The following is a 105,513-nucleotide window of genomic DNA, read 5'->3' as shown; positions in this document are numbered from 1 at the left end:
TTCTATATCAAGACTAATAGAACGTTTTCTTTTGCCTATGTTAAGCATGAGCAGAATAAAAAAGCACACAGACAAACAGTAGTGGTTTTAAAATTTTAATGTGCTTAAAAATCACTGGGACAAATTTCTGGATCCCACTCCTAATGGTTCTGATTTAGTTGATCTGAAATGGTGCCAGGTAATTTGCATTTCAAACAAGCCTCAAAATAATGTAAATACTGTTAGTCTGTGGTGTATAGACCAGGAGTCCCCAATCCTTGGACCATGGACTAGTAGTGGTCTGTGGCCTATGAGGAACCCAGCCACACACCAGGAGGTGAGTGGCAGGCAAGCAAGCATTACCTCCTGAACTTTGCCTCCTGTCAGACCAGCGCATTAGATTATCATAGGAGCCCGAATCCTATTGTGAACTGTGCCTGCGAGGGATCTGGGTTGTGTGGTCCTTTTGAGAATCCTAATGCCTGATGATCTGAGGTGGAACAGTTTCATCCCGAAACCATCCCCCCAACCCCCCCGGTCTGTTCATGGAAAATTTGTCTTCCATAAAAGCAGTCCCTGGTGCCAGAAAAGGTTGGGGACCGCTGGTCTACACTGAGTAGCGCCATACCACAGCAGAATGCAGAAGAAGATTGATGACTCGTCCTAGATGCATCACATGTATAGAATGACTTAACACAAATTCAGCAAAATGGGATCTCAGGAGATAAAAAGAATGATATGAGAGGGAGATTATGTTTCTAAGAAAACACTGACTTAATTGTCCCAGTCTTATCAATGCAACATATCCTTTCTTGTTACCACTTTACAATCTTTTGCATGAATTTCTTTTAGAAGGAAGTGTTAAATCTTTGAGTATAATATAAAATAACTGGTTTTAATTGCCAGATTTTCTCAGAGCAAACCAGGCAATAGCACGCCTACATTATCCTTAATTTACAGTGACAACTGATTTTGATTTTCACATTAAACGAAAATCTATTTAAATTCTTGGAATTCTGAGTAGAGAAAAATTTACATATTTAGCTTTATTAGAGTAATTAACCATAATAGAACTGTTCAAATTGCCAGGGAAACCCAGTTTACTATTTTGTCCCCACCAACTCCCTGGAAGGATTAATTAGTTCATGTAACTGAGAAAGTCCAATGTAGAATTGGCTTCAGGGATTCAAATGAGAGAATCAGAACTCTCCTCTAAATTGGCCTCATTTTCTCCATGAACCTCACCATAATTAGGGAAGAGAGTTGGGGAAGGGGGTGAGAAAGGGGGATGATGAGGAGGGGAAGGGAAGAAGGAGAGCATGGATTAAACTCCCAGAAAAGTACTCTGGTCCAACTTGTGTGTCACATTTCCTATCTTGGAACTTCCTCACTTGATATCTACTCCCTGACCATTTTGTCATCTGTTAACCCCTTTTTCCTTTATTGACCACTTCCACCCAACCTCCTTCTCATTCAGGGTTATAATTGTTTAAGACAAGCCTATTGCTTTGTGGTTATAGGCTGCTCAGATCAGGTAGCTATTTAACCTGTTTGAGAGTTGTCTAGAATGGATGGAGCCAGCACTTGATTGCTTGGTTAAGAAACAAAAATATTAAGGCCTAGGGAGATTGCTTCCAACACTCCCTTGGGCCACTGGCCATACTTGTCTGTTCTGTGTACTAGCAACTCTTACAAGAGGAAAAAAACAATTACAACTCCTTTATTACTCTTGAGTTGCTAAGAGCAGATCTGTTTGAAAGAGAGTGTGCTGTTGACACTTTTCCCTAAGCATTTAAAAAAATAGTATTAGAAAATGCTGATGAATTTTGTCTTTTAAACAGCTCATAAAATTTAGGAATAAAATTAATTTTTAATATATTAAAGTATATAATGTATATAAGCAACAGGTGACTCATAAATGTGATTCTTCCAGTAAAATTGTGTTTTATACAGATGTATAGGAATTTGGTGTTGAGATCTACTTCAGTACTTCAATTTTCAAATTTAAAAAAATGGCCAAGAGAGGTTAAGTGTCTTGCCCTGGTTATATAGCTTATGACAACAAAACAAAACCAAACAAACAAACCCTGCACCCTTGGGGGGGCCTGGGGAAAGCAGAATAACAGCAGAGGACTTTGTCAGGAATTAGGTGGGAAGAAAGAAGACAGTAACAAGGCAATCTTACAAATTTAATCTCAATTTCACTTCACATTTATGCTTTAGCTAAGATAAGCTGAAATTTTTCAAATAAACTGAAAAAGGCAGGTGTATGTAGTGCAAGATACACCAGAGGAAGGCAAGTTTACATAATAATTTCTTATCCTAATATAACGAAATTGAGGTTTCAGATTGACTGGGTCTATTTTCCCACTTGGAAAGATCCTTACCCAAAAGCAAGTTTATAAATTGCAGTTCTTCAGACCACTTATCCTGTTCACTGATTACTTGATGAGAATTGAAAACACACAGAGATTACCAGCTATGTGTCCCAGGCAACGTGGTTACCTCACGTGTAAGGTAACTTTAAAAACAGCACACCGGTCCGGGCTCAGTGGCTGATGTCTGTAATCCCAGCACTTTGGGAGCCTGAGGCGAGTGGATCACCTGAGGTCAGGAGTTTGAGACCAGCCTGGCCAACATGGTGAAACCCCGTCTCTACTAAAAATACAAAAATTAGCCAGGCGTGGGGGCGCACGCCTTGTAGTCCCAGCTACTTGGGAGGCTGAGGCAGGAGAATTGCTTGAACCGGGAGGCAGAGGTTGCAGTGAGCTAAGATCGTACCACTGTACTCCAGCCTAAGCGACAGAGCAAAACTCCATCTCAAAAAAAAAACAGCACACCTGCGTCTCAGCTGCAGTTGGGATCACGTGTTCTCTCAACATTCTTGCCGTTTTAATTTGGTGAAATGCTGTGTTCAACTAGATCTCAACTTTGCTGAAGCACTGGCCTGCCTGGGACCATGGCCTAATGTGGCCTATTGCAAAACACAATTTTGTTGATGTCTCATTTTAAAATTCATCCCCAAAACATTTTATTTCAAATTGTTCATTGCTGGGATTAATATAAAAATTTTGTTTTATTATTCTTAACTCCCTAAATCTTTAAGCAAAATGAATGCTCGGGAAATGCGTTTCTCCTGAGGCTGCGTGTAACCCCTGCATGTTATTCCCCATGGGTTTGGAGGAATGTGTGGGGGAATGTGTGTATGTGTGGACAGCATCTTAAGAAATAAGGTGATCATTATAGAGTCATCTTCAAATTTGTATAAGTTTTCCAGATAATCTGCAGTACAGCCTTATGCTTAAGGATTATTGCAGTAACAGAAGAAGATGTGTTTCAGGAACTTTGTATCCAGAAGATGCATGTGGGAAGATTATATGGAAAATGAAGATAATGAGTTTTAAAATAATACACAAAGTTACAATACCAGAAAAAGCAATTAAATACTGTAGAAAGTGATGACAAACATGCTGAGAACAGTCTTGAGGAAGGCTAAAGTGGTGGTTCCATAAATGTTGACTGAATGAATGAATGAATATGGTTAAGGCAGTGGTTCTCAACTGGGGTTTTACTCTCCAGGCTCACGCAGAGTGGCTTCTTTGGGTCCTGTAATGGATCCTGTTCTTAACCACCACCTCTAGCTGGGAGCTGGGGTGGAAGAGTCTTATCCTAATCAGGCCCCAGACGGGAGAGGGCAGTGCTTGTTTCCTAGCCACTCTGAAAGGCTGAAAGCTGTTAAGGAGACTTAGTGTCATTTCAAGCAGTCTCCCTTGCCTCTGTGAGTAGTTTTTCCATATTTATGCTTAAAACAAACAGGAAGCTTTTCATTCCAATAATGAAATAAAAGACTAAATTCAAGGTAACAAACATTTTAGTGGGAAAGATTGTCAAGTATAACAAACCAACAAAGGGAAATAGCTCTTATTAGGTCTTTTCTTCTTTTGATTAGAGGAAAAAAGCCAAAGAACTACTTTTGAGGCTTGAAGTGGCTAGAGGACTACCCCAGAAGACACAAAGAAAGACGGTTCACAGTGTTTCTAGGGCACTTCCTGTTTTCTTTGAACTTGTGTGGGAATGTGAAGCTGTGGTGAGAAGCAGCTTTGAAATGTGACCAAAAAAAAAATAAAAAAGAAAAGACTGGTTTTAGTATGGTTTATTTTCTTTCAAAGCATTTGTACTAATGAGTTGGATGGTAAGAGGTGATTAACATTCCAGACCAGTAGATTTCAGAAATGTCTTCCAACAATGAAAATAACTTGTGTTAATCCTCCGGGCTTTCACCTTTACTTAGGCTGACTGAGGGGTGGGAAATAGCTTTGGAATCTGTACTGAGGACCAAGCAAATTTACAGTTCGAAAGTCAATCCTATTTAATTTTCCAACTTCTCCAGAATACTGTTTCCATTTAGCTTCTTGAGAGCATTTATGGAGGGATTACTATGTGCTAGGTACCGTAGGGGGTAACCATTGTGAAGATGTGTGGCACAATTCCTGTATTCAAGGTGCATATGGTATAGCAGAGGAGAGAATCACAAAAATGTTATGGCAAAACGACAAGAAGCCTCATGAGGCCTATAGGAGCAGGAGGGGCATTGGTTCTAGATGCTTGAGTATATAATTTTCCATAAATGGGGACAGTGCACAGGAGGAGCAGCACTTCAGGGATGAGAAAGCAGAAGCACAGGGTTTCTGTGATAATTCCTATAGGGAAGGGGGCTGGACCGTAGTGTATATTGGTGGGGGTGGAGGGAGATATGCAGGGAAACTGGCTGTGGGCATTGACAGCTGAGGTGAGGAATTGGACTGCACTGTATGGATAATAAGCAAGGAGAGTTTCTGAGCTGATGATACTGATGAATAAGATCAGATCTGACTTTTAGGGGTGAATCTGTCTGCACTGAGGCTATGGTGGGCAGAGAGCAGGATGAAGAGGTAGAGGTTCCAACAAAAGCATGCTGGGCACTTTCAGCATCACACTCCAGACATCTTCAACCTTGGATTAATAATTTATAAGTAATATATTCAATTTAAAAATTAATGTTCACTTTTGTGGTTACATTCCCCTTGTATCCTCTGAGTTTTCTTTTACCCTTCTTAAATCTAGTTTCATCTTTACAATTTAGCTTTTAAACTTTGGGTATCATTTAAATTTTTTTCTTGTCTGTTTTCTGCTCATTGGCTAAGGAGCCTTTTTCCTGTCCTGAGAATATGAGATTCATTACAATTAAAGAGCCTAGTGGTTTAATGTGATTATTCCTTCTTGTTTTTCTGAGAAGTCATCCTTGTCTTTTGTGGACCAGTCAATCCTGCCTTTGATCTCTAGGGAAAATACACTGTGAGTATTTATTTCAGGAAAGACACTGATCCTAGATATTCACTTAGGGGACGAATTTTCCTTATTCCAAGGAAAATTGTATGATAGAATTTTTTTTTTTTTTTTTTTTTTTTTTGAGACGGAGTTTCACTCTTGTTGCCCAGGCTGGAGTACAATGGTGTAATCTCGGCTCACTGCAACCTCCGGCTCCGAGGTTCAAGCGATTCTCCTGCCTCAGCCTCCCAAGCAGTTGGGATTGCAGGCATGCGCCACCATGCCTGGCTAATTGTTTGCATTTTTAGTAGAGATAGAGTTTCTCCATGTTGGTCAGGCTGGTCTCGAACTCCCAACCTCAGGTGATCCACCTGCCTTGGCCTCCCAAAGTGCTGGGATTACAAGCGTGAGCCACCGTACCCAGCCTGTATGATAGAAATTAAACTGATTACCCTTGTGAACTGAATGAGAACCTCCATATTCTCATTCAATACAAGCATAAGTAGGACCTAGATATCTTATCTTGCTGAAATCTAGCAAGGCATATGGGCTACCTGGTATACAGTATATAGGATGCTCCCTCCCACCCCAGGCAAGATGGCGTGATGCACTTACTTGCCCTTCTCTGGGAAGATAATGAGCAGTGATGGCAGATTTCTCAAGGGTCCCTTATGATAGAGTTGCAATTCCCCATTCTTTTTCCCTTCTCAGAAATTTCTGAAACTCATTTAGTTAAAAGATTAAAAAAACACATTGCAAAGGGACTTGAAGTAATTGGGACCCGACTCACTTTCCTGATATAAATAACTAGAAGTAGACAAAATATGTGAAATAACTACACTCAGAAATTGGACAACAGACAGTGCAGGGCGTTGATCCCCAAGAGAAAGATAAATACCAAGGAACTACAACAAAATGTTTCAAGTTTTCTCCTTGGAGGCTGTATTAGTTAGGTAGGGCTGTCATAACAAAATACCACCAATTGGGTGGGCTAAACAACAGAAATTTGTTTTCTCACAGTTCTGACAGCCAGAAGTCCAAGATCAAGGTGTTGTCAGGGTTGGTTTCTTTCTTTTTAATTTTTTAATTTAAAAAAATTTTTGTGACAGAGTCTTGCTCTATCACTCAGGCTGGAGTGCAGTGGTGTGATCATAGCTCACTGTAGCCTTGATCTTCCAGGCTCAAGTGATCCTCCTGCCTCAGCCGCCCAAGTAGGTGGGACTGCAGGTTTGTGCCACCACCCGGCTAATTTTTTTTATTTTTAATAGAGGTGAGGTCTTGCTATGTTGCCTAGGCTGGTCTTGAGCTCCTAAGATCAAGCATTCCTCCTGCCTTGGCCTTCCAAAGTGCTGGGATTATAGGTGTGAGCCACTATATCTGGCCAGGGTTGGTTTCTAGTATGGCCTTTCTAATTTTTGTAGAGATAGGATCTTGCTATGTTGCCCAGGCTAGCCTCAAACTCCTGGCCTCAGGTGATCTGCTTTGGCTTCCTGAAGTGCTGGGATTACAGGTGTGAGTGACCGAGCCTGGCCAAGGGGCTCTTTTTAGACTAAGGTACAGATTGGGGGATCCCAAGCACAAAACAGTCATCTCACTGAGTTGAAGAAGCAGATTGGAGTTCAAGAAGGTGGTTTGGAATTGGCATGGCAGACAACTGTAGAGAAGAGAGCTATGCAGAGAAAGAGCTCCAGAAGTCTGCACAGGAGTTTCTTTTGAGTATTGCTGAAATCTCATGAGCTAGGCACACTTTGCCCTATGCATCTCTTCCATCTGGCTGTTCCTGAGTTGTATACTTTATAATAAACCAGAACATTTTAAGTCAAGTGTATCCCTGAGTTTGTTAGCCATTCTAGCAAATTATTGAACTTGAGGGTTGTGGGAACCTCTGATTTATGTCTGATTGGTCAAAAGTATGGGTGGTCCAGGACCTGCAACTGAAGTGGGAACAGACTTGTGGAACCGAACACTTAACTTGTGGGAGTTGACACTAACTTCAGGTAGATAGTGTTATCAGTAGACATGAATGGAATGTCAGGACACTCAGCTGGTTAGTGTGGGAACCCTTCCTCCCTCAACACACACATTTGATATCAGAAGTATAGCGTGAGTAGGGAAACAATTTTAAAATTTTTTAAAAGTATTTTTTACTGTTTTATTTTTATTTTTTAATTAGAAGTAGAGATGAGATCTTGCTGTGTTGCTCAGACTTGTCTCCAGCTCCAGAGTTCAAACAAACCTCTTGCCTTAGCCTGCCAAACTGCTGGGATTACGGGTGTGAGCCATGTCCAGCCAAGAAAGTTTTCTTTTATGGTTTTAAAACTTTTTCACTTTGAAAGCCTCATAGTGATCCAGAAGTAACCCAACAGCCTCACAGAACAAAGTCTTAGATCCATTGACAAAAATAACAGAATTCAACACTCCTCAATATAGAATTTGCAATGTTAATCCAGTAAAAATTACTAAATATAAACGCAGGAAATATGAACCTTAGACAGAAGAAAAATCAGTAAATAGAAACCAACCCAGAGGCCAGATGGTGACTCATGCCTGTAATCCCAGCACTTTTGGAGGCCAAGGTAGGCGGATCACTTGAGCCCAGGTGTTCGAGACCAGCCTGGGCAACATGGCGAAACCCTGCCTCTAAATAAATTTTTTTAAATTAAACTTAATTTAATTATAAAAGAAACCAACCAGAAATGACAAAGATGATGGAATTAGCAGAAAAGGATTTTAAAATAATTTATGTATATGTGGTCAGATATTTAAAGAAAAACATGAATAGAACAAGAGAAATAAAAGATATGAAAACAGAACTAAGTGAAATTTCGAGCATTTAAAATCCAATATTTTATGTGAATAATTTACTGAGACTTAACAGAAAATTAGATACTGATAAAGAAAAAGATTCATGAACCTGAAGAGAACAAAAGAAACTATGCAAATGGAAGAAAGAGTATAAAGACTGAAGAATCAACAGAGTATCAGTGACCTGTAGACAACATTATGAGCTATAACTTACAGGTAATTAGAATCTTAGAGGAGGCAGGGATCAGGAAAAAATATTTGAAAAAAAACAATGAAAAATATTCTGAAATTTTAAAAAATAGAGACAGATTCTCACTATGTTGCCTAGGCTGTTCTTAAACTCCTCGGCTCCAGTGATCCTCTTGCTTTAGCCTCCTGAAGTGTTGGGATTAGAGGTGCAAGCCACTCACTATGCCTGATGATTTAAAAGAAATTTTTTTTGTTTGAGACGGAGTCTCACTCTGTCACCCAGACTGGAGTGCAGTGGCGCAATCTCGGCTCACTGCAACCTCCGCCTCCCAGATTCAAGTGATTCTCCTGCCTCAGCCTCCTGAGTAGCTGGGACTACAGGCGCCTGCCACCACACCCGGCTAAATTTTTGTATTTTTAGTACAGAAGGGGTTTCACTGTGTTAGTCAGGATTGTCTGCATCTCCTGACCTCGTGATCTGCCCACCTCTGCCTACCAGAGGGCTGGGATTATAGGTGTAAGCCACCGTGGCTGGCCAAAATTATTTCCTTGAGACCTAATTCACAAGGCTCACATGCTAATTCACTCATTTAAAGTACACAATTTGATGTTTTTAAGTACATTCACAGGTTTGTACAACCATCACTACGACCTAATTTTAGAACATTTTTGTCCTGCCTAAAACAAGCCTCTCCAATTACCACAGTCAATTTTAGAATATGTTTATTAACTCAAAAATGAAAGCCTGTGCCCTTTGGATATCATTTCCCTATCTTGGCATCCGTGTAGCCTTAAGAAACCTCTAGTCTATGTTCTGTATCTACACATTTGTCTATTCTTAACAATTGATATAAATTAAATCATATAATATGTAGTATTTTGTGGCTGGCTTCTTCCACTTAGTGTGGTATTTTCAAGGCTCATAAATGCTGTTTCATTTATTAACATTTCATTTTTTAAATTGCGAAATAATGTTTCCATGTATGAGTATATCACATTTTATTTCATCAATTGGTGGGCATTTGGGTTGTTTATTTTTATTTTTATTTAATTAATTTTTAGAGACAGGGTCTTCCTATGTTGCCCAGGTTGGTCTCAAACTCCTGGGCTCAAGCAATCCTCCCACCTTAGCCTCCCAATGTGCTGTAATTATAGGCATGAGACACTGTGACCACTCAGATTGTTTCTTTTGGGCTGCAAGAATAGTGCTCCCATCAGGCGCAGTGGCTCACATCTATAATCCCAACACTTTGGGAGGCCAAGGTGGGCAGATCACTTGAGCCCAGGAGTTTGAGACCAGCCTGGGCAACATGGTGAAACTCCATCGAAAAATATAAAAAATTAGCTAGGCATGGTGGCACACACCTGTAGTCACAGCTACTCGGAGTTGGGATGGGGGCTGAGGCAGGAGGATCACTTGAGCCCAGAAGGCTTGAGGCTGCAGTGACCCCTGATTGTGCCACTGCACTCCAGCCTGGGTGACGGAGTGAGATCCTGTCTCAAATAAATAAATAAATAAATAAATAAATAAATAAATAATAAAACAAAGTGCTCCCAAGAACCACAGAATGTACATTCTTATATGCACAAAGAACATACACAAAGATTAACCACATGCTCAGTCACAAAGCAAATCACAATAAATTCAAAAAAGTCAAAATCATCCCAAGCATCTTCTTGTACCACAGTGGAATAAAAATAGAAATCAATACCAAGAGGAACTCTCAAAACCACACAAATACATGGAAACTAAACAATTTGCTCCTGAAAGTCTTTTGGGTAAACAACAAAATTAAGACAGAAATCAAAAAATTATTTGAAACAAATGAAAATAGAGACACAAGGTACCAAAACTTCTGGAGTGCAGCCAAAGCAGTGTTAAGAGGAAAGTTTATAGCACTAAATGCCTACATCAAGACAATAGAAAGATTAAAATTAAAAGCCTAATTTCACACCAAACGGAACTAAAAAACCAAGAACAAACTAAACCCAAAGCTAGCAGAAGAAAAGTAATAACTAAAATCAGAGCAGAACAAAATGAAACTGAGACCCTAAAGAACCATACAAAGATTAACAGATGAAAAGTTGGTTTTTTGAAAGGATAAATGAGATTGATAGACCACTAGCTAGATTATCAAAGAAAAAAAAAAGAGAAGATCCAAATCAGCACAGTCAGAAATGACAACGGTGTTAGATATAACAACCAATCCCACAGGAATATGAAAGATTCTCCAAGACTATTATGTACATCTCTATGTGCACAAACCAGAAAATCTAGAGGAAACGAATAATTCTCTGGAAACACACAACCTCCCAAGACTGAACCAGAAAGAAATTGAAACACTGAACAGACTAATAATGAGTTACAAGATTGAATCAGTAACAGAAAATCTACCAACCAAAAACATCCCTGGACCAGAGGGAGTCATGGCCGAATTCTACCAGATATACAGGAAGCTGGTACCAATCCTACTGCAACTATAGGAGAAAAGAGGAGGGATTCCTTCCTAACTCATTCTGTGAAACAAGTTTTTTTTGTTTGTTTGTTTTGTTTTGTTTTGTTTTGTTTACCAGTATCATCCTGATACTAAAATCTGGCAAAGACTCAACAAAAAAGAAAACTACAGGCAATATTCCTGATAAACATGCACACAAAAATCCTCAACAAAATATTAGTAAACTGAATCCAGCAGCACATCAAAAAGATAATTCACTACAATCAAGTGGGCTTTATCCTTGGGATGCAAGAATGTTTCAACATGTGCAATTCATGCCAAGCACACTGGGTCATACCTGTAATCCCAGCACTTTGGGAGGCTGAGGTCGGTGGATTGCTTGAGATCAGCCTGGGCAATATGGTGAAACCCCATCTCTACTAAAAATACAAAAATTAGCTGGGCATGGGGGCATATGCCTGTAGTCCAGCTACTCAGGAGGCTGAGGTGGGAAGATTGCTTGAGCCTGGGAGGCAGAGTTTGCAGTGAGCCGAGATCGGCCACTGCATGCCAGCCTGGGTAAGAGTGGGACATCATACCAAATGGGCAAAATTTGGACATACTTTCTCTAAGAACTGGAACAAGATAAGGATGTCCACTCTCACTACTCCTATTTAACATAATACTAGAAGTCCTAGCTAGAGCAATCAGGCAAGAAAAATATATAAAAGGCATCCAAACAGGAAAAGAGGAAGTCAAATTATCTCTCTTTGTTGATGATATGATTCTATACATAGAAAATTTTAACGATTCCATGAAAAGACACCTAGACCTGATAAATGACTTCAGTAACGTTTCAGGATATAAAAAAAATCAACGTGCAAAAATCAGTGGCATTTCTATACACCAATAACATTCTAGCTGACAATCAGATCAAGAATGCAAGTGTATTTACAATAGCTACACACACACACACACACACACACCCCAAAATATTTAGGAATACATCTAACTGAGGAAGGGAAAGATCTCTACAAGAACTAAAAAACACTGCTGAAAGAAATTATAGATGACACAAACAAATGGAAAAAATATTTAATGCTTATGGAGTTATCATTAAAAAGTCCATACTGTCTAAAGCAATCTACAGATTCAATGTAATTCCTATCAAATTACCAATGTCATTTTTCACAGAATTAGAAAAAACTATTCTAAAATTTATACGGAACAAAAAATAGCCCAAATAGGCCGGGCGCGGTGGCTCAAGCCTGTAATCCCAGCACTTTGGGAGGCCGAGACGGGCGGATCACGAGGTCAGGAGATCGAGACCATCCTGGCTAACACGGTGAAACCCTGTCTCTACTAAAAATACAAGAAAATTAGCCGGGCGAGGTGGCGGGCGCCTGTAGTCCCAGCTACTCAGGAGGCTGAGGCAGGAGAATGGCGTGAACCCGGGGGGGCGGAGCTTGCAGTGAGCCGAGATCGCGCCACTGCACTCCAGCCTAAGACACCGACCAAGACTCCGTCACAAAAAAAAAAAAATAGCCCAAATAGCCTAAGCAATCCTAAATAAAAAGAACAAAGTCACACAGGTACATTACTTGAGAGTCTTTTCTTTTTTAATATAGGTCTTTACATCTACAAATTTTCTTTTTTTTTTTTGAGACGGAGTCTCGCTCTGTTGCCCAGGCTGGAGTGCTGTGGCCGGATCTCAGCTCACTGCAAGCTCCGCCTCCCGGGTTCCCGCCATTCTCCTGTCTCAGCCTCCCTTGTAGCTGGGACTACAGGCGCCCGCCACCTCGCCCGGCTAGTTTTTTGTATTTTTTAGTAGAGACGGGGTTTCACCGTGTTAGCCAGGGTGGTCTCGATCTCCTGACCTCATGATCCACCCGTCTCGGCCTCCCAAAGTGCTGGGATTACAGGCTTGAGCCACCGCGCCCGGCCTACATCTACAAATTTTCTATCGAGCACTGCTTTAGCTGCATCCTATGTTTTGGTATATTGCGTTTTGTTTTCATTTATCTGAAATGTATTTTCTACTTTCCCTTGTGATTTCTTCTTTGGCCCATGTGTTATTTAGGAATGTATTGTTTAATGTACCATTTACAATAGCATCAAAAACAATAAAATAGGAATAATTTAACCAAGGGGATGAAAAATCTGAAAACTATAAGATATCGATGAAATAAATTGAGGCATTAGCTGGGTGTGGTGGCTGGCATCTGTAATCCCAGCTACTTTGGAGGCTGAGGCAGAGAATTGCTTGAACCTGGGAGGCAGTTTGCAGTGAGCTGAGATCGCACCACTGCATTCCAGCCTGGGTGACAGAGCGAGACTCTGTCGAAAGAAAGAGAGAGAGAAAGAGAAGAGAGAGAGAGAGAGAGGGAGGGAGGGAGGGAGAGAGAGAGAGAGAGAGAAGAAAGAAAGAAGAAAGAAAGAAATTGAGGAAGACACACATAAATGGAAAGATGTGCCATGTTCTTGGATTGGAATAATTTATATATATATAAATTATTACACAAAAGGGCAATATATTTATTTATTTATTTATTTATTTATTTATTTTAGAGATGGAGTCTGGCTCTGACGCCCAGGCTGGAGTGCAGTGGCGAGATCTAGGCTCACTGCAAGCTCCGCCTCCCGGGTTCACGCCATTCTCCTGCCTCAGCCTCCGGAGTAGCTGGGACTACAGGCGCCCGCCACCACGCCCGGCTAGTTTTTTGTATTTTATAGTAGAGACGGGGTTTCACCGTGTTAGCCAGGATGGATTTTTTGTGTTTTTAGTAGAGACGGGGTTTCACCATGTTAGTCAGGATCGTCTCAATCTCCTGACCTCGTGATCTGCCCGCCTCGGCCTCCCAAAGTGCTGGGATTACAGGCGTGAGCCACTGTGCCCGGCCAATATTCTTAAAATGTACACACTATCCAAAGAGATCTATAGATTCGATATTATCAAAATTCTGATGGTATTTTCCACAGAAATATACAAAAGCAGTTCTAAAATTCATAAGGAACCAACAAAGACTCTGAATATCTAAAGCAAACCTGAGGAAGAAGAACAAAGCTGAGGCATCGAACTTCCTGGTAAACAAGCAGGAAGCTATAGTAATCAAAATGGTATAGTATTCATATAAAAAGAGACACATAGACCAATGGAACAGAATCAAGTGCCCGGAAATAAGCCCATTCATATACAGTCAACTGATATTTGAAAAGAGCATTACGAATATACAATGGGCCAAGTGTGGTGGTTCACGCCTGTAATCCCAGCACTTTGGCAGGTCAAGGTGGGTGGATTGCTTGAGGCCAGGAGTTTGAGACCATCCCGGCCAACATGGCAAAACCCCGTCTCTACTAAAAATACAAAAATTAGCTGGGCATGGTGGCACGTGCTTGTAATCCAAACTACATGGGAGGCTGACACAGGAGAACTGCTTCAATCAGGAAGGTGGAGGTTGCAGTGAGCCGAGATCGCACCACTGCACTCCAGCCTGGGTGACAAGAGCAAGACTCTCTCTCAAAAGAAAAAAAAAAAAAAAATATATATATATATATATATATGTACACACACACATATAATGAAGAAAGGATAATCTCTTCAATAAATGGTGTTGGGAAACTGGATATCCACATGCAAAACTATGAAATAGGATCCCTGTCTTACACTACTCACAAAAAATTAACTTGAAATACATTAAATATATTAATGTAAGACCTGAAAATGTCAAATTCCTATAAGAAAACATAGGGAAAAATCTCCTTGACCCTGGTTTTGGCAATGATTTTTGGATATGACACCAATAGCACAGACAACAAAAGCAAAAATAAACAAGTGGACCTGCATTAAACTAAAATTTTTTGCACGGCAAAGGAAACAACCAACAAGGCAAGCTACAGAATGGAAGAAATATCTGTAAACCATATATTTGATGAGAGGCAAGCATCTAAAACATATAAGGAACTCATACAACTCAATGACAACAACAACAACAAAACCCAAAACAAATAATCTCATTAAAAATGGGCAAAGAACCTTAACAGACGTTTTTCCAAAGAAGACATACAAATAGCCAAGTACAGAAAAATAGTGCTCCATGTCACTAAACATCAAGGAAATGCAAATCAAAACTGTGATAAGATGTCACCCCACTCATTATGATGTATATTAACAAAATAATAAAAGATAGCTATTGATGAGGATGTGGTGAAAAGGCAACCGTTGTGCACTGTTGGTAGAAATGTAAATTGGTACAACCATTATGGCAAAGGGTATTGAGAGTCTTCAAAAAATTAAAATTAAAACTGTCATATAATCCAGCAATCCAACTTCTAGGTATATATCAAAAGGAAATAAAATCAGTATCCTGAAGAGCTATCTACACCCCCATGTTCATTGCAGCATTATGCACAATAGCCAAGATATGAAATCAACTTGTGTCCTTTGACAGATGAACAGATAAAGAAAATGTGGTATATACTTATACAGTGGAATATTACTCAGCCATAAAAAAGAAAATCTTGCCATTTGTGACAATATGGATGAATTTTGAAGGCATTATGCTAAGTGAAATAGCACAGACAGAAAAGACAAATACTGTATGATCTGAAATCTGATCACATATTTGTGCAATCTGAAAAAGTCAAAGTTACAGAAACAGAGAACAGAACGGTAATTGCCAGGAGTTTAGGGGTGGGTGAAATGAGAAAGATGTTGGTCAAAGAGTACAAACTTACAGTTATAAGATAAATAAGTTCAAAGGATCTAATGTACACATGGTAACTATAGTTAATAATATGGTATTAAATACTTGAAATTTGCTAAGAGAGTAGATCTTCAATGTTCTCACCACACAAAAAATTGTAACTGTGAAGTGACGTATATATTAACTAACTTGATTGTGGTAATCATTTCACTATATATTTATAAAAGTATCAGGTTGTACACTATAAATACATATAATTTTATTCATTTTACCTTAATAAACATGGGGGATGAGGAATGACTGAAACCCATCTCCACCCCAACCAATTTATTTTTATTTTTTTAGAGACAGGGTTTGTCTGTGTTGCACAGGCTGGTCTCGAACTCCCGAACTTCAGTGATCCTCCTGCCTCGGCCTCTCAAGTGCTGGTATTAAAGACGTGATGCACTGTTCTCGCCCCAACCAATTTAAATTTGGAATCTCTGGTGGTAGAATCAGGCCGTGTATGTGTGTGTGTGTGTGTGTGTGTGTGTGTATAAAAGTGTGTGCATATATAAAAATATGAAATATATGTATGTGTTTTTAACTTATATGGAAATTTAAAAATAAATATCAAAATAGAATTGTACAAGGAACCCTCATGTACCACTCACCTAGCTTGAAAGATGATCAGTTCATGATCATTCTTGTTCCATTGATACTTTCTTCCTCTTTCCTCCCCTGCTGAATTATTCAGAAGCAATTCCCAAATATCATATTCTATTAGTTTATCAGTATGTGTTTCGAAAAGAATGACCCCTTACAAAAATAACCACAAAAGCATGATCACATTTTAAAATTTAATATTAATTTTATCAGTGACATGGGGAGAGTTCCAATTTCCCAGGCACAGGGATTTGAAAGGCTCCCAGGGTGATTCTCATGTGCAGCCAGAGTTGAGAACTACTAGATGCCGATCCGTGCTCCTCAAACTTACAGCAAGCACACATTTCGGGGGTCTGAGATTCCACATTTCTAACCAGCTCTTGCATGATGTCCATGCTGCTGGTTCAAGAGCTACCCTCTGAGTGGCAAGGCTATAGACCACAGGGTCTTTGGGGGAGTTGATGTGGGTGTGTGTTGATAGGACTAACATGCCACCAAAATGGCATAAAGGTTATTTTCAACTGAACATTTTTTAGTTACAGCAGATGCAGAAATAAATCTTATCTGCATGTCCCATATCTAACTAAAGCAAAGCTCCCTGAGAATTCAATTGCTATAACCCACTGCCTACCCTCTCCAAGAGAGTCTTCAGAGAAGCAATTGACTTTTAACACAGTGACATTCCAAGAATATTTTGCAAATGAGCCTCTCAGAATCTTCCATATATTCCCACTGAAGCCCCTTCTCACCTAAATCCTTACCCTTAGCTGTTGGGAAGTCTGTCCTTCCTTCCCACCCTCTCTCCTGCTCTCTCTCAGGTGCTTGCACATGAGCAATACACTTTTTTCCAGGTTCCATGCTCTAGGATATAAGGTGGTAGAGAGGAAAGTTTTCCTCCCTACAGTGTGTGCAGTGTGTGTGTGTGTGTCTATATAATAGTCTTTGCTTTATGACCAGAAAGAACCTCCATTTTGCATCTTGCAAGAGTAGGAAAATTCGTTATACTACACGTGGGGTGTCAACTTTTCTCTGGATGTTCAGCCAATGTTTTCCCCTCAGAGGGTGGTCTAATTCAGTGACCTTCAAATGGGATCTGAGGACCTTCAGGGGTAAAGCCTTCTTAGGGGATCAGTTCCCATGGGCTGAGTATCATGCCTTCTCTAAATGTGAATGGACAGAGATTGTGTGTGTAATGAAGATGTAGGCTCTTTCTTCATCTCCCATTTACAAAGAAAGGCAGACCCCTCACCTTGGTGTCTCACTGAGGGGGCGTACCAGGTGCACAACCCTCCAAGCCTCCACCCAAGGGGTCCATGGTGAGAGAATCAGTGACCCTGGTGACTGGGTAACATACATGTTAAGCAGTTTGTAATTCTTTGAGTTTAACCAAATTTAAGGAGAGTGAATCATACATTTCCAATGAAATTTTACTTTCATTAAAATTTGCTATGTTGTTTTGATCAGTTATGTGCTAATAATAATTGTAATGTTAATCAAAGGATTTTTTTGAACACAGAGCCTTAAAGTCATAGAAAGTAAACTTTTACATTTTAAAATTTTAATATATTATTTTTGTAGTCAAGAAATATGAGATGATCAGTAATAGATTTTCAAGCATAAAAATATATCACAGCCCAAATAAACTTCTTTGGAGGAAGTAGGATGAAACTGTAAATTCAAAAGAAAATAAAAGGAATGTTGCAGAGTTTCTGCCTGTTAAAAAAGAGCTAGTTCATATACTTTTTAAATGGATAATGTCAAGTATTATGTTACTGTGGTATTTAGATTCCATTGGATTCATTTTGGAAGGTAATGTTTCTTTCAAAATGTCAAGATTTATAATACATTGAAAATGACTTCATGATGAATCATTATAGATGTCAATTGAAAAATGTGCAATGGGGAACACGCACTAAAATGTTTTCTTGAGGACATAAAATGGGAAAAGTTTGAAGATCACTGATCTGGACTGATTGCTTCCTTCTGGGGGGCTAAGTGCCATTCACTAGAATGTAATTTATTTTAAACCATGTCTTTGTTTTACATATGCTATTACAAAGAGAAAATTTAATGAAGTAGAAATTGATCCATACTTTACAATTTTATTTGTTTTAAGACTGATAAACAATAAACACTACAAAGACTTAAATGTGTGCTTAAGGAAATTGTGTGGGTATGTTTTATGTAGCACTTTCTGTTTATTCTCTGTGGGTAAAGGAGAAACAAATATGTTTGTGTGGTACAAAGTTACTTCTATTATTGTTAATACTTATTAACATCATTTATTTTAATACTGGTAATTAAATAATTCCTTTCTGATGTCAGCTTTCAGTTCCTACTAATTCTCTCATCTAAAATAACTCTATAACTATTTTTTTAATATATTATAAATTAGAGATGAGGTCTCACTATGTTGCCCAGGCTGGTCTGGAACTCCTGAGCTCAAGTGACCCCCCCAGCCTTGGCCTCCCAAAGTGCTAGGATTTCAGGTGTGAGTCACCACACCCCGCCTCTATAATTATTTCTAATTCCTTGAAGCCCCAGAAGAAAGATGACTTAATTCCCTGGTTTGGTTAGAAGGACTGTGTCAGTGAGAGGCTGGTCTCTGTAATTATTACAGTAGTTTCCATCACTAAGCACAACTACAGCAGGCCAGGCACTGCACACATATTCTCTCTAGTGGTCAGTACATGTTATGGTCTGAATGTTTGTGTTCCTCCCCAAATTCCTATGTTGAAATCCCAACCCTCATGATGGTATTTGGAGGTGGAGTCTTTGGGAGGTGATTAGGGCTTGAGGGTGCGGCCTTCATGAATGGGATTAGTGCCTTTACAAAAAGGAAACCCAGAGAGATCTATAGCTCTCTTTCAACCATGTAAGGATACAGCGAGAAATTGGGAGTCTGCAATTCAGAAGAAGGCCCTCACCAGAACCTGATCATGCTGGCACCCTGATCTCAAACTTCCAGTTTCCAGACTTGTAAAAAATGATTATTGACTAAACATTTATCCAGTTACCCAAACCACCCTGTTTATGGTAGTTTGTTATAGTAGCCCACACTGAATGAGACACTACAACTATGAGAAGTTGATTTTATCTTTTTCATCTTACAGCTGAGAGAATGAGTTTGAGGAAGTTCAGTAACTTGACCAAGGGCACACAGTTAGTTGATGGAGAGTTGGGACTTGCCCTGAGATAGTCCGAGTGATATACTCTTTGGACCTCTCTGGGATTTGGTCTTTGGCAAAGTGAGCCCTGGTGAGAAACAGAGGGAAGAATATTTGATGGGGTCAGATGACCTGGACTCACTTTCTAACTCCACTTGGTGCTTAGCTGTGAGACCTAAGAAGTCACTTGCCACTGTTCAGTCTTAATATCTTTGCTGAAAATTTGCAGTATTGTGAGACTCAAAGTATAAGCAACATATGAGTATGAAGGAGGATTATTTTATCCTATCCTCTGGCTCAGATTTTGTTATGAAATTGACAAAAAACAATGATATCGCCTTTTAGTCCCAGAGGAGTTCTCAAAACCTCATTTGAGTTTGTGGAATTGGGAATTGGGTTATGTTTTTCCATCTCTGTTGAATGCAACAGCAAATGGATTGTCAAAACTTAGAAGTGCATGGAAGTGTGTAGTATCCCTGCCTGATTTGGGCACTGGGAAAAGAAATCAGGTAGCGCAAACACAGGAAAATGTAACACATCTTTTTTAGATAGAGACACATGACCTGTGTGCATTCTAGATAATCCATGAATTGAATGATCTCAGAGAATTTCTAGGTTGTTCATATTAAGTTCTAAATCTGGTCTCCATCTCTAGAGAATTATGTAAGGGTAGAGTTAAAAAATAAAGATACACTTTGTATTAAAGAAAGCTCATTTGTTCTCTGGATAAGAAGAAATGTCTAAGTTCCAGCCTTGGTGGCCTGATTCCCTAGTCTACTTTGAAGAATTCAACTAAAGCCTCTGCTGACTCACAAAATTGTTTGCTTCTGCCCAATAATTGCTTCCAGTCTCCTTTTTATATTTGCTTGCTTGCTTCTGGCTAGTCTTTCAAATATAAAAAGAGAAATTTCAGATATTTTTTTTTTTGAGACGGAGTCTCGCTGTGTCGCCCAGGCTGGAGTGCAGTGGCCGGATCTCAGCTCACTGCAAGCTCCACCTCCCGGGTTTTTACGCCATTCTCCTGCCTCAGCCTCCCGAGTAGCCGGTACTACAGGCGCCTGCCACCTCGCCCGGCTAGTTTTTCGTATTTTTTAGTAGAGACGGGGTTTCACCGTGTTAGCCAGGATGGTCTCGAACTCCTGACCTCGTGATCCGCCCGTCTCGGCCTCCCAAAGTGCTGGGATTACAGGCTTGAGCCACCGCGCCCGGCCGAAATTTCAGATATTAAAAAAATATAAAGAATAGTTAATGAAAACCCCCTGAACTTACCACGTTGCTTAAGAAATAGTCACAGCCCGCTATATACCTCCCAACATCACATATAGCTCCAGTGGTAAGCGCCAGCCCAAAAATTGACATCAAGCATTCCCGTGCATTTCTTTATACTTTTCCTACACAAGTATGTCTACCTAAATGATACATGGGATCATTTTGCATATTTTAAAACCTTATATAAATAGAATAATACTGAATGTGTTCCTTTGCCCTCTTACTTTTTTCATTCCAAGTGAAAATGTTTTTCAGAGTTGTTCGTATTGATTCAGATATTTCTAGTTCATTCGTTTTCAGTACTGTATGGAATTCACTGTGTGAATACACTACAATTTACCTATTCTGTTGATGGACATTATGTTGTTGCTGTTGTTTTTCTATTACAAACAGTGCTTCAGTGAACAAGCTTGTTTTTGTTTCACTGAGTAAACGTGAGTGATATGGTTTGGATCCGTGTTCCCACCCAAAGCTTGTGTTGAATTGTAATCCCCAATGCTGGAGGTGGGACCTGGTGGAAGGTGATTGTATCATGGGGATGGTTTCTCATGAATGGTTCAGCACCACCCCCGCTTGGTACAGTGTAGTGAGTGAGTTCTCATGTGACCTGGTTGTTCAAAAGTGTGAACCACCGCCCCCCAGCCCTCTGTCTCTTGCTCCTGCTCCCAGCCACGTGAAGTGCCTGCTCCCGCATTATGCTTCCTGTACAGCCTGTGGAACTGTGAGCCAATTAAACCTCTTTTCTTTATAAATTACCCAGTCTCAGGTATTTCTTTATAGCAGTGTGAGAATGGGCTGATACAGTGAGTTTCTTTAGGCTATCTCTATTTAGGAATGGAACCTCCATGTGTTGGATAGACACATCCCCAGCTTTACTAGCTAATGCAATTTGCTCTCCAAATGATGATACCCATTTTCATTTTCTCCAGAGGTATTTGAGTGTTCCCATTGTTTTTTTGTTTTTGTTTTTTTTGAGACTGAGTCTGGCTCTGTCGCCCAGGCTGGAGTGCAGTGGCCGGATCTCAGCTCACTGCAAGCTCTGCCTCCCGGGTTTACGCCATTCTCCTGCCTCAGCCTCCCGAGTAGCTGGGACCACAGGCGCCCGCCACCTCGCCCGGCTAGTTTTTTGTATTTTTTAGTAGAGATGGGGTTTCACCGTGTTAGCCGGGATGGTCTCGATCTCCTGACCTCGTGATCCGCCCGTCTCGGCCTCCCAAAGTGCTGGGATTACAGGCTTGAGCCACCGCGCCCGGCCATTCCCATTGTTTTTCCATCCTTACTCCTGGATCATCATTATTGGGTAGGATAGAGAAAAAGCACATAGTTCGATCAACTCAGCAAGTTTTAAAAATTGGCACCCCTTCAAGAAAAAGACAAGTGTCTGTGGATTAAAATCCCAACTCCTTATCCTAGTGCACACAGCTGCCTTCACTGGCTCCTCCTACCTTGCCAGCCTCACCTTGCACCACAGTCCCTGTCATGCACAGTGGCCTCCTTTCTAGCCCTAGAGTGTGCAGGCAAACTCATTCCCATCTCAGAACTTGATGTTCTTTCTGCCTGGAACACTCTTGTTTCAGCTCACTGTGCAACTAGTTTCTTCCCATTTTTACATATTGGCTCCTCAGAGAGGCCTTCTCTGACTACATATATAAAGTAGACCCCTGCTTACCTGATTACTTACTCCTAACACATTCTGAAATTATTTCCATTGGAATATTAGCATCACAAGGGCCACATACAGTGCCTGGCATGTGCTAAATTGGTAATGAATGAATGAATGTACACACTGATGCCTTCTCTACCAGGCAAACCTGTTACCCTTTCCTATTACTTCATCATTCATCCTTCCTGCATTTTGCTGATCACTGGCATATAGATTAGGGTGAATGCAGAGGTGTTGCGGGAAGTCAGGGACCCCAAACGGAGGAACTGGCTGAAGCCATGGCAGAAGAACATAAATTGTGAAGATTTCATGGACACTTATCACTTCCCCAATCAATACCCTTGTGATTTCCTATGCCTATCTTTACTTTAATCTCTTAATCCCATCATCTTCGCAAGCTGAGGAGGATGTATGTCTCCTCAGGACCCGGTGATGATTGCATTGACTGCACAAATTGTTTGTAGAGCATGTGTGTTTGAACAATATGAAATCTGGGCACCTTGAAAAAAGAACAGGATAACAGCAATGTTCAGGGAACAAGGGAGATAAGACTTTGAAGTCTGAATGCCGGTGAGCTGGATGGAACAGAGTCATATTTCTCTTCTTTCAAAGGCAAATAGGAGAAATATCGCTGAATTCTTTTTCTCAGCAAGGAACATCTCTGAGAAAGAGAATGTGCCCTGAGGGTAGGTCTATGAACGGCCCCAAAGGGATGAAATAAGCCCCGTTCTCCTGTAGTGCTCCCAGGCTTATTAGGATGAGGAAATTCCCGCCTAATAAATTTTGGTCAGACAGGTTGTCTGCTCTCAAACCCTGTCTCCTGATGTTATCAATGACAATGCATGCCCGAAACTTCATTAGCAATTTTAATTTCACGCCATCCTGTGGTCCTGTGATCTCACCCTGCCTCCATTTGCTTTGTGATATTTTATTACCTTGTGAAGCATGTGATCTCTGTGATCCACACCCTATTCATACACTCCCTCCCCTTTTGAAAATCGTTAATAAAATCTTGCTGGTTTTATGGCTCAGGGAGCATCATGGAACCTGCCGACATGTGATGTCTCCCCCGGACACCCAGCTTTAAAATTTCTCTCTTTTGTACTCTTTCCCTTTATTTCTCAAACCAGCTGAGATGCTTAGGGAAATAGAAAAGAACCCATGTTAACTATCGGGGGTGGGTTCTCCCAATACAGAGGACCTTGGTAGTGTCCTAAACAGAGGCTCTAGCCAGTGCTGCCTTTCCTTCTGAATGTCCCAACATGCGCTGGCTTCATCCACCACTGAACCTTTCACTTTGGATCAAAGCCAGGCCACCTCCTTCTACCCTCAGTGCCTGAGATGAAGCCTGTGACTCCTTCTTTTGCTCTCTACCTTTCCAGAAGTCGTTGTGGCCTCCTTCAGTGCTTGGTCAAGAACAGGATTTGCCTGAATCATCTCTGGCCTTTTCTTGCTAATCTGATGGTGCAGGCAAGTTCTCAAGGGGTAGAGCATATACTTATCTACTTATCATCTGGGTATTTGTGACTTTCTGGTCATCATTTGAGTCACCTGTGATTCTGACTTCCGGTCAGAATCAAAGGTTCTCAAGGATTAATTGTTGCTTCTGGAAAAAATTCTGTGATCATTCTGAGATGGGTCATTTGATTCCTTTGCCTTCTTTGCTCCTTCCTCCCTCCACCCCCACATGACATCTACTTCCTGAGCTGAGACATATGCTCTCCTTTTGGTGCTCTCTGTACTTCTTTTTGTCACTGAGCATACCTCGTTGTTTTGTCATGGTCTCTTCTTGTGTCTCATTTTCCCTGAGGACAAGGAACTATGAGTTCTAACTTTATATCACCAGTACTTGGTACAAAATAAGCAACGAATAAATGTTTATTAAACAGATGAACAAATGAATGGATGGAATAAACTTTGAACCTGGAATTAAAACTTTTTATTAACACATTCAGTTTATATAGAGACAGTGCCAGGGCCAGCCATGTTTCTGAGAAATTTGTTACCAGTGGCAGCTCAACTCCAGAGAAAGCCAGGTGTTTCATAAAAGTATTGAAGTGGGAACTAGTTTTTGATATGAATCTATTTTAATCTATTTTCAACCCACTCCGTCAAGCACTGGATAGAGCAGCAAAGAGACACTAAGAATTTTCCTCCATGGCCATGTATATCTCTTGTAGAGATTTTACTTCACTTGTTCATTCATTCATTCATTCATTCAACATTTGTCAGGTGCTAATATGCATTCATATGGACAATAGATCAGGGGGTTGATTATGTTTCCAGCGTGTTGCCCCTTTGCTTAATTGTTTAACAGAGAGAAGCTTCTGTGTTATTTGAAAATGACACAATTGGGCATCATCTCTGAAGAGTCTAGATGGATGTTACACTGTGGCTTTCATTTCCTGGTGTCAGCCCTATAGAGCAAGTATGTGCAAAGTGAATCCTTGGACTTCTCTGTGCATTGTCTAATGCTGGGTCACACCACAAGGTGTAATATAGATGTTCTAGTTATTTTCTTGCATGGCTGTGAACACACACAGTCTTTTCATTACCTGCTTTACACTTGCCAGTTTGACTCAAATCAAGGTATTCCTAACTCCTGGATTTCACTCTGTGTTGTAGGGGAAAAACTGAAACAACACTGTCTCTAAGGAAACGTGTAACTTGAGGAGGCCGTAATCACTTGCTGGTTATCTTCTCATTACAGATTGTGCTATGTCAACTCTAGCAACGGTATTAGATCTCGTGACTTTTTTTTTCTTGAGACAGGGTTTTGCTCTGTCACCCAGGCTGAAGTGCAGTGGCATGATTATGGTTCACTGCAGCCTGTACCTCCTGAGCTCAAGTGATCCTCCTGCCTCAGCCTCCCAGTAGCTGGGACTACAGGCATGTGCCACCACACCCAGCTAATTTTTCCTTTTTTTTTTTTTTGTAGAGACAGGGTCTCTGCATGTTGCCTAGGCTGGTCTTGAACTCCTGGGCTCAAACCATCCTTCCTCCTCAGTGTTCCAATGTGCTGGAATTACAGGCTTGAGCCACTGTGTCCAGTCCCTTATAGCATTTTGAAAACAATCTTACTCCTCATTCATATCTCATTTCAAGTTATTTTCTACTTGCCTCACTTACATTCACCTATTTTTAAAGTTGGATGTATTCCTACAAGGTACCTTATATCATTTCTGGAATAAGAAAGAGATAAGCAAAAAAAAAAAAAAAAAAAAAAAAAAAGGCATAATATTTGTTTTGCAGGGAAATGGAACAATAGAATGATCAGGACAAAATTACTTGGTTTGAAGTAAAATCTATTGTTTAGTTGCCCTTGGTGTACCCTCTAACATAGCTGGAGAAAAATACAGTTCATTTCTGGGTTTTTGTTTGTTGATTTCTTTTTTTTTTTTTTTTTTTGAGACGGAGTCTTGGTCTGTCACCCAGGCTAGAGTGCAGTGGCCAGATCTCAGCTCACTGCAAGCTCCACCTCCCGGGTTCACACCATTCTCCTGTCTCAGCCTCCCAAGTAGTTGGGACTACAGGCGCCCGCCACCTCGCCCGGCTAGTTTTTTGTATTTTTTAGTAGAGACGGGGTTTCACCATGTTAGCCAGGATGGTCTCGATCTCCTGACCTTGTGATCCACTCATCTCGGCCTCCCAAAGTGCTGGGATTACAGGCTTGAGCCACTGCGCCCGGCCTGTTTGTTGGTTTCTTTTGAGATAGAGTCTCACTCTGTTGCCCAGGCTGGAGTGCAGTGGTGTGATTACAGCTCACTGCAGGCTCAACCTCCCAGGCTCAAGTGATGCTTTCACCTCAGCCTCTCTAGTAGCTAGGACTACATGCCTGGCTAATTTTTTTGATTTTTAGTAGAGATGAGGTCTCACTACATTGCCCATGCTTGTTTCAAACTCCTGAGCTCAAGTGATCCTCTTGCCTCAGCCTCCCAAAGTGCTGGAATTACAGGTATGAGCCACCATGCCCAGCCAGCAATTCTGTGTTTCTAAGAAATTTTTATTATTACAGTATAACCTTTGCTTCTGAATGTTATTGACCATCCAAATCTTATTACTTTTATTTAAATACATCTATTAAAACAACGTAGACTCCAATAGCCTTTGCTTAATTATTTTTTTTTAAATAAGCTAGTAGTAAATTTACTGTAAAAATGAAAATCCTAACAGTTTCACAAGATATTTGCTTCCAGTTTACTAACAAACAATGTGCATTTAATTTAGTTGGCTTATTTTGCAGTTCTATAATAGAGTTTTTCTGTGGCTTTCTTTTGGGGACAAAAAATTCAGTTTACTTCCTATCTTTCAAAATTCTTATTGGCAATGACTAATTCCCCTGTATGAAATTTAACACAGAGAAAGAGAGAGAGAGAGAGGGAAAGGACTGGAATTAAATTGAGCACAATATTAAAGATGACTATCTGGCCCGGTTCTGTGGCTCACACTTGTAATCCTACCACTTTGGAAGGCCGAGTCAGGGGATCACTTAAGGCCGGGAGTTTGAGACCAGTCTGGCAACATGGTGAAACTCTGTCTCTACTAAAAATACAAAAGTTAGCCAGGTGTGGTGACATGTGCCTGTAATCTCACCTACTCGGGAGGCTGAGGCACAAGAACCACTTGAACACGGGAGGCAGAGGGTCCAGTGAGCCGAGATTGTGTCACTGTACTTCAGCTTGTGTCACAGACTGAGACTCTGTCTCAAAAATACAAAAAGATTTACCACTATTGTTATTTTGAATTATTCAATTCCCTTAAATAAGTCTAGCTGCCTTGAAATATGAGATGATAGATAGATGATAGATGATAGATATAGATAGATGTTTTCCACTTGGGAATATTTTCGTTTTTAATAATTTTTAAAAGAAGCAATGTAAATTTCTTATAAATCGAAGAAAATGTAAATCAAATTAAATGATTGAAATGGGTGTCAATTATTTTAGTGGTTTATTTTGCCAAGATTGAGGATGCGTCCAGGAGAAAGGAGCACAAAACCACAGGAACATCTATGACCCATTCTTTTTCCAGATAAGGTTTGAGATTTCAATATTTATTTATTTATTTGAGACAAAGTCTGGCTGTGTCACCCAGGCTGGATCCGCCCACTTCAGCCTCCCAAAGTGCTGGAATTACAAGTGTGAGCCACCACACCTGACCTGAGATTTCAATATTTAAAGGGGAAAGAGCAGTTAGTAGGGGAAAGAAGAAGGAAAAAAATGGGGAGGAAGAAAAGAGGAAGGAATAAAAGGGGCAAGCAGTTGCATCTTTGGAGTCTTTGATCAGCATTCACTGAATCCACAATTTACATGGGAAAGGAGGGGATATAGGAATAATTATGCATTCATCTCATGCTGGTGAATCTGCATTTTTACATAAGATAAACATAGAGTAGAGGAAGTAGTCAAATATGCATTTGTCTCAGCTGAGCAGAGGGATGACTTTTCCCCAAGCCTGTGATGAGAAGCTGTTAATTTACATTGTCAGGTTAACATTCAATGAAGCTGTTCTAGGGTAAAGATATTGGGGCCCCAGAAAGAATTTCCTTTCGAGTAAACTGTGAGGGAAGTATGTAGCCTTTTCTCTTTGTAGCTATCTAATTAGGAACAAAATAGAAAGCAGTTTTGTGTGACTTAGTTCTCAAGCTTGACTTTTTCCTTTGGCATAGTGAGTTTGGAGTCCTGATATTTTTATTTTGTTTCACACCCTTGTTACATGTCATTATCATTTAGTAAAGTAAATGACATTCTGGCATTAGACATGAAGCAACATGGTAAAAGACACTGTCCCATTATCCTGCTAATCTCAGCCAATCAAGGCCTTTGGGGCTCAGCACCCCAAAAGTGTTTTTTTTAATGATGTACAATAACAGATTTCATTTAGGGCTTTGTTGCGATTTGCCCTTATGTGCAAATTTTTGGTGCTATTCTGATACATTTCAGCTCAATTATTTTAATATCTCACTTGATAGAAACTAAAAGTTTACTCATCGATGAAAAGGAAGAGGCTAAAGGCAAAATGAAAAAAGAAAAAGAGAAAGACTTTAATGTAGATTAAGATGTGAATCTAGGAACCTCTTTTTCACAAAGATAGTGTGGGGAATGGCAAGAGTGAAAATAAAAAATAAAATAAAACAGAATCCTCAGTATTAACAAAATTCCTAGAAAGAAGGCTAACTAAAGGCAGGAAAAGAAAAAAAAGGCAAGTTAATGGATTAATAGCAAGAACCAGGCCCCCTATCTCCCAGTCACTCAGCCTCCCTGGAATACTCTATGCTTCCACTTGCTCCTTTCCTTTCCATTCCCTCTTCTATTTCCTCTGGTAGCTCTTAGCAGGGAAACAATATAATTTGACACTAAGTCGTGAACGGTGGGTAGGCCTAATCCCTCTTGTTCCACACTAGCACCAAATTTGGAATTCAGTGTAAGGGGTGTCCCCTGAAACTACATTTCACCCTCTCCCAAGGAACAAAGAGTTGAGAAGTAAGTCCCAGGAACTGCAGGAGCTACAGAGTTCTGGCACCCTTCTATGTCTTGAGAGTCCTCCACCTCCGACTCTCAACTTTGCTTTCTGTTCTAAAGCAACCCTATCATTGAACTGGCTGAGGTGGTAGGATCACTTGAGCTCAGGAGGTCGAAGCTGCAGTTAGCAGTGAGCCCCTGCACTCCAGACTGGGTGCCACAGCAAATCTCTGTCTCAAAATAATAATAATAATAAAAGGCATTCTTGAGTTATTAGGCTGAGGTGGCTCATCTGTAATTTCAGCACTTTGAGAGGCCATGTTGGGAGGATTGCTTGAGCCCAGGAGTTCAAGACTAGCCTGGGCAACACAGTGATATAGGAGTTAAAAAGGAATTACTTAGGCAAATAATGAGGGTAAGGATGTCCTCAGTAAGGTTTTCCTTTTAAAGAAAAGCAGCCCCCAAATCATTTTCTTTTCTAACAAAGAGCAGTCTGTAAAATTGAGCTGCAAACATAGACAAGCAAACTGGAAGCCTGCATGGGTGAATACTGGCAGCTGTGCCAATAGGAAAAGGCTACCTGGTACTAGGCATGTTCAAAATGGTGGCTCCATCTTCCCTTCTCTTTGCCAGCCACGTGTACCGTAAGAAGCAGGCAAGCCGGCCCGGTGGCTCACGTCTGTAATTCCAGCACTTTGGGAGACCAAGGCCGGCGGATCACGAGGTCAGGAGATCGAGACCACAGTAAAATCCTGTCTCTACTAAAAATACAAAAAATTAGTCACACAGTGGCGGGCGCCTGTAGCTCCAGCTGCTCAGGAGGCTGAGGCAGGAGAATGGCGTGAACCCGCGAGGCAGAGCTGGTGGTGAGCCGAGATCGCGCCACTGCACTCCAGCCTGGGTGACAGAGTGAGACTCTGTGTCCAAAAAAAAAAAAAAAAAAAAAAAGCAGGCAACTTGGTGCCTGCCAGGCAAAGACATCATTTGCATAATGATTAGGGTGGGGCAGCCAGTTTCCTTGTGTATTATGTAAATGTCACACCTAGTCCAACCAATCTATGGGCCCTATGTAAATCAGACACCGCCTCCTCAATCCTGTCTATAAAATTCCGTGCCAGAAGTCCAATTTGGGCTCCTTTCTCTCTCCCAGGAGACAGCTTTTCTACTTTGTCTTTCTTTTGCCTATTAAACCGCTACTCTTTTGACATGGAGTCTCGCTCTGTCGCTCAGACTGGAGTGCAGTGGCGTGATCTCAGCTCACTGCAACCTCTGCCTCTTGTTCAAGCGATTCTCCTGCCTCAGCCTCCCGAGTAGCTGGGACTACAGGTGTGTGCCACCATGCCCGGTTCATTTTTGTATTTTTAGTAGAGATGGGGTTTCACCATATTGGCCAGGCTGGTCTCAAATTCCTGACCTTGTGATCTGCCCGCCTCGGCCTCCCAAAGTGCTGGGATTACAGGTGTGAGCCACGGGCACCCGGCCTAAACCTCTGCTCTTAAATTCGCTCCTTGTGTCTGTCTGTGTGTTTAATTTTCCTGGCATGAGGCAATGAACCTTGGGTATCACCCCAGAAAATGATGCCGCTTCAACAGTGGGACCCCATCTCCAAAAAAAAAAAAAAAAAAAAAAAAAGAATGTAAACCAGTAATGCTCAGAATTTGTTCTAAATTGATAATATAGCATATTTCTTGGTATTTTAGTCATTTTGTACACTTTTTTGGACTCCTACCTGTATTAGTCGAGGGGTCTCTAGAGGAACAGAACTACTAGCATAGATGTATATATGAAGGTGAGTTTATTAAAGAGTATTGACTTACACCATCACAAGGTGAAGTTCCAAACTAGGCCTTCTGCAAGCTGAGGAGCAAGGAAGAGAGTCTGACTCCCCAAATCTCAAAAGTAGGGAAGCCAACAGTGCAGCCTTCAGTCTGTGGCCAAAGGCCCAAGAGCCCCTGGCAAACCACTGGTGTAAGTCCAAGAGTCCAAAAGCTGAGGAACTTGGAGTCTGATGTTCGAGGTCAGAAGCATCCAGAACAGGAGAAAGCTGAAAGCTGGAAGACTCGGCAAGTCTGCTCGTTCCACCTTCTTCTGCCTGCTTTATCCTAGCTGTGCTGGCAGCTGATTAGATGGTGCCCACACAGATTGAGGGTGGGTCTGCCTCTCCCAGTCCACTGACGCAAATGTTAATCTCCTTTGGCAACACCCACACAGACACACCCAGGAACAATACTTTGCATCCTTCAATCCAATCAAGCTGACCCTTGATTGATATTAGCCATCACACTCCCGATCCTTCACCCAAATAAACCTCAACGAAAAAAACCTCAACAAAACAAATGAAAGCACCATCATTCTTAGTTAAATTTCTTCATTTATTATATTTCTTATTGTCTTCATTGTATCTTGCTTTATACCAGAACTGTGACAGAGGGCAATTAGTTTTAGAGCAAGTGAAGAAAGGTAGGAAGGTTGCTTTAATTTTTCCCAAACCTGGCTTGAGGGAAAATTCACACATCCTTCAAGTTTATGAAACAGGCGACGGATCTTTATTAAACTGGCCAGCAGAAGAAGGTCATCTCCACTCACGTATCGGAGGACTGGAATCTCCTCAGGGTTTGGTAGCTTTTCAGCAAAGAGAAAGAGAAGGAAACTCAGAGTCCAGCGGTGAAACTGGGGAGGTGGGAGGAGCTGAGTCATGGCACTTATGTGGGGTTGGATTCCCTGATGACGGTCCACTCTAATTCATCCGTAAGCAGGGGCGGTGGTGTTATTCTAATCTGAGTGAGGAAAGAGTTGAAACGCTGTGGAGACTTGAGAGACCAAATGGAATATGGATACCTTCAAAAGCTTATAATTTATTCATGTAGTTTAACCAGCACCTACTGAGGGGATCACAAAGATGCCTCAGACACAGTCCCTTGCCTGGAAAGTGCCCAGTGGGGGAGGTAGGGTGAGTGCTGGTCTGAAGGCTGGGTGCTCACTGGGAAGGCACTGAGAAGAGCAGTTTTCCTCAGAGAGGGTAGGACTGGGAAAAACGAAAACTCCCTTTCCTGCTCCTAAATGTGCCCCAACCTCCAGGAGGCCATTCCAAATTAGCCTCTCCATTACTCTTCTTTGGCCTCTGCTCTCCCTACTCCCTCACAGCTTTTGACGATTCAAGGCGGGTGTTGTCTTCCTGCAGCTGCAGACACTGAATGGATTTGCCAGGACAGTCTTGCCTGAGGTGTTTTCAGTCTGTAGCTTCAAGGCCAGCCTAGGAGGGGCATTTAGCCTCTCTGGGGCAGGTGAAATGCAAGCAGAACTACTACCCTCTGCAAGCTGAGTGACCACTTACCTGCAAAAGATGATACTAACAGTATCATTTCTGTATTTCACTCCTCCTTCCATAGAAAGGAAGAAATGGAGGATGGAAAACGTATGAGATGGACAAACAACAAAGAATAGGTCAGAATCTTTTACCCCAAATATCATACAACGACAGAAAACTTTTTTACAGATTAAGTCAACGATGGCTCTAATAAGAAAGATTTCTTTTTTCCCCCTTTGTTTCCAGCGGGGTTGGAATAAGAACGATTTCATCGGCAGGATAGTTTTAAGGAATTTCTGAAAATCAAAAAGCGATGAGACCATGTGTATATAGAGAGAAATGACCACATGAAACCACTAAGCAAAAACACATATACTCTGAGCTCAAACGCAACAGAAATGAGAAGCAGGAGGGGCTCTGAGGTAAACGTTAGGCTGATCAATTGGGAGGTGGGCCCCTCACCTTTTCCTTTATGTTGAGTACTGGTGCCCACGGGCTGAGGCTGGCAGCGGGCACTAGCGCTAGCTTTCTACCCCTTAGCAGCACAAATTTTCTCCACAATTATCTGAAGCAAACTTTAGTAAGCAGAACAGGGAAACAGGAATTCTCAAATCCAAATTGAACGCACGACTGAGAATCACCTAATATTTGACGCCACTAAAAAGAGGCACCAGATTTACCTATCAGCTTATACTCAAGGAAATATACCAACTTATACTCAAGGAAAAAGAATTAGGAGATAGAGAAAGACTTTAGGAAATTTATCCATATTTAAATGGTTAATATTTTCTTAGGGACTTGAGAGAATATTGTTAAGGAAGAAAAACAACTAGAGGATTTGGAAATTAATTTTATGCATATTATAAAAGATACGTTAATTTAAAACTAACCATTGAAATATAGTGTATTAAAAGACTGAGTCTGTTAGCTAGGCATGGTGGTGCATGCCTGTAGTCCTAGCTACTTGGGAGGCTGAGGCAGTATGACGGCTTGAACCCAGGAGTTTGCAGTTACAGTGAGCTATGGTCACACCACTACACTCCAGCCTGGGTGACAGAGCAAAACTCTGTCTCTAAAAACAAACAAACAAAAAACCCACTGAGTCTATTAGGTTGAGGAAAGCAACAAAATCCAACTATATTTGATTTGCAAGAGAACATGTAACTCAAAACTACATGACAAAGGTTGAAAATCAAAGGATGAAAAAATATCAGACAAATGCTAACAGAGAAAGTAAGTGTAAGAATTTAACATCAGATGGAACAGCACTTAAGGTAAAGGCCACTAAAAGGGAAATTAGGAATAACATATGTTGATAATATTACTACCTTTATTGTCAAAATAAAAACAAAACTCTCACTAATACACTAGGGCACAAAACAGGAACAGCTGAAGAGCGAACGAGTGAGGAGAAAGAATGAGCTAGCCTGGGCGAAAGGTACAACTCACAAAGAAGAGAGTCAGCGTCTTTAATTTCCTGATCGCAGAGCTTCAAAATATATACAGCAAAAGCTGATTGAAACACTAAGAACAAGGAAGAAATTCACAATCATTTTGGGAAACTTTCATACATTTCTCAGAAGTAAACCCAATGACATAAAAATAAAAGGATAGAGAGGGAGGTGTGACTAGAACAACTAGACATAGAATTTTGTACCAATAAACTATACAACATTTTGGTTAAATATACATGGAGCACTTATATACAAATTATGCAACCAACCACTAAGAAAATATCAATACATTCTAAACAAGAAGAAAAAAACTGCAGGTCATATTTCCTGACCATTTTGAAAGGAACAAGAAAGGGGTAAATCTTTTTATCTATTTGAAAATTCAGTGACTACTGCATTGAAGTCAAAATAGGTATTCTAAATTATTTAGAAGTGAAAGAAAATGACAGCACTATATATTAAAACTTGTGGCAAATGACCAAAGAGGCACTCAGAGTGCTAGGGAGAAGGTGGGGGTAGGTGAGGCTGGTTTTGATAGATTGCTCAGGAAAGGACTCTGTGCAGAAACCTGAAGGAAGTGAGGGAACAGCCACATGCTAAATGGGGGGGGAAAACATTTTAGGTTGAGGGGATAGCAAATGCAAAGACCCTGTGACAGGAACATGCCTGGTATTTTCAAGGAATAGCAAAAAGGCCAGGATGGCTGGAGTAGTGAATGAGATAAGGTAATAGAGAGAGACTATTTGAAGACAGAGGTCCAGATTGTGTACAGTATTGCAAGCCTTTATAGGGCCTTGGGTTTCACTCAAGTAAAATTAGAAGTCCCTGGATAGTTCTGACCAGACTTATGTTTTCAAAGTATCATTCCAAGTATTGTGTTAGAATGAACTTTGGGACGACCAGAAGCAGGGAGACTTATTAGGAGGCTATTGCAATAATCAAGCAAGAGATGGATCAGGTAAAGAGGCAGACAAGAATGATAGCACTGGAAAATGTGAGAAGTGTGAGATTCTGGAGGTATTTTGGAGGCAGAGTTTACAGATGAGTTGGTATGGGACTGTGAAACAGAGCATTTAGAGTTGTGAAACTACTCCCGAGTTTTTGTCCTGAACAAGTGAAAGAATGTAGTTGCCATTTTCTGAGATGGAGAGGACTGAGGTTGGATCATGTGTTGAAATCAAATTCCGCTGTGTTGAGTTTTTTCTTTTCTTCCTAACAGGGTCTTGCTCTGTCACCCAGGCTGGAGTGCAGTGGCACAATCACGGCTCACACAGCCTTGAACCCCCTGTCCCCCACCCCGCCAACTGTGGGCTCAAGCTGTCCTTTCACCTTAGCCTCCTAAATAGCTGGGACCACAGGCATGCGCCACCATGTCTGGAGAATTTAAAAAACAACTTTCATAGAGATCGGGTCTCATTGTGTTGCCCAAGCTGGTCTCATACTCCTGGGCTCAAGTAATGCTCCCGTCACGCCCTCCTACAGTGCTGGGATTACAGGTATGAGCCACCATGCCTGGCCTGTGTTAAGTTTTTAATGCCCTCTTAGAAATCCACATGGGTATGTTGAATTGGAATCAGAGACTTGCAAGTCTCGAGTTCATATGAGATCTACCTGAAGATACAAATTAAAGGGCTATCAGCATGCAGATGATATTTAAGGAAGTGAGACTCAATGAGATAATCTGAGGAGTGAGTATAGAGAAAAGACAACCCAAGGACAGCTCTGGGTTCCTCCAATATTTAGAAAAAGGGGAGATGAACAGTAATCAGGCCAGAAAAATGAGAAGAAACAGCTTGTGAGGTACAAGCAAAATCAGGGAAGAATAGTCTTGGAAGCAAGGGAAGAAATGATTCCAGGAAGAAGAGATCATCAGTGTTTAATGCCACTGAGAAATCATTAAAGTTCATATAAATTTAATATTTATATTAAATTCAATATTCTTCAAAATGTAGACACAAAAAAATCGTCAATACTTATTAAGTGGGAAACAAAAACAAACAGGAACCCCCTCCAACAATACAATATGTACAGCATCTAGATTTTTTTTTTTTTTTTTTTTTTTTTTTTTTTTTGAGACGGAGTCTTGCTCTGTCGCCCAGGCTGGAGTGCAGTGGCCGGATCTCAGCTCACTGCAAGCTCCGCCCCCCGGGTTCCCGCCATTCTCCTGCCTCAGCCTCCCGAGTAGCTGGGACCACAGGCGCCGCCACCTCGCCCGGCTAATTTTTTGTATTTTAGTAGAGACGGGGTTTCACCGTGTTCGCCAGGATGGTCTCGATCTCCTGACCTCGTGATCCGCCCGCCTCGGCCTCCCAAAGTGCTGGGATTACAGGCTTGAGCCACCGCGCCCGGCCTAGATTTTATGTTTTAAAAAAGATGTATAAAATAGGCTGGGTGTGGTGGCTCACTCCTATAATCTCGGCACTTTGGGAGGCCCAGGTGGGCAGATCACCTGAGGTCAGGAGTTCGAGACCAGCTTGGCCAACATGGTGAAACCCTGCCTTCACTAAAAATACAAAATTAGCTGAGTGTGGTGGTGTGCGCCTGTAGCCCCAGCTACTCAGGAGGCTGAGGTACTAGAATCGCTTGAACCTGGGAGGTGGAGATTGCAGTGAGCCAAGATCATGCCACTGCACTCCAGTCTGGGAAACAGAGCGAGACTCCATCTGAAAAAAAAAAAAAAAGATGTATAAAATAATTTATAAATACATAGTAAGGAGGAAGGTACACACTAAATTTTGGGTGGTGATTACTTTGGGGAAGAGAGTTAGAATAGAAGAAGAAATGAATGGAATTCTCATTTTTAAAAAAAATTATGTTTATTTCTGTATTGTTTAAATCTTTAAATATAAAAATATATTCACAAGTCACTTGTAATTAAAAAAAAAAAAAAAAACCTAAAGGGTGTTTGTGAGAACAATGAGGAAAGTAAAAAACTTCAATAATGAACTCTTCCTTTTGCATCAAAATGATTCTTTTTTGATAAAAATTAATTTCTAAGTGGGGAGAGGAAGGGAGGTGGGGGAGTGGGGGAAGGAAGTAGGGGGAGAAAGAGAGGGGAGAAAGAAGTATCTTTATATTTTGGGTAAAAATGTATTTACTATGGATGTAATGTAACAAAAGGAGGCGATACTGAAGATTTCTAACCAAGAAAGAAGTTTGTCTGGAGCCTAAAAATTTGACTACAGTTTCCAGACTCACTGAAAGTAACTGGAATAATGCTTAGCACATTGTAGACCCTCGCTCTGTGTTGCCTGAATCTGCAATCTCCCCTTTGTTTGGTGGTCATGAGATATTCCTTCCTGTGTTGAATATTGAGATTCTATTTCCACATACTTAAAAGTTGAAGGCACCTTTGAAGTTTGGAGTTATGTGTTCCTTTAAAAATCAATGAAACAGGCCTTGCGCGGCGGCGTGCCTGTAGTCCCAGCTACTTGGGAGACTGAGACAGAAGAATTGTTTGAACCCGGGAGGTGGATGTTGCAGTGAGCCTAGATCCCACCACTGCACTCCAGCCTGGTGACAGAGAAAGACTGCATCTCAAAAAAAAAAAATCGATGAAATGGGCCGGGCGTGGCAGCTCATGCCTGTAATCCCTGCACTTTCAGAGGTTAAGGCAGGTGGATTACCTGAGGTCAGGAGTTCGAGATCAGCCTGGCCAACATGGTGAAACCCCGTCTCTACTAAAAATACAAAAATTAGCCAGGCGTGGTGGCAGGCGCCTGTAGTCCCAGCTACTCAGGAGGGTGAGGCAGAAAGAATTGCTTGAACCCAGGAGGCAGGGGTTGCAGTGAGCCAAGATCACGCCACTGCACTCCAGCCTGGAAGACAGAGTGAGGCTCCATTTCAAAAAAAAAAAAAAAAGAAAAGAAAAAGAAAAAAAAAATCAATGGAACAAAGGTCCTTGAAGTTTAAGGGACCTGTTCGAAGTCACACACTATATGTGTTATTTATGTATATAGCTATACATCCATCTCTATTTGTATCCATCTCTACATCTATATTATTTTATTTAGTGCCAAGTACCACCCTTAGTACTTTGCATTCTCGTCAAATCTTCACAGCAATCTGTAAGGTCGGAATCACGATTCCATTTTATGGATAAGGAACTGAAGTTCAAGTTCACTCAGTCAAGTGGCAGAGTTAAGGTTTGAAACTACAGAGAATCTGCAACCTAAATTCCATGTTCTTAACCATCATGCATTATCGCTGGTCACTGAGAATGTACTCAGGGCTGTGCCCTGGGAGAGGCACTGGAGTTACAGAAGTCAATCAGATAGAGATTCTTCCTTTCAGGGGATTGCCATCCAGTAGGAAAGGCAGCACTGTTCAGCAAGCACGGGGATGGAGGTAAGTACACAGAAAACCCATAGAAGGATGTGGTTGAGGCTGACTGGGTGAAGGACTCGGAGGTCTGGGAAGTGTCTCCAAGGAAACGGGGCTTATGATTGGTCTTGAACGTGATTCAAACTCAGGTCTCCTGACGCAGCCCAAGGCTTTCTACCATGGCAGGGAGAAAAACAAACACAACATGAAATCTTTAAACAAAACCCTCAAAGCAGCACTACTCAGGCACAGAGCAAACATGCAATAAGTGTTACTTGGATCTGAGTCTGAACTTAAAGGAGTTTCAGAGTAAGAAACAATAAAGCTGCCTCAATTCCATATGAAGCTTTCACTACATGTTTTTCTATTGAATTCCAAAATCCTAGTGGACAGTAGATCATGCACTAGTGTAATCTATCAGTAATAATACTAACAAAAGTTATTTTACTCTTATTATTATTCTAAATGCTTTAAACTGTTTTTTAAAATGTACCTACCTTCACTTTGGTTCCAACACTGATTCTTGCCTGTTGACCCATTGCTAGAAAAGTTATAGAAATCTTGTCTTGTTCTAAGATGCGGACTCCAATATAACGGTTCAAAGCCAGAAAGACAGGTTTAAATGAAACAAAGGGTGATGAAGTGATGGAATTTGACCAATTCCAAGCCCTTATTCTGTTGCCGGCTTGATCTGAATATTGACCTCCCAATATATTGATGTATACCCTGGGCAGGAAGGAAATGTAAAAATCATAAACAGTAACACTGTAATAAAATACTGGAATTATCCTTGTTACTTGCTAGCCAAGGGGACTAACAGTTTATGCCAGCAATTAGCATGAGTGGTGGAAACTTCAGGTCATCTTAGGAGTGATAATACTATGACTAAATTCTACACTAATTTGAAGTACTGTATCCCATTTGAGTTCATACTGATAAACTAAAATGGGCCCAAAGGATCAACCTGGGATGAAGGAGTCTGGAAGGATGAAGAGGGAGCAGGGAAGGTTTAGTCTGGAGAAAATAAGATACAGAAGAGTAGATTAATCCTGAAAGAGGAGGAAAGACCAATGCTTAGATTTTCACCACACCAAAATAAAGACTTGTGGCTGTAAATTCTGGGGAAGACTGTGTCGACCTCAGTACAAGAGAGCTGTTTTCTGGCAATGCCCAATGAGGAGCTAGGAGTCCTTCCACGAGTCCTGCCATCATGGCTGAGTGTGGCGGCAGAGGCTCAGGGAACAGCTCTGTGATCACTGCAGTGGAGAAGAGGTCTGTGACAGAGCAAAGGTGGACACCTTAGACCCGCTAGGCGACCCTATCTCTTCAGACCATGAATGCCTTACATTTTACAACATCACTTTTAGCCCCTCACCATCTGAGATCTGGCAGTACTAATCGCTGTGCCATTCTATTCAGTTATCTCCTTCTCATACCCTCTTACCATCCCCACCTTGAGAAGAGAGAACAGATATAGTTCTGGGTACTCAGAAAGTTGGCTTAATTTGAGAATGAATTATTTTTTTAAAACTAGATGACTTGGCCATGGGGACCCCTAGCTAACATCTCGTGTCCCCAGTATTGATCAGTGGTAGTAATCTAATAACAAAAGCACAAATGAGAAACCGAGGTGATTATCTTATTGTGTCTGGGAAGGGAAGATTTAGTTTTATCTTGAAATCTGGGTGAAAATAATTATCTAGCTAAAATTTTCAGGATAAGTTAGTCCCTTGTTTATTTAGTAAGCATTCTTTGAGTCTACACTATGTACAGATATGCTGCTATGTAGTAGCAAAGATTCAGGATGTGCCCTGAAGGAATGTCAGTCCAGTAAGGGAAATGGACTTACTACGCAAGAGGCAGAGATAGGGCTATGAGAGTATCAAGGAGCCATCTCAGGGTGCCTGAGAGTTCAGTTCACGGGGCAATGGCTTCATAAAACCAATCTGGAAGAACCTATGGGTTTCCAGTCTAGAAACCAACGAATATTGGTGACAATATCAATTACCATCAGAGGTAACATAGAATTGCTATAGAATCCTGAAAGATACATAGAAATTTTCCAATATACGTGGTGGTAATGAATTGACTACTGCTGTAGACAAAAACCACAAATAGCTCGGTATCCTAACTTTCTCAAGACTAGCAGTATAAACTTCGCCAATTATTGGCAGAAGTTCCTGAGATGAGATTGTTATACCTGTATATAACTTAAAGGAAAAGACCTGTTTCTGAAAAGTTCAAAAAGTTTAAACTGTTTTGAAGTTAGAACCCAAATTTCACTTTGTCAGGCTAAATGAAATCATAGGAAGTCACATAATTATACATAGTAGGTTAAATTGGGACCAGGATCTTCATTGCTCTGGATATTTTGTCTGTATGTTATTGTTCTTGCTTGTGGCTATAGGACACTTACTAGCTAGGAATGTATCTCAAACAATAACAACATAGTGTATCAACTGTCTATTGACAAGTTGTTTACACAGATGAAGCAGAATGGCATAGGCTCTAGAGACTGCCTCAGTTAACATCCCACATCTTTAGAGTTACCATATCATTTATCAAGTTTTTTTCTATGTTGTAATTATATAGTTCATATATTCTTACTACATATAGAAATAATACGATGAGCTTTATTTTTATAGTTGCTTGGGATTTTTCCACTGAGAAGCATATGGAATGGTGTAAACCAAAAATGACCCTGAGTCGAACATTACCATCTAAAGACCACTAACTTAAATAAATCTTCTTAAACCCATTCTTATCATTTAAAAAGAAAAACCAAAATTTCCCAGAACAAAAGCCACAAAATGGCAGCAGCAGGAACCTAGAAGCTTACCAGACATTTCCATTGGGATGATAGCAGGAACTTCTGCCAGAGGAATCCAGCACTGCCAGGATAGCAGGGTTAGTGGGCATATCTTCTTGGACTATACAAGTGAAACCATTTACCTTGTTGGGCACTCGAATGATGGCTAGGTTTCCAGATGGATAGCTGAGATCAGATAAGGTCATATAAATTGTTCTAATGCTCCTTGACTATTCTGGGAACAAATTCAATTTATGAGAGCACTCTGAAATGATAAAGCATTCTGAAAATGGGAGGTACTATATTAATACAAAAAATGTTATGCTTTTTATGTGGATCAGAATATACTGATGGGATGCCAGAATCCTCAACAAAAAACTTGCAAATGAACTATCACAATATAAAAAGGATTATGCACCATGATGAAGTAGGGTTTACCCCAGATATGCAAGGTTGGTTTAACATCTGAAAATAACTTAATATACCATTTTAATAGAATAAAGAGCAAAAAACACATGTTCATCTCAATGACACAGAAAAAGCATTTGACAAATTTCAACCCTCTTAATAATAAGAAAACTCAATGGATTTCAAATGGAAATGAATATCCTCAACCTGATAAAGAGTATCTACAAAAAGCCCACAGCTGGGCTGGGCATGGTGGCTCATGCCTGTAATTCCAGCACTTAGGGAGGCCAAGGCAGGAGGATTGTTGAAGCCCAGGAGTTTGAGACCAGCCTGGGCAATATAGTAAGATCCTGTCTCTACAAAACAATTTTTTTTTCATCTTTAGAATTTTTATTTTTTTTAATTAAAAAAATCCCACAATTAAAACCATACTTAATGGTGAAAGACTTAGTGCTTTCTTTGTAAGATCAGAAACTAAACAAAAATGTCTACTGTTACTACTTCTATTCAACATTGCACTATAAATAGATGTTCTGGCCGGACGCGGTGGCTCACGCCTGTAATCCCAGCACTTTGGGAGGATGAGGAGGGTAGATCACGAGGTCAGGAGATTGAGATCATCCTGGTCAACACGGTGAAACCCCATCTCTATCAAAATTACAAAATTAGCCAGGCATGGTGGTGTGTGCCTATAGTCCCAGCTATTCAGGAGGCTGAGGCAGGAGAATTGCTTGAACCTGGGAGGTGGAGGTTGCAGTAAGCCAAGATTGTGCCACTGCACTCCAGCCTGGGCGAGAGAGCAAGACTCCATCTCAAAAAAAAAAAAAAAAAAAAAAAAAAAAAAAAGATGTTCTAGCCATGGAAGTTTGGGGGAAAAAAAAAAAGGAAATGAAAAGTATCCAGATTGGAAAGGGAAGTAAAACTGTACCTATTAGCAGATGACACGTTCTTGTATATAGAAAATCCTAAGGAATTCATAAGATAATGTATTAAAACCAGTAAATGAGTTCAGCAGGGTTGTAAGCTACAAGATCAATATACAAAAACAAATTGTATTTCTATACACTAGCAGTGGATACTCTAAAAATGAGATTAAGAAAGCAGTTCTATTTTCAATAGCATCAAAAGTAATAAAATATACTGAAGATAATTCACTAACTGTTAATACTCATTTCCATATCCAGGCTGATTAGAAGTCCAGAAATAAACATAAGATTGATTCTAAATCATTTTGCAGATCAGTCACAGCCTTCAAGAAAGCTAAGAGGAATAAAGTCAGGGCATTAAATGATTAATAATAAAAGTTTGAAAGCCCTATATTTTTATATGGTTTTTATACAGACACAGCCTGTAGTCCCAGCTGCTTGGGAGATTGAGGTGGGAGGGTCACTTGAGCCCAGGAGTTTGAGGCCAGCCTAGGCAACATAGCAGGGCTCTGTCTCTAAAAACTTTAAAAAAATTTTTAGGCCAGGTAAGTTATTTAAAATTTATTGATGTAATTAAAACAAAACCTACACACTCTCATAGGGTCTAAGGAACTAAAACTTCATTATGCTTCCTATGCTGTGAAAGTCATTTTTCTGGCTTATTATTGGGGTTTAATTAAACACTTCGGGAACGATAACTAAAAATGACTTTCTTCTACAAGGGGAGGCTCTCAGTTCATGAAAAGGCCGCCTCATTTTTTTGCTTTTTGTTTTTACTTTCCTCAGATATTATGAGGATCTGAACAGCTCAGAAAGTGTAAATATTAAATGAATGACCTGGCCATCAGGCAGAAAGTCCAAGCGATCAATAACTTGGTGTTCTATGAAATAGATACTGAATTTTGGTATTAAAAATTTTCTGCTGCTCATGGGTGTGTAAACTAGTATACATTTTCTGGGATGGAGGGATGGCAAAATCTATCAAAGCTTTAAAATGTCCAAATTATTCATCTAGAATTTCTACCCCTATATGTTTGTTTGTTTATATATTTATTTATTTAATTTTTTGAGATAGGGTCTTGCTCTGTTGCCCAGGTTGGAGTGCAGTGGCACGATCACAGCTCACTGCAGCCTCAACCTCTCTGGCTCAGACAATCCTCCCACCTCAGCCTTCCAGGTAGCTGGAACTACAGGTGCGCACCATGACACCTGGCTCATTTTTGTATTGTTTTTGTAGACACGGGCTTTCCCATGTTGCCCAGGCTGATCTCAAACTGCTGAGCTCAAGCGATCTGCCCACTGTGGCCTCTCAAAGGGCTGGGATTATAGGCATGGGTCACCATGCCCAGCCTCAACCCCTAGGTATATAATTCAAGAAAGTAAGTGGTGACTATGCCACAAAGTATGCACAAAGCTGTTTATTTAGCTGTTGTGTATAATAGCAAAAATTGTGAAACCACCTTTGTTCAGTAATAGCGGATAGGTTAAATGAATTATAGTACATCTATATAATAAAGTACTATGTGGTTATAAAATGGTATTGCTACCTGTTTTTTGGGGGAAAACGGTGTTGTATCTTTATATTTATTGCATTATCATATATTTATAACATTATTGTATAATTTCATTATGTAAAGGAGTCAGAAAATATGAATAAACAGTTAAAGAATCAATTTATATATATACATGCTCATAGATAGAGAAAATATTTTTAAAAACCCCATGGGCCAGGTGTGGTGGCTCACGCCTGTAATCCCAGCACTTTTGGAGGCCGAGGCGAGCAGATCACCTGAAGTCAAGAGTTCAAGACCAGCCTGGGGAACATAGTGAAACCCTGTCTCTACTAAAAATATAAAAGTTAGCTGGGCATGGCAGCATGTGCCTGTAATCCCAGCTACTCAGAAGGCTGAGGCAGGAAAATTGCTTGAACCTAGGAGGTGAAGGTTGCAGTGAGCCAAGATCCCACTACTGCACTATAGCCTGGGTGAGACTATGTCTCAAAAAACACACAAACAAAAACCACATATTTTTATGTTTATTCATTTATTTTTCTCTCTTTGTTTTTTTTTTTTTTAACTGCTCTTTGCAGAGCAGAGCTACCCTATAGGAAGTGCATTCAGAATAGCCAAAAAAAAAAAAAAAAAGGAAAAAACAAAAACCATTTATTTTAAAATGCTGGCTAGACACAGTGGCTCACACCTGCAATCCCAGCCATTTAGGAGACTGAGGCGGGAGGACTGCTTGCACCCAGGAGTTCAAGACCAGCCTGGGCAACATAGAGAGATCCCCATCTCTACCAAAAATTAAAAAAATTAGCCAGGTGTAGTGGTGCATGTCTGCGGTCGCAGCTACTTAGGATGCTGAGGTGGGGGGACTGCTTGAGCCCAGGAGGTTGAGGTTGCAGAGGGTCATAATTGTATCACTGCACTCTAACCTGGGCCTTACAGTGAGACCCTGTCTTAAAAAAACAATAGTAATAAAATGCTATCAGCTTTTCTCTAGGTGGTAGAATTTGAGGGTAGTATTTCCCTTCCTTCCTTCCTTCCTTCCTTCCTTCCTTCCTTCCTTCCTTCCTCCCTTCCTTCCTTCTTTCCTCCCTCCCTCCCTCTCTCTTTCTCTTTCTCTCTCTTTCTCTCTTTCCTCTCTCTTTCTGTCTTTCTTTCTTGGTCTTGCTCTGTCATTTAGGCTGGAGTGCAGTGGCATGATCATGGCTCACTGCAGCCTTGACCTCCCGGGCTCAAGCAATCCTTTCCCCTCAGTCTCCTGAGTAGCCGGGACTTCAGGTGTATACCACCACATGTGGCTAATTTTCTTATTTTTTGTAGAGATGGGAACTCACTATGCTGCTTAGGCTGATTTCAAACTCCTGGGCTCAAGTAACCCTCCTGCCTCAGCCTCCCAAAGTGCTGGGATTATAAGCATAAGCCACCATGCTCAGCCAATATAGTTTCTTTATAGTTTCCTTTTATCTTTCTATTTATTTGTCTTTTTAATTAAAATTTCTATTTTTCAATTACGCTGGATCTTTATCTTTTTCTGTGTTTTTGTTTTTGTTTTTCTGAGACAGGGTCCCACTTTATTGCCCATGTTGGAGTGCAGTGGCACAATCTCAGTTCACTGCAGGCTCTACCTCCTGAGCCCAGGTAATCCTCCTACTTCAGTCTCCTGAGTAGCTGAGACTACAGGCATGTGCCACCACACTCAGCTAACATTTTGTGGAGACGGAGTTTTGCCATGTTGCCCAGGCTGGTCTCAACCTCCTGAGCTCGAGTGATCTGCCTGCCTCAGCCTCCCACAGTGCTGGCATTACAGGTGTGAGCCGCTGCGCCCGGCCATGAATTTCCTTCCTTTACCTTTCTCTTTTTTGAAGCAATAAAGCTAATAAAAATAACTTGTTGAAAGAGGATACAATATTTGTGTTGTCCCATCTGGAAATGAAGTTAGAAACTTGCTCCCATGTTTGTAATGCTTCTCCAAGAGCTCATTCCTGACAACCTGTACACCACAGAAAAGAAAAGACACTTAATTATTTTGGACATAAAGTCGCAAGTACGACAACAATGGACATCAGCTGGTTACCAGACAGTCATACAAACCATTTATTAATTTAAATTTTGGCCCTGCTTCAACAACAGGAGACAACCCTTAGCAATTATTAACAGATTGTCCCTAACCCTTGCAAGTATAACTTGATAAAAATCCTTCTGGTAGAAATCTGACATTACATATTGATTTTAATTTTTTTTAAAAATAAATGTTACTACAAGAACAAAAGCAGATAAAAACCAGCCCCTGCACAATGTGCAGTGCCACTGCTATCATAAATCAGATATTCATGTATGCATGAGTCTGTTTCTGGACTCTATTATGCATATGGATTTCCTTGTTTATCCTGCCCCAATACTATACTGCCTTAATTACTATATCTTGTAATAGATCTTAATAGCTGGTAGAACACATCCTCCTCTCCTCAGCCTCTTCTTCTTCAAGAGTGTTGTGGTTACTCTAGGTTCTTTATATTTCCACATACATTTTAGAATCAACTTGTCAAGACTTCCCTTCCCCCAATACACACACATAGGTAATCTTGTTAGAATCTGAGATTATATTGGATCTATAGATCACTCTGGAAAGAATGATCAAAGAGTGTCATCTCTAAAAAGGAAGAGGTAGGCTAGAATATCTCATTATGAATATGGTTTTCTTTATTTCTCCTTTTGCTTCTGTGAAATTTTGCTTCATATATTTTTGAGGCTGTGCTAATATGGACAATATATTTTGTAATGCTGTATCTTACTGGTGGATTGAAATTTTGTCAATTAAAAAGTGATCATCTTTATCTTTATCTTATAAAGTGATCCTCTTATCTTTACCTTACACTTTCTTTTTTTTTTTGAGACAGAGTCTTGCTCTGTTGCCCAGGCTGGTGTGCAGTGGTAAGATCTCGACTCACTGCAACCTCCACCTCCTGGGTTCAAGTGATTTTCCTGCCTCAGCCTCCTAAGTAGCTAGGATTACAGGAATGTGCCACCATGCCTGGCTAATCTTTGTATTTTTAGTAGAGATGGGGTTTCACCATGTTGGCCAGGCTAGTCTCAAACTCCCTACCTCAGGTGGTCTGCCTGCTTTGGTCTCCTAGAGAGCTGGGATTACAGGTGTGAGCCACTGCACCTGACCTATCTTACACTTTCTTGAAATACATTTTAACTGGGTATAGAATTCTAGATTGCCATTGTTTTCTTTCACCACACTGAAGACATTCCATTGTCTTTGAGCCTCTATTGTTGCTGTTGGGAGGTTATCTGCCAGTCTGTTTTCTTTTAAATGTAACCTGAACTTTTTTTCCTCTGTTACTTCTAAGAATTCTTTCTTTCCTTTTTTTTTTTTTTTTTTTTTGTTTTCGGTCTTTAGTTTTCTGCAGTTTCACTATAATATGTCTAGAATTTTTTTTTCTCATACTGCTTGAGATCACTGGGATTCTTAAACCTGTCAATGGGTCTCTTTTATCAGTTTTGAAAAATTATCATCCATTATCTTTAAAATATTAGCTTTGCCTGATTATCTTTTTTTCTCTGTTTCTGGGATTTTGAATAAATGCATGTTAGACTTCTCATTTTATTTTTGTACCATACACTCTGTCTTGTGTTTCTTGCCTTTTTTTTTAATCCTCATAATGAATTTTGATATTTTTTCTTTTCAACCTTTCTTCCTGGGCATTGGTTCTTTCTTTAGTGGAGTCTAACCTGCTTTCAGCTCTCATCTTTCAAGTTTTTAATTTTGATTGTTGTATTTTTCATTTCAGTTGTTGCAGTTTTCATTTTCATTTCAGTTCATTTTTTTCCATTTCAAATTTGCTACATCTATTTATAGTTTTCTCTTCCCTTCATATATCTTCAAGCTGATCTCTTATTTTCATGATCACAGTTAGACTTCCTCATTTTCCAAAGTCTTTTCAGGTCTCTTCTTATTGATTATTATTCCTCTGGATTTTTAGTTGTATTGTTAAGTTTTCTTGTGTTCTTGGTTATTTTTCACTGTATGCTGGTAACTGAACTTGAAAAATAATTTGTAGGTGTGATTTGAAGGTTGAATTAGTGACCTTCCTCCAAAGATAGTTTGGATTTACTTCTGCCAGGCACCTGGGTTTACTGACACCCCTTACATTCTTTTTGTTTGTTTGTTTTGAGATGGGTCTTGCTCTGTCACCCAGGCTGGAATGCATGATCATAGCTCACTGCTGTCTCAAACTCCTCAGCTCAGGTGATTCTCCTGCCTCAACCTCCCAAGTAGGTGGGCCTACAGGCATGTGCTGCCATGCCCAGCTAATTAATTAAAAAAAAAATTTTTTTTTTTTTTTTTTTGAGATGGAGTCCTGCTCCGTTGCCCAGGCTAGAGTGCAATGGTGCGATCTCGGCTCAGTGCAACCTCTGCCTCCCAGGTTTAAGCAATTCTCTGCTTCAGCCTCCCGAGTAGCTGGGATTACAGGTGCCCACCACCTTGCCCAGCTAATTTTTGTATTTTAGTAGAGATGAAGTTTCACCATGTTGCCCAGGCTGGTCTCGAACTCCTGAGCTCAGGCAGTCCACCCACCTTGGTCTCCCAAAGTGCTAGGATTACAGGCATGAGCCAACACACCCAGCCAAGAAAATTTTCTTAGAGATGGGATTTTGCTATGTTGCTCAGGCTAGTTTCAAACTCCTGGCCTCAAGTGATCCTCCCACCTTAGCCTCCTAAGTAGCTGGGATTACAGGTGCAAGCCAGTTTGCCTGGTTCACCCCTTAAATTCTATGTCTCCCAAGATAAACAAACCAGGTCTCAGTAATTTAATTCTGAGAAGTCTATTCTGAGGGACTATACTTACATAGAAATGTACTTACATACAAGGATATTTAAAGAAATGGCATTTATATAGCAAAATATTGTTATGAATCAGTATGTCCAAGAACAGAAAAATGGGTTAAACTACATGATAAGTTATATAGCTATTAAAATAATATTAATGTAAGCTATATATTATGAATTTTTTTTTTTTAGACAGGGTCTTGCTCTGTTACCCAGGCTGGAGTGCAGTGGCACAAACTTGGTTCACTGCAACCTCTGCCCCTAGGCTCAAGGGATCCTCCTGCCTCAGCCCCCCAAGTAGCTGGGACTACAGGTGCATGTCAACATGCACAGCTAATTTTTCTATATTTTGTAGAGATGGGGTTTTGTCTTGTTGTCCAGGCTGGTCTTGAACCTCTGGATTCCAGCAATCTGCCTGCTTTGGCTTCCCAAAGTGCTGGGATTAAAGGTGTGAGCCAATGTACCTGGTCTTGGAAAATTTGTTTTTATAATTAAGTTAAAAAAGAGATATAAGTATGTTAACAAAAACCCATGCAAGGAAAACCATCTAGAACAGTGCTAATATAACTTTTGATTACAAGAAAAATGTTCTGTATCATCACTGCAGTACAGTAGCCACTAGTTACATGTAGCTACCTAAGACTTGTGGAATGGCTAGTGTGACTGAGAAATTACATTTTTAATTTAATTTAATTTAAATCTAAATAGCCAAATGTAGTATTGCTACCATATTGGGCAGTGCAAGTCTAGAAAATATTGAAATATTAATGTTTTGGGAGAAGTGATTGAGACTTTTGGTAATTTTCTTCCCTTCCTTTTAATTTTCTAAGGGTTCCAAATGTTCTCTAATATGCAACTCTTACATTTTAAAGTAAAAACGCTTTAACCCAAACATAAGACATTGTTATAAAGTCTAGTAGAAGTTAAAAGGCCAAGTCTGTACCAATTCTTTTTGACAACTAGTTAAATGCATCATGTAGCCAAGCTTCATGAAAGATTATATAATTTTAGGTTAAACTGTTTTTTTTAAATACCAAGTAAAAAAATTACAAGTTCATTACCTTTCCACATGCTATCCGAGAATCACAACAAATGATGGACATGTTACTGTTTCTCAGTTGAAAATCAAATACAATGTCATCAATTGTCTGTTTTTCTGGAATATCCACAGAAAGTTGATAAGAAATTGTTTTTAAGCGCTTTGAATCTAGTGGGAAAAGAATCACATAGAAATACATATATGTTTTAAATTTTCTAAAGCCTCTTTTCTAAAATGAAATTTCAAACTCCAATATAAATACACTGATTCATAAGAAATTTTTATATTCAAATTTTTCATCATCTTTAAAAATTTTATTATTCCCCTTTGTCAAAAAATGAGAACATTCCTTCGTTAAAAGAAGAAAAATGAGACCGAGTGCAGTGGCTCACGCCTGTAATCCCAGAACTTTGGGAGGTTGAGGCGGGTGGATTACTTGAGGTCAGGAGTTTGAGACCAGTCTGGCCAACATGGTGAAACCCCATCTCTACTAAAAATACATACATTAACCAGGTGTGGTGGCGTGTGCCTGTAATCCCAGCTGCTTGTGAGGCTGAGGCAGGAAAATTGCTTGAACCGGGAGGCAGAGGTTGCAGTGAGCCAAGATCGTGCCACTGCACTCCAGCCTGGGTGACAGAGCGAGACTCTGTCTCAAACAAAACAAAAGAAAACAAAACAAAACCAGAAAGAAATTTAAAAAATGACAATTTTCATTAAGTGGAACTTTCTGGCCTTAGTTCTAGTAGAACTGACACTCTAACAGTTGGCTATCAGGAAACTTTATATGAGGGATTTAGTTACAAAAATAAATAAAAATGTATCCTCTCTAAGTATCTTTTTTTTTTTTTGGCCGTTCAACTTTTATTTTTATTCATTTTTATTTTATTATTTTAATAGGTTTTTGGGAACAGGTGGTGTTTGGTTACATGAATAAGTTCTTTAGTGGCGATTTCTGAGATTTAGGTGCACTTACCACCTGAGCACTGATGTGAAGTCTTTTAACCCTCACACCCTCCCACCTTTTCCCCCTGAATCCCTAAAGTCCACTGTATCATTCTTATGCCTTTGTGTCCTCATAGCTTAGCTCCCATCTAAGTATCTTTTCAGTAGCTCTAGGTGGTAGAGGAGGAGCCTGATGCCCAGAAAGATTAAGTCATTTGCCCCGAATCAGAGAGCCTGTAAGGAGAAAAGCAAGGAAATAAATCCAGGACTTCTGATTCTAAACGCAGTGTTTCTTCAACTGTACCAGAACTACAGTGATACTAGCGAGCCGACTTCTACAACAACTAATATATGAAGAAAATAAGCCAACTGTTTTTTTTTTTGAGACAGGAGTTTCGCTCTTGTTGCCCAGGCTGGAGTGCAATGGCACAATCCCAGCTCACTGTAACCTCCGTCTCGCAGGTTCAAGTGATTCTCCTGCCTCAGTCTCCTGAGTAGCTGGGATTGCAGGCGCCTGCCACCATGCCAGCTAACTTTTGTATTTTTAGTAGAGATGGGGGTTTCACTATGTTGGTTGGCGAGGCCAGTCTCGAACTCCTGACCTCAGGCGATCCACCTGCCTCGGTCTCCCAAAGTGCTGGGATTACAGGCGTGAGCCACCGCGCCCAGCCAAGTTGACTTATTTTTGACAGATTTTCCATACCCAAGCTTGAAAACAAAATGGAAAGTATGCTTAATAAAATATGAGACAATGAACTTGAAAGCTCTTTGTAGTTATCTGTAAAATGCTCTATAGGTGTTGCTAATTTATTTCAATGAATAATAACAATGAGATGAAGACTGAAAATTCCAAAAACCAGATGGCTGGAAACACTAGCTTTTCTGAGCCATTTTGATGGATGCAGGCTATATTGTACTTAGAAACAAAAAATTTTCAATACTACTACTTATTATTATTTTTTATAGAGACGGGATCTCACTATTTTACCCAGACTGGTCTCGAACTTCTGGGCTCAAGTGATTCTCCCACTTTGGCTTCCCAAAGTGTTGGTATTACAGGTGTGCGTCACTGCACCTGGCCAATACTATTTTTAAAATACATCCATTTCATCTTTTGGTTAAACATCTGAGCTTTCTGATGTTGTACAGCAGGTCTATAAGATCAGCACTGATGAACTCACCATCTTCAGAGAAATGAGTCTGTTCCCTTGATATTATTGCAAAATGTCTGGCCATTCGTTGCTCCTGTTTCCTACAAAATCACAAAACATCAGGCGTAAATCTGAAATGTGGTTGAAGCTTAAAACAGTCTACTACAAAATTCAGCTGCTTAAATGCCATCCTTGTCTGTTTGATCTGTTATTACTTGTGAATCTAGGAAATACATCTTCAAAATTATATATCTTGAAAAACTGAGGTTCATTTACAAAAAAAGCTCCGATTTAGTTGGCCTGTATGAGTTTCGGTATCAAAGGCTCAATGTTACCTTTGCAGGGCTTTTTCTTTTGCCTTGAGTCTGTCGACCTCACTGTAATGGGCTGCATGAGGGTCAATAGCAATTAATTCAGCTTTAGGGGATTTGATTTTTATTTGTTCCTCATAGATATAATCAATCAGATTTTGGAAAGCAATACAGCAGGAGGCCTGGAAAACAAAGAAGTTACTTTCATCTCATCAGTCCTAGATGAAGATGATTAGAGGGGATAAAAATGACTAACAAGGTTTGGATAACAATCTATCATAAGTTTTTATTCTGGTAACAGCTTTATTAAGATATAACTCACATACCATACAATTCACTCATTTAAAAAGTACAATTCATTTGTTTTAGTATATTCATAAAGTTGTACAATCATCATCACAATCAATTTTAGAATCTGAAACCTGTCCTCACTAACAGTCACTTCCTCTCCTTTCTTCTTCACAGCCTCTGGCAACCACTAATTTACATTCTGTCTCTCTAAATTTTCCTGTTCTGTATAGTTTATAAAATGGAACCATACAACATGTGGCACTCTTTATGTCTAGCTTCTTTCACTTAGCATAATGTTTTCAGGGTTTGTCCATATGGTAACATGTTTCAGTACTTCATATGTCTTTTTATGGTTGAATAATATTTCATGGTATGGATATACCACATTTTATTCATCCATTGATGGACAGTCGGGGTGTTTCTATATTTTGGTTATTATGAATCATGCCGCTGTGAACATTTTTGTACAAGTTTTTGTGTGGACATATGTTGTCATTTTCTTGGATATAAACCTAGGAATAGAACTGATGGCATATGGTTACCGTATGTTGAACCTTTCAAGGAACTACTGGACTGTTTTCCAAAGTGATGCACCATTTTATATTCCCCCTCAGCAGTATATGTGGCTTCTAATTCCTCTATATCTTTATCAACACTTGTTGTTATCTGTCTTTTAAATTATACCCATCCTAGTGGGTGTGAAGTGGTATCCCATTGTGCTTGTGATTTGCATTTCCCTGACAGCTAACACAAAACTCTTTTTTTTTGGAGAGGAGTCTTACTCTGTTGCCCAGCCTGGAGTGCAGTGGTGTGACCTCAGCTCGCCGCAGCCTCCCAAGTAGCTGGGACTACAGGTGAATGCTGCTATACCCAGCTAATTTTTTGTATTTTAGTAGAGATAGGGTTTCACCGTGTTGCCCAGTGTGGTCTCGACCTCCTGAGCTCAGGCAATCCAACCACCTCGGCCTTCCAAAGTAAGCTCGGCCTAACTCTTTTAAAAATGGTAATGCGGGGGAAAGATGCAAGAGAAAATACTACATATGTTTAAAGATAATACTATTTCCACAGTAAACCTGCCTTAGAACTTACATGCCCCTTTGATTCAGAGCAAACATCCACATTAGAAAAAAATGCTCTTAGATCGCTTCCACAAAATTCACATTTGGGTGATGTCTCCTCCTCTTCATCCTTCAGAGAGAGAGGAAAAAATTAAAGAAGTCCCTACAAAGAGGCCCAGAGGCTCTGAGAGCAGCAGGAGCACAACCCTGGGCACGGTCAGTGAATGCAACAGCAGTGGTGATGAGACGTGCCAGGATGTGATGTCACTTCCATTTAAGGGCTGGTGAGGCTTGAGGAGCCTGAGGTGGTGTTTTGCAGGTCTTTGTCTGGTTCAATTCCCCAGAGCACAGCTGAGCCTATTAGGAAGTGTGTGGTCTTCGGGATGCCTCCCTCGTATAAGAAGAAAGTTGCAGAAATGAATTCACTGTGGATACCAGGGTCTCTTGTTGGGGAGGGGAATGTGTATTATATACCTAGATGCAAGAGACAAGGATAACACACACTGGATTTTATGCAAATGGTCTAAGGTATTTGAACATCGTTAACTCTTTCAAGAAGTGGCAAGTAAGAAAAAACCTTGACATTACTGTGTAGTTCAACATGCACAATGACCAACTTTCTAAAATAAATGAGAATCCCTTCTCCAGGGGAGCCTAGGTGGGAGCTCTGAATTTTGTGTGTATTGTGAAGGTAATTCAGGACAGGGAGGAGGAGGGGAGGCAAAACAAGGGAGAGATTGGGAGTTAGGGGCTCAGCTGACCCAATGTGGAGCTGATACACTGTGGCATGTCAATGACCTGAGGTCATGTCTGTGACTGCACAGGCTCCTGAGCAGGTAAGCAGCCAAGCCTCAGTACAGGCCTCCAGGAAGAGACCTAGATCATGACTTGCAGACTATTAACACCACCAGGGCACCTGTATATGGCATGGAAACCATTCTCTGAGACTGGCAAAAATGCCTAATATAGGGCTAAAAAGTGACTAAGGTGGCCAGTGCAGCCAGGGATTCACTACCCCAGAGTAAGGTCCAACATATTTAGGCCACTGAAACTCCCCAATAGTAAGTACTGCACATTGCTAAAAGCAGAATGCTTGGAGAGGGAAGTCTTGCTCTAAAGAGATGATGGAGGAAAATCTAGGATAGCTATCAAATGATGGAGTAGGGGAGAAAGAGAGCTGGGCAATACCAAGCCATTCACAACCTGCTCCATACAAGGACTTGGTAGTGAACCCCTCAGTCCGTTGTCCTTTCGCCCTCAGCTTGGGGTGAAGCAAGGTGGAGATACTTCAAAAGACCACGAGGCAGGCTGGGCACAGTGGCTCACACCTGTAATCCCAGCACTTTGGGAGGCCGAGGCAGGCCGATCACCTGAGGTCAGGAATTTGAGACCAGCTTGACCACCATGGTAAACCCTGTCTCTGCTAAAAATTCAAAAATTAGCCAGGCATGGTGGTGTGTGTCTGTAGTCCCAGGTACTAGGGAGGCTGAGGTGAGAGGATTGCTTGAACCCCGGAGGCAGAGGTTGCAGCGAGCTGAGATCACGTCACTGCACTCCAGCACTCCAGCTTGGGTGACAGAGTGAGATTCCATCTCAAAACAAAAACAAAAACAAAAAGACCATGAGGGGAGTTGGGATCTTCACCTGAAGAGGGTGTGCTAGAGAGAAGAGCTGGGCAAGCCAGCTGCTGCTACCCCTGCACTAGATTGGCATCAACACTACACCTGAAAGACCTGCTGAGGAGCAGGAGGAGCCAGCCTCGTCCAAGCGCCAACCTCGTCCAAGTTTAGAGACATCTTGGGGGAGAAGCCGCAAGGCCTTTCCCATGGTAAGACCCATCTCTGGGTGTTGTGGGAGGAGAGTATAACCTCAGAGACATCCCTAGATACAAGCCTTTGTGGTGCAGAAAAAGGAAGGTGCTACATTTAAATAAAGAATCTCAGGGCCGGGAGTGATGGCTCATGCCTGTAATCCCAGAATTTTGGGAGGCAAAGATAGGGATATTGCTTGAGCCCAGGAGTTCAGCTCACCCCGGGCAATATAGTGAGACCACATCTTTTAAATAAATAAATAAAAAGAAAAAAGAATTTCAGCCTGAAGAGTCTGTTGAGTGACCATAAAGTGACCTGGGTAAATATAAAGAGTAAATGTTTATAGATATTATATTACATGATATACTTAATGTTTCCCCTCACTAGATTGCATAGCTCAATGTGCTGTACAAAATAGCAATGAACACCACCTCAGCGCATCCATACGGCATTTCCACTAATCTCTACACGTGCATCCATGATGTGTTGCCTTGCATGATTCGTGCCCCTTATTGTTAATGAAAAAAACCTGCACCTTTACTATGCCCAAGAAGAAGTCATCAAGGGTTCTCAGATCTGGGGAGTGAGCAGTTCTCTCCACATGGCCATGGCATCCAATCCAGGTTTGGAAACAACCATTCCACCAGTCAGTCCCTCACCCCTCTAGCGGCAGTGTGGTGCTGCACCATCTTATTGGAATTACTTGAGGTAACCTTTCTCTTGCCCTTCAAGTACAGGAATTAACTGGTCCCTTCACATGACCAAATATGGCAAATATTCACCCATGTTTCCAGGCTTTGTTCTTTTTCTTTTTTTTCTTCTTTTTTTTTTAAAATAATAAGCCTGGGAAACATAGTGAGACCCATCTCTGCAAAATATTTAAAAAATTAGCGAGGCATAGTGGTGCACACCTGTGGTTCCAGCTACCTGGGACACGGAGGTGAGAGGATTGCTCGAGCCTGGGAGGTTGAGACTATAGTGAACCACAATTGTGCCACTTACACTGTAGCCTGGGTGACACAGCAAGACATTGTCTCGAAAAATAATAATGAAATAATAATAATTTTTTTTTTTTTTAAAGAGAGGGTCTCTCTCTGTCACCCAGGCTGTTCTCAAGTGATCTGTTTCAGCCTCCCAAAGTGCTGGGATTACAGGTGTGAGCCACTGCGTCTGGCCTGTTTCCAAGCTTTGCGGCCACTCTCACGGGTTGAATTGTGTATCCCAAAAAGATACATTGAAGTCCTAACTCCTGCTACCTGTGAATATGACCTTATTGAGAAATAGTCTGTGCAAATGTAATCAAGTTAAGATGAGGTCATTAGAGTGGGCCCAAATCCAATTGGACTTGGTGTCCTTAGAAAAGGGAGACATTTGGACCCAGACACACAGAGAGGATGCTGTGACAACTGAGGCAGAGATTGGAGTGATGCAGCTGCAAGCCAAGGAATGCCAAAACTGCTGCCACAACCACAAGCTAGGAAGAGGGAAGGTAAGATTTGCCCCTATATGTTGGCCCTGCCAAAACACTGATTTCGAACTTCTAGCCTCCATAACTACAAGACAGTAAGTTTCTGTTGTTTTAAGCCACCCAGTTTGTGGTACTAGTTATAGCAGTCCTAGGCAACTAACACAGTCACTGTAAGTGCTATTCTAAGTAATTGAGCTCTTTGGCTTTTTTTTTTTTTTTTTCCTTTTAGAGCCTTTTCACTGTCTATTGTGCAAATCACTATTTTTTATGTCATTTTAAAAGAGTAATAATAAAAAGCATGAATTAAAATCACCTTGAAGTTAATGTCTAAATTGGAGCTCTCTTCTTTGTATGCCAGAATGGTTGGTGGTCCAATGCTGGGTAACGTTCTTAGAGAAGGCTCGAATAGTGTTATGAAGTCTTCCTTAAACTAAATTTAAACAGAGAAAGGGGTGGCGAGGGGAAATAATTGAAGACTGAATAAGCCATTTTTACTATGAGAACAATGTACTAGTTAGCATGATAAACATTTCTTACCTCCAGCTCATACAAAATATTTAGTTTTGGCTCTTCTGGATTAATTACCCATTTTTCTGAAGAGAAAGAATAGATTTATAAGAAATGTTTAAAGCCTTTGTGCAGTGCATTCCACTTCTGTAATTTGGGGATTCACACCCACTATCATCCTCCTCGTTTAGCACACACACACTGTTCAGATGCCCTGAACCCTGACGTTTTTGCCACCTTCTTACACCTGTTCTTAGGCGAGTCCTTTTTCAAAGCAGATGGGCTCTGTGCAAGTTCAGGTGATTCCCTACTGGTAGTTTACCTTTGCCAGCAAAAGGAGGTGATGCCAAACATGTATTTACCTCTTAACTTAGATGCCAGACATTGAGGTTCAGCTTTCTTCACTTTAGAGGCTGTTTTCTTCCCTGTGAAAACAGTGTACATGTGTCATCAATCCGACAAAGTAGAAAAGAAGCTGAATATAAAAGAATATACATCTCTTGGAAAAATAAGTGCCCTTACTATGCTTCTTTTGTCTTTTAATCTTTTGTCTCTTTTTCCAAATAACATTTTGCCAACAATAAGGAATAAACAAAGGAAAGTTAGCATTCTATGTATCACATTTTAAAATGTTTCCCCTTCCTTTCTAGTCCTAGAATACAGTAGTCCCCCTCGATCTGCAGGGGATACATTCCAAGATCCTGAGTGGATGCCTCAAACTGCAGGTATACCAGACCCTACTATGCACAAATTTATTTTTCCTTCACAATTTTACAGATAGAAGATTCATTCTTACCATGTGTCTTAGCAACCTCAGTATGCTATTTTTTTCTTTTTTAAATGAAGTCAATAACTTTTACCTTTTCACTTAAAGGACACACTTTATGGATTCTCTTTGGCATGTCCAAATTGTCAACATCACTTATCTTGAGCTTTCGGGCCATGATTAAGAAACTGAGGTCTAGGTACAGTGGCTCACACCTGTATTCCCAGCACTTTGGGAGGCCAAGGTGGGTGGATCACTTGAGGTCAGGAGTTCAAGACCAGCCTAGCCAACATGGCAAAACCCTGTCTCTACTAAAAATACAAAAATTAGCCGAGTGTGGTGACGGGCACCTGTAGAACCCGTGGCAGAAGTTGCAGTGAGCTGAGATTGTGTTGTTGTACTCCAACGTGGGCTACCAAGCAAATATTTGTCTCAAAATAAATAAAATGAAATAAAAGAAAAAGAAATTAATGGTTATTTGAACACAAGCACTGCAATACCACTACAGTCGATCTGATAATCAGAAGGCTGCTAAGTGACTCCAACAGACAAAAAGATAATTCATGTCCCAGGCAGGACAGAGTGGGCTGGTGAGAGATTTCATCACTCTACTCAGAATATCATGCAATTTACAAGTTACGTGTTGATTATTTCAGAAATTTCCCACTAACGTTTTCAGACTGCAGGCAGCTGAAACCACAGAAGATGAAACTGTAGATAAGAGGGGACTATTGTGCTACAGATTAATATTTTCCTTGGTTATAATCATGCTTTGCATACCCTTTTATTTTCTGCTTATTTTAAGTACCATCAATCTACTTTACGTCTGTTATTCTTCATGAGATTTTTCAGGTAGGACGGTGCTGAGGATTCTAGTTCAAGACAGTGAAGTAAACCACCAGGATTACTCTATCTAGATTCCAGAGCAGCACTGGAAATGGGGAAGAAGGCCATCCACAAATCAGCAACTTTGAGTAAATGTCTAGAAGATTTAAAGCAGATGGGATTGGAATGATGAAAAACTAATGCGAGCAACCTATAATGGGACAGAGGCAAGGTAAAGAGGCTATTTAAGTGCAAGGGACTTATTTTCTTAGCAAAGCCAGGAGAGCAACGGCTGCTGTTGGAGACAGATATGCTTCAGAAGTTGATCCAGGCTGGGTGTGGTGGTTCATGCCTGTAATCCCAGAACTCTGGGAGGCCAAGTGGGGGATATTACTTGAGTCCAGGAGTTTGAGAACAGCCTGGGCAAAATATTGAGACCTGGTCTCTATGAAAAACTTGAAAAAAATTAGCTCATTGTGATGGTGCATGCCTGTGGTCCCAGTTACTGGGGGTTAAGGTGGGAGGATCACTTGAGCAGGAGGTTGAGGCTATAGGGAGCTGAGATCATGCCACTGCACTCAAGCCTGGGTGACAGAGCAAGACCTTGTCTCAAAAAGTAAATAAATAAATAAATACATACATTTTTTAAAAAAAGAAGTTGATCTATTTTGGGGAGGTGGGGGACAACGTGGATCATCTGAAAAAATTTTAAAGATGTTTCAGGCATCTTTATCTATAGAAATGCCAGCACAGGTATTTTAAAAAATTAATGCACAAGGATTTTTACTAATACATTATTTGTTATAGGGAAGAGCTCAAAAAGAAAAAAACAAAAAAACCAAACAAGAACAACCCCAATATGTCTAGCATTACATAAGTCACAATAACTGTATGTGAGGAAATATTATGCAGTTATTTCAAAGAATTAGGTCAATCATTCCTGACATGGAAAGATGTCCATGATGCATTGCTGTCTTAGTTCATTTGGGCTGCTATAACAAAATGCCCTAAACTGGGTAGCTTATGGGAAAGGAAAATGTACTGGGGCCCCAAACTCACTAAGCTAAAGGGAAAAGTCAAGCTGGGAACTGCTTAGGGAAAACTTGCCTCCCATTCTATTCAGTGTCACCCTTCTGCTCACTGAGATTAATGCATATCTGATTGCCTCCTTTGGAGAGGCTAATAAGAAACTCAAAAGATTGAAACCATTTGTCTCTTCTCTACCTATGACCTGGAAGCCCCCTCCTAGGTTTGAGTTGTCCCGCCTTTCCAGATGAAACCAATGTTTGTTACATATGTTGATTGATGTCTCATGTCTCCCTAAAATGGATAAAACCAAACTGTGCTCTGACCACCTTGGGCACATGTCGCCAGGACCTCCTGAGGCTGTGTCACAGGTGCGCATCCTCAACTTTGGTAAAATAAACTTTCTAAATTAACTGAGGCGTGTCTCAGATTTTCAGGGTTCACATTTTGGTAACCACAGAGGAATTCTGAGTGGAGGTATCCCTGATATTTGACAAATCTTCTATTGGTGGTTGGTACTAGCTTGAGCTATCTGTATGGCTCAAACCAATAGGACAATTTGCTGAGGCTTGGAAGTACCCCCTCCAGAGAATCCCTGATCTCAAGTTTGGTCATGATCCAAAGTTTATTTTGCTGTACAACTTCTCTTTTTTTGAAGTTTTACTTGCTTCTAACACAAGGAAGTCATTTTTGTCCTGCTTCTATGACACTGGAAGGCAGGTAACTATTTTATATAACATATATCTTTTATATAACATATATTTTATATCTTTACATAATGAGGCCACCTGTCTGCTAGCCAGGCCAAACCAAAAGTAGTGGTTGTTGCCTCATGCTGCAGTTCCATAGCTAAGGTTCTGCCTTATTTTTTCCACCACAACAGCCTGGGTTTTGTTCCTAAATCAAGCCCTTTCTGGTTTGATACTTGGTACTTCTGAAATAGCAGTAATTTTTCCTAGCTGAAATATGGTAATGAGATTTTAAAATATTTTTTAAAAAGAAGCTCAGTGGTTAAAATTAGCTTAATTAAAAGCTAACATCCAAGATGTGTGTGTGTGTATGTGTGCTTGTGTGTGTTTGTATTTAAAAGGCCTTCATGTTTTAATTTTTTTTCCTCCTAGAATCTTGTCCCTTTTCTTTTGAGCAAAAGTGTTTTTCTTCTCAGTTGACTGAATTCTGTTTTCTTCATTTACTTCTGCTGTCTCTCCTTTCTCTTGTATCCTCTGCTGCATGAGGGGCCTAAAATAATTTATAATAGCCCGGGGTTCCTTAAAGAAAACAGAGAAGGTACCCGACTCCCTTCGGAGGAGAACGCTGTTTTTCCCTATGGGAACTCCAAGAGTGTAAACAGACAAGTTCAGTTCAGCTTTTAAACTGCTTTCTTTGGTATTGTTACCTGATTTATTGACTAATATAGTTACTGCAACAGAGGCTACTCTTGGGTTTTTAAAGAAGGGTGTCGTTTAGGCACTTAGAAATGTCTTCGTTTAAAATTTTTTTTTTTTTTTTTTTTTTTACGTGCACTGTGAAAACATGATGTGGTCTAGCCTCATAATAATTCTCCCTTTTTGGAAACCCAGGATTTGGCATGGGCTTTGCCTAGAGCTCAGCAATCCAGTTAAAAGATAGGTAGTCACTGTCTAAATAAAATTGGTCTCCTTATACAAAACTATGAAATATTTTTATAATTTTATGTTTGATTTGGCATCCATCTTTAATCTCCCTCTAGCACACCAGACTTTTTCTCTCCATATGTTATGATATAAATTTTGCCATTTGATTTTCACATGAGTTGTTTCCTTTAATATGCAAATTTAAGTCTATTTAGCTGAAAACTGCCTAGGATTGTGAAATAGGTTATCAAGAATCTGAATGTCTAACATAGGGGGAAAAAAAAAGGTTTTCATTAATCTATAAGATGTACTTCTATTGGCATGCCTAATATATCTATGCATGTGTTTTGTACACAATGTTTCATTACTGGAAAGATATAATTAATTGGCTTAAAGAAAAATAAAAGCACTTGAATCGAATACTTTATCAGGAAAAAAGAAAAGACTAGTCAAATGCTTTTTCAAGTTTACATAACTTCAGTAAAATCTTTAATAAATAAACTAGCTTTTCAATTATTGGTAAAGTAATATTAGAAATGTCTTAAGAATTGTCAACATACATTTTTGTTTGCATTTATTTAATCAAGCAATTTCATACTTATCCCTGCCAAATACTGTAAGATGTCAAAATCTGACATAGGGGTTACAAAACTATAAACCCAGCCCAAGGCAAAATGATCTTTGCTTGTATAATCTTTAATAAGTAAGATATTGATATTGATTTAATAAAAAATAGCTACATCTTAAATTTAGTAAGATTACCATAACTTCTAATCTTGTGGTTTTAGGCAGTCTGGTCCACAGGCAGTAAGGTTTGTTTTGGGAAAGGACCGTTATCATCTTTGTTTCAAAGCTAAATTATAAACTAAGTTCCTCCCAAAGCTAGTTCAGCCTATGCCCAGGAATGAACAAGGACAGCTTGGAAGTTAAAAGCAAGATGGAATCAGTTGGGTCAAATCTTTTTCACTGTCTCAGTTATAATTTTGCAATGGCAGTTCCATAACTTTAAATGATGACTATCACAGCTTTCATAAATAATTCAGGTAAACAATTAAAATAATTAGGTAAATGTAATGGGATAAATACTTGCAGACAAATTCATCATAATTTAGAATCTAAAGTTAAATTATAGATATTTCATTATTTGGGTATTTTCCAATAAAAATATATTTGTAGGAAAATATTCTTTTAAAAAAAGGGTGTCCTTTTTAAAAAGGTGAATAATTTTTGTTTAATTCAAAGCTTATTTAAAGGCCATGTATTAAACAATGTAAAAGGAACCAGGAAATAAGAGAGATGTAAAGAAAGTTATAAAAATAAAGAGGTTTGTTTGCTTGTTTTTTGTAAGAAAGCTTAAAGAGAAATAATTTCAATGAGAAAGAAAGAATCTTGTATGGTAAATTTAGTCCTAGAGTAGAATGACTGATTGTTTAAGAGAGAGGGATATTTGGGACAAACCAGAAAGTCCAATCATGTCATGAATGGTCTGTGTAAGTCATGATAAGAGGATTTCTTTAAAAAAAGTTATATAATCAAGTTGTCACATTATTATTAAGTTTTGGTTTGCTTAGGAAAAAAGGCTGAGGTTAAATTTTTAAAAAAATTAAGGTTATTACATCTGTGTATCCTTCTGTATGCACTTTTAAAGTACTTACGAGATTGAGTTACAGGGCTTTGACTCTGTCTAAAAAGGACACCAAGTCCTGCTGAATTTTAAACACTGACAGCAATTAAGGCCCCATCTTCAGGCCTGGTAGAAGATGTCAATCAAAATAAACTGCATTCCCAAGACACAGGGCCAGAAATTAAAGCTATTCCACTTCTCAAGGCCCAGGGACTACCATGGAAGTGATGGGCCCGTGAGATTATAAGGGCCAATTTTGAGGGATAAAATAAGTTTAGTTTCTCTTTAATCATCAATGTCAAAAGCACACTGATATAAGACTAGCATATAGGCGCCTGTGTCAGTTTAACAAGGTTTTCATGAAGCATTAACCAATTCCTTCATAAAGTTTATACAGGTTACAAAAGGCTATGGAAGTTATATCTTATGGTCAAGAATAAAATTTTATAGATTATTTATAAAAATTTGAAAAACAAATTTAATTGGCTTCATGTTGCCTTTACTAGGGCTTATAATTTGGAAAATTAAGTCTCTTCTCTCAAAGAATGAAGGTTTTTGCTCTTTTTTTGAAATCCTTGAGTTATCACTTTGGTTAAATGAAATGACTTATTTTACAATAACCTGTGATCCTATTTTGTGATATCAAGTGTTTTAAACCTTTGATAATTGACAAACTTTCAAAATCAAATTATAAATTATGTCTTTTCCTGATCTAATTAATCCTTTAAGATATTAGGTTCTTTAAAGTCCAAAAATGACATATTTGGCTTATTTGGTATAAAAATTATGCAGGAAGCACTGTCAAATATAAAATGATGTTTGATTTTCTTTGGCCTGTATTTGTATAAATATGCTATTAGTATGTGTTCCAAAATTATGGAAAACTCCTATAATTTTGATATGAGTTAATGTACATTATCAGTAATAATTATAATTGTGTTAAATTATTGTGTACCACAGAGGTAACAAATTTTCTTGTCAATTGTGTCTTTAATTATGGCTGCCCTAAAACTTTTGTCATCCCCAGGCAATTGTTATCTTGTTTTTGTGCTCTTTAGAAGCACCAAAGTTTTATAGCTGGTTTTATAATCAGCTATAAAACTCTTAACAGGTGTTCTCAAATGCAGGTTTCTGATAACTTCAGAGACTGTGACATCAGAATAGAGGAAAAGCTTTCAGGACTCGTGGAAAGCTGAAATATTCATGAATATCAAGCAGAACAGGAATTAATTGCATAGACTAAGAGAAGTCTGAAGTAATCTTTTTTTTTCTTTCCTTCAATGAAATCCTCTTATTTTGAAAAGACATGTTTTTCTTCAAGCAACAAAGGTGGTAGAGGAAATTCCTCAACTTTCTCAATGAGTCCTGTCATTTTACACTGGCCTCCATAAAGCACCGATTAAGAAAGCTAAAGAATAAGATGTTGTATTTCTTTTAAAATAATTTAATATATATTAAATTTTCCTAAGGCAGGTTTTGTTTGAATGAGGTGTCTTGATTAGATAACTACACGCCACTGAAGGAGAACAGTACTTTTAAGGAGCTATTTTTGTTTTGCAGTAGAGTTGAAACCAGCTGATTAATCCAATGAAGTTAAACAGCAGAGACAGATCTTGTACATAAAAGTATCAGCTAAAGTCATGACTACACCACTTCTTTACACAATTAAGACATCTTTGCAACTGTTCAATTTAAGTACTATGGTTATTAGATAATCGAGAAAAACACAGTTGTAACTTAACATCTGTTGAGGTCTGGCCAAAACTATTGAGAAAATACAAATAAATATGGTGATGATAAATGGCCACTGATAACTCAGTAGCCATCTGAATAGTCATGCAGTTTAAGAATACATCCTTGTATAATCTGACATACAAATTTGTCATCTCCTGCACATGCACACCATTGTTAAAAAAAAAAAAAAAAAAAAAAAGAAAAAGCCAATAATAGTGTGTGGATCGGTCAGGAGCATGGCCTCTGATTCCCCTGTAATTTAGTTAAGCTAAATTAATACCTCATACCAAATGGCTCTAGGAAAACTGTCCTGAAAGTCAGAAGGGAGCCCAAGAAGAAAAGCACTTGGCTAACGTCGAAGCAGCTCTGACCACAGCAGGAGAGAACTTGAACCAATGCTACCACTGCATCAGTAACACAAGGATAGGTACTAGACAGAAGCCATCCTTCCCAGTGGAGGGAGTGTGAGCTGCTCTGCCACTAGAGAGGCTCTGGAGGTCTACTTACTTGTATAATCAAAACAACATCAGTAACTGCACTTTGAATCAAAACGACTAGAAAGAGTTCAACACTTGGTATTCGTAACTGGACTAAAGATTTAAGGTAAAGCTCTGTTGCCATGCAAGTGAAATCTCTTTCTTTAAGACTGACTTTCACATGCCAGGGAGAGAAAGATTCATGACTAGTATACTGGAATCTGGTTTTGCTACATTCTATTCACAATCCTGAAGAAATGCTATTTGAATCCAAGACCAGATGTTTGGCCCATTATTCCAGCACCTCCCTTTGACAGGACTATCTACCCTGCTACAAAGAAACACAAGATGTGGCATTGCTTAAAAAGTCCTGTATGTGAGGACTCTTTCATTTTCTTGGGGATTGGCAGTGCTAGGACTCGGTAAGTTGTTAGGAAACTTTGAAGAGCTTTCTGGCATAAGTGCTTCAGTGAGGACAGCACCCTAGGAGCTGTCCAGAACTGGACGTGGCCATCTCTTATCCCTGTGGCAATGACTCCACCATGCGGAAAAAATGTGCAGCAGCAAAGACCATTGGTCACAGGAGCAAATGCAATGGGAGTTTTCAGTTCCAGGGCCCAGATCCTGAGGAGTCTGTCATCTGCCACCGTGGCAAGGTACAAGCCTTCTGGAGAGAAGCACACAGATATCAGTGAGCTAATGTGGACATTACTGTCATCCATGGCGGGGTCAACCTGGGTGTGGTGGAGTGACCTCAGCCTTTCGCTGGTGTAGGGGTCCCACATAATCATATTGGTATCATAAGAAGCCGTGACAAGCAGGGCAGAGTTGGGGGAGGAGTCACAAGAGACAACACTGCTTTGATGGCCCTCCAGCTTCCAAATTAACATGTAGGACCTTATGCTCCATAGAAAGACCGACTTCTCTTCAGCTACAGAGCACAGCATGCTGCAGTCTGGGGAGATGGAACAGCAGTAAACCCACTGCAGGTGGCCCAATAACACTTGAATCTGTTTACTGTGTTTATTCAGGTACCAGATGCGAAGAGTCTTATCCCGTGATGTGGAGACCAAAATCAAACTGCCACTGGGTGTGAAGCTCAGATCTCTCATGACATCTTGGTGGCCAGAAAGATTCAAAACCAGGAGCCCTGTCTGCACCTCCCAGATCTTGATCTGCCCATTGTTGAGTCCCGTAGCAAGAACCAGGCAAGAGACATCAGGCACTTGGGGGTGGTTGTGTGCCCAGAGCTTCTTGCTGGGTGGGGAAGGCCATGGGCTGAAGGCCACCCCCCAGACAATCTGACCACAGTCCAGCATCTTCTCTTTTGGACTGCCCTGCCCTTTCATCTCATTTTTGCTACTTTGGTTTTTGGCTTCAAACCCTTTAGGGATGAACTGCTCCTCCAGCGGCCAGGGGATCAGTTTGACGATGCAGTGTCCTTGAGACCAAGCAAACCAGGAGCCATCTGGGGAGAAGGCGATGCTCCAGGTTTCACAGCTGGACTTCCAATCAAACTGGTAGGGGCACCCGGGCTTGAGTTCCCAATCAAACTGGTGGGGGCGCCCGGGCTTGAGTTCGGCCAGCAGCAGCAGTTCCTCTCCGGCCTCCATGGAAGACACGTGGCCCCCGCGGCAGGTGGCGGGTGCCTCAGCCCCCCGGGCCATGGGCCCTCATGCCATCCCTGCGCCACCCGCCCTGGCCTGGCCGCCACCACCACCCGGAGAGGCCATCAGCTGCTTCCCGTTCGAAGTAATCTTTTTAGCTTTTTGCTTAAAATGTTGCTGATCCTCTGTTTTGTTTTTCAGACTCAAGAAAACTTTTAAGCTATCTACAGCTTTTAACAATTGAGTAAAGTATACTCCTAAGAACAAAATTTGGAGTGTATTTGTTTTCTACCTGATTTCTCCAGAATTTGGAAACTATTTGTGAGCATTCTTAACTTATAGCAATACAGTTATTTGTATAAGTGCAATAAGAATCTGTTTTCATTTATGATAGAACACAGTTGGAGAAACTGATTAGTTTACCAAGGCTTTGACTGGAATGGTGTGCTTTCCTTAAGGAATCGAATTTGACTTATGGATCCAATAAAAGCCCTTTGGGAAAACTGGCCTCATACTTGTCCATACAGTCCCTGTACAGAGTTCCTGACCTGTGGTAAGTAAAGAATGTCATTTTCTGACAGGCCTAGGGCCCCCAAGTTTTATCTTGGAACTTCAAGAGGAGAGAAGATCACCCAACTCATAGGTATTTGATGGTACAAATCCATGGCTGGGCTCAACTTTAAAAAAAGTCTTATCCGAGATTCTTTCTACAGAACAAAAGTTGCATCTAAGCCAATTTAAAAGTTTATGTAAAAATAATTATTCTTGCTGCACTGTATACAAATAATTAGGATTTGTCTTTAGTAAAAATGGGAAACTGGAGAGAGAAAAATTATGTTTCCAAACCTATAGTATACTTGTTAGATTCTTGTCTTGACTAATGTTTTTCAATTTTTATTATTTTCTACAGTTTGGACTGAATTCTAATTTTTCTTGGTTACAAATCTTCAAAATAATGTTTTCAATTTTTTTCCTTCTTTTCTCCCCCATTTTCCCCAATTTGGGAATCACTGAAAACTAAGCTGTGCTTTTGTAAAGCCCTGCAAACTGAAGCTAGAAAACTTAAACTTTAGAAGAAAATAACAACAACCTTATTTACACACATAAGCCACTTTCATACCTGCCTAGTGATGTATGGATTTCAGAGTAATGTGGCCTATAGCAGTTTTCCAGGATTGTTCCTTTGTTTGTTGTTGTTTTTCTCCCTTCGTCCCCTATTTTTTCTTCACAGGACATGAGACTTCACAAACTGCTAAAACCGTTTTAGCCATGAAAGATCAGAAACAACCTGAGACCAGACTCATTTTTTTCTAAAATGCTTTCTCTGAGAAATTTTATTTTTAAAAATTTATTTATTTATTTTTTGGTATGTTTCAGAAAGACGAAACATTTTTAAAAGAAAGGGGAGAAGAAATGTGAATGGAAAATAAAAACTCAGGAACCCAATTCACTATGCCACAAGGAAAAAATTAAGCTAAAATCTGAGTCATGTAAGAAACCACCCTTTCTTTTGTTCTAAGCAGACAGCTACAGATAAAAAGTTAAATATCTCCATGGGTAGCTACTCTACGTTCACTTTATCTTATATAAAGCGCTGATTTACTGAGTGCCAGATGAATACATACTTGACTATTCCCCTATCTGCTCCTTTTCTCCTGCAACACATGGATTACCACTTCCTTCCTCCTTTCCTTCCGGCCTGCTTTTCCCCTTTAAATATTGAAGCCCTCAAAATCATCTTTGGAGGAAGGCAAAGACCATTTCAGTGACTCTGTCTTAAATCTCTTCTGGGCATGTCCTTAACCATGGCAAAAAAAATTTGTAAATTGATTGAAACCTGTCTCAGATACTTTTTGGTTCATAAGCAGCATCCCCACATCTTGGCAGCAATTTTCTGTCTTAGTTTGTTTGGGTTGCTATAACAAAATATCATAAACTGAGTACCTTATATAAACAACAGAAATTTATATTCACAGTTCTGGAAGCTGAGAAGTCCAAGATCAAGGTGTCGGTAGATTTGGTGTCTGGTAAGGGCCCATTTCCTGGTTCATATATGGTGCCTTCTAGCTGTGTCCTCACATGGTGGAAGGAATGAACTAGCTTTCTGGGGCCTCTTTTACAAGGGTACTAATCCCATTCATGAGGGCTGCATCCTCATGACCTAATTATCTCCAAAAGGCTCCACTTCTTAATACTATCACATTAGTGATCAGGTTTCAATATGTGAGGGGAACACAAACATTTAGACCATAATAACTGCTAAGTAAAACCAATAAAGAATAGATAAAACTGCCACTATTGGTGACGGAGCGAGACTCTGTCTCAAATAAACAAACAAACAAACAAAAAACCTGCCACTATTCACATGAAATGTAACTGTCCACTAGACTTTCAACTGACAAACGACTAGGATGAATAAGGAAGTACAGCAAGGGGGTCAGATACAAGATTGATACATAGAAATCGATAGTTTTCCTATAGACTAACAATAACCAATTAGAAAATACAATAGAAAAAAAGATTCTGACCAGCTGCAGTGGCTCGCACCAGTAATCCCAGCACTTTGGGAGGCTAAGGCGGGTGGATCATGAGGTCAGGAGACCGAGACCATCCTGACCGATGTAATGAAACCCTGTCTCTACTAAAAAAAAAAAAATACAAAAATTAGCTGGGCATGGTGACTCGTGCCTGTAATCCCAGCTACTCAGGAGGCTGAGGCAAGAGAATTGCTTGAACCTGGGAGGTGGAGGTTGCAGTGGGCCGAGATCGCGCCACTGCACTCCAACCTGGCGACAGAGCGAGACTCTGTCTCAAAAAAAGAAAGAAAAAAGATCCCAATGGTTGGTTACATCAATGAAAGACTATAAAATACCTAGCATAAACTAATAAGAGCTTTATGAGGCTCATATATATAGTATATACAATATATATATATACGAAGATCAGAAAAAAAAATGGAGAGGTACATTAGGTTCCTGCAAAGCAAGACTTAATATTAAAAAGGTATCAATTATTCATAAGTTAATCTACATAGTCAATGTAGTTTTGGTGGGATTTTTCAATGGAATTTTGATTCTGAAATACTTTTGGAAGAACAAGTGCCCAAGAATAACTGGGAATAATATTTTGAAAAAGAATAAGGAGGGGAGAAATTGGTTTATCATATATTAAATAAGTAAAACCATAGAAATTAAGATAGTGTGATATTGATATAGGAAAATACCAATAGTTCAGTGGAACAGAATATTTGTGTGTGTGTGGAAGCAGAGTGGAAGGGTTGGACTGGTTAAGGAGTAGTATAGAGACAAAATTTGGGGGAAAAAGGATGGTTATTTTCTTAAGCCATTCACAAAAGTAAAGTCCATATTGATTAAGGTGCTAAAGATAAATAGTAAAATTCTAGAAGTTTTAGAAGAAAATGTAGGAAAATACACGTATATTCTTGAATTAGGGAAATACTTTTTAAACCACAAAATGTGAGAATCACAAGGAAAAGATTTACTTACATCAAATTTAAAATTATATATAACAAAAATGACCACAAGCAAATGTAAAAGACAAACTAGGAGGAGCAATCTGCAACATATACAACATTCAAAGAAGTATTACAGATATGTAAAGAGCTGCCAAAAAATAAACATCAAGAAAGACAAGACAACCCAATGGGAAAATGGGCAAAAGATATGAACACTGTTTGCTTAATTCCAAGAAGATAATCGAGTAACCAAAAAAATATGTTGGTATCAAGATGCTCAACCTTGGCAATAATCATAATAATTAAGAAATAAAATAATAATTTCCACCTACCAGACTGTCAAAAATTTAAAAGAATTACAATATCTTATATGGGAAAGGGTAGGAAAAGGGTGGTCTCAATAACCCTTTTGATGGAAGCATATGTTGGGTCAGCTCTTTAGGAAGGTGATGATTAAAATGTGTAACTTTTCACTTAACAATTCCACTTTCTTGGCATCTTAGAGCAATACTCGGGTGTGTACACAAAGAGGAGGCAGCTTACTGTAACACTGTGGAAATGAATATCTGGGAACAATTTTATGCATCAGTTGGGGAATCTTTAAATAAATAATTGTACATCTATACTATGTACTATTATGCAACAATTACAAAGAATTTTTACCTGTATTTACTGGTAAAAAACTTCAAGGCCAATTAAGTTAAAAAGCAAGTAGAACAACAGATTCGGTGTGATACCATTCATGTAAATAACAGCAGCAAACAAAAGCGGCCACACTACTACACTTTTATACGGATATAAAAGCTTAGAAAAAGATTTGGAAAGATACACACCAACATGATAATAGTGGTGACATCTGAAACTGAGGGTAATAGTTGAAAGAAACTATTGTTTGATTTGTATCTTTTGACTTTAAAAAAATAAGACTATGTTGATGTTTTAATTACACCATTGTACCATTAAAAGCTTAGCAATGAAATGTGACTGTGGAGTATGATTCCATTTCTATTCTACACTTACTTCACTCTCTTTTGAGCCCACTCCAATCGGGCTTTTATCCCCACAGTTACAATGAAGCTGGTCCTATCCACATAACCAATGACTTCTACATGCTAGATCTAGTAGTTAGTTCTCAGTCATCATCTTCCTAACCTCTGAGTACCATTTGAGCCTGTTGATCATTCCTGCCTCTTTGAAATTTTATTGGTATCTAGGACACTTTCTGGTTTTTATTCTACATCACTGGATGCTTTTCCTTAGTTTCTTCCTCATGTCCCCAGCTTAACAATGGAGTGCTGCAGGGCTCAATCTCTGGGCTCTTGCCCTCATATTTTCTCAGCAGCCAGCAGTCATTAAAAATGCCAGTTGGATTATATCACTTCTCTGCACAAATTCTGCAGCAACTTCCCACCTCACTCCCAGTGAGAAAGATCTGGTCCTCAGATCTCTCTGACCTCATCCCCTAAGATTCTCCTTGCTTACTCCACTGTAGCCACACTGGCCTCTTGTTCTAGAAGGAGGTACTTGCTGTTCCTTTGCCTGGAACACCTTTCCTGTGAGATTGTCCTGGCTCATTCTCTCACCTCCTGTAGGTCCTTGCTCAAGCACCTCAGGTTCTCAGGAAAGATTTCCCTAGGCACCCTGTGTAAACTTGCACCCTACCTCCAACCCCCGACACTTTCCACCCCCTTCCCTGCTTTACTTTTCTTCTTAGCACTTACATCATCTAATGTTTTATATATTTACTAATTTATTCTATACATTATTGCTCTCACCATCACCTCCACTTCCCACACGTTAATATCACTGAGACAGGGGATTTGTTTGTTTTTTTCACTGCTGATACCCCATTACAGGCTAAACCTATGATAGGTACTTGGCAAATGGTAGGTGCTTGGCAAATGGTAGGTACTCAGTAATCATTTGATGAATAAATGACATAAAATAAAAAATAATTAAAATAAAATGTGAATATAAAAGATGAAAGGAAATATACTGGAAAAGTTAAAATTTTAATTATTACATTGTCTACTGCTCAGTGATTTGACATTTAAAAAGTGTGCATATGTTACTTTTATAATAAAAATAAAGATATGTATCAAAAATATAATGGCAGATTATTTCTTGATGTGAACATAATTGCTACCGTTTATTGAATACTGAAAATATTTAATCTTGTTTTGATCTTCATAAGAATCCTGTGACAGTATGACTATTACCAAGAGATGAAGAAAGTAAGACTCAAAGAGGGTAAGCAACTTGCCCAACATCACAAGGTTAGTATGTGTTGGGGCTGGGATTAAAATCTGGCTCTACTGGCCTTCTACACCTCTGATACTTCCAATATGCAATCCCTCCTCCCAGGAAAAGCTAAGAAGTCAAACTACTCACTTGATTGCACTTTATCCAACAAATCTTGGAGCCAGCTTTCTTCTGTTTGTACTGATATTGGAATTCCTGGAGACAAATTATGATGAATATTTCTGAAATTTTGACAAAAATGTTAGTTTTCAGTATACCTCTATAGTTGTTAGCAGGTCTTCTAAATACAGAACATTTAATAATCCATTAATTAATGCACATAGAAAATACTGATTTTGTTTTATTTGAAATATTTTCTTCTATTCTTATCTCTTCAGTAAAGTTAACTCAGTGTGTTTGCATCAAATCTTTTTTTGGGGGATGAGCTGGGAGGATAGCTTGAGCCCAGGAGTTCAAGACCAGCCTGGGCAGCATGGTGAGACCATGTCTCTACAAAAAATAAAAAGATTAGCCAGGTGTTGTGTTCCGTGCCTGTAGCCACAACTACTTGGGAGGCTGAGGCAGGAGGATGGCTTGACTCCAGGAGGTGGAGGCTGCAGTGAGCCATGATTGCACTACCGCACTCCAGCTTGGGAGACAGAGCAAGGCTCTGTCTCAAAAACAAACAAACAAATAAACCACGACCATACACTGAAGTGTCCTTGTCCTAACTCTAGTAATAGTAGGATTACCCAACTTGACTCCTCCCTGCCCAGACACTCCACAGGAAGTGACTCTAATAAGCCCCACCCACCTGTACAGGGATCATAGCAGACTCTCCCATGCAAGCTCTGTCAGAAAACAGAACTACTAAGCCTCCCAAGTAGCTGGGACTACAGGCATGCGCCACCATGCCAGGCGAATTTTTGTATTTTTAGTAGAGACGGGGTTTCACTATGTTGGCCAGGCTGGTCTTAAACTCCTGATCTCGTGATCTGCCCTCCTCAGCCTCCCAAAGTGCTGGGATTACAGGAGTGAGCCACTGCGTCCGGCAAAAAGTTTACTTTTTAAGAGACAAGTTTTACAGACATAAGATTATATTTTCTTGTCCATAGATTCAATCATATTACTGGTTTGTTAACATGGAAGTGTGAGTATTGTTTATTGGTTTTCAATTTTTAGAAACAACTCCAGAGCACTTTAATTATAATTAACAAGCCCCATAATATAAGCATAATAAAGCTTGGGAAAGTAATATAACTTTATGTAAATATATATTGCATTTTAATCACATCATATAGTTTGTTGTTAATAGGGAAAAAAGAGAGAAGAGAGATGGAAGGAGGAAGTGCATTAACATGTTAATTTTTCATAATAGTCAATAGATACTAAAACTGATAAATCAAGAAGTAGAGGTTTAAATACCTCAAAGTCCTAAATGTTAGAAAAACTAAAAATAATATAACTACCAAAGTGGAGAGGTGGGAATTCAATACATAAGAAATTGATAAACCAAGAAATGAAAACGTTATTTTAAATAATAATGGAAACAAAACTGAAGGTGAATGGGAGTAGGAGGAAAGAAGGGCATGGAGACTGTCACTTTTTCACCTTTGTATAGTCTGATTTTTTTTAACCATGTGCATACCTTATCTCTACTACAAATTTAATTAAAAGGATAACTAAAAACATCTAAGTGAGACAGAACAATTCTCCTTAAACTTAAGAATTTAAAAGTTGCTTACAAAAGCAAAGTTAGGGTAACTAGTAATTCAAGATCACTGACTCAGGTTTGGTGTGAGATTTCAGGGTGTATTTACAAAGATGTTCCAGAAGGCATTTCTCTGGTATCTTCTTCTTATAGTTAAAGTGCCTGAAGGCTAATAGCAATAAAAAGAAAAAGAAGAGACGGAAGGAAAAAGGAAAGGCCATTAGTTCCACTCTCTTCCACAAAAGGTGTCCCTGGTCACTCTTGCATTTAGCCAATTAAAGCCTATATTCTAAATTCTCAAGCACTTACAATTGTACCCATGACATATAGTTATTCTTTCATGTTACACTGATAAGTGGACATGTAATCTCTAGAGCTAGGTAATAAGCTGGGGATAAGTGGGAACCTTTATCTCTTCCAAAGTGTCTACCAGTGTATATTAAAAAAAAACTTTTAAAAATAAATAAGTCATAAATGCCCTGGATTATTTTACTCTACTTCCTAACATGTTTATTCAAAAGGTAAACATTATTGGGTTCAAAAAATGTGAAATTTGAAAACATTTTCTTACCTATCTATACTCATTTCGGACATGTCTTTCCTAAATGTCTGAAATATTTTAGGGAAACCTGTTGAATGAAACATTTAAAAATCAGCTACTCCCTCTAAATCAAAAGGGCAATTCTGCCCCCTCCCAGGAACACATGGCAAGGTCTGGAGACATTTTTGATCACCGCAAGGGTGTGTGCTCCTAGCACAGACAAGGGTAGAGGACAGGCATGCTGCTAAACATCCTATAATTCACAGGACAGTCCCCAACCCTCCCCAACAAAGAATTATCCAGACCAAAATGTCAATACTAGAGCTTGAGAAACCTACTCTAAAAGACTTCTCTGCTTCTTTTTTCAAGAAAGTGACTGGAGTGGCTTCAGTACAGGATGTTAAACACAATAGAGAGTTGGGTTTTTTTTTGTTTTTTTTTTTTTGCAGGACTGTTTTAGTAGTACAGCACCCTTGAGGCACTTCTCTGGAAATAATATGAGTGTGTGTGTGTGTGAGAGACAGAGAGAGAGAGAGAGAAAGAGAGGGGGCGAGGGAGGGAAGGAAGAGGGAGGGGGAGAGGAGGGAGAAGGGATAGGGGAAGAGAGAGAGACAGAGACTGAGAGAGACAGAGAGAGAGAGATGTAACGGTGTGAATGCACGCAAAAATGTTATTAAAATGAGCACTCCCATCAGCCTGGGCAACATAGTGAGACGCCAAATTAGCTGGGCGTGGTGGCGTGTGCCTGTAGTTCCAGCTACTCAGGAGGCTGCGATGGGAGGCTTGAGCCCAGGAGGTCGAGGCTGCAGCCACTGCACTCCAGCGTGGGCGACAGAGCGAGACTCTTGTCTCAAAATAAAAAAGCACTCCATACAGCAATGCCCAAGTTCAACTTTTATAGTGTTTCGCCTATATCCTAAATCGTGCATCATCACAACAGCTCAGCCAAGGGTTCAGTGCCTCTGACAAGGACGTGAGAGAGATTAGGTGTATGGAACGGTGCATGCATTTAGAAATCAGGCACGACGCGCAGGTCGACGAAGGCACGGGAGTGGGTGGACCAGGTGCCCCCTGGGGACCAGAAAGCCCTCGAAGAAGGGGTGGGTCGGGGGCGGTACTTTTATGCGAGGAGGCACTGGAGGGTGGGCTGGCGCTCGGCATTTCGGTGCTGGTCGCGCTCTGGCTGGGCACGCTCGTAGAGCTCAGGCTAGGGCTGACGATGCTGGCTAAGCGGGGGCGCACGTCTGGGAAGTCGTAGTCGTAGTCACCGATGTCCATGACCTTCCAGAGGTACTCATCGCTGAACTTCTCAGGGGCCTCCAACTCCTGCTCTTCCCCCACAAACTCCTCCTCCACCTCCTCTTCCTCCTCCTCCACCTCTTCCTCCTCCTCCTCCTCCATCTCTTCCTCCTCCTCCTCTAACTCCTCAGACTCCTTCTGGTTCTTCTTCCCCGGATGTCCGAAGCTGCTAGGCGAGCGCAAATGGGCCATGGCTGGCGGGAGGCGGGATTACAGCCAGCTCAGTGGCCGCGGCCCCTGTAGGCTCTGGCGGGCGCGCGCCTTTGTTGTGCGCTGGTCTCCCCTGGCAACTGCCTGCCCTGCGCCACCGAGCCTCCCGGATTTAAAGCGGCAGGACCCGATTAGCCGGGTAGAATGTGGGTGCCGGCGGCCGGCAGGGGTCACCGCAAGCTTCTTTCTATCCCTGCTCTCCAGCGTCCGGCGTCTCTGAAACCCCTGGCAGCCTGCGGAGAAACGATCTTTTCTTCGTCTCTCAGCTTATTTGGTTTTTTTTTTTTTTTTTTTTTGAACGGGTGGAGGAAGTGGCTTCTAGCGACGGACACACACAGTGCCATTTGATATTGCGAATGCTGGAGTCTGGTTATTGAGTAGACAGATGCTTGCTGGAGCTTCCAGTGAAACTTTATTTACAAAATCAGGCGCCAGTCCTTGGGCCCTCTTTTGCGGATATTTTTAAAATTACCTTAAACATTAATAAGCGTATTAAAATTGCCTTAAATGTTAGTTGTCTTAAATATTGTTAGATTAATATTAATTAATCTTGATTAGCGAGATTTTTAGCGTCCCATAAATTTTGCTCGTTGCTGTAATCTGGGTCTTGCTTGGCCCATCTATCCATCCTGGAGTAGAAAATCCTGAAGCATCTGGCCACCTAGATACTACCTGCGTCCTTCTGGGACTTTGTATTTACTTAAATTTTTGTTTTTTATATATATATATTATTTTTGAGAGACAGGGTGTCACTCTGTCACCCAGGCTGGAGTGCAGTGGCGGCATCGTGGCTCACTGCAGCCCTGAACTCTTGGGCTCCAGTGATCCTTCCACCTGGGTCTCCCAAGTGGCTAGGACAACAATGTGTGCCACCACGCCTGACCAATTTTATATATTATATTATATTATATTTATTTTGAGACAGAGTCTCGCTCTGTCGCCCAGGCTGGAGTGCAGTGGCGCGATCGCAGCTCACTGCAACCTCAGCCTCCCGGGTTCAAGCAATTCTCCTGCCTCAGCCTCCCGAGTAGCTGGGACTACAGACACATACCACCACACCCAGCTAATTTTTTGCATTTTCAGTAGAAATGGGGTTTCACCGTGTTAGCCAGGATGGTCTCGATCTCCTGACCTGGTAATCCGCCTGCCTCAGCCTCCCAAAGTGCTGGGATTACAGGCATGAGCCACTGCACCTGGCCTATATTATATTTATTTTGAGACAGGGTCTTACCCTGTCGCCCAGGCTGGAGTGTAGCGGTGCTATCTCAGCTCCCCGCAACCTCTGCCTTCCGTCTTAAGCTGATCCTCCAGCCTCAGCCTCCCGAGTATCTGGGACTACCTTTTGTAGAGATGGCGTCCTGCTATGTTGCCCAGGCTGGTCTCAAATTCCTGGTCTCAAGTCCGGGGCTCAAGAGATCCTCCCAACTCGGCCTCCCAAAGTTCTTAGGATTACAGACGTGAGCTACTGTGCCTGGCTAGGGAATATTTTTGAAAGACGAGATCTTGCAGGCTAAAGGAGCAGGCAGCACAGATGAGAGGGTACATTTGAGTTGCTTTAAAAGGAAGGGCAAAATGTGGTGACCAGAAAGGAAAGTGAAAAGCTTTCCAGCAGGCTCAGGGCAGGAAAGGAGGGCCAGAACAGGGAATTATGTATACAGATATTGAGGTACAAATAAGATAAGTGGAATTTAAAAAAGAAAATAAGAAAAAGCACAATTCTTTTCTGGGCAATAGTAGCAGTTTGATGCTGGAAGCTATCTCAGAAGCTATGAAATTCAACCAGGGTCCTCAGAGAGCAGACTGGAAGTCAGGATGTGGGGATGTGACATGGGGCTGGCAGAGAGCAAGGGTGACAGTGCTTGTGCTTACTCTGAAGTGCCTGCTCTAGCTCAGTTCTGTGACTGCCCTGGCATTTTCTCAATTGTGTGGTGAATTAATTTGTTTAAGTACTCCTTGTTTAGACCCTCTATTTAAGGCCTTTTTTGAACATTTTATGGAATCTCGTTCCCTCGGATCTACTTACTACGCAAACAACAGTGTCTTATTTTCCCATGAGTTGATGCCACTCTCTTGTTTTGGCTGTTCAGAGATAATATGATGCTGGGTCAGTTTACATTTTCCCCTTCCCCGTTCCTGGTGTCTAGCTTGACTCATGAATTTGAGATTTAAGAACCAGGCACCTGCCCTGACTAACTGTGACTTTGGGGTTATTGAGCCTCAGTTTCTTGGTGTGTAGAATGGAAATATGCAGGGGCCTTTGAAAACAGTATGCTGAGAATAGATAGGGCTCAAGGACAGTATCTCCAATTGAACTTTTAATGAACTCCCGTAGGCGCCAAGAAGGCGGGCAGATAAGGAAGAGCATAGAAACAAGGAACTGAGTAGAAGGTTACATCTGGGAAAAGAAAGTTTGTTTTGCATTGCATTCTTTCTGCTGACGTGGGGTTTATGGGGTATAAATAAAGTGAGGCGGAGGCTCTGAGCGCGGCCGCCATGTTCTCTGTGTGTCTTTGTCTTTTGTGTGTTCTTTCATTCCCCACCACCCCCGGCACGGACCCCAACAGAAATATCAGTACCTTTTCACTTAATTCATGGCGCTATTTTGAGATAAAATTTAATTATTGTTTATTTTCTTCATTTTTTTTTTTTTCCTAAGATGGCATCTCAATGTGTTGCCTAGGCTGGTCTTGAACTCCTGGGCTCAAGCAAGCCTCCCACCTCGGCCTCCCAAAGTGCTGGGATTACAGCTACCTGGCCTATTTTCTTTTTGAGGATTGATTTTGTATTTTATTTTATTTTTTTAGGACCACATACCTCCGTTTAGAAAATGTTAGCTTCTAATGTATTGAATGCTTCAGAGGTATATTAGTTCGGTTTCACACTGCTATAAGGAATTGCCTGAGGCTGAATAATTTATAAAATAAACAGGTTTAATTGACTCACAGTGCCCCATAACTGTGGAGGCCTCAGGAAACTTACAATCATGGCGGAAGGTGAAGGGGAAGCAAGGCACGTCTTACTTGGTGGCAGGAGAGAGAGAGAGAGTGTAGGAGAAACTGCCACTTTTTTTTTTTTTTTTTTGAGACAGAGTCTCGCTCTGTTGCCCAGGCTGGAGTGCAGTGGCACAATCTTGGCTCACTGCCAGCTTGGCCTTCTGGGTTCAGGTCATTCTCCTGCCTCAGCCTCCCGAGTAGCTGGGACTACAGGAGCCCGCCACCATACCCAGCTAATTTTTTGTCTATTTAGTAGAGATGGGGTTTCACCATGTTAGTCAGGATGGTCTCGATCTCCTGCTCTCAGGTAATCCACCCGCCTTGGCCTCTCCAAGTGCTAGGATTACAGGTGTGAGCCACCGTGCCTGGCCAGAAACTGCCACTTTTAAACCATCAGATCTCATTGAGAACTCCCTCACTATCATAAGACCGCATGAGGGAAACCACTCTTATGATCTGATCACTTCCCACCAGGTCCTGCCCTCAACACGTGGGGATTACAATTCAAAATGAGATTTTGGTTGGGATACAGAGCCAAACCATATCAAGAGGTAATGGATTTTTAAAAAATTTCCTATCTCAAGTATATAATATTATGTAATTGTATTATATATATATAATATTGTATATTGTCATCATTTGATATTTTGTTTGCCTTTCTTTAATTTTGTTTTTAATTGGCACATCATAATTGTACATATTCATGGGATACAGTGTGATGTTTCAATATGTGGTACATTGTGTGAAAATCAAATCAGAATATTTAGCATATCCATCACCTCTTATATTTATCATTTGTATTAGTTCCTTCTCACTCTGCTAATAAAGACATACTTGAGGCTGGGTAACTTATAAAGGAAAAAGGTTTAATTTACTCACAGTTCAGCATGGCTGGAGAGGCCTCAGGAAACTTAAAATTATGGCAGAAGGGAAAGCAAACACATCCTTCTTCACATGATGGCAGGAAGGAGAAGTGCTGTGCCAAAGTGGGGAAAGCCCCTTATAAAACCATCAGATCTCGTGAGAACTCACTCACTATCATAAGAACAGCAGCATGGTGGTAACTGCCCCCGTGATTCAATTACTTCCCACAGGGTTCCTCCCACGATGCATGGGGATTATGGGAACTACAATTCAAGATGACATTTGTGTGGGGACACAGCCAAACTATACAGTCATTTCTTTGTGATGAGAACATTCAATATTCTCTCTTCTAGCTATTTTAAAATATGTAATATTGTTAACCATAGTCACTCTACTGTGCAGTAGAACTCCAGACCTTATTCCTCCTATCTAACTGTGACTTTGTACTTGTTGACCAACCTCTCTTTATTTTCTCTCTGTCCTACCCTCCCCAGCATCTGGTAACCACTGTCCTACTAAGTACTTCTGTGAGATCAACTTCTTTGGATTCCACGTATGATCAAGATCATGAGGTATTTGTCTTTCTATGCCTGGCTTATTTTACTTCACATAATGTCCTCCAGATTCATCCATGTTGTTGTGTATGACAGGATTTAATTCTTTTTTATGGCTGAATAGTATTCCATTGTATCTATATACCACTTTTTCTTTTTTTGAGACAGATTCTTGCTCTATTGTCTAGGCTAGAGTGCAGCAGTGCAATCATGGCCCACTGCAGCCTCAAATTCCTGGGTTCAAGTGAGCCTTCCACCTCAGCCTCCCCAGTAGCTAAGACTACAGGTGTGTGCCATCATGCCTGGCTAATTTTTAAATTTTCTGTAGAGACAGAGTCTTACTATTTTGCACAGGCTGGTCTTGAACTCCTGGTCTCAAGTGAGTCTCCCACCTTGGCCTCCCAAAGTTCTGGCAGTATAGATGTGAGCCACCATACTCTGGCAGATTATTATCATTATTATTATTATTTAGCTTTTGAGTTCCTCATATATTCTGATATGAACCCCTTGTCAGATGTATGATTTGCAAATATTTTCTCCTGTTCTGCAACTTGTCTCTTCACTCCGTTGATTGTTTCCTTTGATGTGCAGAAGCTTTTTAGTTTGAAATAATTCTATTTGTCTCTTTTTCTTTTTGTTGCTTGTGCTTTTGGGGTCTTATCAAAAAAATCCTTGCTCAGAACAATGTTATGAAACATTTCCCCTATGTTTTCTTCTACTAGTTTTATTGTTTCAGGTCTTACACTTAAGTCTTTAATCCATTTTGATTTGATTTTTGTATATGGTAAAATATATGGGTCTAGCTTTATTCTTCTGCATGTGGATATCCAATTTCCATCACCATGTATTGAAGAGACTGTCTTTTCTCCATTGTGCTTTCTTGGAACCTTTGTCGAAAATCAGTTGGCTCTAAGTATGTGAATTTATTTTTGTGTTCTTCATTCTGTCCCATTGGTCTGTGTGTCTGGTTTTTTGTCAGTATCATGTTGTTTTAGTTACTACAGCTTTGTAGTATATTTTGAAGTCAGGTAGTGTGATGCCTCCAGTTTTGTTCCTTTTGTTTCCTTTTCTGTTTTCCATTTTCTCTCAAAGACTGCCATGAATACCACCACTTTGAGAAAGGTAGGAAAGTGAATTTTTGTCCAGCTTAAACAACTTATTTGCATATAGAATATTTTGAATGGGCTATAGATAGCTCCCTAGCACATCCATGAAGAAAGTACAGTATCTCTTCAGAATACCTTAATTAAGCATTGTTCTGATTCATGGTAGAAGAACAACTTGAAAGAACTGTAGCTTTGATGATGGCTAATTAAGAATGTTCCTAAAGCTGGGCGCGATGGCTCATACCTGTAATCCTAGCACTTTGGGAGGCCAAGGTGGGAGGATTGCTTGAGCCCAGGGGGTTGAGGCTGCAGTGAGCTGTAATTGCACCCCTGCACTTCAGCCTGGGCAACAGAAAAAAAAAAGTGCCTGGTTGCATTAGCTATGAGGGGCATCTTTCTAAACATCACATTCTCTTCTCCCGACAAGCTCTTTTCAGAAGATGATTTCTGAATGCCCATTTCTGCCTCTTAATTAGCAGTGGCATCCACTTTATCCTTGCTCTTAATATTTTGTTATTGTTGTTACTATTCATGTAGTCTTGTTTCCTTAAATACCTGGTTATTTTTTATCCTATGCCAGATGTTATTTGAAAAAAAAAAAAAGGTGGACAAATTTGAGGTTCAGGATTAAGTTCCTCTGGAAGGAATTATATTCGCTTTAGGAAGGCACCTAGGAGGCCTCATAATTCAGGATCATCTTAATCCAATTTCAGTGATTACAATGATTCAAAACTAGATTGTGTCCCTGCAAGGATATTCTATTTCTACTTCACCCTTATGCTTAAAATATGCTTAAAATGCAGCCCTTCAGGCCCCAGTCTCAGGTGGGGAGTTACCAGCACCTCTCTTCTACCCTTGGTTAGCTTTGACTCTCATTTTTCCATTTTCTTAGCCAGTCAAGACCATTATAAATCTTACTCAGACTCTCAGTTACCTGTTCTAGAATTGGCAAATGCTTCAGGGGAAAAGCAAGCCCAAAGACACCTCTCCAGATTCTCCTCTTCTTCATTATCTTAGCCTAGTTATTTTAAAGTGCCTTGCTAGTTCTTCTGTGCCTTTATGAGTTTTCAACAAATACATTTGTCTGGCTTTTGTAGATGTCCTCAGTGGGAAAATTACATAGCTCATCATTACCGGAATAGAAGTACTTTATGGAAAGTGGCAACTGTCTTTGGTGGGGAAATATATAAAAGGTGATACTGTGGTCTGAATGTGCTCCAGAGTTCATGTGTTGAAACTTAATCATCAGTGTGAGAGTATTAAGAGGTGGAGGCCTTTAGGGAGTGAGTCAGCCATGAGGGCAGAGCCCTCATGAATGGGATTAATTACCTTACAAAAGGGCTTGAGAGAACTTGCATCTCTTTTATACATCCTCCATGTAAGGACACAGTGTTTGTCACTCCTGGACACAGCAACAAGGCACCATCTTGGTAGCCGAGAGACCAGGCCCTCATCAGGCACTAAACCTGGTGGCACCTTGGTCTTGGACTTCCCAGTCCTCAGAACTGTGAAAAGTTTCTGTTGTTTATAAATTACCCAGTCTGAGGTATTTTGTTTTCGAAGTACAAATGGACTAAGATAGGTAGGTTTATGGGAATGAAATCTCAACCTTAGGAAAGGATATGGGGTTGAAGTTCTAGGAAGGAAGCTTCGTCTTCTAAAGAAGATATAGGGTAGGTTGTGTAACAAAGAAAAATATGTTAGTTCCAACAAGATTGCAGTGCATTGATTTCTCTCCCATAGTAGTCCAGAAGAAGATAGTTTAGGTTATTGGGGCAGCTCTGATCTACAAGCATCCAGGGACTTAGGTTTCATCTATCTTGTTGCACCACCATCCCCTAAGATGAGGTCCTCACCCTCACACTAGATACCATATCAATATTCCGGTTGGGAAGGAAAGAGGAAGAAGAAGGCAGCCAGATTTTTGCTTGCTTGCTTGTTTATTTTAAAGAATATAATCTGGAAGTTGAATGCATCACTTCCATCCACACATTATTGGTCCAAACCAATTATTTGTACAGCCATAGCTAGAGGCCAGAGAGGATTGGATGCATCACTTCCTGCTGGGAAACTGTATGACTTGCTAAAAGTTGTGACAGCATGTAGAGATGGCCAGTGATTGTAATGTAGGAAGAAGAGTAGCATAGACCCTGGGGAACAATTAGCAGTCTCCATCATGGACCCTGGTTAAGAGAGGTAGAGAATTACATCTAATTCCCACAGTGGGCTAATAGGACAAGCCCAGCCAGGAGAGATACCAATATGGCTTCATACATGAGGAGGGACACCTGATACTTCTGTGTGTTAAGGGAGGGGGAATTCAAGTGGTGGTTGTCAAACTAGAGCATGCATCAGAATTATGTGGAAGGCTTATTAAAATATAGATTGCTGGCTAGGCATGGTGGCTCATGCCTGTAATCCCAGCACTTTGGGAGGCTGAGGCAGGTGGATTGCCTGAGCTCAGAGTTTGCGATCAACCTGGGCAACACGGTGAAACCCCGTATCTACTAAAATTAAAAAAAAAAAATGAGCTGAGCGTGGCAGCGTGCACTTGTAGTTCTAGCTACTTGGAAGGCTGAGGCAGAAGAATTACTTTAACTTGGGAGGCGGAGGTTGCACTGAGCTGAGATTGCGCCACTGCATTCCAGCCTAGGTGACAGAGCGAGACTCCATCACACACACCCACCCCCCACACACACAAAACGATTGCTGGCAAGATGGCTGAATAGGAACAACTCCAGTCTGCAGCTCCAAGGGAGATCGATGCAGAAGGTGGGTGATTTCTGCATTTCCAACTGAGATATCTAGTTCATCTCATTGGGACTGGTTAGACAATGGGTGCAGCCCACAGAGGGCGAGCTGAAGCAGGGTGGGGTGTTGCCTCACCTGAGAAGTATAAGGGATTGGAGAACTCCCTTCCCTAGCCAAGGGAAGCCCTGAGGGACTGTGCCGTGAGGAATGGTGCACTGGCCTAGATACTATGCTTTTCCCATGATCTTCGCAACCCGCACAGCAGGAGATTCCCTCTGGTGCCTAGGCTGTCAGGGCCCTGGGTTTCAAGCATAAAACTAGGTGGTCATTGGGGTAGACACTGAGCTAGCTGCAGGAGTTTTTTTTTCATACCCCAGTGGCACCTGGAATGCCAGCAAGAGAGAACCATTCACTCCCCTGGAAAGGGGGCTGAAGCCAGGGAGCCAAGTGGACTAGCTCAGCAGATCCCACCCCCACAGAGCCCAGCAAGCTAAGATCCACTGGCTTGAAATTCTTGCTGCCAGCACAACAATCTGAAGTCAACCTGGGATGCTCGAGCTTGGTGGGGGGAAGGGCGTCCACCATTACTGAGGCTTGAGTAGGTAGTTTTCCCCTCACAGTGTAAACAAAGCCACCAGGAAGTTTGGACTGGGTGGAACCCACCGCAGCTCTGCAAATCCGCGCTGTAGCGAGACTGCCTCTCTAGATTCCTGCTCTCTGGGCAGGGCATCCCTGAAAAAAAGGCAGCAGCCCCAGTCAGGGGCTTATAGATAAAATCCCCATCTCCCTGGGACAGAACAACTGGGGGAAGGGGCAGCTGTGGGTGCAGCTTCAGTGACTTAAACGTTCCAGCCTGCCAACTCTGAAGAGAGCAGCTGATCTTCCAGCACAGTGTTCGAGCTCTGCTAAGGGTCAGACTGCCTCCTCAAGTGGTTCCTTGACCCCTGTGTCTCCTGACTGGGAGATACCTCCCATCAGGGGCCGACAGACACCTCATACAAGAGAGCTCCAGCTGGCATCTGGCAGGTGCCCCTCTGGGATGAAGCTTCCAGAGAAAGGAATAGGCAGCAGTCTTTGCTGTTCTGCAGCCTCCGCTGGTGATACCCAGGCAAACAGGGTCTGGAGTGGATCTCCAGCAAACTCCAGCAGACCTGCAGCAGAGGGGCCTGACTGTTAGAAGGAAAACTAACAAACAGAAAGGAATAACATCAACATCAACAAAAAGGATGTCCACTCAGGAACCCCATCCAAAGGTCACCAACATCAAAGACCAAAGGTTGATAAATCCATGAAGATGCGGAGAAACCAGTGCAAGAAGGCTGAAAATTCCAAAACCCAGAATGCCTCTTCTCCTCCAAGGGATCATGACTCCTTGCCAGCTTGGGAACAAAACTGGACAGAGAATGAGTTTGATGAACTGACAGAAGTAAGCTTCAGAAGGTGGGTAATAACAAACTCCTCCGAGCTAAAGGAGCATGTTCCAACCCAATGCAAGGAAGCTAAGAACCTTGAAAAAAGGTTAGAGGAATCGCAAACTAGAATAACCAGTTTATAGAAGAACATAAATGACCTGATGGAGCTGAAAAACACAGCACGAGAACTTCATGAAACCTACATAAGTATCAACAGCCAAATTGATCAAACGGAAGAAAGGATATCAGAGACTGAAGATCAACTTAGTGAAATCAAGTGAGAAAACAAGATTGGAGAAAAAAGAATGAAAAGGAATATGGGACTATGAAATCCAAGAATTATGGGACTGTGTGAAAAGACCAAATCTACATTGATTGGTGTACCTGAAAGTGACGGGGAGAATGGAACCAAGTTGGAAAATACTCTTCAGAATATTATCCAGGAGAACTTCCCCAACCTAGCAAGACGGCCAACATTCAAATTCAGGAAATACAGAGAACACCACAAAGATGCTCCTTGAGAAGAGCAACGGCAAGACACATAATCGTCAGATTCACCAAGGTTGAAATGAAGGAAAAAATGTTAAGGGTAGCCAGAAGGAAAGGTCAGGTTACCCACAAAGGGAAGCCCATAAGACTAACAGCAGATCTCTGCAGAAATCCTACAAGCCAGAAGAGCGGGGGCCAATATTCGACATGCTTAAAGAAAAGAATTCTTAAAGAAAAGAATTTTCAACCCAGAATTTCACATCCAGCCAAACTAAACTTCATAAGTGAAGGAGAAATAAAATCCTTTACAGACAAGCAAATGCTGATTTTGTCACAACCAGGCCTGCCTTACAAGAGCTCCTGAAGGAAGCACTAAACATGGAAGGAACACCCAGTACCAGCCACTGCAAAAACATACCAAGTAAAGACCATCAACACTATGAAGAAACTGCATCAACTAACGGCAAAATAACCAGCTAGCATCATAATGACAGGATCAAATTCACACATAACATATTAACTTAAATATAAATGGGCTAAATGCCGCAATTAAAAGACACAGACTGGCAAATTGGATAAAGAGTCAAGACCCATCAGTGTGCTGCATTGAGGACACCCATCTCATGTGCAAAGATACACATAGACTCAAAATAAAGGGATGGAGGAATATTTGCCAAGCACATGGAAAGCAAAAAAAAGCAAGGGTTGCAATCCTAGTCTCAGATAAAACACTCTTTAAACCCACAAAGATCAAAAGAGACAAGGACATTAAATAATGGTAAAGGGATCAATGCAACAAGAAGAGCTAACTATCCCAAATATATATGCAGCCAATACAGGAGCACCCAGATTCATAAAGCAAGTTCTTAGAGACCTACAAAGAGACTTAGACTCCCACACAATAATAATGGGAGACTTTAACACCCCACTGTCAATATTAGATCAACGAGACAGAAAGTTAACAAGGATATTCAAGACTTGAACACAGCTCTGGACTAAATGGACCTAAGAGACATCTACAGAACTCACCACTCCAAATCAACAGAATATACATTCTTCTCAGTACCACATCACACTTATTCTAAAATTGACCACATAATTGGAAGTAAAACACTCCTTAGCAAATGTAAAAGAACAGAAATCATAACAAACAGTCTCTCAGACCACAGTGCAATCAAATTAGAACTCAGGATTAAGAAACTCACTAAAAATTGCACAACTACATGAAAACTGAACAACCTGCTCCTGAATGACTACTGGGTAAATAATGAAGTTAAGGCAGAAATAAATAAGTTATTTGAAACCAATGAGAACAAAGACACAATGTACTAGAATCTCTGGGACACATTTAAAGTAGTGTTTAGAGGGAAATTTGTAGCACTAAATGCCCACAAGAGAAAGCATAAAAGATCTAAAATCGACACTGTAACATCAGAATTAAAAGAACCAGAGAAGCAAGAGTAAACAAATTCAAAAGCTAGTGTAAGACAATAGCTAAGATCATAGCAGAACTGAAGGAGATAGAGACATGAAAAACCCTTCAAAAAATCAATGAATCCAGGAGCTGGTTTTTTAAAAAGATCAACAAAATAGATAGACAACTAGTCAGACTAACAAAGAAGAAAAGAGAGAAGATTCAAATAGATGCAATAAATGATAAAGAGGATATCACCACTGATCCCACAGAAATACAAAATACAAATATCACCACTGATCCCACCACTGATCCTATCAGAGAATACTATAAACACCTCTATGCAAATAAACTAGAAAATCTAGAAGAAATGACCAGGTGCGGTGGCTCACGCCTGTAATCCCAGCACTTCGGGAGGCCGAGGCGGGTGGATCATAAGGTCAGGAGATTGAGACCATCCTGACTAACATGGTGAAACCCCGTCTCTACTAAAAATGCAAAAAAATAGCTGGGTGTGGCGGAAGGTGCCTGTAGTCCCAGCTGCTCGGGAGGCTGAGGCAGGAGAATGGCGTGAACCTGGGAGGCAGAGCTTGCAGTGAGCCGAGATCGCACCATTACACTCCAGCCTGGGCAACAGAGCAAGACTCTGTCTCAAAAAAAAAAAAAAAAAAAAAAAAAAAAATCTAGAAGAAATGGATAAATTCCTGGACACATACACCCTCCCAGGTCTAAAACAGGAAGAAGTAGAATCCCTGAATAGACCAATAACAAGTTCTGAAATTGAGGCAGTAATTAATAGCCTACCAACCAAAAAAAGTCCAGGACTAGACGGATTCACAGCCAGATTCTACCAGAGGTACACAAAGGAGCTGGTACCATTCCTTCTGAAACTATTTCAAACAATAGAAAAAGAGGGAATCCTCCCTAACTCATTTTATGAGGCCAGGATCATCCTGATACCAAAACCTGGCAGAGACACAACAAAAAAAGAAAATTTCAGACCAATATCCCTGATAAACATCGATGCGAAAATCCTCAATAAAATATTGGCAAACTGAATCCAGCAACACATCAAAAAGCTTATTCACCATGACCAAGTCGGCTTCATCCCTGGGATGCAAGGCTGGTTTAACATACACAAATCAATAAATGTAATCCATCACATAAACAGAACCAACGACAAAACCACATGATTATCTCAATAGATGCAGAAAAGACCTTTGACAAAATTCAACAGCCCTTCATGCTAAAAACTCTGAATAAACTAGGTATTGATGGAACGTATCTCAAAATAATAAGAGCTATTTATAACAAACCCACAGCCAATATCATACTGAAAACGCATACCCTTTGAAACTGGCACAAGACAAGGATGTCCTCTCACCAATTTATTCAACATAGTTGGAAGTTCCCGCAACAGGCAATCAGGCAAGAGAAAGAAAACCAAGTGGGTATTCAAATAGGCTATTAAAGTCACCGTTGTCTTTGTTTGCAGATGACATGATTGTATATTTAGAAAACCCCATTGTTAGAATGGGTATCATGTCAAGAAACACTAGAGGATGAACAAGAATGCTTTTACACTGTTGGTGGGAGGTAAATAAGTTCAACCATTGTGGAAGACAGTGTGACAATTCCTCAAGAATCTAGAACCAGAAATACTCATCTGACCTAACCAACACAGTAAGGAGTACCTAAAGGATTTATAAATCACCACATAATGACACATGCCCACGTGATGTTTATTTCAGCACTGTTCACAATGGCAAAGACTTAGAACCAACCCATAAATGTCACCACATAGGAATTAGATAAAGAAAATGCACATATTATCACACAAGGCTGAGTGCATCTCCTCTTTGGTAGGGACATGGATGAAGCTGTCCATCATTCCTCAGCAAACCAATGCCAGCAACAGAAAACCAAACACTGCCGTTCTCACCAGCGCCGGGAGCTGAACAATGAGAAAACATGGACAACAGGGAGGGAAACATCACACACCAGGGCCTTTTGGGGATTGGGGGTTAGGGAGGGATAGCATTTAGGACAAACACCGTAACGATGACGGGTTGATGGGTGCAGAAACCACCATAGCATGTGTATACCCATGTAACAAACGCACAAAGCCTGCACGTATCCGGTGAAACTCAAAGTGTAAATACAATACACACACACACACATAGATAGATAGATAGATATGATGAGATGGGAGATGACAGATGCACAGATAGATAGATGAATGAGTGTCCCCTGACCTGAGGTTTTTTTTTTTTTTTTTTTTTTTTTGAGACAGGATCTTTCTCTGTTGCCCATGCTGCAGTGCAGTGGCACTTTCATAGCTCACTATAACCTTGAACTCCCAGGCTCAAGTGATTCTCCTACCTCAGCACCCTGAGTAGGTAGGACTACAGGTGCATACCACCATGCCTGGCTAATTTTTTTTTTTTTTTTTTTTTAGGATTGGGGTCTCCATGTTGTTGCCCAGGTTGAACTCCCAAAACCTGGCCCCTGTAAGCGATCTTCACGGGCCTTCAAATGTACTGGATTACAGGTGTGAGTCACGGGCACCTGGGCTCCCCTGGATTTTTGATTCGGTAGGTCTGGGACAGATCTGAGAATTTTTTGTGTGTGTGTGTGTGATGGAGTCTCACTCTGTCGCCCAAGCTGGAGTGCAGTGGCGCAATCTCAGTTCACTGCAAGCTCCACCTCCCGGGTTCACGCCATTCTCCTGTCTCAGCCTCCCGAGTAGCTGGGACTACAGGCGCCCACCACCACGCCCGGCTATTTTTTTTGTTTGTTTGTTTTGTATTTTTAGTACAGACGGAGTTTCACCATGTTAACCAGGATGGTCTCGATCTCCTGACCTTGTGATCCGCCCGCCTCAGCCTCCCAAAGAGTTGGCATTACAGGCTTGAGCCACTGCGCCCAGCTTAGAATTTTTATTTCTAACAATTTTCCAAATGATGCTGATGCAGCTGCTTCAGGGATGAAACTTTAAGAACACCGCATCTTGTGCTCAATTAGCTTGTATTGGATTTGCTTCTACGAGTTGATGAAAAGGAATGTGTATAACAATAATATAATCGAACTCGACATTTTCAGCTGCGGGATTCTAGAATCCTTCACCATTGTATTATTGAGGGGATCATTGAAGTCTAGGTAAACTCCTTAACATGGATGAACATAATCACTTCACTTTTTGATTTCTTAATACCTGCTTTCTTTCTCCCTTGTTAATCCAATAGAATATCCTGGAAAGCCAGTTAAAGCTCCTCACTTGATGAATCACTGATTAGCAGATTTCAGTGTGTGCTTACTTCAGAAAGACGTGTGCAGCATATTATTTTTATAGCTTTTAATTCATACTTTAATGAGAATTTTATGAATATAGGTAGATCTTGGTTCTTCAGTACAAGATAGGGCATGATTTGTTTAATTGATTCCCTTTTTTAATTTTTTTGTTTTTTTGAAATGGAGTCTAGCTCTGTCACCCAGCTTGGGGTGCAGTGGTGCAATCTCTGCTCACTGCAAGCTCCGCCTCCCGGGTTCACGCCATTCTCCTGCCTCAGCCTCCCGAGTAGCTGGGACTACAGGTGCCTGCCTCCACGCCCAGCTAATTTTTTTGCATATTTAGTAGAGACGGGGTTTCACCGTGTTAGTCAGGATGGTCTCAATCTCCTGACCTAGTGATCCACCCGCCCCAGCCTTCCAAAGTGCTGAGATTACAGGCGTGAGCCACCACTCCCAGCCCCCTTTTTTAATTTTAAGAGATTGAATTTTTTAAGTAACTGAATTCCCATATTAGCTACAGAATGGAATTAAAAACAAGGACAGATCAATTTGAAAATGATTATGTCAGACCAGGCTCGGTGGCTCATGCCTGTAATCCCAGCATTTTGGGAGGCTGATTTGGGTGGATCAGCTGATGTTGGGAGTTGGAGACCAGCCTGACCAGCATGGAGAAACCCCATCTCTACAAAAAATACAAAATTAGCCAGGCGTGATGGTGCAGTTCTGTAGTCCCAGCTACTTGGGAAGTGGAGGGTTGAACCCTATTTGCTTGAACCGGAAAGGCAGAGGTTGCAGTGAGCCAAGATCTTGCCATTGCACTCCAGTCTGGGCAACAAGAGCGAAACTCCATCTCAGAAAAATAAAAATTAAAAAAAAAAAATAATTATGCCTTCCGGGGAAATTACTAAAATGGATAGAATCTATAGGTTTCATTTTTGATGACTGGCATCTGCAACTTAGCTGAGGTTGGGTCGTTTTATTTCCAATTTCAGTTGCATTTAGCAGGCAAGGGGGAGAGGTGATCCTTTACTCCTTGTTACTGAAATCCTTCCGAAGTGGGATAGTAGAGGACAGAACTAGAAAAACAGGAAGGAGCCCAAGTGTGAAGGAAACAAAAAAGGTGGCACTAACAGGGACAGAAGCCAGGCCCAGGGCGTCATGTCCCAAGCAGCAGGTGGCTAGTCCTGTGCTGTTCTTTTCTCAAGCATAGAGAATCCAATCTGGTGGAAACGAGTTGGAGATGCAGTTTCAAGAGAAAACTTGCCGAGTGTCTTGATGTTAGATACAGAGGCAGATCACTACAATCATTATATCAAAAGTTCAGGCAAGGAATCTGAATAGATAGAAAAGCCAAGAGACCTAGACAGGAGGTCAGGTGGAACTGTAGCCACCACCCAATACTGTCCCTGAAGCATTCAGGGAATTGGATCTCACTTGAGGAGAAGTAACTGTCAGTTCAAACTCTACTAGTTTTGTGGGGAAGCACATTATAGAGAGGGGCAGGGTGGCTTCTGGGCAGTTAGATGCTGTTTCAAACAAGTAGGTGACACTGCCTGGACTAAAAAAGTGACTCTTTCTGGTGCTGAAGTCTTTGGGGCACCCAGGCTGAGTCAGAAAGGCCCTACCCTTAAAGCTACCCATCCAGAATACCTTGATGAAATGGAAGACCTCAAATCCCAGAAAGACTTGAGAGGCTTTTCCTCTAAAAAGTGGTGCACTGACTGATTGATTGATTGAAATAGGCTCTCACTCTGTCACCCAGGCTGGAGTACAGTGGCATAATCATAGCTCATTGCAGCCTTGACATCCTCAGTTTAAGTGATCTTCCTGCCTCCCAAGTAAGTGGGATCACAGGTGTGCGCCACCACACCTGGCTAATTTTTTTAATTTAAAAAAGTTATTGTAGAGACGAGGTCTCACTATGTTGCCCAGGTTGGTCTTGAACTCCTGAGCTCAGGTGATCCTTCTGCCTCAGCCTCCCAAAGTACTAGGATTACAGGCATGAACCACTGCACCCGTTTGTTTGGGTCAACTTTTCCCATTTGGAATGGGTGTATTTACCCAATGCTTGTACCCCCATTGTATTTAGGAAGTAACTAACTTGCTTTTGATTTTACAGGCTCTTAGGTGCTCTTAGGTGCGTTGTCTCAGATGAGACTTTGGACTGTGGACTTTTGAGTTAATGCTGAAATGAGTTGACTTTGAGGGACCATTGGGAAGGCTTGGTTGGTTTTGAAATGTGAGGACATGAGATTTGGAAGGGGCTAGGGGTGGAATGATATGGTTTGACTGTGTCCCCACCCAAATCTCACCTCAAATTGTAATAATCCCCACACGTCAAAGGTGGGACCAGGTAGAGATAATTAAATCATGGAGGTCATTTCCCTCGTACTGTTCTTGTGACAATGAATAAGTCTCATGATATCTGATGGTTTTATAAATGGGAGTTGCCCTGCACATGCTCTCTTGCCTGCTGCCATGTAAGACATGCCTTTGCTCCTCCTTTGTCTTCCACCATGAATGTGAGGCCTCCCCAGCCATGTAGAGCTGTGAGTCCATTAAGCTTTTTTTTCTTTATAAACTACCTAGTCTCAGGTAGGTCTTTATTACAGCATGAGAACAGAGTAATACACTGCTATAACAAATTACCGTAGACTGGATGGCTTATAAACAATGGAAATTTATTTCTCACAATTCTGGAGGCTGTGGGAAATAAATCAGGGTGCCAGCATGGTCAGGTTCTGGGAGGGCCCTCTTGCAGGTTGCAGGTTGCTTTCTTCCTATTTTATCTCACATGAAGCAAAGACAGTGAGAAAGCTCTCTGGGGTTCCTTTTGTAAGGACACTAATCCCATTCATGAGGACTCTACCCTCATGACCTAATTACCTCCTGAAGACCTTACCTCCTAATACTATCATAGTGGGGGTTAGGATTTCAACATATGAATTTTGGGAGGACACAGACATTTAGTCCATTGCAAACCCCTTTGAGTCAGTAATTGTCCAGTTGTGAGAAATTAAAAGAGAACAATCATGTGTCTCTAGGGGCAAAACTCAGGTGAGAGGGGAAATTTGGTGTGGCTCTGGAATCCTACATCAGCAAAGTGGCTCCATCTATACCTCAGCCCTTTCTATTCATTCTTATTTAACATTATAACAGTAGTTCATTTTATTTTTTTCATTTTACAGATGAGGAAACAGAGTCAGAGAGAGGCCAAATACCCTGCCCTAAGTCCCACAGGCAGCAGGCGAAGCTAGAATTGAACCCAAGTGGTCTAGCTCCAGCAGCTGAGCTGTTTGTCACTGAGCTATGCCGTCTCTCTGTATCTTCATCCTCCTGTCCTTACCAGTAGAGTGGATCCTTCTTGTCTACATTTAAACACGCCTCATCTTGCCATCTTAAATGCAGCCCTCCCTTGACCAGATATCTGCCTGCTGCTACTTCCCCCTCTCTGCCTTTTACCGACACAGATTTGAAGGAGCTGACCACTTGTATTATCTGTTTCCTTACCTCTCCCACAGTGCTCACCTCACTCCAGGCTGATTTCACCTCCCACCATTCAGCCACATCCACTGCTGCTAAGGTCACCATAACATCTCTGGCGCTGAATCCGATGGAGATTTTTTGGTCATCATGTTGTACATCTCCTCTTGGCAGTTTCCAGTATTGTGATTTCCTGTCTCCTTGAGACTGTCTCATCTCTTAGCTTGGATAACTCTCAGTTTTCATCCTACCTCTTTAGTCTTCCTCCTTAACTCTTCTGCTTGGCTAATATTCTTCTATGAAACCTTTACATATTGCAGTGACTCATGCCTCATCCCTGATCTCCCTTCTCTTCTAAATCTACCCCTTTTCCCTAAATAAGCTTATCTCCACCCATGACCACATTTACCATGTACACCCTGAGGATCCAAGTGTGTACCTCTAGATGACATCAGGACCCTTTGGTATAAGTTTCAGAGCCTCTGCTACTTGTCTTTTACAGAGCTTTTTATGCATGTGATTATTTAATTATGTAAATAGTTGTTTAAGGCCAGCCCATCTGATAGAATGTTAAGCTCCATGTGGGCAGAGGCTGCCCCAGTGTGGCTGTCTGCCCTGCTCCCAGCACCCAGCACCATCTCTTGCCTCTAAGCGGGGCTCAAATAAATGAATTAATGACTTACCATCTTCAGAATGTTCAACCCCATCTCTTTTATTGTTTGTTACATACAATTTTATCTGAGATGTTTAGAATGCTAACAAAAGAAAAAGTAGTTTATGCTAATGTGGTCTGTGTGACTACTGTATTACCAGTATCAAAAATAAGTGAGTTTTTTGGATATTTCTTTATATTACGTTAAGTTCTGGGATACATGTGCAGACCGTGCAGGTTTGTTACATACGTATACATGTGCCATGGTGGTTTGCTGCACCTATCAACCCATCATCTAGGTTTTAAGCCCCACATCTATTAGGTATTTGTCCCAATGCTCTCCCTCCCCTTGCCCCCCATCCCCTGACAGGCCCCAGTGTGTGATGTTCCCCTCACTGTATTCATGTGTTCTCATTATTCAATTCCCACTTATGAGTCAGAACATGTGGTGTTTTGTTTTCTGTTCCTGTGTTAGTTTGCTGAGAATGATGGCTTCCAGCTTCATTCATGTCCCTGCTAAAAAGAAGTGATTTTACACAAAAAGATGCTCAACATTGTTAGCCATCAGGGATATGCAAAACAAAACCACAATGAAGTACTACTTCACACTCACTAAGATGGCTATAGCTAAAAAGACAGTAACAAGTATTGGGAAGAATGCAGAGAAACTGGAACTCTCATACCCTATTGGAGGAAATGGAAAATGGTGCATCTGCTTTGGGAAGACAGTCTGGAAGTTCCTCAATATGTTAAACATGGAGTTGCCTTATGACCCAGCAATTCCACTTCAGTTCCACCAAAGAGAAATGAAGACATAGGTCCGCACACAAACTTGTACACATATGTTTGTATCAGCATTATTTGTAATAGTTAAAAAGTAGAAACAATCCAAGCATTCAGCCACTGATAAATGGATAATTAAAATGTAGTGTGTCCTTACAATGGACTATTACTTAGTGATAAAAATAAATGAATTATATATGCTACAACATGGATGAATCTTGAAAGCATTACGTTAAAGGAAAGCAGCCAGTCACAAAGGACCGTGTATATATTGTGTGATTCTATTTGTATGAAATATAGAATAGGCAAAACAGGCAAATCTGTAAAGAAAGTAGAGTCATGATTTTCTAGAATCAGTGGAGTTTGGGGAAATGGGGGGTGACTGCTGATGGGCATGTGGTTTCTTTTGGGGTGATGAACACGATCTAGAATTCATTGTGGTGTTCTTACACGTCTCTGTGAACATACTAAACACCACTGAATGGTACACTTCAAGTGGGTGAATTGTATGGTATGTGAACTATATCTCAAAAAAGTTGTCTTTTGAAAAGGAAAGGAAATGGTTTACTTTTGAGGGTAAATTGAAAGCTCCCCACCCAGATATTATTAACTACAGTTAATATAACAGCAGTACAGAGCACTGACCCTGCCATCTGCGTGTATCTTCATTCTGATATTCCTCTATCCATCATGTATCCCTTGATTTTGTTCCTTTTTTTTTTTTAACTGATAGAATTGATAATTTTATTTTCACATTTCACAATACAAATGAAAACTGCACTTTTTCTGGTCCCACTTCTCCCCTCCAATACTATTCTCTTTTTGATAGGAAGGAGGAGCAAGTCTTCTTTGTCATGCTGTTAAGAAAACACCCAGAGTCACAGCACCATGATCTCCCAGTGAAGCAGAACAAGTAATATAAAACTGATCTAAAGAGGCTTGCCTCTATTCTTATCTGTCTGGTCAAGTCATTTGGGGCCAAGTGGGCACCATTGTGGGAGGGTGGGAGGTCTCATCACTGGCGGCCCAGGCATCATTGGCATGTGGCCTCCTGTATTAGTCTGTTCTCATGCTGCAGATAAACACATACTTGAAACTGGATAATTTATAAAGGAAAAAGGTTTAATGGACTCACAGTTTCATATGGCTAAGGAGGCCTCATAATCATGGTGGAAGACAAAGGAAGAGCAAAGGCATGTCTTACATGGCAGCAGGCAAGAGAGCGTGTGTGGAGGAACTCCCCTTTACAAAACTGTCAGATCTCGTGAGACTTATTCACTATCACGAGAACAGCCTGAGAAAAACCCACCCCCCATGATTCAATTACCTCCCACCGGGTCCCTCCCACCTCATGTGAAGATTATTACAACTCGAGGTGAGATCTGAGTGGGGACACAGAACCATATCACCTCCCATGGGCAGCCTCATTCCAGGAGCACATCCCATTGGCATCATCCAGGAGGAGGGGGGCCCATCATTGGCATCATGGGAGGGCCTCCCTGACGGGCTGCTGGCATCATACCTGGTGAAGAACAGAAAGAGCCCGGGTGGGAGAGGTTGGATCATCGCCCCTGAAGGAAGAGGAGCAGAGAACAGAGTCGGAGGTGTTCTTCCTTGTTGAGATGCAGTCTTTGTTCTGTCAGCCAGGCTCCGAGCCTGCTGTTCCATCCATTTCTGGTAGTAGTCTTTCACATTCTCTTTGTGTTTCCTCCCACTGCAATGGTAGGTTCCCACAGATGGACAGGCATGGGTGAGGTATGTATTGCAGAAGTCACAACAAAACTTAGGCATGTTGCTCTGTAGCCCATTAATCACTCTGTTCCCTGATTTTGCTTTGTTTTGATGTGACATTGAAGCACTGCACATACACAGAGCAGTTGATAGTTCTCCCCTCTTTGGATTGTTGGATGAAATTTTTTAGAATTTTATTTTTTATTGATACATAATAGATATACATATTTTGGGGGTACATGTGATAATTTAATACATTTATATAACTTGTTAAGAACAAAGCAGTGTACTTGGGACAGCCACCACCTTAAATACTTTTCCTTCCTTTTTGCTGGAAGCATTTGAATTATGCTCTTAGCTATTTTGAAATATACAATAGGCTATTCTAAACTATAATCACCCTACTGATCTATGAAACACTACGTCTTATTTCTTCTATTGGGTTAAATGATTTAATGTCTGCAATGCCCTTAGCATTGTGCCTGGCACATGGTAAATAAATATTAGCTGTTGTTATTCCGACCCAAAACAAGAACATTTTTTATTGTTACAGAAAAAATAGGACCATTGATTGTGTTTCACCATTTAAGTGGCTATTTGCGTGCTTTTGACAGTTCTATCCCATGTCCAATACATTTCCTTTCCCCCAGAGGTCCCTCCCCTCCACCTTCAACCTATTACAACAGGGTGTAATAATATGGACAAACACTAGAGGGCAGCATGCAACTGCAATGAAGAAAATCGGCATCAGCACACTTGAAACTCAGACAAGAAGACAGAAGATGTCTAGTATCAAAGGAAAGTGAAATGTCTTCCTTTAATATAGTGTCTTTGTAGTATTCTTCTATAGGAGGAAAGTATTATTACTCTGTCGGATGAGTATTCCTACTGGAAGGATAGCTGCGACATTTAAAAAATCCTGCCTGTATGTGCTTGCCATAAAGATGTCACATAACCATTTCCTCACGTGCTGTTCACTCCACACCCCAGCTCTCCTGAGAGCACTTAGCTTCTCCTGTGAGCTGGTTCCTCCGATGGGAGGCATTTGGAAGCCTACATTAGTATAGTGCTGCCTTACAACGCACTTTAATGTAGTATCTCGTCTCTGGGAGGCCCAGGAGTGCTTCAAATTCTAGGCTTCCCTGAGATGTCCAGTGCGTTTCTGCTGAGGTGTATGTATGCTGACTTGGCCTGAATCTCTCAGGGGGAGGGAACGTACCCCATCTTCACCTTTGTATCCCCACCTTTGTGCCGTTTGCAGTGCTGGGCATGCCCTGGAGAAGGTGGATAATGTCTATTGGACTAAACTGCTTCATGAGCTGCAACCAGAAAAAGAGGGAAATTTATGCTCACTTTAAGCCTGAGCAATGGGACTCTAAACTGCACCCCTAACCAGTGAATTTTGTTCATTATTTTTCTGTATCATAAAAACAGTTCGTGCTCATAATGGGCAAATCATACAAAGAGAACATCTAAAATATTCATAATCCCATCCATCCAATATTAACCTGGGGAATACTACAGATTCTTTTAACCTTATGTTAGAGTATAATATATAAATATGTGTGTGTGTGTGTGTACATATATATAGTGTTTACACTTATGGCAGCATGGAACACCTATCTTTAAAAATTTTTTTTTGAGACGGTGTCTATACTCTGTCACCCAGGTTGGAGTGCAGTGGCGTGATCTGACTCGCTGCAACCTTGACCTCATCCTCCCACCTCAGCCTCCTGAGTAGCTGGGACCACAAGCATGCACCACCATGCCCAGCTAATTTTTTGTATTTTTGGTAGAGATAGGGTTTTACCATGTTGCCCAGGCTGGTCTTGAACTCCTGAGCTCAAGTGATCCACCTGCCTTGGACTCCCAGAGTTCTGGGATTACAGGTGTGAGCCACCGTGCCCAGTCTTACATCTATCTTTTTTTTTTTTTTTTTTAAACTAATCCCTTTCTTTTGGGAATTTAAGCTGTTTCTCAATTTTTGCTTTTTAAAAGAGCAGTCTGGTGAATATTCGTGTAGCTAAGTGTAAGCCCACATTCTTTATTAGTGTCTTAGGATAAATTCCCAGAGGCAGAATTTCTGGGTGATGGGTAATTTACATTGTCACCAATAGTGACAGTGCCCTTGATCAGATGAAGAGTTTTAATTAAATGTCACACCAGAACTCCATAATCTTGTCTCAGTCTGGTGTCAAATCGCTGGACTCAAGCAATCATCTTGCCGTGAACTTCCCAATGTGTTGGTGATTCCAGGCTATGAACTCACCTATGACAGAAAATAAATCTTAAAGGTCTCCTCAGTCTCTGCCTTTTGATCTTTGACTGTTCGAGAAAATCTAATTTACCACAAAAGGACAGAGACAGCAACTATGGCAGATTTTCATATAGGTGTTCCACCAGAGTCAGGTAAGAGAGACAGTTGCACCCGACTGGGTGCTTCCCAGTACTGTTCTGATATAGTGGCTAAATCATGAGCAACTGATTAATGGGTGTCCCAGGAGGCCAGGACTCTGCATTGTAGATGTCCTAAGTCTAATTATTTTTTTTTTTTTTGGAGAATGGCAGATTGGGGTTATTGAGGGAGGAGGCGAAAGGAACTCAAATCACCCCCTTGGTACTGCCATTTATATTACTGCATTGTGTGGAAATCCTGAGTGGTAAAATAAAGCTTTGGGCTGATGTTCAAGGCCCTCTACAATATAACCTTAACACGACTTTTCTAGCTTTAACTTCACCTACTCTTATACAGACTTGAAATGGATGCTGCACATCCTCTTGGCCCAGCTACAACTTCAGCCACTGCCGCAGCAACCAGTTTTGTGCACGTGTGGCCGACGGCTCTGGCTTTGGCTGCCTGATGTCTCCTGGATCCTGCAGCATGGCACAGGACACATTTGTTTGCCTCCTGGTTGCCTTCTGGGCTTGCAGGGTACTTACCATGATAGGGGGTACCCTTTGATGAGCTGGGGATGAAAACGAGAGGGTGAAGACCTCCCTCTTCTCTCTCTCAGTGGACAATTCTGAGGTTCCTTCTACACACACAGTGCCTCAGAAGCTCCCAGCCGGATTGAGCCTCAGTTACCTAAGGCAGTGAGCGGCCGATAATGCACCTGTGCTGGCTTTCTTTCCTCGCCTACTCCCCTCTCCCCAGTCCCTCAGTCCTGTGGCCTGGAATCACTTTTCTAAATAAATGTCTTTTTTTTTTTTTTTTGAGAGGGAGCCTCTCTCTGTCACCCAGGCTGGAGTGCAGTGGTGCAATCTCGGCTCACTGCAACCTCTGCCTCCTGGGTTCAAGCGATTCTCCTGCCTCAGCCTCCTGAGTAGCTGGGATCACAGGCGCATGCCATCTCGCCTGGCTAATGTTTGTATTTTTAGTAGAGATGGGGTTTCACCATATTGGCCAGGCTGGTCTCAAGCTCCTGACCTCAGGTAATCCACCCACTTCAGCCTCTGAAAGTGCTGGGATTACAGGTGTGAGCCACCATGCCCAGCCTTTCCTAAATAAACTTCATCTAAGCTTTGTCTCAGGCTCTGCTTGCTTTGGGGAAACAATAGTCACCACGCTATTTACTGTTTTCTGATGATGTTCCTTGCTCTTCATCTATTCAGTTCTTTAATACTTGCCTGGGGAACATCTAGTGTGTTCCTGGTCTGGGGAAGGTCCCTAAAATATAAAACGGAATCAGTCACAGGCCTTGCTCTTGGTTCTTGGTTTAAGAGAGAGAGAGAACAGACAGGTTAAAAAAAAAAAAAGTCAGTGTATCACAAAGTGAATGCTGTTCCAGAGGACCAAGAAGGAAGAACACAGGAGACAGGACAGCTGATCGGGCTTGGGGTATCTGAGGAGGTTTTCTCAGGAGCATCTTTTGAAGGATGAATAGGAAGTAGTTTGCAGGAATAAGACAGGAAAAGACCTTCTGGGCTGAGAGACTGGTCCGGGGCAGAGACACAGAGTCATGAAAGAACTCGGTATGTTTGTAAACTGTGGGAAGTTCGGGGAGATTGGAGTGGAGGGTGCCTAAGGAATGTGCTATAGAGGAGCCTGTCAAGACCTGGGTGCCTGCTACACTCCGAGAGGTCAGTGAAGGGGCCCTCAGTGGCTTCTTTTGTGTTGTTGGCCTGGTCTGTATTTCTGCACTAGGTGGCCCTCTCATTGCTGACCAGTGGACATTTGCAGGAATGGACTTGGGGTAGGCCTGAGGCCCCAGTCTGCTGGGGTGCTCCTGGGAAACTGAGTCTTGCATCACCTAGTCTCATGGTAATGTGCAAGGGTTGTTTTGCATCAGCTTCTTGCTACTGGGGAGAGCCGGTATGCAGCCAGAGCTTCCAGAACAGTTGGGAGGGGCTGGGAGGGTATATCCACTTCCCCATCCACCATGAGAATGTGTATACCTTTGCCTGGAAGCAGGCTGTGCTATCTCCTGCTTGTGTGTGTCTCTGTTTACTTTGCCATGAAACAATCCTGTAGTGGGTCTGCTGATGTCTTCCCTTCCATTGACCCCTATATCCCATCGGGTAACCATGCATCTCCTGACTCAGGGACAAGACAGTGACTTTTAAAAAATTTATTAATTTTCTTTTTGAGACAGGTTCTTGCTCTGTCACCCAGGCTGGAAGTTCAGTGGCATGATTGTAGCTCACTGCAGCCTTGGACTCCTGGACACAGTGATCCTTCCACCTCTGAGTAGCTGGGACTATAGGCACACACCACTATGCCCAGTTACTTTTCTTTTGTAGAGAGACAGGGTCTCGCTATGTTGCCCAGGCTGGTCTTGAACTCCTGGCCTCAAGTGATCCCTGTCTCAGCCTTCCAAAATGTTGGGATGACAGCTGGGAACCACCGTGTCCTGCCGAGACCAGTGACTTTTAAAGTGGACTAGTGGCTGGCCGAATCAAGTGGTCCCCTCTTGGGGAGTTTGAGTCAGCAGTAGTTGGTAAGGAGTAGAAATTAAAGGACACACAAAGAAGGCAGAAGCAGTGGGGATGGGAGGAGAGCAGAGAGAAGCAGGGTGCTGGCAGCAGGAGAAGCAGACCAAATGTGACTGAGTCACACCGATGTGGCAACACCAGCGGCTAGGAGATAGTGAGGCGTCAGACCCCAGTGGGGCCTGGGTGAGCTTTCCATTTCTGAACTACACTCCAGAGTGCCAGAAACCTGCCGGTGTGGCTGGTCCTGTGCTCCAGGAAGCGAAAATAGACACGCACTTTCCTATTCTTGTACATATCCTAACACGGAGTAGCGTCAGCAGAGACACTGGCTGGCCCCGCTACTTCCCACCATGTAAACTTGAGTAAGTAACTGAGTACTCTGTGTCTCAGTTTCCTCACTTGTAAACTGGGTTGTTCCTGGTGTCTGCTTCATAGGGTTGTTCTGATGCTTAAATGAGTTAATGGACATAAGATGCGGAGAAGGGCCTGCTGATGCATATGAAGCACTCTGTAAGCAGGTAGTGGTCTGGGTCTGGGCAGGACACCCAGTTGGGTAACTGAGGAGAGAGAGGGTGAGAGACTATTTACAAAGATATAGGTCAGATGAAGGGACAAAGAATGGTGGAACACCCTGGGCTATAACTGGCTGAGAAGTTTTTAGTACTCCTAGGCCTGATGAGGTGAAGGGAGGAAGTAGTTATCAGATACCTAGCAGCCTGAAGACAGGGTGACAGGGCAGGAACTGTGGGGGTCTGGATAAGAGGACAGCTGGGCCAGCCTGGCCCTACAGAGCAGGAGTGGAAAGGATACGTACTCTCAAGTGTTCTCCCTCATTCTGATCTCCTGCCCATGATCCCCAAAGGCCAATCCGATCGGAGGCCAAAGGACGAGGCTGTTAGGTGGTTACAAAATGCAGAGGTCAGCCTGCCAGGCTCAGAGCAGTTGGTGAGGCATGGAGTGGGGATCCAGGGGCCAGTGCAGTCTCTCCAGCACCAATGTCGCCAATATTGCTGCATTGTTATTACAATAGAGACCTGTCACTAGAGGCCTTGACCAAGTCGCCATTCCTTGCAAACAAAAGAGCCTTACAGAGGCTGGGCGCAGTGGCTCATGCCTGAAATCCCAGCACTTCGGGAGGCAGAGGCGGGCAGATCACTTGAGGTCAGGAGTTTGAGACCAGCCTGGCTAACATGGCGAAACCCCCGTCTCTACTAAAAATACAAAAATTAGCTGGGCGTGGTGGCAGGCACCTGTCATCCCAGCTACCCAGGACGCTGAGGCAGGAGAATCACTTGAACCCAGGAGACTGAGGTTGCAGTAAGCTGGATAGCGCCACTGCACTCCAGCCTGGACGACAAGAGTGAGGCTTCATCTCAAAAAAAAAAAAAAAAAAAAAAAAAATTCCTGACAGAGAAGAGCAATGGGAGCTCTGAAGGAGACTTAGGGGACCATGCCATTCCCATGGTCATCATCAGGTACTCTGTTTACCAGCTCTACTTTGTTTACCAGTCTCCTGCTCTAGCTGGGAAGGGCTCTCTGGGGCAGGGCAGAAGCCTTTTCCTCTTTATAATCGGAGTGCCCAGCAGAACCAGGGACTGATCTGAGGGCTCTGTGGAGGTTTGAGGAACCCCTGAGAACCTGCTACTCCAGCAGATAGGAGAGGGAAGCACTTAGGGCCATAGGGGAGAATGCTGAGTCAGGGAGCAGTGCGTCCTGCTGTTGCGTGTGTGTGCTTGTTAATATTTACATTTTGTACACGTCAGAGAGGAATTTGAAGGTGTTGCCTGTTTTGGGCTGAGGAGGCCAGGCCCCAGATGAGGCTCCTCCCTGGAGCCCCTCTGTCATCAACTCCCATTTGTGCCAGGCTCTGGGCTTCCCTGTATCTCACAACTCACTGCAACCCTGTGGAGTTGGCAGCGTCCCTGTTTTATGGACAAGGACGCTGAGGCCAATGAATTCACAAAGGTAATGGTAATTAGGAGTGTCTGAATTTGAGCCCAGATATGGCTTGAAAGCCTGAGTTCTTTTATTTTTTGAGGGGAAGTCTTGTTCTATTGCCTAGGCTTGAGTACAGTGGCGCGTACAGGCGTGAGCCGCTGTGCCCAGCCAGCCTGAGTTCTTAATCACTGAGCTAGTGTTTCCCAGTGTAGACATTGCAGGTCATCATTTGAATTTTTACCACTTCCGTGTATTTCCTGTATTATCATTTACTTAACATTTTTCTCGAAATTGTCTTTTTTGGTAATTTAAACAAGTTTACTTGAAAAGGAAACTGTATCACTACCATAAATGGAGAGCTAGAATCACCTACTGTAAATAGAAGGTATCATAAATATAAACACAAAGGAATTCTTGGTCTCCAGCCTAGCTGACTCTGAATTCTAGAGCAGAATGATTTTGAAGTAACTCCATTCCTTTTAATTGCTTCGCTTCCTTGAGAGGCCTCTCGCTCCTCTATCTGTCTGGGCTCTAAGATACGTAAAATTGGATTTGATCAGATTGTAGCCAGAGGTGTACTGGTAAATGTTTAATAACTGGCACTCCAGAAATTAAATGTTTTTTTTTTAAACACATGCAAGTGTCAGATAAATCTTACTGATATAAAGGAATTGTAGCACCCAATGTACAAATAATAAGAAATTATACAGTATTCTAAATTCCATCTAGCCTATTGATTCCCTTAGAATGTTTTCATTGCTTTTTGCTGAACCCTTGTTTCTGAACCTTGTATTTTGCTGAACCCTTGGCATATATTGTATGCCAACCTGTGGTTGATATTGACAAACAAGTAGTTATGACATAAATGCTGGCTGATACCAGTAAGATTAAAATGAAGGAACCTTAACTTTCAGATGTTTGTCAACATTTCACTAGTTCATCAGTGTCATCAATGATGTGAGTGACTTCTTTGTTGACTTGGGCAATAGTTTTTGACTGCTAGAAAAGTATTTCTTTAACTTTTTGTCCTATTTGCAATGTAATGGTTCCAAGTATGACATGATTCTAAGTTAAAGCTCTATTATTAACATTTTCTTCATCATTTTCCTAAGTCTAGACAACAAATAATAAATCAAGCCCCAATTTGTTGCCTTTACCACTTTCTAAGTACCAAATACTGCTACTGTTAAATATGTATTGTT

At 41.1% G+C, this 105,513-nt stretch overlaps 1 protein-coding gene, 1 long non-coding RNA gene and 2 pseudogenes across 5 annotated transcripts; 1 reads left to right on the top strand and 3 right to left on the bottom strand.

Moving 5' to 3' along the window:
• Positions 1-30,974: 30,974 nt before the first annotated feature.
• ERICH6 (glutamate rich 6) lies at positions 30,975-75,949 on the bottom strand. Of its 3 annotated transcripts, none has more exons than XM_021934745.2 (14): positions 75,528-75,949; positions 74,440-74,497; positions 72,308-72,399; positions 57,133-57,195; positions 56,801-56,856; positions 56,577-56,693; positions 53,016-53,114; positions 51,660-51,817; positions 51,355-51,425; positions 49,254-49,399; positions 45,260-45,345; positions 40,547-40,702; positions 38,205-38,433; positions 30,975-31,245 (listed from the first exon to the last, which is right to left on the bottom strand). In XM_021934745.2, the coding sequence occupies exons 1-14, from the start codon at positions 75,898-75,900 to the stop codon at positions 30,982-30,984; spliced, it is 1,968 nt and encodes a 655-aa protein (XP_021790437.1). In that variant the 5' UTR covers positions 75,901-75,949; the 3' UTR covers positions 30,975-30,981. The 3 variants fall into 3 exon arrangements, with proteins under 3 accessions (XP_021790437.1, XP_021790438.1, XP_017811280.1); XM_017955791.3 differs by lacking the exon at positions 30,975-31,245 and adding an exon at positions 37,361-37,881; XM_021934746.2 differs by lacking the exon at positions 53,016-53,114.
• LOC101021563 lies at positions 63,886-66,447 on the bottom strand (annotated as a pseudogene). The gene has a single exon (XR_160146.5). The product of XR_160146.5 is annotated as a WD repeat and SOCS box-containing protein 2 pseudogene (transcript).
• On the top strand, positions 75,591-96,809 carry LOC103882274. The gene is made up of 4 exons (XR_001900017.3): positions 75,591-75,699; positions 79,386-79,462; positions 80,270-80,347; positions 96,540-96,809. It is a non-coding gene; the product is annotated as an uncharacterized LOC103882274 (long non-coding RNA).
• LOC101022274 lies at positions 96,662-97,898 on the bottom strand (annotated as a pseudogene).
• Positions 97,899-105,513: the final 7,615 nt, after the last annotated feature.

The sequence above is a fragment of the Papio anubis genome, chromosome 2, assembly GCF_008728515.1.
Source record: "Papio anubis isolate 15944 chromosome 2, Panubis1.0, whole genome shotgun sequence".
In the NCBI taxonomy this organism is placed as follows: Eukaryota; Metazoa; Chordata; class Mammalia; order Primates; family Cercopithecidae; genus Papio; species Papio anubis.
This window is presented reverse-complemented; position numbering and strand designations above follow the sequence as displayed.

Coding starts and splice junctions, on each gene's coding strand:
- ERICH6 (XM_021934745.2), bottom strand. CDS start 75,900: ATGGCCCATTTGCGCTCGCCTAGCAGCTTCGGACATCCGGGGAAGAAG. Junction 57,196..72,307: donor GTTGGATAAAGTGCAATCAA/GTGAGTAGTTTG, acceptor CTGTTTTCACAG/GGAAGAAAACAGCCTCTAAA. Junction 40,703..45,259: donor GATGGGACAACACAAATATT/GTATCCTCTTTC, acceptor ATCTGATCTCAG/CTATCCATCTGGAAACCTAG.